At 37.0% G+C, this 144,179-nt stretch overlaps 9 protein-coding genes across 14 annotated transcripts in view; 5 read left to right on the top strand and 4 right to left on the bottom strand.

Annotated features, from left to right (window-relative positions):
- The window catches only part of LOC113537626 (calcium homeostasis modulator protein 1), a 3,795-nt gene extending 2,651 nt beyond the window's left edge, over positions 1-1,144 (bottom strand). The window contains exons 1-3 of the mRNA XM_026932221.3: positions 1,017-1,144; positions 172-765; positions 1-14 (exon numbers count right to left, since the gene is read on the bottom strand). The exon at positions 1-14 is cut by the window's left edge and continues 2,651 nt beyond it. Coding sequence (XP_026788022.1) covers positions 1-14; positions 172-726 — 569 coding nt within the window. The 5' untranslated portion in view covers positions 727-765; positions 1,017-1,144. The remainder of the gene's footprint in view (positions 15-171; positions 766-1,016) is intronic.
- A 563-nt stretch (positions 1,145-1,707) lies between these two features.
- Positions 1,708-4,625, top strand: LOC113537765 (inositol 1,4,5-trisphosphate receptor-interacting protein). The gene is made up of 2 exons (XM_026932404.3): positions 1,708-2,013; positions 2,450-4,625. The coding sequence occupies exons 1-2, from the start codon at positions 1,967-1,969 to the stop codon at positions 4,419-4,421; spliced, it is 2,019 nt and encodes a 672-aa protein (XP_026788205.3). The 5' UTR covers positions 1,708-1,966; the 3' UTR covers positions 4,422-4,625.
- Positions 4,626-4,663: 38 nt separating this feature from the next.
- On the bottom strand, positions 4,664-7,315 carry LOC113537766 (zona pellucida sperm-binding protein 3-like). Its single transcript, XM_034300382.2, has 8 exons — positions 6,745-7,315; positions 6,522-6,634; positions 6,344-6,441; positions 5,700-5,874; positions 5,488-5,614; positions 5,202-5,290; positions 5,051-5,124; positions 4,664-4,886 (listed from the first exon to the last, which is right to left on the bottom strand). Exons 1-8 carry the CDS (start codon positions 7,249-7,251, stop codon positions 4,735-4,737), a joined length of 1,335 nt encoding a protein of 444 aa, XP_034156273.2. The 5' UTR covers positions 7,252-7,315; the 3' UTR covers positions 4,664-4,734.
- A 5,145-nt stretch (positions 7,316-12,460) lies between these two features.
- LOC113537767 (zona pellucida sperm-binding protein 3) lies at positions 12,461-15,068 on the bottom strand. The gene is made up of 8 exons (XM_034300381.2): positions 14,518-15,068; positions 14,295-14,407; positions 14,117-14,214; positions 13,453-13,627; positions 13,246-13,369; positions 12,962-13,050; positions 12,812-12,885; positions 12,461-12,670 (listed from the first exon to the last, which is right to left on the bottom strand). The coding sequence occupies exons 1-8, from the start codon at positions 15,055-15,057 to the stop codon at positions 12,519-12,521; spliced, it is 1,365 nt and encodes a 454-aa protein (XP_034156272.2). The 5' UTR covers positions 15,058-15,068; the 3' UTR covers positions 12,461-12,518.
- A 14,731-nt stretch (positions 15,069-29,799) lies between these two features.
- col17a1a (collagen, type XVII, alpha 1a) lies at positions 29,800-58,547 on the top strand. Of its 5 annotated transcripts, none has more exons than XM_026931823.3 (54): positions 29,800-29,993; positions 34,123-34,196; positions 34,716-34,763; positions 35,506-35,679; positions 37,315-37,767; positions 38,008-38,055; positions 38,460-38,501; positions 38,657-38,704; positions 38,921-39,055; positions 39,594-39,689; positions 40,157-40,225; positions 40,533-40,607; positions 42,264-42,317; positions 42,405-42,560; positions 43,659-43,733; positions 43,813-43,854; positions 44,442-44,573; positions 44,708-44,977; positions 45,061-45,111; positions 45,225-45,251; positions 46,008-46,034; positions 46,134-46,196; positions 46,592-46,696; positions 47,467-47,529; positions 47,745-47,834; positions 47,922-47,957; positions 48,037-48,072; positions 48,169-48,231; positions 48,480-48,515; positions 48,597-48,668; positions 48,772-48,798; positions 48,954-48,989; positions 49,123-49,158; positions 49,300-49,383; positions 49,521-49,556; positions 50,183-50,266; positions 50,377-50,439; positions 50,553-50,603; positions 50,719-50,781; positions 50,877-50,927; positions 51,373-51,414; positions 51,501-51,599; positions 51,727-51,774; positions 51,874-51,993; positions 52,204-52,308; positions 52,421-52,531; positions 54,097-54,192; positions 54,345-54,488; positions 55,126-55,266; positions 55,811-55,924; positions 56,201-56,335; positions 56,496-56,573; positions 57,475-57,555; positions 57,694-58,547. In XM_026931823.3, exons 2-54 carry the CDS (start codon positions 34,133-34,135, stop codon positions 57,741-57,743), a joined length of 4,545 nt encoding a protein of 1,514 aa, XP_026787624.3. In that variant the 5' UTR covers positions 29,800-29,993; positions 34,123-34,132; the 3' UTR covers positions 57,744-58,547. The 5 variants fall into 5 exon arrangements, with proteins under 5 accessions (XP_026787624.3, XP_053085929.1, XP_026787623.3 ...); XM_053229954.1 differs by having other exon boundaries at positions 37,318-37,767; positions 38,457-38,501; positions 57,694-58,546; XM_026931822.3 differs by having other exon boundaries at positions 38,457-38,501; positions 57,694-58,546.
- A 251-nt stretch (positions 58,548-58,798) lies between these two features.
- On the bottom strand, positions 58,799-90,935 carry slkb (STE20-like kinase b). The gene is made up of 18 exons (XM_026931825.3): positions 90,062-90,935; positions 87,047-87,211; positions 79,549-79,597; positions 77,255-77,404; positions 75,015-75,087; positions 74,695-74,889; positions 73,745-73,826; positions 72,846-72,977; positions 70,903-71,610; positions 70,642-70,772; positions 68,629-68,752; positions 68,020-68,199; positions 64,831-64,960; positions 64,497-64,621; positions 62,962-63,153; positions 62,644-62,769; positions 62,450-62,563; positions 58,799-61,005 (listed from the first exon to the last, which is right to left on the bottom strand). The coding sequence occupies exons 1-18, from the start codon at positions 90,209-90,211 to the stop codon at positions 60,859-60,861; spliced, it is 2,973 nt and encodes a 990-aa protein (XP_026787626.3). The 5' UTR covers positions 90,212-90,935; the 3' UTR covers positions 58,799-60,858.
- Positions 90,936-92,254: 1,319 nt separating this feature from the next.
- On the top strand, positions 92,255-108,000 carry tsga10 (testis specific, 10). The gene is made up of 20 exons (XM_026932146.3): positions 92,255-92,793; positions 93,886-93,993; positions 95,245-95,310; positions 95,454-95,619; positions 96,586-96,728; positions 96,927-97,082; positions 97,382-97,561; positions 98,670-98,747; positions 99,399-99,550; positions 100,642-100,757; positions 101,318-101,472; positions 102,347-102,402; positions 102,954-103,122; positions 103,546-103,656; positions 103,840-103,950; positions 104,526-104,693; positions 105,347-105,507; positions 106,193-106,297; positions 107,322-107,510; positions 107,781-108,000. Exons 1-20 carry the CDS (start codon positions 92,761-92,763, stop codon positions 107,809-107,811), a joined length of 2,454 nt encoding a protein of 817 aa, XP_026787947.3. The 5' UTR covers positions 92,255-92,760; the 3' UTR covers positions 107,812-108,000.
- A 978-nt stretch (positions 108,001-108,978) lies between these two features.
- Positions 108,979-127,105, top strand: cracdlb (cracd like b). Of its 2 annotated transcripts, none has more exons than XM_026932228.3 (11): positions 108,979-109,038; positions 119,864-120,015; positions 122,483-122,539; positions 122,753-122,909; positions 123,093-123,225; positions 123,580-123,738; positions 123,836-123,904; positions 124,045-124,239; positions 124,372-125,689; positions 126,030-126,373; positions 126,786-127,105. In XM_026932228.3, the coding sequence occupies exons 3-11, from the start codon at positions 122,491-122,493 to the stop codon at positions 126,933-126,935; spliced, it is 2,574 nt and encodes an 857-aa protein (XP_026788029.3). In that variant the 5' UTR covers positions 108,979-109,038; positions 119,864-120,015; positions 122,483-122,490; the 3' UTR covers positions 126,936-127,105. The 2 variants fall into 2 exon arrangements, with proteins under 2 accessions (XP_026788029.3, XP_026788030.3); XM_026932229.3 differs by lacking the exon at positions 108,979-109,038 and adding an exon at positions 118,180-119,608.
- A 4,858-nt stretch (positions 127,106-131,963) lies between these two features.
- On the top strand, positions 131,964-143,442 carry LOC113537579 (interleukin-1 receptor type 1). Its single transcript, XM_026932136.3, has 10 exons — positions 131,964-132,238; positions 134,763-134,964; positions 136,742-136,913; positions 138,211-138,364; positions 139,307-139,366; positions 139,461-139,593; positions 140,658-140,800; positions 140,956-141,084; positions 141,299-141,463; positions 142,683-143,442. The coding sequence occupies exons 1-10, from the start codon at positions 131,983-131,985 to the stop codon at positions 143,003-143,005; spliced, it is 1,737 nt and encodes a 578-aa protein (XP_026787937.3). The 5' UTR covers positions 131,964-131,982; the 3' UTR covers positions 143,006-143,442.
- Positions 143,443-144,179: the final 737 nt, after the last annotated feature.

Genomic DNA, 144,179 nt, shown 5'->3' with positions numbered 1-144,179 from the left:
AGCCAGCCGAATGCCTGTGGATTTAGAGAGATAGGTGCACAGACAAAAAGCATAGAGAGTTAATACAATATAATAAACAATTACTGTATGTAAAGACTTTAATACGAACACACAAGTCTGAATCCTTTATTGCCATAATATTGCCAAAAAGAAAAGGTCGTACTCTCATACCTGTGACACACATCGTATATACCTGGTGGCTGCTTCTCTAGATAAAATATGCTGTCCATCAAATATGTGTTTGCAAGGGATTTTGGCAAGCAACGTTATCATCTCCTCCTCCGATAGGTCATGCCCAGTAAAATTTCCAATAACAAACTCAGAAATATCCAAGTCCATACTAAATGCACAAAGGAAGCTTTTCCCATCCATTAATGTGACCGTAATCCAGACTGCAGGGGCAACCAATGAACGCTGTGACACAGAAATGAACATGTAGCGCAAAATTGTAGGATCCTTGCCTCTGTGACCTGCTGGTCGTTTCCATTCCTCGGAAAGTATAGACACGTTATTGTTCAGGACAAACCCGAGTAGAAAGAACCAAAGAGCTGGAATTACCAGTACACCAATTCCATAGGAGTAGTTGTATTCAGGCATGCAGGGGCAGTTGAACTCAAAAGCGGAGTAGAGTTGAGCACTAGCCAGTGCCATAAGGCCACAAACACCATGCATAAACGTCTCTTGGTTGGACTGAAGAAACTGGAACATCATACGAAACTTATCCATTTTGGCTTGTTAGGTGGTTTCCTTGAAAACTAAATCTGTCTAGGAGACAAAAATACTTATCAAATTTTAATATTTAAACTTTAATACTTTGAATTTTTAATAAAGGCCATGTCATACATGTTGCATCTATAAAGGAGATAAAAGTTAAGCACATTAAACTGTGATCAAGCACTAATTAAATCACTACTAACAGACTGATTCCTTATGATCACATATACAGATTTATACAGAAAGTAAGTTTGGGTAATTCTAATGCTTTTAAAAATACAAACAGAGTGTGATGTACTTACAAAATTTTCAGTTGGTGTTCAGCAGGGTGCAATTACTCCAAATTTGTGAGAAATAAAATTCTTCCGTGGAATAGCTGAAGAGTTGACGCAGTCTTCAGGACTGGAAAAAAGACATTATTTACTTCAGCTCCGCCCTCCACACACAGACACACACTCTCTCTCTCTCTCTCTGTCCCTCCACCTGTCAGCTTGTGATGTAATCACTCACACATCTGGCAGACTCAGGTGATCAAAAACAGCATATTTATCTAACTTCTCAGTAGTTAATTGAAAGCTAACTATAAATACAGAATATAATACAAATAATTGTTAGACATATGATTGGGTTTTTTGTGCTATAGTCTTTTTGCTAGAAACGTCCTCTCATTTACATAGCTTAACATAACCACAGACAGGCAGTGTGGTCCTAGCCAAAGTCACTGCCTCACCCTATTCAAATTTTACAGTGCCATGTCATTCTGTAAGAAGCTGTGATCACTGAAACACAAAGACAAAATTTGACATGAATCTCTCACAACAATAGTAAAAATAAATTATTTTGGCAAAATTTGAATTTCCCAATTTTTTTTTACCATTATTATTTTTCTTGCTTCAAATAATGTGTTTTGCTTAAATTATCATCATTGTACACTTGTGCTCATGGTTGTACAATTCATACACTAACGTATGATTACGTCACTTTAGCTGCAACAGTATACAGTATTTTGTATCTCAAGTAGAACAGTCACTGAGTTAGGCCTTTGCTCTACAGCACATCACTATGACCTTGTGTGTATTCTCTCTAATGTCTGTGAACAGTGTAACACATTTCAAACAGGAAAGAGTCACACATGGGCAGAGCGGAAGTGTACTGTCAAAGTCTGGCTCAATGTGATAGGCAACATCCTCTGTACAAAGAGACACAGTGGTTTAGAGCCTTGCAGTAAACTGCAATCGACTTTCAAACATTGATGCTGAAAGGTTCTATTACTTTTGACTGTAGACACAAAAAATACAGGTAGGTGGTTTGGAATATACTCTTCTATTTGACTTCAGCATTTGACTAAAATGATGAAAATGCATCATAAGAAAAAAAAAGAACCTCCTATTCTCTTTAAAGCAGGAAGTTGAGCAGTACTATGAAATGGTGCACTATAAGATCTTACTGGTTAAATGAGCTACTCAGAAGTTCATGTAGTAATCCATTATGAAATGAGACATAAAAGGAACAGTATACATCATAAATATGTTTGCATTCTACTGATGTAACTTGGCTACTACACTATACAATAAACTTACTGGTAAAAATTGTATTGTAAGTCAGGATTACTTTTCTATCCTGTGATTTTGGCCTTATTCCCATATGATTTCATGCTAGATGTTGAGTCCATTTGATTTTGTTTTAAGTAAGGACATAATGGATGTGAAAGAATAAATTCCTTATTTGGTTACAGGATGGAGGAAATGCTTCTGCGAGTGTGTGTAGTAGTGGTCAGCCTGCTGTACATAAAGGACAACACTGTCTTTCAGGAGCAGGAGGAAAAGGTCATCATGGAAATGCAAGAGCGGGAATATTTGCTGCAGAAGGAGGCGGCAAAGCTAGAGCAGGAAGTGCACCAGGTGACCACAGGGCTGCCACATTCAAATCGGGAAGTGTCACAAAGTCATCGCAGATTGACAAATGGGGAAGGGGAGGATTCAGATGTTCAACACATGCTGGCAAATGGCAAAGTAGAGTATGGAGTCATAGTGGATGAAAATTTCCCCTCAGAAGAAAGGGTAGAGCCAGAAATTGTAAGAGCCTCCCAGAATGAAATTAAGAATGTTCAAGAGGATGACGTGTCAGAGCACAAGAAGGAAGTTCCACAAAATGATCAGAAAATGAAGACACTGAATGAAGACCAAATAAAAGAAGTTCAAGATAAATCACCTTTAAATGGAGGAATGTTCAACCAAATGCCATCTGAAGACGATCCACAAATGCCAGTTAAGAAAAACACAGAAGAGATTACTGAGGAAAAACCCACTGCCTCAAGTCAACAGTCAACAGAGAACCCCTACAGCTGGTATTTATGGAAATGTCTTTCCCTGATATCATTGATCCGCCTTCTCAGGAAATTCATTAGCAAAGGCTCACAAAGCTCAAGAACAATAATTCCCATCAAAGACAAGACTACATCTAGATCTACTGGTATATTATCAAAAATATTTATTCCTGATCACCAAGTATTGAGTCGCTTTTATGACCAGAGTGTCCGAATCCCTCCTAGCACATGTGGCCGAGTATGCGAGTTTGTGGAGGGTTTTGTGGATGAACTTTTGGAAGCTGCAAGGGAAGCTAGCAATGAAGAAACTGACATGCAGATTGGGGACTTTATTGGAGTCGGGAGCTTATATGAGCTTTGGGCTACAGGCAAGACAATGGTGTGTGACTTGTATGTACCCATAACTGCACCAAGGTCACACGGATTTGATGTTGAACTTTGGAAGGAGAAAGATGTTTCATTGTTGGGTTTTGGCAAGATCAAAATGGTGAAGGCTGAAAATACTTCAAATGGTTGCCCTTGCATGGATGGGAACCCTGATGATGAGGATGTGTTATGTCTTCTTCATCCCCATAGTGAGACAAGCAAAGGTATAATGAATGCTATTGGAGGTCCACTCTGCCATGAAAATACACCATATCTTTCTAAAAAACAAGTAGCGAGATGGTTCAGGACAATGATTGTAAATGCATGGAGAGAAATCAGTCACAAGTATGAATTTGAGCTAGGATTTCGCAGCCAGGTGGCTCCTGGGGCTTTGAGAGTTCGATTCAGATCAGGGCAAATTGTTCTGTTCAATATTACACCTGTGGTCCAGGTCAAAGCTTCAAAAGTATACTTAGTCTCTTATCTTCCCACTAATCAAAACATCTCAGACATTCACTGGCCCATTTCCTTTGCTAGTTATGAAAATGCCCTCCTCCAATACTTCAACAAAACTCTTCCAAACAATTCATGCCATATTGAGTGTCTCCAAATCCTCTCTTTTCTACACAAACAGCAGAACAGTCTAACAGGGAAATGTGGGCTTACAAGTCATCACCTCAAGTCCACATTGCTACATCTGTTGATGTACAAGCCCACAGAATGGAACCGTGAGCAGCTAACTGGCAGACTGACTGATATGCTAACATTTCTTGAGCAGAGACTTCAAGCAAAGGAATTCCACCATGCTTTAGTTGGGAATTCTCTTGTTCCTAAGGACATTGGGCTTCCTAAAGAATTTCAAATGGCAAAGCTAACCAATATCTTCCTGCCAATGGCTTTGGATGAAGAATGTTACTTGAAAACTATCCACCATTTTCAGGAATTAGTGAAAAATGCTCCTTTATTTACGCAGGAGTATGGCTCAATAAGGAGCTCAAAATTACAGAGGAAATAAGCATTAAAAAAATTCTCAAATGTCTGTACCAATCCAAGCAACCCTTGTTTCCAATTTAAAGGAAAATATTTATAAAGCTACATTAATCCATGTGCATGTCTGAGGTTATGTGCTTGTTAAAGTTCTGACCAATTAAGTATTCTTTTCACCAAAGTACTGTATAGCTGTATGTTTCTTTAAACAAATTAAAGAACAGTAATTCCACCCCTCCCCACCCTTTCAGTTCTTTTAATACTGAAGAACACTTTTTCCAACAGTCAGGCTTTATTATGTAACATGTAGCAAAAACCCAAGTATAAAGATTAATCATGCATTAACGAATCACTTCCTCATCAAAGGCGTCCCAAAACATCTCAAACCCTCCATGATCCAGGGCTTCTTCCCCTAGTTCAAGGGATTTTGGTGCAGGTTGGTCAATCTGGCTCTTCTCAACTTTCCAGGAGTTGCTGGTGATCTTCATACTCACTACATCAAAATATTAAAATTACTTCTATTGTAACAAACAGTGGAGTAACAGTAAGAATTGCTTCACTAAAACTTTCAATTGATACCAAGTTTCTAGTGATCACATGACCACTACTACTTCCTCCCCTGAAATGGGGAAGTACAAATTTATAGCAACAACTGACCTGAGGGCTCTGGAGCAGGACACGAAGCATCACAGCAAGCACAGACAGAGTCATTTCCATACAACTCCAACCACCTAAAGCAAGATAAATTTATATTTCTGTACAATTAGAAGAGACTTTTGCTAAAGTTGTGCAACATCATGAACCTCACCCTTGTGTATCTGCGTTATAAGAACAAGATTTTGTGCTTGAAGTTGGTATTTCTGGTCCCAGAGACATTTCACAATGAACGAACATTTCCTAGGAAAGGGAACATTTCATGGGGGCAGGAAGTTAACAAGAACCATGGCAAATTTTAAGCTGTATTAGTATAAAAGTACTGTTCTTAGCATGTACAAAGACAAATCTGCTTTAATGCCAGCAAAGCAAAAAAATTTCAAATTCCATACCAGGATATTAGATTAGATTAGTCAAATTACATGCCATTACACATTTACCGTCTCGTTTGCAGGCTGGGAGACCATGTCCTTAAATATAAGGGCTCCCACAGAGAACCTTAATGTGGTTCTATCATCGCTAGGGTAGAACTTGCTTTGAGGATTGTTCTTACTATCCACCATGCATCTGCACAAAAGGATTATTTAAAGCTGCAAATACATATGGAACAACTGCAAGTGAAAACAGAGGCTAGCATTAGCAGATTCCTTACCCAAAGTTGTCCATCACAATGTATTTTCGTGTAGCATCAGGGCTCTGAGAAGAAGTGACATAGCACTTGCTCAAGTAAAGCCTCTTTCCATCATAAGTATGGGGAGCCTTGGCCTCGAAGTACATGGGCTGGCCAATTGTAGGACTTGGCAACTCACCAAGAGGTTCCCAATTCTCTGTCGAAAAAATAGCAAGGTGCCAAGGTAGCACAAAGTGAAGGGCACACCTTTCTTAGTTTTAGTGGTGAATATCAAGATAACACACTTAACCATAAATGGACAACACAACACCACCTGCATGTCAAAGCACAAGACAAAGATGACATCCAATCCAGTCATCTGAAATATCTTCAAAAATGGATAGTCATCTTACTGATATGGGATAATGATTGTGTTCAGAGGCACATTATTGCACCGAAAACAGCTTCATTAAAGGTATGTTAAAGGCACCCAATTTAGGGGAAAACTGCCAAAAGTTCAATTTTGGCTATACTGGTAGGGTCAAGATGGAACCACTGAAAAGCACATAGAATCAAGTTGCCATCAAGTTGAACCCAAAAGAATACACACAGTCCAACACTCAAGTACTTTATTACTAGGCTTATGAGAGCTGGCTTTACATGTAGGGAAGGTTGAGAGTGCTTACCATCTACAGGTGTGAGGGAGACTCCACCTTGTAAGCTCAAGAAAACAGTCCCTGCTTCGACTTGAGGATGGTAGCCAACACTGTACGAGCGGAAATGCCTATAAAGCAAGCATTAACATTTAGCCTTACTAGAAGCAGCACATTCAATTGTAACATGATGAGAGAGAAAAGTTCTAACTTGTTGTAATGACACTCCAGTGGCACAGAAAATGCTAGCTCACGAATAATTGGTTCACTGGTCACAGGCTCATAGGACAGTGTGTTTGAATACAAGACACGGTTTTCATTTTCCTGTAAAGACAAAGAAAGTAAGAGGAATTTAACTACAACAAATAGATAATCACTCAAGTCTACTTCGGGCACAGCATAGGAAGAAAACTTGGCCAATTAGAAATACATACATGACGTTGTGCATTGCAGCTGTTGATGGAATATAGGAAGTAGTAATGCTCAGGTGTGACTTTATTCACAGGACATGTTCCCACTTTGAGATATTTCCCAGCATCTGGACTGATAAAGATACTCTTCAAAACCCTCACATAAATCCGGTCAATGTGGCACAAAAGCTCTACATTTCTTGGTTTAGAAGGCAGGGGAGACTCTATTGCAGGAAGCAGTGATGGCAGCAATATAGACCTCATCAAAGCAGGTACTGGTCTGCGGTTTCTTGCAGGTTTAAAAATGAGCTTATGGACATCCGAAGAGCGGATTTGCTGAAATTGTGGCAATTTCAAAGGTGGACATGGAGTATTAAGACTTGGGTCTGTTGGAACATTTTTCTTGTAATGTGGCAACAGTTCCTCCAGTTCAAGCCATGTGTCATCTGATGCAGCATTATCAGTCATAAAAGGATGAGGACTCACCATATAATTCAGCACCACTAAGAGTAACACAGCTTTCAGTAACATTTTTTATGCATGTATAAAAGACCCACAAGAATACCTTTCAAACCAACCTTAGACTATTTATAGCAGCTAGATGAGAAGGCAGAGGCATGGTTATGGTGTGTTTGGGTGTGCTCTGCACCTGTTGTTAATTGGCTCAACCAAATTATGATTGGCTGTAGAGGGACCAATTATTCTAAGTCAAGTACGACCTCTGCTGGTGAACATGCTGGTGTGTGTGTGTGTGTGTGTGTGTGTGTGTGTGTACACCTTTACATATAGGATATGGTATGGATGGATAGATAGATAGATAGATTTTATTATTAAATATCTCATTTTATTTAGTAATGTATTTAAGTCCTTTAATTCATTTATTTCTTTAGGCACTTTGAGGGATTTCTAAGAAAAACTCACATAGCAACATTGGCAGTAAAAGCAACAGTTTCTTGAAGCAAAAAAAGAAGTTTTCTTTTTATTTCACATTGTGGCTGGTAATGGATGTAATGGGACCAATGGAGGAAGCTAATACAGCCATCCAAAGCCTGAAGCTGTCGCTATCTGCTGTGAAAAAGACAGAAGGCTTTTATTGTTAAGCCACCTGATTTCCAATTGCAGTGATGCCGTCTTTTACTCGTTCTATACAAGTGTGGTGCTGAATGTAGGTTTTGTCTCAGCAGTAGGTGCCCCAAACCAACCGATGACACAGTGAACACTCCAACTCAACTTTAATGACAGGTCCGCTGATAGTCATGCATTTTCCAAAGCTAAGGATTACTTCTAGAATGTATATTTTGAGGTACTTGACAGCTACAGCGCTTCCTTTAAAGATCTTTATTCCTTAAAAGTACATCTGAAGCTTTTCCAAGTGAAAATACAGAGTGTGTGGTGGTGGTGGTTCTCCTGTGCAGGAACTACAACACATTACGATTACCTTTAAAGGGGACGACATGGCTCTGTTGGATTCTGTTGGATCTCCTCTTTTGTTTTATTCATTTATTTTACAAATTAGTTTTCGAAATATTGCTCTAAACCTGAAAATGATTGATATTGAAAATGTTACCAGGAATTGCATTCAATCAAGCCACATTTAAATGAAGAGAGTACATCCTATTTAATTCATTTCCCTGTCCATCGACCTCTGCTAAACAAACTAGCATTGTGTCTCAAATCACATATTAGTATACTATTCTAGACCATTGTACTAACACTCACTGTTTTTTCTATAAGTCCAAAATCCTCTCATATAGTCTTCGAACCTACTGAAAGGTCTGTTTTGTGTATCAGTCTTCTGGATTTTCTAGATTAATAAATACTTTTAAATGTAAGGTCAGAGTTTTTGATCTGAGATGCACCTCATGTCATGTCTGAAAGCACAATCAAGCTGACGGCAGAAAGAGATAAAGACAAACAGAGCTCCTCATTCTGTTTAAAATCGCTGTACACGAACTCACTAAACATTTTACAAGTCGACCTGGAGACCAGATGGATAGGGATGTTTTGACTCTGGTGCTCTAGAGGCTCTATAGTTTTGACTATAGTGGATGTGGCTTCTTAATTCTCCAGGAGAAAGTGTGAATAATGCCATTTGCATTGCCACTGCTTCTGCATGTGCATGCAAAGTCATGTGCCTAGTATAAACCAGACTCATCCACTTTGCGTCAGGCCATATCACATCACCCTGGCATGGATTCTTTTCCTATATCAACACACCCCTCATGTTTTATTCCTTATATATCATTTGAAGCTGTATGTGACAGCAGAAAGACACCTGCTGACTTTTGGAAAAAGCTGTGCCATTACATGCAAGTTCACACTCCCACTAGACTGGTCAGTCAGTACAAGGCATATTCCTTTGGTTTATAAGTCATTTATGTTACACATATGTTAGTGACAAAATAAAATGTTAAAATGTTACAGTAGTCCTAAATCATAAATAAAAAATAAAATAAATAAAAAAGGTTTGGGATCACAGAAAATTCATAATGGCAATTTGGGGTCGTTTGCACAAAAAGTTTGGGAACTCCTGTGTGGTCTCGTTGTACTATCAATTAAACGTTTATTTTCAAACTTTCATGCTTCAATGTTCGATGATTTGATCCTCAAAAAATAAAAATTAACCCAATACATAGTAACAAAATAAAAACAGCTTACACAAAGGAGGGGAAAATTGTGCTTCCTTCCTTCATCACTCACTCATTCTCTCTCTTTCTCTCTCTCACACACACACACAAACATAGGTGCTACTTGCACACTAGAGGGTGGCATCCCGAATGAAAAAAAAAAAGAGTATATATATATATATATATAGATCCCACCCGAGAGCTATTGTAGTACAAATTGCTGAAAAGTTAAAGCTGGCTATGATAGAAACGTGTCACAACACACAGTGCATCGCAGCTTGCTGCGTATGGGGCTGTGTCGCCACAGACCTGTCAGAGTGCCCATGCTGACCTCTGTCCACTGCCTAAAGGGCCTACAATGGACAGGTGAGGATCAGAACTGGACCACGGAGCAATGGAAGAAGGTGGCCTGGTCCAATAAATCACATTTTCTTTTACATCATGTGGAAGGCCAGGTGCGTGTGCATCGTTTATCTGGGGAAGAGATGGCACCAACATGCACTATGGGAAGAATGCAAGCTGGCGGAGGCAGTGTGATGCTCTGGGCAATGTTCTGCTGGGAATCTTTGGGTCCTGTTATTCATGTGGATGCTATTTTAACACATACCACCTACCTAAACATTGTTGCTGACCAGGTACATCATACCATGCATCATTGTTGCAGACCAGGTACCTTCATGGCAACGGTATTCTCTAATGGAAGTGACCTCTTTCGGCAGGATAATACACCCTGCCACACTGTAAAAATTGTTCAGGAATGGTTCGAGGAACATGACAAAGAGTTCAAGGTGTTGACTTGGCCTCCAAATTCCCCAGATCTCAATCCAGTCGAACATCTGTGGGGTGTGCTGGCCGTCAAGTCCCATCTATGGAGGCCCCACCTCGCAACTTACAGGACTTACAGGACTTCAGGACTTACAGGACTTCAGGATCTGATGTTAACGTCTTTGTGCCAGATACCACAGCACACCTTCAGGGATCTAGTGGAGTCCATGCCTCGAGGGGCCGGGGCTGTTTTGGCAGCAAAAGGGGGACCAACACAATATTAGGCAGGTGGTCATAATGTTATGGCTGATCGGTGTATGCATTCAAATGTGAGCGGTTGCATGATACTTTAATCCAGTGTTTCCATCATGTGCAATCCATTAAGGAATGGATGGGATCCAGTGGGCAGGTGGCAGGATTACTGGACAAGATAACCTGCAGAATCTCTTCTGTAGAACGTAGACGTAAAACGTGTTAAATAAAGAGGAGGGAAGACTGAACGTATAGTGTAGGAATAGTGGTAAAAGGAATAGACTGGCAGATTTTACCAATCTTCTCACTCACCAGTGAATAAGGTGAAATTGGACACTCATTTAATTCTTTATCATTTTTATGCTCAGAGCATGTATTCATACCAATTCTGACATATTCTTTTGCAGTGTAGCCAGTCAAGCTAATCAAGCATTCTGCCAAAACTGAAATGGCCTCAGGTGCATCATTCTCATTTTGACCACTGGGCTTGCTGCTGTCAACATCAGCAGAGAAAGACAATATATGGGCATTGTGTGGCCACTCATAATTTTCTAACTGCTTTTGTCTTGTGTCATAAAGGCTTGCATAGACCATGAGTCAAGCTCCATAATCAATTTGTGTAGCTGTCAAAAAGCCTAGCGCTTTCATTCCTAGAGCCTGAACATGTGAGATGAGGAGCTTAGCCCAGCTTGGCCATGAGTGAAGGGGGTTCTGTATCCAGGCTTTTTTGATTGAAGAGCTGTCAGCCTGTAGTCTGCTGCCTAAGAGCAGCTGGATTATCTGGCAGTTAGGGTGTGCTTACATGCATCATTCTGTCCACAAAGGAGTACTTCCATCAGTTCCAGTGGATATTGTTGGAGAAAGGCGGCGAGTCATTCGCATTCACCCAGTCAAACCCAGCACAGTCAGAGAAGGTGGATGAACAGGTAGTGCAGGAGCAATTGCAGCACTCAATGTCTGGTTGGTACCCTGGTGTGAGTCTAGTTTCTCCAACCTTACACTGTTGTGTCTGCAGGACCACATGTCTGCTTTTGTTTACCCAGGAACACTGAATGCTGTCCTCCCTAACCCCAGATATTGGAGCAAGCATATAACCTTCCCTCTCTTTTACAGCATGTCATGTCTAATTCCCAGAGAGTTGGTGCACTTCCAGGATGATTACCCTCATATGGAGGCAGGTCAGGTCAGGTCAGGTCTTCCAGGCCTCTGAAGTTCTGAGGAACTTAATCGCATGACCACAAGTCAAGTTCCCACCTTCTGCAAGTATGCTCCCTCCCTCTTTCCTCATGCTGCTCCCTCTGTCAGTCATGTGACAAACACTTTAGACCAGGTTACTGTGATCAAAGATACAGAGGAGTTTGGATACTCAAAAAGGAGAAATTGTGATACAATTGTTGCAAAAGATGCATTATGCTTTTCCACACAGCTGAATATAACCCCATGACCATCCACTTGGGAGGTGGATAAAACTATGTTCCTAATGAGAATTTAGTTTCTACTGGCCAGGTATTTATGATGTTCAATGCTTATGGAGCAGCTATGCCTGAAACCCTCCCCACCACACACACACCCACCTCTGCTTTAGATAGACACCATAATATATACACACTAATTGTTAGCATGTGAGGGCAGTCCTTAGGTGCTTGAGACAAGCCACCCTTACAGTGAACCTGGTCAAGTGTGATTGGATGTTGCAACACTTGAGTGGAGAAGTGAGCAGATAACTGAAAAGCCAACCAATCTTGTTCTTCCACTAGCTTCAGTGGAGGAAATTATGTCCAAAAAAATCTGTCCAACAACTGCAGGAATTGGTGGTACATATACCAGTACTGTCCAGGAGTATGGTTCAATAAAACTATTAAAGGATTATAGAGGAAAAGTGAGCTCCCAAATTTCATTTCAAACCAAGTTGTTAATCACAAGTACAATTTTTAAAATGTCAGCTTTAAAGGAATATTCACATAGCCCCTTTATGTTCAAAGGTTCCACACACACACCTGCAACTTTCATTCTTGCTTATAGTTGTACATTTCTTTTAGTAATTCCACCCTCCCCACCCAAATCCCAGGACTCTTAGTATTACAAAAGACCCAAAATCATTTGAACGGTCAGACTTTATTATGCACAGCATAGTACAGAGACACAGATCATTCATTAAGCCCTTGTTTCATCAGCTTTGTCCCAGAAAAGCTCAAACTCTGCATGATTCAGGGCTTCCTCCCCCGTTTCAGAGGATTTTTGTGCAGGTTGGTCAATCTGTCGGTTCTTAACCTCCCAGGCACTGCTGGAGACCATCTTCATACCCACTAGATCAGAAAGTTAACAATTTTACCCTCATGCAAAAAGGGAGTAACAGCCAAAAAAAGAGCCAGGTTTCAACTGCTCACAATGAAGTCACTTCATCCCCACATAAGTGAAGAAAAGGACAAAATGGGATAATGACCAACCTGAGGGATCTGGAGCAGGACAGGAAGCATCGCAGCAAGCACAAACAGATTCAGTTCCGTACAACTCCATCCACCTAAAGCACAGCAACAGGTCATTTTATATTTCTGTGCACTCAAATGTTTGCTTCAGTATAATACCATGAACCTCACTCTTGTGTATCTGCCTTGTAGGAACATGCTTTTGTGCTTGGAGTTGGTATTTCTGGTCCCAGATGCATTTCACAGTGGATGAACATTTCCTGAAAGAGTTACATGTCAAGTACACATTTGGGAGACATTTATAAGATCTTTGTAGCCAGTTTGAAGTTGTATTAGCATTACCATTCTGCAAGTAGCACATGAAAAACAAATCCATGCCAGGCAAGCAAATAGCATTAAATTCCATACCAGGATATTGGACAGACATGGTCAGCTTATTACAGGTTTTAAGTTACCTTCTTTTCTGTAGGCTGGGAAACCAGGTCCTTAAACATAAGAGCTCCCAAAGAGAACCTTAATGTGGCCTTACCACTAGGGTAGAACTTGCTTTGAGGATTGATCTTACTGTCCACCATGCATCTGCACAAAAGGATTATTTAAAGATGCCAAACACACAACATGGAATGGCGATAAATTAAAGCAGAGGCTAGCAGATTCCTTACCCAAAGTTGTCAATCACAGTGTATTTAAGTGTAGCATCAGGGTTCTGAGTAGCAGTGACATAGCACTTGCTCAAGTAAAGCCTTGATCGATCATAACTTTGGGGAGCCTTGGCCTCAAAGTACATGGGCTGGCCAATTGTATAACTCTGCCAAGTAGCAAGAGGTTCCCAATTCTCTGTAAAAGAAAGTTTCATATTCATCTTCAGTAATAGCCAACTGCCAATGTAGCTCAAAATGAAGCACATTTCCATTAAAGCATCTGTTCCTCTCCAAGACAGCTCATTTAAATGTACTCTAATTTGGTTTTGAGGGGAAAAAAAGGCCTTAATGTTCTCATTCAAAAGTGGCAGGTAGAGTTCCAGAATGGAAACATGTGGAAAAGAGCAGTCAGGCAATGTTAAAAAGGCTAATATTTCCAACCACATTAAACACTTAAACTAGTCCTACAAGTCCATCTAGGCTCATCATTGTGAGCTTCACAGTTTGTCCAAATGACATGGAAAGTGAAGGTTTTAATTAAAAAAAAAAGAAAAAAAAAAAAAAAAAGAAAAAACCAAACACTGAAAAGGATAAACAGGCACTGTTCAACACTGAAACATTAGTATTTTTCTTACTGGGCTTATGAGAGCTGGCTTTACATGTAGGGAAGGTTGAGCATGCTTACCATCTACAGGTGTGAGGGAGACTCCACCATGTAAGCTCAAGAAAACAGTCCCTGCTTCGACTTGAGGATGGTAGCCAACACTGTACGAGCGGAAATGCCTATAAAGCAAGCATTAACATTTAGCCTTACTAGAAGCAGCACATTCAATTGTAACATGATGAGAGAGAAAAGTTCTAACTTGTTGTAATGACACTCCAGTGGCACAGAAAATGCTAGCTCACGAATAATTGGTTCACTGGTCACAGGCTCATAGGACAGTGTGTTTGAATACAAGACACGGTTTTCATTTTCCTGTAAAGACAAAGAAAGTAAGAGGAATTTAACTACAACAAATAGATAATCACTCAAGTCTACTTCGGGCACAGCATAGGAAGAAAACTTGGCCAATTAGAAATACATACATGACGTTGTGCATTGCAGCTTTTGATGGAATATAGGAAGTAGTAATGCTCAGGTGTGACTTTATTCACAGGACATGTTCCCACTTTGAGATATTTCCCAGCATCTGGACTGATAAAGATACTCTTCAAAACCCTTACATAAATCCGGTCAATGTGGCACAAAAGCTCTATATTTCTTGGTTTAGAAGGCAGGGGAGACTCTATTGCAGGAAGCAGTGATGGCAGCAATATAGACCTCATCAAAGCAGGTACTGGTCTGCGGTTTCTTGCAGGTTTAAAAATGAGCTTATGGACATCTGAAGAGCGGATTTGCTGAAATTGTGGCAATTTCAGAGGTGGACATGGAGTATTAAGACTTGGGTCTGTTGGAACATTTTTCTTGTAATGTGGCAACAGTTCCTCCAGTTCAGGCCATGTGTCATCTGATGCAGCATTATCAGTCATAAAAGGATGAGGACTCACCATATAATTCAGCACCACTAAGAGTACCACAGCTTTCAGTAACATTTTTACATACCTAGAAGAACAACAAGCATACATTTGTAACCAATCTTAGACTATTTATAGCAGCTAGATGAGCCTGCACAGACGTGGTTATGGTGTGATTGGGTGTGCTCTGCACCTGTTGTTAATTGGCTCAATCAACTAATTATTGAATGTAGCGAGTTGTTGACAATTGGTGTGTTGGAGTTCAGCTGTGCCTTGCTTTGACTGTAGGTGTGAATAGCTGGGTGCAGCCAGGGGCTCAAAAGATTTTTCATGTAGTGTGCTCCCACTGTCTGCAGGCATGAGTCATGGCAAGAACCATAAATGGCTGATACTATTTTTAATTTAGATTCTGTGTTAAATAAGTCTTTATATTGTTAAATACATAAGACAAGGTTAGTTATTAAAGGAGTCTCTCCATGCTATTTGGAAGATCTCCAGCTTATTTTTAATGCTTTTTTCACCCTGTCATGCGATTTGCTTGAAGACCAGTAATCTTTCACTGTACCTTCATATACCACTGTATTCACTGTACCACTAAATCTTCCAACAAATATTGTCCTTATATGAGAAAAATGCTGTCCACGGTAGCTCTTAGAGATATAATTAACCCTTAAGTCATTTGGTCAAGCTGGAGGAGTTCACATGGTGCTCTGCATAGTTCACTCAGGCCTGAAAGGTTATATATGACTGCTGATTCAGATTCATATTCAGATTTATCGTCACGTGACAGTTTACACAGTTACTAAGTAAAGTATAAAAGGCGAGTGAAATTCTCATGTTCAGAGAAGCCATAAAAATGCAGTAAAAGTATATAGAGCTGTAGCTGTGAGTGGTGTAAGCCTCATACACTACTGTGCCACAATTTGTGCTTATTTGAAATTTTAAACTGATAAGACAGTGATCACATATAGCTCAGTTCTGGGAAACTGTATATACAATGCAAATAATGACTGCAAACAGAGAATTAGATCAAGGGTATGATTAAACTTGTGAACAGGGCCTAGAACATTCTGAGTAACATCCATACAATCCAGAATGGCAACTAATTTGGATTTAGCTTTTGTCTTAATATTTTGGGGAAAAAATTGTTTCAGTCATTTATTGCTATTTTTGTTGTACTCAACAAAAATTAAACACTTTAAGTCAGTCAAACATTAGTTTTGTATATAACTGTCACTCAGTGAACCCCAGATAACCACTAGGGGCAGTGTGTAACACCTGGACACCACCTTGTGTGCATGTGTACACATGCCAAGTTCTTCCAACAAGGTCATACAGTGATGCATGATGCAGTGCTCACTATAAATATCCCAGAGCTGTCGTAGGTTCCCAACACCAAGAAACACTAGTCATTATCCATAGAACAACAGTAACATACATAACTAGCGTTCTCATTCATACTGCCATTGGAGGTGTGTCACACCTGGATAACATGGTATCATTAGGAACATGAGAACCCACTTTAGGACTGCCCTGAAAAGTGCTTAGAGTAGCACACCTCCTCACAGAGTGACATGTCCCATCTATAGGCTACGGTGATGATGTTCACCACCCAGTGGGCTTATATGTTTGAAGGCTGCAAGACCAATAGATTGCTTAACAATTTGGGTGATATGTCCTTGGGCAGAAATTCAGGATTCCGTCTCAAGGTCACTCCAGATTCAGTTGATCACTAATACATAGATCATGCAACTCCCCATTCTATTGGGTGAAGTGCTAGCAAGAAAGCAGTTTTCAAAGAAACTAACTTCAGGTCAGCAGCGTGTATAAGTTCATAAGGAGAGTCAGTGGGACACACACACACACACACACATCACATACACCTTTAGGGCAGATGGGGATTTACCACTGTGAGAGAGCTGAGTATGATTTTTTAAAGAACTTTTTAAAAAGTACATTTTGCTAGTTAACTTGGTGACACAAACAGTGCTTTCTGTCTCTTTGGGACTCATTTACTAAGCTGTTTGCATCTGTTTTAAGGTGTAATTAGCCCACATTCAGCGTAAAAAATACTTTGTGTGTTATGCACGAAACTTGTGTACAAGTCTAAACTTGTAATTTAGCCACTGTGCTTGCAGAAGCAAGTCCGTTTCTCCACTTACACATTTGCATTTAAGGTAGGATCATTCAAAAAATCAAATCTAACTCAACTCAGAAGTCATAAATATCCTGTAATATGGTGACCATTTGGCACTTAGAATAACTGGAATCAACTATTCAATGGAAGTACATCATTTAATATTACTGGGTTACTTTTGTCATGCAAATCTGGTTATAGCAATTATGTCACCAACATGTACAGCCACCTAGCATCTAACAAAGAAATTCAAGAGATCTTTGGTGACATTTTTCTCAAAATGTTATAGAAGCTGCAGGTGACTGCAAGCAAAATAGTAAGTTATTTTGTCCACAACAGCTTTTTCATTAAAACCAGTTAGTGATAAAATGGCATATCAGACTACTAGTGTAAATTTTTCTTATACAAGAGTCTTCAAGAAACGTCATTTATTAACATATTGTAGTTGCTGCGTTTCCATGTTTGAACTTTTCCCACCATCTTACAGTGGCGTTTAAATGCAATTTGTGCAGAGTGCATTTTACAGAGCAGTCCCATGAGCATTTTACAGAGCATTAGCTACAGCCTTACTAAAATAAACTTCGCAGAACTTCAAACTTCAAATGCATTATGAGTGCATTTTTGTGGCTGCATCGACATGTGTGTTTTTGCACTGTTACCCTGAGAGATGCGTTTTTGTTTATATCATTGTAGTCAAATAAGTTGATCACATGACAAATAACTTTTTTAAAAAAGTTATTTGTTGGTTTAATGTAAGACAATGTGACACAAATTTAAGAAACTTGTGTAATTTATAAAATCTCACATCAAGTGTATATGGATATGTTACATATACAGTATATATTATGTTAAATGTTGAACACATACACACACAAACATACACAGAGAGAGAGAAAGAGAGAGAGAGAGCGAAGCATTCCTGCTGCACCTGCCGGATGGTGCCTGGTTATGTGTGCACTTTAATGGGAGAAAGTAATGATCCCCCTGTCTCTCTGTCTACAGGGAGATTTATACACCTATAGCCACAGTGTCTCTGTACAGCTGCATATGATCATTCATATCAAGTCTAAACATATACAGACGTGTTTTCTTGGGTTTTCTCCCAGTCACGTAAAGTTGGTCAAAAAGCTCCAGGCTATAAAGAGGACATCTTTATTTCTTGCACAATTTTGCGTGTTATTGTGATCCATGTTCAGTTAATTTCAAGATTAAGTTCACTTCTTTAAAAAGGTGCAGTGGTGAACTTTTTTTTAGTAAAAGTTCTAGGTTGTATAAGTATTTGCACATAAATCTGTGTATATGAATAAATGACACAATGTGTGTGTTATTGTCTGTGAGATTTTTTCCATTTGTATATGACACAGTTAGTTTTATTGCACACCAAATAATTTCCACTGAGCTAAATTCGGAAAATTTGTAGTGTCCATTGATATTATTCATTCATTTATTCACCTTCAGTAAATGCTTTATCCTGGTCAGGGCCATGGTGAATGTGGAGCGTATCTCGGGAACACTGGAGGCGAAGCAGGAATAACCCTCAAAGGGGACCATGCACACACGCATTCATATGTGGAGTTATTAGTCCAAATGAGATGAATATAAAAATACTTTGCTTTTTCAAAACAGCCCAAGGGGATAAATGTCCTTACTTGTTGCCTCCTAGTTGAGTAAATGGAAAATATTTACTTTTCCAGAGAATTTTTAGTTTTTAGGGTCATCAATTCCAGCCCCAGCCAAATTTGCAGTGCCGAGGGCTCCTGATTCCAGTTCATTGTACTAGCTATTTGCATATTAAACATGTCCTTCTCCTTACTCTCTATGTGTTCTGACTTTTCCTGTGTGTGCCTCTGGACATAATTCTGTGGGTTCTTTCCTAGCCTCTGTTATGAGCTATAAGAGCAGAAGCCTAATAAAAAGAGCTGTTAGTCATTTTCCCTGGCACAGAGCACGATTCATCATTGACTCAGTCCGACAATATATTAATTGAATCAGATGTCTTTGAGCAGGGGTGGAAAATACTTGTGGAATTGTACATCATTACTATACTTAAATCTTATTTTTGGGTATTTATAATTTCTGGAGTAATATTGAAAATGAATAATTGTACTCTGTTACATTTCCAAAAACATTCTTTTTACCCCTTAAATTTTGCTTTATACCTTCAAATCTTAAAGTTAGGAATAGAATGATTCAAAAAGCATTAATGTAGTTAGTTATCTGTGAGGATCTCAGGATAGATAAGTCACCACATGAGGATAAGTGCAACTGGCCCTACTTCACTAAAGTTTCAAAATGTTGGAATAAGCAGACTCATATAAAATCAAGAGCTTTCTTTGACTCCCAAGAAGGCATGAACTCCATCTAAAAAGCATGTTGAGGTAAGTTTCACTGATTTGCTAATGTTATCTGGCTATATTTAACTAAGCTTGCCCATTTTCTTTGCTAATGCCAGGTTACACTTGTTCCAGTTGATTCTAGTTGCTAACATATTTGTCTAGAAAGAAAATATTAGCTAGAAAGTTCTAGCTAATGGTAAATATTGGTTATCTACATGATATTTTACTTCTGATTAATTCATTAGCAAAATGTGTAGTGTTAATGACGCATACTATGCATGACCAGTTTATAGGACTGACAGCAAATTGTGTTAGTCACCAAACATACAGAGATTGAATGATGTTTTCAGGCAAAATGGCATAGTTTCTTTAAAATGGAAATGATCTAACAATTTTAGATAAATAAGTTACTTTTCACATGAAAACATGACAATCTAACAATTTAAAACAATCAAAACATTTACGTTTAATTTTTCTTTTTAATATTGCATACATTTAAAACGACTTGTTTACTTTCAACTGAATATATTTTTGACTGAGTAATTCCAGTAACATTTTGACACAATATCTATACAGTCACATTCTCTGTACTTTTCCCACCCCTGTCTTTGTAAGAGGAAAATGTCAAATTGTGCTGATCTCCAGCCTCCAGGGTTCTTCGCAAATTCACAAATTACAAACAAAAATTTAAACCAACAGATCAGGGAATCAGGCTGAACTATAATATTATTTGAGATGTCCATCTCAACAGTGTAAAGCCAAGCAGTAATGATTTGCCAAAATCTAAGGTTCAACTGGATTGAATGGAATTATTTCTATGATGGAAACTCCTGTTACCAATGCACTTGACTTTGACCCTTGCCAGCTGGCCAGTATGAAACATCCCCTTCACCTCCAAGATCTTAGAAAAACAGCTAGGTCAGGCCTTAGGCCTCATCACAGCACTGAGACAGCGCTGGTTAAAGTAGTAAATGACGTACTACTGGCCTCAGATTAGGGATATGTCTCGATTTTGTTTTGTGCAGATTTTATTATCATAGATCATATTCTTCTAGATAGACTACAATATTTTGTTGGAGTTAAGGAAATGGCTCATATCTGACAGTTTGTTATCACTTTGTAAGTATTAATGGTGACTTCTCTAAGCATAAAAAATTAGAGTTTGTTGTTCCACTGGGCTCTGTTCAAAGCCCACTACTTTTTTCCCCTATATGTGCTAAATATGGGTACAATTATTTATTTACATGGTATTAGCTTCCACTGGCAGGCTGATGACACATAGCTGTATGTTTCAGCAAAGCAGCTCAAGCAGTCTGTGGGTTCAACTTTAGCAGTGCTACTCTGACAGAATTACAGTTCCCTGAAAGACTATAAAGATGTTTGTGCCAAACAGGTTCATCAGGTAGAAGGACCCGCAGAAAGACCACCAATTAGCAATGTCACATCAAGGGCCAACTAAAAATAAACCACTTTTGGGGTAAATAGTACTGTATTGTGGTTCTCTTAATGTTTGTATGTAATGTTTGTTGGGTTATTTCCACATTGTGTTTAGGTTTTTACTTATAAGTTTTTATTTTATTTACTTGTGTCTTAATTTACCTATGTGGCTTTTTAAGTGTGTTTTTATTTTTAAGTGTGTAATATAGTACTAAAGTGCTCACTACCTCATTTTCATTGTGCAGTATGCATAATGATAATAAAGTTGACTACAACTTTGTAAATAATGAACAGAGGTAGGCATAAATAAAAGGTAGCAGTTAAGAGGTTTAGTATGGGTACGTGGAAGAGCTATAACATGTTCTCACACCAGGTCTGATTGCAGGGAATCAAGTTCATTATCAGACCTTATATTTTTGCATTTATTTTGCTGATTTGTTTTACAAATGGGACAGAACTCTAGTGACACTTGATTACATTTTTATTAATGAAGTTAGCCACTGAAATTTAGCACAAATAATTTCAGAATTAGGGCATTTAAATTTAGAAGTACAAGACTGGTGAACTTTTACTTCCTTTTTCTTGATAAAAGCCAAGCACATATCATCTAAATTACAGTAGAAAAAAATCTCTCCATAAATCACTATGATCAACCCATAACATGTCTGTGTGCATGAAAATATGTGTAGCCTGTGGTTCTCTGTCTGTTTTCCAGGTGCATCCACAATAAAGCATGTTACACAAGTAATTTGACCACTTTTTGTCCACTCTACATATGCTCAAAAGTTGACATTTTTTATTATTGCTGTTAATTCTTTAACAGATTATTATTATATACTCCTTTGGGTTTAAATATTATGGAGCTAAGCTAGGACGAGTTCTTGTTTTTCATGTCATAATAAACACACTGACCTAGAACTAAAACTTTATTGCTTTCTTTACAGATGTTCCTCCTTTGATTCTGTCAGATGAGATCCATAACCCTGGTAAGATTTATATTTATGTAAAAAAAAAAAAAAAATCAAATTATGAAATTTCTCGACATCTAGCTCCTTCTAATACACGTTTATTATCTTTGTGGTCTTTTTTATGACTTTTGGCATGCACCAAACATCAACACCTACGCTAAGATTTGGCTTGGAGAAGACTGCCTAAGGAAAGAAGCTTTGGGAGGTTGGGACATGCTGACTAACCTGGCATTAGTGGTTTGTTTTGTAATCCAGGCACATCATAAACATACTATGTGGTGTGCAAAACATGAAACATGTCAAAAAACTTATTTCGTCTTTACTCATGGTGGCTTAGTGGTTAGCACGTTTGCCTCGCACCTCCAGGGTTGGTGGTTTGATTCCCATCTCTGATCTTTGTGCGTGGAGTTTGCATGTTTTCCCTGTGCTTCGGGTGTTTCCTCCAGACACTGTTTTGATAAGTTTTCTCCCCCAGTCCAAAGACATGCATTGTAGGCTGATTGGTATCTCTAAATTGTCCGTAGTGTGAGTGCGTGTGCCCTGTGATAGGTTGGCACCCTTGTCCACGGTGTCCCCCGCCTTGTGGCCCGAGTCCCCTGGCTCCCTGTGGCCCTGTGTAGGATAATCAGTACAGAAAATGGTTGGATGGATCTTCTTTAAAGTGTCCATTTTACCTTTTGGGACATGTACTGTAGTTACTGTATCTACTGTTTTTTAATAGGAAATGGAATTCAGTGTTCTCAGGCTGAACTGTTGGTGGTCTATTTACACAACTATAAGGAAGCACCATTCCAATATTTTGCTTATTAACAAAGTCCACAGACAAGATGAAGGAAAGTTGAAGGAAAATAAGTATTTGGACACTTTTGTTTTTGTTATTTAATATACTTCCAGTGCATATATCCACTTCAAATTTGCACACATAATGTCTTTTGACTTTGTACTTATAAATATGAACAAGTATGTATTCATAAGCATGTTTAAAAAATGAAATTCATAGGGTAATAATATTAGGACACTACAAGTTACCAATATTAGTATATTGTTGCAAAGCTTGTACCTCTATGGCTCTATAGTGTTTTCCATTTGAATGTTGTTTAATAACGTTTTCTGATTTAGGAAGCTGTTTCACTTTCACCATGATTGAAACTTGTTGCATGAAACTTTCCCAACCAATGGCAATGTCTTTTATAATGACACTATGTACAATAGAATATTTTAAGGTTACTACATGTAACTTTTACACACACACACACACACACACAATACTTTTTATAGACTTTTATTTTATGACTCTACATTATCTAGTCAGTACAAAAACTTTTTAGATTTCCAAACATTAGTTTTCCAGCACAAAATTAAATGTTACAAAAAAATGTTTGTATGTCAGTAAAGAAAGCAGCAGATTACATAAGAGACACTTTTCAGACAAAAAAACATAATGAAGGCTGCTGGGTTTTGCTGCAAAAATAAGAAGCAAGTGTGACCGTCAAAGTCTCCAGAAGAACTGTGGCTGCTTCTACAAGATGCTCAGTAACACTAACAGCTCATTTCCTTATAAAACTGCACACATTGTACCTGAGACTACTATTTTTTTAAAGCTAAGGGTTGTCACAACAAATATTGTATTTGTTTCATTTATTATTGTTTATTGCTCTTTATTTGCTCATTATTTTTGAAGGCAACTTTGAAGGCAACTTTTATATGTATGTATTTATTTATTTATTTATTTATTTAGAGAGAGAGAGAGAGAGAGAGAGAGAGAGAGAGAGAGGTACAATTATGTAATTATTTCCTTCTTTGTAAATGAATGATTTTAATGCTTTTAATGATTTTATCTAAAGTGGTAGTCCTATTTTCATTTACAATACAAGTAATAGTATGGATTTTGTTTAGTTTTTTTCTACAGATAAGAACATGCTTGCTCTTGCTACAGAACATCTCATAGAGCATCAGGTCAAGAGATAAGAGCGGAGACCATATGCATTTGAAAGTCTTTTCATTCCCTTTCAGTGTAACCCTAATCCTTCCAGCTGGGATAGGATTTTCTCATACCATTACTGCAATGACGGTGGTATTTGAGCTGTATTTCATCTCATCATCCCTCAAAGCTAAACCTGCCGGCTGATGTGGAGGCAAATGACTTGATGGAAGAGTATTTTGCTCCAAGGAGTTTCTGTTTTTTTTTTTTTTTTTTACATTTATGTGCTTTGCAGCATACCTTTTATCGCTCATTTTTTTAAACTGCTCTTAAAGTGTAACAGTGCATGTATCTAGTATGCTGCCTTAACTTGACTGCTGAAGCATAATATTTTTGTCCTCAGGCCAAAGGGGATTTCAGCTTTAAAACATACAGTACCTCTCATTTTTCTCCTGTTTAATGCCCTGAACATTAAATGTGAAAGTGCATGGCATAAATTATAATTATAGTACTGATAAAAGCATATTAGAGTATAAGAACACCTTCTAAGCCAAATTGTTAATGTCTGTGTATTGCTTTATGAAGTTTCTTGGTATTTAATGTACATGCATTTCTTCGAAAAATATTGCACTTTAATGTAAGAAGAAAATCACAAATTTTTAAGAATCTATTTAAAATATACAGAGTCTAGACCACTAATTACATTTTCTGGTCATTATAAAGCTTACATTCTATATTCATCTTAGAAAAATTGACTTTTGGTGATGGCGATTTTTATATAACCTTATATATAGCTTTTTATATAATTAAAATTTTATTTAACGCAGGAAACAAAGACAACTTTACATGTGACAGCAGTTGTAAATATGACAGCAGAATGTAAGAATAAATTGGTTAATCTTCACTTATTTTTTCTGTATTAAAGAAGAACAAAATTTAGTGAGTTCAAATATTATATTTTAATAAATGAGTTCAAATATTTGTTGATGGTATAGAATGGACGGGCATTGTTCTGATCTTTTCTTTTGATTTCTCTCCATGTGCCCTTTGTTTACATTGACATAATGCATTTTGATTTGACTGAGTCTTGACTCCGCCCCTGTCTTGTCATTGGTGTGCTTCCTGATTGTGTCCAGGTCTTCTGTGTGTAGTCCTTGATTAATTTGTTTATTTATACCCCCCTGTGTATTTATCTCATTGTGAAGTCTTGCCATTTGTGCATTTCTGAGTCATGGCTCCCTGTTATTCCTGTGACTATGATTGTTGGATTAGTCCAAATAAACCACACGCTGATTTTACGTGCCTGCTTCTTTCCTGGACTCACCACAAGTTACACAGAGTTTCTAAACATTTGCTAATAGGGACTTGATAATAGCAACTCACTAGAATTGTTTAGTTAAGCCTATCATACACAGTATTTACATAGTTCAACAGGCTATGAATTAAATTTGGATTAAACAATGGATTAAATGTGAAATATTACTTTTATTTTATAGAATTAAGTTTATTTATTCACAAGCGTCAGTAGATGATTTACCATTCTTCCAGTGTCCTAATCTGGTTCAAGCTATTCTATTTTACACTCTAAAATAATGTTTACAACATGACACTTTATATCCCCCATCCAATTTCTCTAATAAACGTAAACAATAATTTAAAAAAAAATTTTTTTAACTGAACAATTTTCTGTAAAAAACGAGAAATGACTTGCTTTTGTAAATATGAAACAAAAAGGTAAAATTATTTTGTGTGATATTCTCTCTCTCTTTCTTTTATATATATAAGGAGTACATATATATGATGGAGTTTTTGTGATTTTGCCTTTATACACCACCACAATGGATTTGAAATAAAACAATCAAGATGTAATCGAAGTGTAGACTTTCAGCTTTACTTTAAGAGGTTCCACAAAAATATGGCATTTACCATTTAGGAATTACAGCCATTTTCAACAAAGTATCTCCAGTTTCAGGGGCTCAAAGGTATTTGGACAAAGTGACATAATTGTAAATATAAAAACAATTTTAATAGTTGGATGAAAATCCTTTGCAGTCAATGACTGCCTGAAGTCTGGAGCCCATGTTCTCAAAACTCAAATTCTGAGTTTCCCGACCTGACTGTATATGATTTTGGAGCTCATTTTATTGACCATTGGATTGGTATTGTCACACAGACCTCTTCCTTATATAAATGCAAGCCAAAATAATTTAATGATTACTAAACTTATTAGGTGTTGTATTAACCACAGTAAATCACATTTAATACTCCTGTGTTTTCATGGTTTCAGTTCTCGCTCTATACAGAACATAGATTCATTCATTCAGTCATTCATTCATCTACCTTCAGCAAATGCTTTATACTAGTGTCTGCACATAGGAAAAGTGAGAGAGAGTGAGCAAGTGTTCACTGACGCTCATACAGCGCTCATGTCAAAACATGGCTCTAAACTGTCATATCTCATATAACTTAAGTAAACAAACTTACTAAATGAAGTTATTTATCATTTCAACCTGAGAGAATCTCTGGGAATTATTCTTTTTCTATTGGGGAGGGGAAGAGAAAAGCATTATTTATAAAACATGTATTACGATTGCAGTTACTTCTTCTGAAATAAATGCAATCAAATGAGATCTATAGCTCTGTTTGTAGACAATGATATATAATATTATTATCCAATATTATTAATGTATAATCCAATAACATAACTCATCAGATTTCAATGTTTGGTGAATCATCAGATATCAATGCTCAGAGTCATGAGTGATCATGGTTTACACACCATCCTAACACACCTGGCGGGGCAGTGAGGGGTGAAGAAAGATATAAGAAGTGAATTTAATTGTATATTGTATTGTATTGTTTAATTGCATATAAATTGTATACTTTCATGTTTTCTCTGTGTGTGTGTGTGTGTGTGTTGGGATGTGTTCCATTGCAATCACTCCCCACTAATCCAGTAAGTTTGTTTCAATAATATTAGCATCTGCAAGATGTCAAGATTAGCTACAAATAACCTCACATTTGAGACGAAGCAAAACTTTCTTTCACTTTATGTCATTAGCTGCATAACCGCATTTTGTTCCTGAAAAAAATGAAGTTGTTATTTTCTGATAAAACATTTAAATGTCTTGAATAACACAATATTCTTTTATAACATTGTTCTTTTTTGGCATATAAAAGATCTTAATTGTCCAGGATTTTTTACCCAAGATTTTTCTACAAGATCTTTCATAGCCCAAATCTGCATCTAAATGTTAATGATGTTCATGAAGTGTAGCTGAATGGAATAAACTTGGACTTTATATAGTCTTATACTCCAGCGCTGTTGAATTCTCATTCTGATTGGTCAGTAGGTGCAGATTAAATTTCAATAACACCACAGGTTTTTATTAATGCGCTAGTTCTAATTATAGTAACATGGGTACTTGTATGTCAAATTCTCCACTTTAACGGGATTTTAAAAAAAACAACTTCAGAAGGTGAAGGTTTTTTTTTTGGAGAAATGTTTATTTAGCATTTATTTATGAAGGAGTCTCCAGTGTCAGTGCTTTGTAATAATCAGAGGCAAAGACTTTCCTTTAAGTTCATCATTGAAAAGTCTTGAGCATGAAGGGCTTTGTGGTTTTCCAGTAACAAGCTACATTTTTTGTCCTACCTTTTTTGTCAAAAAGAGGCTGTTTATACCTGTAACAATATGTGATAACAAGAATTAGCTTGATTTTTTTAATGAAAAAAGTTGGCAATATCGCACAAGCAAGAGGGTGGTTATACTGAATATCGGCCCGGCTATCATCTGACCATAAGCACAAACCCACAGGGCAAGTGCTGTAGGTAATCACAGACATGCCAACATTCAGTGTACCCTCACAATTGCGGGCGTGATATGATATTAATTGTATACAACAGTTCTATAAACAAGAAATTAATATAGCGCAAGTGACATTTCAGACACGATACGGCCAAGTGTTCTGTTTAGCATGTCAGCTAGCTTGCTAGCTAGCTCTTTTTGATTTGTACATTCCTGTTTAAGGTGCTTCCAGTAAAATTAGCGTCCGTGACAAGCTTTCAGATGTAAAATCAAAAGTTATATTCCTAAAAAGTATCCTTTGCCATGTTCAGGGATGATTTTGCTAACACTACTGTAGTAACTGTTTCGAACTAGGAAGTGGAATTTTATGTGGTGAATACAGACGGAGTGGAGTGATACACACACTGAAACATCCCAGTGCGCTTATAGGAAATGTACACACTCTTGGAATGCCGCTCGACCAATCAAATTAGTGGAACTGTTGTAAAAATAAGTGGAATAAAACACTCCTCATCCTTGCAACTACATATCGTTTCTAATTCCCCTGTAACTGTTACTAAATAATCCATAGTAGGTACTAAATATTATTCTTTTAGATTCACTGAATAATAAGCCCTGAGTTTAAGGAGCTAATGACCAGCATTTAAAGCTACACTAAATAACATTTTGCGTTCATCCTGTTGCTCTTGTTAGGTCTTTTATCACAGAGCTCGTCATGGCATCAGAACAGGAAGTTGCTAAATCTACAGTATTATTCTAACAATTCTTTAAGCATTCTCCTGAAATGTTATGTTTAGCTCCTTTAAATCTTATTGGGCAAGAATCTGAACACACTGAGGAGTATTTGAGCTTTGTGATCTATATTTATTCAGTGAAATCCACCTCTAACCTCAAATACCTTTCTGGTGATCCTGAGGGTTTGTATTGGATTTTGGATGATGTATGAGGAATTTCGAGGGACATCATGATTTTTTTATATGGCTGAGAATAAAAATTATTTCCCACAAGCTCTGCCAATAAACTACACTCTTAGAAAAAGGTTTAAATTTAGAAACTGTCTTCATGGGATCTTCAGTTGTCTCTCTGGTGGAACCGTTAAGGAGTTCTTTATGAAGCTAGAAACCTATACCTTTATCCACAAAACTGATTATTGCAAAACTTCTGCAATAATCTGTTTTATAAACCTTTCTACAGTACTGTAATGAACTGTGATTAAAAAAAGAGTGAAATAGTTCTATAGGTAACATTATGCTTTATGGATATAGATTGATATTGTAATATGTTAGAGGAAAACCTGTGTAGATTGTACCTGTACCAGATTTATAATGAATACATTTTGTGTTGATTCTGTTAATAAATAAAATATACATAAAATACATATTTTTTCAGTTTCGTGGAATCATTTTCTATATGGATTTGAATGTAATCTATTTTGAAAATATGATGTTCATTCATTCATTCATTCATTCATTCATTCATTTATGCAACTCCAGTAACCACTTCATCCTGGTTGCAGTGTTGCAGTGGATCCAGAGCCTATCCTGGGAACATTTGGCACAAGGCAGAGACACATGCTGGATAAGACACCAGTCCATCGCAAGGCTCCATGCACATTCATTCACAAATAGGGGCAATTTACCGTAGCCAGTTCACCCATGGGCATGTTTTGGGGAGACTGGAGGAAACCAGAGAACTTGGAGGAATCTCAGGTGGATAAAATATGATGACGTATACCCAAAAAGAAAAATCATGATACTGGGTAGTATGGTTATGATACTGTGAGTGTTTCATAACATTTCATCTCTGCCATATCTGGTGAAAAACACTGTCCTCCTATATGCTTATCTATTGTTGAATGTCTCCCAGTCAAACTCTTGATATTGGAAAATGCCTCCATATTTATTCAAACACACCTTTATATTTATGGCAGTATTTTTTGATACTAGTATGTGTCTTGGAATTCCTACTGAAGTTAAAATGTGATTGTCTAGTCTTTTAAAAAAAACTCTCCTAAACAGGTGACCAGGAAGAAGTTTTAAACATTTTCTTCCATCTGGACCATAAGGTCCATGAGTAGATATTTTAAAAAAAAATAATAAAAATAATATTAGAATGAAAAATCAGAGTGTTGGCTAGTGATTATGACTACCTTACATGTAGGAGTGAAAAAAAATGCAGAACTGAAATTACACTGCCTCAAGGGTCTTTCTCTCTCTCTCTTTTATAAAGATGTTTGCCCCTCATCTTGTTCATACTTGTACAGTTGTGCATGAGTCAGAGATAAGCGCTCTGCAGTGAGGTAGCACATACCTGGCCTCTGTGTCACTGGACCTGATCGGAACCACATCGTGAGTATAATACTCGTGTTCGGTACTGACGGTTGACACGCACCAGCACACGAGAACACAGCGTGAGACATTTCTCCAGTCAGAGGCAACAGGTGAGTCTTACAGCACTCCCTAGGCTACTTTTCTGTTTATTGTTTAATTTGTTTAAGGTTACAATGGTGATATAATGTAACTTATATATCACTCTAATATGCATGCAGTAGAACTAAGTGAACTTAGCTTACATAAAATTGCTTAAAAGGTCAGAATTTTATTTTCTTTTGTTTCATTTTTATTTATTTTGCAGTGCTGCAGGAATATCAGTTTGCAAGTCCGAGCAGGGCTTTACATAAGCTCCATGTGTTATTATTCCTACTTATGCTGGTCCTTGTATGTTTTATATTATGAAAGTTATGAAACATTTAATATTGTCATTATAACATTTTACTATCATATTTTCTTATCAATACTGCTATTGTGCTTATAAAAATCATTTATAGGTTCATAAGGATCTATTTATAGACTATGACTCCATGGGTCTTTAATCATGCTTGAGTCTCTGTCCTTCATTTGCAGTGAATGACCAAATTCATTCAAAAATTAACCAATTGAACGAAAAGGTTAATGTTTCAGTTTCTGAATTGAAATATAGGTCTTTGTTCTTTAATAAGTTTCATTATAAAAAAAAATCTTCCAGGTATGATAAAAATTAATGGCATGAAAGGATTTTTCAATTGTTGTAAAAGCAAACCAAGCAAACATTCATCTCATGGACTCATTAAGGAACCATTTATTTATTTATTTATTTATTTATTTATTTAACCAGGGACCGTTTAAATTCATGAACATAAATTAATGAACCCCCTCACATTAATTTTATAAATATCATAAATATAATATTATTTAAATGTGTACAGTAATATTGTTTATTTATTAGATCAATGAAGCTTTCTATTCCTGAACTTTTTGACATTTTTTTAGGTATACTTGCTTTTGAGTTGTTATGGTTTGGATTAAATCAAATCAGTTCTAGTGGCCAGTCAAATAGACTAATAACTATGAGAACGCAATAATAAATATAATAACTTTGATAATAATAATGTCTTGTGATTTGCACCACTGTAACTGCATTAGAAAATAGGAAAAAAGAATCTATGTAGAGTCTCACACTTTCAAATCGGTCAAATTTAGAGCTCTTAAGTGTTTTTTTTTTCTTTTTTCTTTTTTTCTTTCTGTTTTTTAGTTGTCCCTATTTGGGAATTGGACTTGGAATCCCTATGAAAAAGGATTACAAATTATAAACTAAATCCCAGTGCACCTTTTGAAGACCTCTGAGCATGTACAACCAAGAGTTTCCCTTTCAGAAAAAAGTTACAAGTAGAAAAGTAATAAACACTTCAGAGAATACTAATTTCTCCACAATATATTAGTAAGAAAAAGTTTGATTAGTTGTAATAAGGTGTATATTATACACCTTATAAGGTACAATACTGGCCATGGGATGACTAATCTGTGTGCAAAAGTGAAGCCAAGAAGCAATTTACACAACATTTACACACCAGGAGAGATTAAAGTATTGCACTACTGTTATTTGTGGTCATAAGACATTAATCACTGCTATTGTATGATGACATTAGTAACAATTTCAAAGGCTGTGGAACATCACATAATAACTAGCCTTGGGATACACAGGTGTGTGCATACACACACACACACACACACACACACACATAGTTGTAATGTCTGGGAATTTGCAGTGAAAGTATATTTAGATGCTTTCTGAGTCATTCGGATTAGTTACAGTAATGTGTTCAACATGAAGGGTTTTGAGAGACTGGCGTTTACATTTTAAAGAAAAAAAGAAAGAAAACAAGAAAACTACATTTTGTGGATTGTAGGTGATTTATAGGGAATGCAGAATGTACGTTTGCACCCCCTATGATTTGATCCCATCTTGTTTGAGATTATTGAGTGGAATATCATACTGGATGATTCTTAATGGCTTACCTGTTACAATGAAAACTATTTCTACTTCTGATGTTCTTCATTTGTGCATATCTGGTCATATTATTACCTGAATAATATCTTTGCTTGGGTTGTCTGTGGTATGATGTGCCGCCCGAGCTTTTGATACTTTTACATAGCTAAGTTAGATAAAGTATATGTAGCTTATACGTTTGTAAAATAGAACATTTGTGGACATTGGATATTAGGATTGTTTGTATGAATTATTTATTACACTAATGAGGATTGAATTTTGCATTTTTGGTAACGTTGTCTGAAGTAATCACCTTCAAGCTGGCAAAGTGCTTCACTATTGAAGCTCTGAGACTGATGGGATGATATACAGATTCTGCTTGTCACATGTTTGAAGGTATAACCGGAGATTTAGCCGGAAGTTATGTTTTGAAATTTAAAGTTCAAATGTATACCATGTATACGCTAGTCCAAACCACATCCATACGCTAGTTTGTGTGAATGTTAGTACAAGAGGAAGGGCTTTTTGAATCGACAGACAAATAGGAATGCCTCTGCTTCCTGATTGGTGGCAAACAACATTTGATTTTTTTTTCCATTTATAGCCTCAGAAACCAAATATTTTATTGACAGTGGTGGAAATTTGAGGAGAACTTTGACAAACATTTTTATGTTTTAACGTAAAAAACACTGGCACCGCCTTTAATGTTTTGTGGCACTGTTGAAAAAGTGCAATTATTCGTTCCATAATCAGGCTTTATTTACTTTTATTAATTTTATAAGAGCTTTATCTTTGTTTAAGTTTAATATATGATTTGATATGGTTATGAGTTACTTTTGAAGACATCTCATTACTAAATTCTTTGATACTTTTAAATAACATACAAATAGTTAGGAAACAAATAAAACTATAAAATTGTGATATAGCCTGACCACTATATTATTTATTCCTGAGTTATTAAGTTTTATTTAGCTTACATCATTGACCTCTGATGAATAGGTTAATACTATTTAATAATAACATTTTAAACAAGATTTCAGCTCAACAGCTACAATGGCAGCTCTACGGTTTTTGTTCTTAACTATTTTTAACTAATCTGTAGCAGATCTCCAGGACGTCCCACCAGGCAAAGTTCCTTTTAAGCAATTAAATTCTAAATAAACAATAAAATCTATCTATCTATCTATCTATCTATCAATTTTTGCCTATTGTGATTTCATATGCAAGGAGATCCAGAGAGCCACTTTTGGACAGTTCTATAACTTCCTATAGCTAGATAAAAGTGTCTTTTTCCATACCTGTCACACAATAACTATAATTATAACTATAATTCCTGCGATAACTAGTGTTCCTTTCATAAGTTTGGAAGATTGTGGTGTCCTTTTGTCAGGATATACTGCTGAATATAAATTCTTAACCTAAATACAGTTTTGTTTGGAATCAAAGCTTTGATTTTGACAGAAAAAAAAATCTTTTTTTAGTAATTCAGAAAAACTGAGAAAAAAGACCTTACGGATTAAAAAAGAGTATTCATGTATAAGTTTTCATAGAGATGCTGCCTTGAGCACAGAAGTCATGTTGAAACCTGCAGTATTTGAAACGCGTATCGAGGACGATTGATGCCATAGCTAGAATTTCTTCATAGGGTGTGTTAGGCTTTGATTTCTTTACTTATCAAGTGTAGCTCAGGTGAGGCAGAGCTCTCCAGGATGGAGTTTGGCTCTACCGAGAGTGGTAAGTGTTTACTTAAAAAATACATTGCGTGTGTACAGATTTGTTACTTTACTATGCATAGTGCAGTGTTCAGCATGGGTTTTAACAAATTTGCCTGGTGCTATTTTTAAAAAAAATATAAGGAATTACAAAATATTAAGGAGAAACCAATATAAGTGAATAGTATGAGCATTTATTAAATAGTATTTATTTCTCAATTTGGTGCATAAATGTCATAATTCTGAATTAACCTCTCATATTTTTCTGAAATCCACCACCCTCATCTAAATCAAATTAAACTGTTTAAAAACCTTTCCAGCATTCATATTCATTGAAAGTAAATATTTTTTATTTTGTTGTATCTAACCAGTTATTTAGCTGTTTAACAGTAGACTGTAATCTTGATCATGTTTGTGATGGTGAGCATTCTTCTTGCATGCGTAAATTATGATATGATGATTTTGATTGATTTTGATTGATATGATGTTTTTTGGTCCATTTTGGAGATTTGGAAAATCTCATAACAGCTCTCTTGTTTTGCTTTTAAATAGTGAACATGGAATGGACAATTTAATCACAACCAAGATTGTGAATGCAGAGGGAGGATCAGGCGTTTCAGGGAAAGGTAAGGGGGAAAAAGTTAAATTGTTCATATACAAAGAACTTTTAACTGTAAATTGATATTAACAGAGTAAATGCTCTTATAAGAAACATAGAATTATCTTATAACATCATATAACTTTGTAGTCTTTAATTGAACAGATAGGAGGATTTTGAAGAAGCTGTTTCCTTTATGGTGGAAATTTAGCTCAGATTGATGAGATATTCAAGTTTTGAATAATATAAAGTTATTTCTTTAATGAGTGCTTATTCCTCTAAGTAAGCTAAGTAAGCTAGATGCAGTGTTTTGGGTTTATATTTTGCCATTTACTGTTCATCCACTAGGCAAAATACATTAATATTCCGAAAGTGTGTGTATATATATATATATATATATATATATATATATATATATATATATACACACATATCTATATATTATATATACATATATATATATATATATATATATATATATATATATATATATATATATATATATATATTATTTACATATATATATATTATTTCTTATCCTACACAGTTACAGAGAGTGTGACCACCACAACCAGACTGACATCCCTTCCTCCAAGTGAGTGTGAAGAATTAGTAAAAAGTCTTTAGCTCTAAGGTTAATACTGTTTTCAACACCGTCATAAGATTTCTCTCACCAGCTGCCCTGGGGGAATATCTGTCTTTATCAGATGTGCTGTTACAGTACTTTATTAGCTTCAAAGAGTCAACATGACTGTAGAGTTGGAGCAGAACTGTAAGGAAAAAAAGTGCAGATAAAACTTTTTTTTTTTTTTAGCTTTGTTCACAAATCAAATTCATAAGCATTACAATATTTCTTCAATATGATTTAATTTTTAATGCACAAAGTTTGATATGCCAACTACTCCATTTTTACATAAAAGCTGATGTAATGGTTTCACCTCATTTTTCCTACCACTACCAAACTACCAGATTAGCATGTTAACTAGTAGTTAGCAAGCCAAGGAAATCATTTAAAAAAAAATCTTTACTATATTTGTTAGCTAGCAAACCAGCTAGTTTGGATACAAGCTTATTATCAAGTCAAATGATTCTCTATGCACAGCATTTCTTAAACTTTTTTAGTCTAAGGCTGATTGTAAGTGTCCAGTTCTGTGTGTTTATTAGGGAAAGGTGATGAGTGTGTGTGTGTGTGTGTGTGTGTGTGTGTGTTATAAACAGTACTGGATAGTATGCTAAGCACATAATAGAAAGTAGCTTGTTCATATTACAGTCCATGTCAACATGTTATTCTATGTGTGTGTGTGTGTGTGTGTGTGTGTGTGTCTGTAAAACCCCAGAGGGCAGCAGTAGCTCAGTGAGCACTCAGCGGGTGCTGACATCTACCTCTAGCTCTAGTTCTGGTTCTGGTTCTGGTTCTGGAGGAACAGTGCTGGTGGAGAGGAGGATCATCACCCAGAGCAGCGGAGGAGGAGGAGGAGGTGGAGGAGGGAGCAGCAGTAATGTCATATCCTGTAAGCACCACTTCACTTCACAACAGCAACTTATTGAAATTAAATAATTAAACATGGTTGCTGATTATATCTTATAATAATTAACAATTAATCATTACTTTAAAATGATGAAGTATTCTCATTTATGATTTTAATAATTTATGATTATTTATTAGTATATTCAAATACTATAAATGTATTACGTATCTAAGTTGTACTATTTCCCTATTAAACATGGTCATCATTCTCAAAAAATATATACATTTTATATACACTCACCAGCCACTTTAATAGGAACACTTATGCACCCGCTCAGTCATACATTTACTCAGTCAGTCAATCACGTGGCAGCAGCACAATGCATAAAATCATGCAGATACAGGTCAAGAGCTTCAGTTAAATTTCACATGAAACAGCAGATAGGCATCTCAGAACACAAAACACTTCAAATCATGAGGAACAGCAGAAGATCACTTCGGGTTTCACGCCTGTCAGCCAAGAATAGGAATCTGAGGCTACAGTGGGACAGCTGAAGAATGAAAAAAAAAAAAACACTGTTTTTTCAAATCTTCAACTGTCCCGTTTTGGTATTCCTGTTGTTGGGTGACAGGAGTCAGCCCATCCGCCTCAGTGTTCAGCATGTTGTGTGTTCTGCTCAGAATGCAGAGTGGTTATTTAAGTTACTGTAACCTTTCTGTCAGGTCAGACCAGTCAGGCCGTTCTCCTCTGACCTCTGTCATCAGCAAGACATTTCTGCCTGCAGAACTGTCACTCAATGGATGTTTTTTTGTTTTCTGCACTATTCTGTGTAATTCTGTCTTATAGACAGATGCGCATGAAAATCCCAGGAAATCTGCATTTTCTGAAATACTCAAATAGTCCAACAGCCATGCCACGGTCAGAGTTACTGAGATCGCATTTTACCCATTCTGAAATCCCTATACTGTGAGCTGGTTCTGTAACTATATATATATATATATATATAGTTACAGAACCAGCTGTGTATATATATATATATATATATATATATATATATATATATATATATATATATATATATATATATACATGCATTACAGACATATCAGTTTCTGTGGCAAAATACGTCTTCCATACAGCCCTATATTTATCTATTTTGGTCTTTTATTTGTTATTCAAATTGTTAATCAATGAATCAATAAGTAATAAAATTAAAAAAACACTCAACAGCAGACAAAAAATTTAATGGATTCATTTACAGCATAAAATGATACAGAACAAATTAAAATTGAATTCTCCGAGAAATTTCTGTGCAGGGATTTTTTTCAGTGCATTATTATGTCCTAACTATTGTAGCCTAATCATTTCAGGCTATTTGTCTCCTTTAGCATGGACACTTAGGCAGTCTGGTCTGCTATCTTTATAAATTGACAATTTGCCTTCACACCCTCCCCAAGCAACACACTGTAAGCAGCTGTTAACTATAATCCTGAGATCTTAGTCTTAGTTTCAGTAACATCCTTAACAAGACAAGTAACATAACAGTTTAACTCTTTAAACTCTTTAAAGACATCTCGAGCACACCTTGTTCAACAGCAGTAACCCTAGTGACAGTCCTTCCATAAACTGACTTGATTATATTTGTCTGTTTGTGTATTTGTCCTTCATCATCTTCAGTAGGTGGCTCAAGTAGCAGTGCGGTGCAAGTTGTGACTGGTGGCGTGAGCAGTGGCTCATCTGTGACTTCATCTTCTCTGGGAACATCTTCAAGTGGAGCTGCTGGAGGTTTGGGAGCTTCTGGCAAATCCTCCTCCATCATTACAGTTGGAGTTTCTTCAGGAGGAGGCGGGGGTTCTGCAAGCTCTTTCGAGTCCCGCTCATCTTCTCAGCTTGTGTCCAGCTCTTCTGGGGACTTAGGAAGCCTTTCAGTTGGTTCTATGAATCTGTCAGGGGGTGGGGCTCACTCATCAGCCATGTTTTCTGGAGGAGGGGCTTCGTCGACTGTTATATCAGTGGGAGGTGGCTCTACCAAATACACCTCTTCTACGACAAGCGCCACGAAGAGTGCTAGCTACTCACCAGTCACACAGAGGAAAAGCAGCCTGACCCTGCGTACTGCAGGATATGAAGGTGACTTACAGCTTGTGACCTTTGACCTTTGGCTTTTTGACATTTTTTTTGTTATGGACAAAACTATCCATTGTGAGAGTGAGAAACATCATTGTGATTAAATATGTATCAACTTCTTCATAATTTTATACAAGCAAACCTGTAGCCTATATATAAAATGTATTTAACTGTATTATTTAATTATACTGTATATTTAACTTTTTAAGTCTTTTAACTATTAACTAATTTTTTTTTTATTAGGAAGCTCCAGTGGCAACTCCTCCCCTGAATATACTAGGAAAGAGTATGGTCAGTGTGTTGTCATGCTTAATAATAATAATAATAATAATAATAATAATAATAAACTTTTTTTAACAATTCTTAACAAACGTCTAAACATTCCGAAAGTATTTTGTTTGCTAGCTAACACATACAACACATTTTTGTAATATAAATGAACAAATAAGTCAGAAGTAAAGAGTAAATAACAAACAAACAAACAAATAAATATTTTACATATTTCAAAAAGGTTTTAATAATAATAATAATAATAATAATAATAATAATAATAATAATAATAATAATAATAATAATAATAATTTTAAAGCATTTTAACAAATATTTAAAAAATCTGTGACAATTCATACTGTAGATTAAATTACTGAAGTATACTTTTCTATTTTTTTTTTCTTTTTTTTTTTTTTCTACAGCAGCAGCAGCAAGTGCAGCCACCAGAGGACGCACCCAGACAAGAGGTATAAAGCTTGTTATATAACTGCATATAACTATATATATATATATATATATAACTGCAGCTGTTGTAGAATTGAAAGTTAATAAAGAATGACTAATGAAGTGAAAGTAACTAAAGTAATAAACAAATAATCTGATTCTTCTCTTATATTTTCAGAGAGTGAGATCAGAGCCAGACTGCAGAGTGCCTCTCCATCCACTAGATGTCAGTATATGCCTTGAAAATAATTAAATGTTTTGCTTATGCTAACTACATCTCACACAATAGTTTAAATAAATATGAATTTTATATCAATTAAATCATAAGAAAAGCTATATTCAGTAACATCACCCCTTGACCTAACCTTAATCACTCATTAGGTTAACCACTTTCACACACTCATGTGTGTGTGTGTGTGTGTGTGTGTGTGTGTGTAATTAGGGACTGAGCTGGATGATGTGAAGAAACTTCTTAAAGGAAGTCGCTCCAGTAGCAGCAGTCCTCCTCGCTCTCCCACCAATACACTGCCCATACCTAAAAAAGCAAGCGTGGACACACGCGTGGAGAGCCACTCAGGTAACACACACACTCACACACACACACACACACACACACACACACACACACCTATTTACATTCACTTTGGTGGGATAGGGTAATTTCATGCATGGATCAGCATTGCACTGAAAATGAATTAGTGTGCAAAGAAAGAATTCATTCAATAATAATTTTTTTTTCTAAATTCAACTTTAAGTTAAAAGCATTGTTTGCTCATATCATATCCATAACTGTCACATCCATAATGTTAGATTTTCACTGGTAATGTATAACACTTACATTCACTAACATGTACTGTTCAGTTCTCAGTGTTTCAATCTTATAGATATGAACATAATATTGGCATGCCACATCCATAACGCTGATAATAAACTGTATACAGTACCTATAACACATTAAAAGAATGTCTTATTTTGTGTTCTTGCTGATCAGGTAATCAGATATTGACGCTAAGTGTGTGTAGGCAATGAGACTTCATTCACATCAACATGAGTTCATACAGTATATCACATCTGTAACTTTCGACTTGTCTCTAATATACATATATATTTCTCAGGATATGACAGCTCTATCCTGGAGTCTGCGTATAATGGATATGGCTATCACACCAACCCCAACAACCTCAGCCCCAACTCCACTCTACAACACAACAGTAAGAGAGTGTAGCTGTGATGATGATGTGTATTTGTGCACTTTTTTTGAATATTTTGACTGAAGGGTATCTGATTGGTCGTTGTTTTTTGATTTTGCCAGTGAAGACAGTGTAATTATGTTCAATTAATTATTATTTTACTTTTCTCTGGTTTGTTTTACTTAAGTATCAGGTAGTTATTATTTTATTTTAATTCTAATTTTTAGATTTGTATTTTAGTCATAGTACATTGAAGACTTGTGACCAGTTGTATGTGGGATTGATCTTATATATAAAAATAATTTCAGCACTTTCTGTATTTCATTCATGTAAATGAATTCCATTTTTTTTAAAATCCAAATTATTATTATTATTATTATTATTTTATGCTCCACAGTAAGTGTTTATTTGTGCCGCTGTATTCTGAAGGTTTTGTGTTCATTTTGTGTTCACATTGGCGCACTTATTGGTGTTGTTGTCATTTGTAGTGGGCCTGCAGAACAACCTGACCTTGAACTCCACAGCCATGGGCAGTGGCCTTTCTGCTGGAAATGCAGGTCTCTGTCAAAAATATTTTACTATAAGTCAAATATTTTACAATTTTACACTAAATACTATCACTAAACTCATTGGAACAGGAACAAGCGTATGTAGACTAAATGTGTCATGGGTTATAGGTTCATCACTGGTTGTGCAATAAGCCCTGAGACTTTAAATACATGACATAGATGTGATGCTTTATTATAACTGATTAATTAGGATTAATTAAAAATTTTGTAATAACCCAAATACCTTGTGTAAGCCTCCTGCTCACGATGACTAATTTAAATGATTCATACTTTATTTTGTTTTTGTCATTTTAAGTGTATGGGATGCAGAATAACTTGGCAAGCGGTGGGGGAGTGGCAGTCACTGCAAATGGGCTTAGTATTGCTCCAGGTGAGTAACGTGGACAGTGAACTAATATTCCTCACAAGCATAACTCATATGTGTTGCATTGCATTTCAGTCTTGTTTTTCAAGGTGCTTAGTTGAGAGGTGAAAGGGAATGACTTAGGGCTGTATAGTAAATCTCAACAGTTTATTTAACTAAGAGATCTAAGGTCTTTAAAGTCAGTGAGGTTTTGTTGTAGTAAATGTGGGAGTAAAAGCCAGGCTGTGGCTGTGACTGCTGTTACTGAGTGGTAATACTAGCAGTACTCTCTTATTACTATATTATTAGTAGTAGAAGTAGTAGTAGTAACAGCAGTAGCAGAAGTAGTAGTACTAGCAGTAGTAACAGCAGTAGTAGTAGTAGTTATAGAAGTAGTAGCAGTAGTAGTAGTAGCAGTAGTAGTTGTAGCAGCAGCAGCAGCAGCAGTAGTATTAGTATTAATCGTAGTAGTAGCAGTAGTAGTAGTAGCAGCAGTAGTAGTAGTAGTACTAACAGTAGTAGTTGTAGTAGTAGCAGCAGCAGCAGCAGTAGTAGTATTAGTATTAATCGTAGTAGTAGCAGCAGCAGTAGTAGCAGCAGTAGTATTAGTATTAATCGTAGTAGTAGCAGTAGTAGTAGTAGCAGCAGTAGTAGTAGTAGTAATAGTAGCAGTAGTAGTAGTAGTAGCAGCAGTAGTAGTAGTAGTAATAGCAGCAGTAGTAGTAGTAGTAGTACTAACAGTAGTAGTTGTAGTAGTAGCAGCAGCAGCAGCAGCAGTAGTAGTATTAGTATTAATCGTAGTAGTAGCAGCAGCAGTAGTAGTAGTAGTAGTAGAAGTACTAACAGTAGTAGCAGCAGTAGTAGTAGCAGCAGCAGCAGCAGTAGTAGTATTAGTATTAATCGTAGTAGTAGCAGCAGCAGTAGTAGTAGTAGTAGTAGTAGAAGTACTAACAGTAGTAGCAGCAGTAGTAGTAGCAGTAGCAGCAGCAGTAGTAGTATTAGTATTAATCGTAGTAGTAGCAGCAGCAGTAGTAGCAGCAGTAGTAGCAGTAGTAGTAGTAGTATATTTTTTTTTTTACTATGTATCATTCTGAAAACTATAGGCGTATATATATTGAGAACTGAAATATGTTTCTCTTTTGCATGTACTCAAATCAATATACAGAAGTAAAGTGCTAGTATTTTAAAGTCTGGTTATTCCAAAAACTAAAAAAAGGAGAATTGCATTTAAAGCTTTCATTCTGACTGCAGATTCTGATGGCAGTCATCTGATTACAAACTGAATTAATTAGTCTTATGTCAGTTCTTCTACAGCGCATGGATATCCAACAACTAGTTCAAAGCGTGACTTTCGCTGTGTGAGGATATTACACTTAACACTTACGCAAGGGTTTAGACTTTAAGCAGGTTGACTGTTAAACTACTTCTTTACCCTACATGAAGACTAGAAGATGAAGAACATGAAGATTGGCCTAGGCAAGATTAAAAACGAAATGAAAACATTTCCAAGTCAGTTTGATGAAATGGATTAATAGTTTCTTAAAACTGAGGTGTCAAAAACACAAACTTGATTTTCCTTCTTTTTTGACTGTCCAGCCATAATTAGCTCATAATTAATATGAATTAAGGCAGCAGTGCATGATTGTATGTCTAGTTGATTGTATGTCTCTTGTCTTCTTGCAGTATATGGAGTGAGAAAGAACATTGTGAGCACTACAGCTCCCACAACTGCTGCAGGTCAGATAGGATGATTGTTTTCTGGAATGCAAAATGACTAAAACTAAATCATTGTCTGCTTACTAATTCTCTTTCGTTCATTTTTAGCCGCCCCCAGCAGCCCTGTCACCACCGATGATGTGTTTGTTAAGGATTACAAGTTCATGCTGCTGGAGAAAGACAACGTTCCGGTGAAGAAAGAAAGCGAGAGGCTGATTATGTCGAAAGACACAGGCAAAACATTCACTTCCACCGGTGGACTATGTAAGGAGAAAACAATATGGATGCTATTGTTACACTACCACTGCTCATCCGTTTATTAAGTACATAGGTCTGAGCTGAACATTGGGGGTAAATATTCATTATATTTTGGGGTACATATTGAATTTAGCCTAATGTTCAAAGAAGGAAGTTGTTTACGTTTTTACGTACGAATGAAGTTAGGTACTATGTTTAGAAAAAAGAAAGCTGTTAAATATTTCTGTCGATGATTGACAGCTCTGAGCCTATACTACGAGAAACTATTTTGGCTGAAGGCATTTGGTTAGTGAACACAGTAAATAACTAGTGTCATTCAGGCCCCAATTTACTAAAAGATTTGAGTGTGTAAAAACGTGTGCAAACCTGTTAATAAACCTGATAACACCTGTAGAAGCTGATTTATAAACAGGGTCTGCTGAAGATTGCATCTTTCAAATGAACCAAATAGCATGTTTTGGTTTAGAGGTTTTGCATGTTGGCTGTAATGAATAAGCAATCTGGGTAGTGTATGAGTAGCATTTGGGTTGCTACTGTGTAATGATAATGTATAATGCATAATAGAGTACCTTCACACTCATAATCACACACCCTTCAGGAACAGTGATTGTTCCTGTGTATGTATGTATGTATGTATGTAAGTATGTGTGTATGTATGTCTATATACACACACTGATCAGCCACAACATTAAAACCATTGACAGGTGAAATGAATTACATTGATTATCTTGTTACAATAGCACCTGTCAAGAGGTGGGATAATGAGGCAGCAAGTGAACAGTCAGTTCTCAAAGTTGATGTGTTGGAAGCAGGAAAAATGGGCAAGCGTAAGGATCTGAGTGACTTTTACAAGGGACAAATTGTGATGGCCCTTGTTAAAGTCACTCAGATCCTTACACTTGCCCATTTTTCCAGCTAGCTAATAGCTGCTAAATATGTGTGGGTGTGACCTAAAACTAAATGTTTTTCGAATATATTCATCCAAAGAATTGTTCGTGTTCATGGTGAAAAGCTATTATGTTATAGCAAATACGCCCACTTCAGATAATTCTTTCTTTCTATTTATTTAGATATAATAAGCTACATTTTCCATTTCTATCACAGCAGCCACATTTTCAGATGACTCGCTGAAAAGAGAGAAAAAGATGATCTCTGGAACCACAGAAACAGTAGTCAGTGGTCAGTACATCATTATAAGTTTCTCTAAAAATCCATTTAACATTAACTTCACTAAATAAATACATTTTTGCTTTCACAGGTGTCAAAGTTGCTGCAACAAAGGATAAAGCCACATACGCAGGTATATGACTCGCATCAGCCGTTAATAAATAAATAAGTTATTTTATTAAACATGTGTGTTAGACCCTGACCAGGATAAAGCAGTTACAGAAAGTGAGTGAGTGAGAATATTAGTAGCAATAACAGCTTTCCCAAGTTATGTTTTTAAGTTCTTTGAATTACTTTTTTGTAAATAAATTGTTAAACAGAGGTACATGTTGTTATACATAGAAAGCATGGGGGATGCAAACTTATGCACTCAGCAGTGTCCATGTTGCAAAAATGTATTCATTGTGTAAAATTGTAACCTAAGACAATAACTTAATTCAATATATATCTTTATGTTACAGTTTAACAAAAGGAATAACATTTTAGTAGCATATACACAACTGAGTGCAAAAGTTTTCACCCCTCTTCCTACAATGATTCTGACTTCTGGTCCACTTCATGTACACGTGCCATATGCTTTTGGTTCCTTTATTTTACAGATTGTCTGGCTTATAACAATAAAAAGTAATATCTTAAATTTGAACATTATAACTGAATTTTAAGTGCTATACGCAGGTTATTAGAGATTATTAATTAACATTTTTTCTTGTGTGACTGTAGAGATTGGTAAAGATGAATCTGGAGGAGGTGGGATGGGATTCTGCTCCTGCTGTACATGGTGGAAATGGCTGCTTGGATTGCTGTTGGGACTGCTCTTACTGCTGGGTCTTCTCGCTGGACTCATCGCTCTCTGTAAGACAGTTTAGCAAAATAAGTCTTCTAAAAAAAATTCGGGCTTCTCAAATTGAGTGGCAGTGGCAGTCAGTAACCTGTCTGGGTTCTGTGTGTGTGTGTGTGTATGTGTGTGTGTATTGCATTGGCTCCAGCTGAGGAAGTAAAGAGCCTAAAGGCTCGAGTGGAACGTCTGGAAGGCGGCGGGAGCACCATAGGCTCCGCTCACACTAGCCGCCTGTCAGCACCATCCTCTGTGAACATTTTAGATCCAATGGATTCTGTACAATATGAACGCACCCCTATAACACGATCAGAAAACACTATACAACTAGGATCTGTCCAAACGCAGCCTGACCCAGCCACACTGCACAGGACCATAAAACAACTCGTTCACTCTGAACTACAGTCAGAGACCGTCAGAGGTACCTGGATTTTTATGGCCTTTTTTTTTTGCATATTTGATAGATATTCATGAGTAATTTATTACTGTTTATTATCCATGTAGCTACTCTGGCATCCTCACTGAAAGGAGAGAGAGGGGAGCCTGGGGCCAAAGGTCAGACTCCTTTCATATTGAAATGACACTCAAATTCAGACATGATAAAAATAAATAAATAAAAATAAACACTGCCACATTTTCTACTAACATGTTCCAATTTCTTTTCTCAGGTGACCAGGGAGCACCTGGGATTAAAGGTAGGGTTAACCCATTCTAACACTGTTTAATCATTCTTGATAGCAGTACTTGTTTCTTTTTTTTAACAAAAAAATTGGATATCTGTCATTTGGCTTTGCAGAATTTTTTTTAAAAATAACCAATTGAAAAAATAATTTTTCTGTTTCAAAATTTAAATAAAGGCCTCTATAGAATGAAGAGCTATGAATAAATTTAAAGAAAGAAACATCTCCCAAAATTTCTGCACACCTTCAGAATCAAGTTCTAAATTAAAATTTTCAGTTACTTAGCTCATGGTTGCACTATATGTATATAATGTATGTATGTATTACCTAACTAGTAGCTCTCATAATGCTTATTATATGTTCCTGTAACCCATATTTAACTGTTTACTGCACAATTATTCAGGTTATTCAGGAAAACATGAAATACAAGCATTTATTCTCTAATTTATCCTATTTAAACCCATTTGTGCACAGTGGCACTTGGAAGAAAAATACTGAAAATCCGTCTCTACCCAAGTTAATGGTCGCTACTATTAGATTATTCGGTAGAATACTGTATCGGATGCTTCTTGTTGGGTTACAATTAAAAAGGAAAACAAGGTATTCTATTATTTTTTGTGGGCTTTAAAATAAAATGATTTTATGTTGATCTTTTTGTGCATATCTAGTAATTTTACTACAGTAGATTAAGTCTAAAATTGCCTATGGCAGTACTGCAAGTACATTATGATTGATCACACTATGGTTATATTTGAACAAATTGTTTTTCAGGTGATGCAGGATTTCCTGGAGTGCCAGGTAAGATAACCATCATTTCCACACTTACGCAATATCAGAGATGATATTTTTCAAAACAGATATATTATAAATACAGATAAATGCCTCTCCATCCATCAGGTCCTCCTGGTCCTCCTGGTCATCCAGGACAAGAAGGTGCAAGAGGACCTAAAGGAAGTGCTGGTACGGTGCAGCTAACACAGCTCTTCTAAATAAACTTGTATGATGCTTCAGCCTGAGACCTTTTTTTTGTTCATCATGCTCTTGGTCAATAACCACCATTTCAAAAAAAAGATTCTTGTTTTTCCCTGACAAAAATTCCCTAGTGAATTTTCCTGCCTCTAAAAATGTTATGATTTTTGACACCATTTCTATGCAGGTGGGGAAAATAGTTAAAATAATGTTAAGTAAAATTCAAATTATATAAAATGCTATTAACCAATAACCCCCCTTAGGACAGTCTTTCTTTTTTTCTTGTAAATTCTTGTATGATTTTTTTTCAAAATGTACGAACAGTAATAAACAATGGAAGTCGTTCAGGATTAAGGCAGATGTTCTATATGTGTGTTGCAAATCAGGTGAGCCAGGACATGATGGCCCTCCTGGACAGAGAGGCCGTGAGGGGCCAACAGGACCCAGAGGAGAACCAGGCCCTCCTGGAGTGGGTGAGAAAGGAGAGAAAGGTAAGAGCATTACAGCTTAGTAGAAGTGATTCCACACGTGTTGAGTTCAGCAAGGACGTCTTGGTCTATTACCACTTTACTGAAATACTGAATGAACTGGGTTTGCAATCTAAAGACACCTGATCTAATGGAGGAGATAATAAAAGTTAAAACAAGGACTATTATGAATGCTGAAGAATGCATCCCATTCCATCCTATCCTATCCCATCCCATCCCATGTCATGTCATCCCATCCCATGTCATGTCATCCCATCCCATGTCATCCCATCCCATCCCATCCCATGTCATCCCATCCCATCCAATCCCATGTCATCCCATCCCATCCCATCCCATGTCATCCCATCCTATCTTATCCTATCCTATCTTTTCCTGTTCTGTCCTATCCTATCCTATTCTAGCCCATATCATTCCATCCCATCCCATCCCATTCCATCCCATATCATTTCATCTCGTCCCATTCCCATGTCATTCCATCCTAATCCCACATCCTGTTTACTCCTTCATTTGTCTTCATTAGCTAAACAATTTCATTTACCAAGGTTTGGCCATCACCACTTTCATCTTTGTGCATCTTCTGTCATGGCCACAACAGATCCTACATGTGATAACAGATTACCTTATAGTTGTTTTTGTTTTGATGGTACCTCAGCATTATCACCTCTCTATCACTGCTTTCTGGTGGCTCTTATACAATACAGTACAGTACAAATTTACTACAAAATTGTAAGAGGTTTGTAGGTCATATGACTTATGGCTCTTTCTTGTTCCAGGGGTATCTGGAGAGCCTGGACCTTCTGGACCTGCAGGACCACCTGGACCTATGGGACTCAGAGGTATAGCCATCAAGCTTGAAAATATTGATTGATAATGAGCTCTGGGTGAGCAGTGTGAGTATGGTTTTTGCAAAAACCCTGACTTGTTCCTTTTTGCTTAGGGAAAGCAGTCCTTGGGTCACTGTTGCCTGAAGAACTGTATGCGTTAGTTGTGTTCTGCTGACCTGTAAAAATCTCATATGAATAAATGTAAATTTTAACACATCTCACAACAGGTGAAATGGGTGCTCCGGGTACTGTGGGTCTTCCAGGGGCTCCTGGTCCTCAAGGCTTCCGTGGAGATGCTGGTGATCCTGGACCAAAAGGTGTCTATGAGTTTTGAACATACAAACAGTTTTATATGCTTTGTAAAATTTTTCTAGGATTTTGTTAAACATCTTTTCATTTCACAGGAGAGAGAGGACCTGCAGGGCCTCCTGGAGCTAAAGGTTAATCCAAAGCTGATTAACAGATTTTATAGGTTTAGTCAATGTTTCCACATAATAACTCTATTGTCCCACACAACAGGTGATCAAGGAGAGAAAGGGCCCCGTGGTGTTACTGGTAGGTAAAATGGCCTTAAATTGAAAAGAGCAAATCACTGGAAATTGTGTATTTCATGCTTTGGTCATAGTATTATCTTATAATCCACTTTTGCAGGAGAACCAGGGCAGCCAGGACCCATCGGTCCACCAGGAGAGAAAGGACCCAAAGGATCAGCAGGTAGGTCCTAGAGGAAACCTAGAGCTGACATTAGTGTGCTGTTAAAGAAAATTAATCAATACCTTCTGACCAATCAGCACTGTGGTTTAAGCATTTACAGAACACATTTTAGAACACAGGATCTAGGCATATTCCATTTTATAAAATAAATTGTGATATTGAGTTTTGTAGTTTTTCTAATGTGACTATAGCCCTATCTTGATGACAGTATTTATCTTTCCTCATTATCAACATCCTTAATTTTACAGGTGCCCCTGGGCCAGATGGTGCAAAGGGAAATCGTGGTATGTTCAAGATCCATGAATATTTTAGAATTTTTTTTGCCTGAATTTCCAATATGACACATGCTTCCACTTAAATTTAAGGGGACCAAGGACCAACTGGGTTGCCAGGTCCACGTGGACCAGCTGGACCTCCAGGAGATGCAGGCGTGCCAGGTACTTCTGTCAGCTTGGTTATGGATCTTAAATTGAATATATCCATTAACTGTTTTAAAATAGTGATTATGTTGGTACTGATTGACTAAGTTCATATTATCAGGAACTCCAGGGCTTCAAGGACCACCAGGTATGTTTTACTTTATAATTTAAAACTTATTTTATAATGAGAGTAGTTAAATCATATATATATTTTGACCACTTTAAAGTGCAGGATCTGTTATATTGCCAGCAATTTCTGAACAAAAATCTGAGTGATATTTTCTTTTTGACTCTCGCTTGTAGGTTTGCCAGGAACACCAGGACAGCCTGGGGCTAAAGGTAACATCCACGCATAATTTCTGCCCTATATAATTCTTTTGCATTGTGTTAGTAGATCAGAGTAATGTGAAATTTTAGTACTCTATTGCATTGTCTTTAAAAAGTCCCTTACATATTGATTATTTTCTTTCAGGTGAACCAGGTGAACCTGGAAGAGTTATCACTACAGGTGAGAACTTCTCCAGTCTTGATTCTAGAGCCAAGACACTCTCTGCCATTTAACCTTAATTGAGGATTAATTATTACCTTATGATTACCTAGTGTTAATTAGTGTACCGTTTCATTAGTTCTTTCTCTCCTTCTCCGGCAGGCTCTGCTTCCAACACTGTGGCTATTCCTGGACCCCCTGGACCTCCTGGACCAGCTGGGCCTGCTGGACCTCCTGGACTGTCAGGTACGGGCTTTAACAAATTACAAATAGACAGATTTGTATTCTAAAACAATTTGTGTAATCCAATTGCATAACTAATTTAAGATTATGAAAAGAATCAGGTATGGCATCATAAAAAACTGGTTCATGTTTCTTCTCAGGTCCCATTGGCCCTGCTGGTCTTCCTGGCCCGGCTGGTAAGATGTTTTCATCCATTTAAAGAATTGGAATTAAGTCCCCTGATCAGAAGTGTTGGGTATGCTAACAAAGATTGATAAATACGCCGGTCGTATGCTTAAATATATGGACATTCTTTTAAAAATTCAGTCGTTTCCGTACGCTAAAGTGCCAGTTGCAGTGATTGATGATTATTATTGGACTCAATCAAAATGCAAATAATAATAAAACACAAGATCATTGCATTGGTGTTTGCTGGTATGGCAAATTATTTTTTACCCTCAACACAGGCAGTACCGTGATAACGAGCAGCATAATTGGGAAAAGGGTGGGGTTAGAATGAATACATTATCAGGAGGTATGGTTAGACATGCTGCAGTAATATCTAATCAAATCAACTTCTCTCAGTACCTTTAAAAACTGAATGTGTGCCAGCAATTCTGCACAGTGACATTTTTGTAATGATGTGGTACCACCCCCTGTTGCATCACATCACCATGGATGGGTACGTTTCTGGCCATAAGAATAGCAACTCTGCAGAAACAATCAAATAAATTGATGATGTCCAACTGAATTAGCATTACGCCAAAGTTATACCAATCGTTTATATGGTTTCTTTGCACTCACATGCAAGTTGTTCTTACAGGACCCAAGGGAGGAAAGGGTGACAAGGGTGATGATGGTGAACCTGGCATTTCTGCAAAATCTGTTGAAAGAGTCAAGTTTGAGCGTAAGGCATCATTTTTCTCAGTTATGTACTATTTCTGTGGTAGAATTGAGAAATGTTACATTCAGTATTTTCAAAATAATTTAAAAACTAATTTCAATTTGACTGAATAGCTGTTGCTGGTCTTCCTGGTCCTCCTGGCCCCCCTGGACCACCTGGAGAACCAGGGAAACCTGGTAAATTTGTCTTTTTATTTTATATATATATATGTATATATATATATACAATATAATTGTTATTGTTATTGTTGTTATATTAACATCTTTAATTTAACATTTAATTTTTGCAGGTGAAGGCAAAACTGGCCTACCAGGACCCCCAGGTCCACCTGGAGAGCCAGGCAAGTTACAAATTCATTTAACAGTAATCATTTTACAGTTCAACCTTAACTTTATATAACTTCATTGTCTCATTTATCTTTTCTTACCTATGTTTGTCACTTTTTTTATTCTCAGGTATTGGTCTCCCTGGTCCACCTGGTGACAAAGGTGAACCAGGAAGCTTTGTACCCACCTCAGGTGAATGAGTTATTCTTATAATGTGCATAACATTTTATTTGACCTTGTTCGAGGGCCAATTATTATACTGATGTACATTTTTATCATTCTAACAGAAACCTTTTTCGCTGGACCCCCTGGGCCTCCTGGACCTCCTGGACCTCAAGGTAAAATATACTTTCATATAAACTTATAAACCTTTGCACTATACACATAAATATACCCCACAATCAGTGTAACTCATGCCCATGTTTTGAATACATAAAAAAGTATTATCATATACTTGTCATATATAAATATTTATCATATATATTAGTATGATTTTTTTAATTTATTTATAGTCTTTGGTGTAAACTGTAATAAATAAGAAGCTCAAAATTTTTATTTTTGTCATCATCTCTTTCTCGCTTCTTTCAAGGCTACAGAGGTATTTTTTTTTTTAGATTTTTATGCTTTATATTTTCTTATTTTTATATACGTAAAAATAAGAAAATAATATTTATAAATGGTGGATTCTACAATTCATATAAAAAAAACTATGAATTGGGGATTCTACTGTATGTAATTTCTTATTATTTATGAATTCCATTTTATACTTTGTTTCTGTTATAGGAGAGCCTGGTCATCCTGGACTGCCAGGAGAACCTGGAGTTGGTAAGAGATATAACTTCTACATTTCCAACTTATATGCAACCAGCTGTGCTGTATTAATTTTTAAAGTTTCTTTCTTTTTAAACCAGGTTTTCCAGGGCCTGAAGGCCCAAGTGGACCCCCAGGTCCTGAAGGCTTACCAGGCCCTCAAGGACCACCAGGCCCAGAAGGGCCACCAGGTCCAAAAGGTATAATAAAGGCCAAGTCATATGAAACTTGGTGCAGAATTAATCACATGCTAGCCAAGTGGGTCTATGTCCACATATAATAGATCTTCAGATAAGTACTCATTGTTCTATAATTTATTGATTGTAGGTGATGCTGGTGTCCCAGGGGCCCCTGGCATCCCAGGATATTCTTATGGTAGGTAGGAATTACTGTGCTGAATACCTTAAGCAATATTTAACTCTTAGATGATTAATACATTATACACTATGTGTCTCTCTGCATCTCAATTATAAGGTGGAGGCAGAAGCTCACCTGGACCACCAGGTCCACCTGGACCTCCAGGGCCTCCTGGACCTCCTGGTGATGCCTCTGGCTCTCCAGACATTTCTCAGCAGCTTAGTGACCTTCTTAGAAGTGAGCATCTTTAGTCATTTGGCAGCAGTTTTCTGCCAATACATCTTTATATTGGTAGAAGCTCTACCCTCATGTTCTGATTATTTTTGATCATTTGTGATTGGAAAAATTTCTATAATCAGTGGGTTTATTTCTAGATTCGTTAACTATGTGCCATTTATTCGTTGAGTAATATCAGGTATTAATCTTGCATTGCTTTATCTGTTTAAGATGGTGGCATTAGGGAATACTTCACTGGTCCTCCTGGGCTTCCTGGACCACCTGGAAGTGTATCTGATGATGATTTGGCTAATCGTGTAATCAGTTACATACAAAGTAAGTCTTTAGAATCAAGTATTCAGTAAAGTTTATCATTCTAGGGTAGGTTTTGGCAACTATATATAATCTGTCACACAAAATTATAAACTTTCTTTGCGGTATGATGTAGGAGAGGAGGTGAGGCAGTATCTGGTAGGTCCCCCAGGACCACCCGGACCTCCGGGTATTCCAGGCCTCAACCCTCAGGAAGTAGCTGGAAGAGTCCTCAATCTTATGAATGGTAAGGTTTCTTAACTAAAATGTAGTAAAGCATATTTAAGTACTCACGTTTTGTCAATAAAGTGAAATAAAGAATAAACATAGACTGAAGTCGTGCTAACAAGGACTTTTTGATATCTGTCAAAAATGCTACAATGCAACAGATTTAAAGGAGAACGATATGTGCAGTTTGCACCAACGCTTAAAAATTATGCATCCTTCCTGCAACCTGTTAGTGTGTGTACATGTCTATTGTATTACAGCACAAACTATATACACACACCGTCCACTTTAAAAGGAACACCTCTACACAATATGTTCACATCAAACATCAGAATGGGAAAAAAATGTGATTTCTGTGACTTTAACTGTGGTTTGGTTGTCGGTGCCAGATGGGCTGGTTTGAGTATTTCAGAAACTGCTGATCTCCTGGGATTTTCACACACAGCAATCTCTAGAGTTTACACAGAATGGTGCAAAAAAACAAAACACACTGAGTGAGTGAGAGTTCTGTGGATGGAAACACCGTGTTGATAAGCGAGGTCAGAGGAAAATGGCCAGATTGGTTTGATCTGCCAGGAAGGATATAGTAACTCATATAATCACTCTTTACAACCATGGTGAGCAGAAAAGCATCTCAGCATGCACAAAACATCGAACCTTGAGGTGGATAGGCTACAACAGCAGAACACCACATTGGGTTCCTCTCCTGTCAACCAAGAACAGGAATCTGAGGCTATCATGAGCACAGACTCACTGAAATGGGACAGGTGAAGATTAGAGATAAAATCACTTGGTCTTTTTCCAGTCTTCGACTGTCCAGTTTGGGTGAGCCTGTGCTCATGATAGCCTCAGATTCTTGTTCTTGGCTGACAGGAGTGGAACCTAACGTGGCCTTCTGCTATTGTAGCATCCACGTCCAGGTTTGATGCGTTGTGTTTTCCGAGATGCTTTTCTGCTCACTATGGTTGTAAAGAGTGCTTATTTGAGTTACTAGAGACTTCCTGTCAGCTCGAACCAGTCTGGTCATTCTCATCTGATCTCTCACATCAGCAAGGTGTTTCAGCCTGCAGACCTTCTGATGTTTTTTGTTTTTCGCATCATGCTGTGTAAACTCTCAGGACTGTTGTGTGTGAAACTCCCAGGAGATCAGCAGATTCTGAAATACTCAATCCAGCCCATCTGGTACCAAAATCCATTCCACGGTTGAAGTCACAAAGATCACATTTTTTCCCCATTCTAATGTTTGATTTGAACATTAACTGAAGCTCTTGATCTGTATCTGCATGATTTTATGCATTGTGCTGCTGCCACTTGATTGGCTGACTGGATAGCTGCATAAATGCGCAGGGGTACAGGTGTTCCTATTAAAGTGAGCGGTGAGTGTACAATTCACCTAATATCGATCTTAATGCATTCGTTGACCAATTCCAAAAATGCTTTGTGAACATAGCCTATTGGAGTACAGTAATTATTAGCTTCTAAATCTGTTGGCATTCTGTACCTTAACAACATTTTCAAATATAAATACAAAAATCTATAATTTTTTTTTTACAACATTTCCTTTATTTCTGTGCCTGTTTTCAGAGCAGGGTATGCTGACGCAATCTGGACCTCCAGGCCCACCTGGCCCTCCAGGACTTCCTGGAACACCCTACAATGATCTCCCAATTCTCTTACAAAGTAAGAGCCCATTAGTATTATTGTACAGTATATATTGTTCATCTTGCCCAATATACAACTTGGTCTATAAATACAACACATAAAGAAACTCGTAGCCAGTCTACATGTTTCTAAAGAATGAAATTACTTTGACAAACTATTCTTCTTTAAAGACTCAGAATATAGAAGATTGACTGGGCTACCGGGGCCCCCAGGCCCTCCTGGGTCTCCTGGCATCCCAGGACCTCATGGACCCCCAGGTCTTGTTGCTTTCACAGGCACATTTGGCCTTGAGGATATTCAGAAATACCTAGAGAGTAAGCAGTATTTCAGAAAAAAATGGGTTTCCTGACAAACATTATTCATTATGTTCTATGTACTACTTCCTGTTGACCAGGCCATATCATATAAATCAAAATGGACATTATGACCTGAACGAACAATAGAAAGACATATTACTCTACTAAAGTAAATACAGTTAAACATCCCCACTGCCACTCAAGTCTTAATATAGCAGTCAGTCAGCGTTTAGGATCCAGATCAGTTATACAATGCATTTACATTTACATTAATGGTATTTGGCAGATGCCCTTATCCAGAGCAACTTAGAAAAGTCTGCTTTGTAATCTCTATCAAAACTATATCCTCATGCTAGTTCACTAGGCCAGGGGCTAAGAGTACCATAAGTCTGAAATCCCTGATGGTGAGGTTGGTACAGTATGAAAAAAAACACAAGATGAGTGCTAATTTAAGTGCTCGGTGAAGATGGTGGACAATGCTTCTAATTTCTCTGTGTAAGAAATACTGAATAAATTATAATGTTTTAATCAGCATTCAGAGTCATCAAGTACACTCCATACTAGGCCTAATCTGTGTTCAGGAAACATAATTTCATGGACCTGGCAGGGAAGTTGGAAAGGAATTTCATAATTTATAATCTTACTTTACTTGCAGATGCTGGTTTTAGAGGCCCACCTGGACCCCCGGGTCCTCCGGGACCTCAGGGTCCTCCTGGAATCACAGGGGGCCTGGTGTCATATGCTGAGAATGCACATCAAGAGCCAATCCGTGCTGAACTGCAGGAATATCTAAAGAGTGAGTATGCAGAATATATTTACAGAATGATCTGGAAAAGATCACAAACTCAGTGGTTAGCTGTCCTTCCTTGGAACGGCAAACAGGAATTGCTGAAACGGCACCAACAATTTGTTTGGACTTGAAGAATTTCAGTGCATCTGTTTGTGTGACCATAGTATTATATGGTATCTCTGATTCATACTTCAACCCTGATAGAACTTTATAATATTAAGGTCATGCTGTGGTCATTCTCCATTATCAATCACAAACCGTTTCAAGCTGTACAACATAATGACTTAATGTTGGCCTCATTGTCAGCCAAAACAGTAACAAGACATACATACATGGGCCCACAGAAGCCATCCCTATCACCCAGAGAGAACGGCCAATTTAGCTCTCTTGGACCCCCGGGCACAGATGGCTATGGCATAGGTGGGAATCTAACTTGCGATCTCCCAAAGATAGAGAGAACAGTTTTTCTATTGCACTACTCAAGAGTCCTAGTGAATCTTATTTAAGATAGCGCAGCAGTTTCCTTACCTTGCCTTATGTTTTCTTGCAGGTGGCAGGGTGTTCCGTGAAGAGCCAAGCCATAGCTTTGCAGAGAGCAAACATTTGCCTGTTGAGACTTTGGACTACCCCAGTATTGCAGAACAAGTGGTGAACTACATCAAATGTAAGTTACCAAAAATGGTTAAGGTGGCTACACTAAATTGCCCTAGTGAGTGAATGAGTGTTTGAATGTGTGCATGCATGATGCTCTGTGAAGGACTGGTGTCCCATTGAGTGTATTCCCACCACTGGGATAAAGCAGTTACTAAGGATGAATGAATAAATAGTCATAATGTGGTGGAAGTGCAAAATAGGAAGTTCTTCAGTAGGGATGTTGAGACATTAATGGGTGCTACATAGTCCTACCTCTAAATGCTATGTATGTGGGTTTCTTTTCCAGCTCATGGTTTGTTGTTGTGGGATCTCAAAGATATTCAAGGGCCGCCAGGTCCTCCTGGACCTCCTGGACGTCCTGGAATCAGCCATTCATACAGTACTTATGGCAACATGACTGAGATACTTAAAATTATTAGAGGTAGGGAATAAGTGACTGTTTACCATTAATAACCCTTTATAAACAAACCTTGATGTGGCATGTAACCAATATATAAGCTACTCCAAAGTATATGCTGCCAAAGTACATATCGGAAATCTTGTTCTGCAACCTAAATGACACACTTGTGTCACTTTTCTAGACCATGGCATGGTTGGACCACCAGGAAGACCTGGGCAGAAGGGAGAAATAGGATATCCTGGTCCCAGAGGACCAAGAGGTTAGTAATTTAACAAGTTCACAAGTCAGGTGATTTAGGTTAAGCTCAAGAATTAAGGTTCTGTGATTGGACCAAAGGTCCAGAGGTCTGTGAGTTCATTTCCCCCTACCATCAATTGCATAGCTATTTCCTTTTATTGGATTCTGCCTTCCTTGCTTGTATCCAAAGCTACTTATATTTGGTACATTCATAGACTTTAGAGTGCATGAAAGTGCCAAATGGTTCTGATAAATGGAAATGACAGATTCTAGATATGTGTACACTAGGGGTGTAATGCAATGTCATTAACTGTATTTATTTAGTACTCCAGAATATCTGTATCTGTATTCACATTTAAACCCAAAGTAGATGTGGCCTAAACTTTTTTTTTAGAGTGAAGTATTAACCCTACCACTATGTCCCCAGAAACTCTGAAAAACTCTTACAAAGTTATTTTTGGTTGCACCTACCTATGTGATTTTCTAATAAATTTAATTGGTTCTATTTCCCCAAAATATAAACAAACTAGTAGCCTAACTTAAATCATCGGGACCCTGACCCAGCAGTTACTAAGGATACTGTAAATGCTTTGCTCTGTGCCGCACATTCATATTAATGAACATGGTCTTTGTCCCGTGAACTTCATATCTCACCAATCCCTTGTGTCTGTATGAAAGTTAAGACTATTTTGTGACTATTTTGTTGTGTCCTGAAGGATCCTAGTCCTGATGCAAACCTCTAATCTCAACCAGATACCCTGTGAACCTTCCTGGCACACTTTCTTAAATAACTCCTCCTATTCATATCTGTATTTGTATTAATTTTTAATACACTACCTGTTCATTCTGAATAACGCATAAATAACGCATTGTTCTGATCATGTACCAATTTACTGAACCACTGTATTAATTGGAAAATTCAGGTCCTAGAGGTGAGCAAGGCATCCCTGGTCTGCCAGGACTTCCTGGTAATGATGGACTAAGAGGACAAAAAGGAGAAAAAGGTATTGCCTGAATATGTTTGAAATATTTTTTTTTACCTTTGTGGGACACCATAAATCACTGTTCAGCAATTTAATGAAGGGGTTAATTATTTCCAATACATATTTTATTTATTTATTTTATTTCTTTATTTTTTTCAGGAGAAGCTGCCTACATAAATCACAGAAGAAAGAGAAGTACAGGTGTTTAGACTGACACAGAAAATGATGAATTATTTTCCATAAATTTAATAATTTCTGTAGCTTTTTTGTTTGCAACTTTTTGTAAGAGCCAAACCATGGGATAGGTAAAGCCATAAACACACTACACTCGCAGAAATGCAGAAATGAAAATACAGTGACTCGCTGACAGTCAAGATGTCAAATTTCTTGACATGACAAAATGTATGTACATAATTCATTTGTTTTATAATCCAAATATAGAAATATCGTAGACAGAATTAGGTTCAAATGTAGTGTTTCATCAATTCTTAATCAAATTTACTTTTTTCTACTATGAATTTTTGAAGAACAATTTTTTAACTACAACATTTTAACATGTTTTGTTTGATTATTCAGAACTCTTCATCTTTTTCTAGTTTCACATAGAAAAGCTCTTTTCATATTTTTAGTTTGGGATTTTCCATGTATTGTGAAAAGATTTATACTTTTTTTTTAAACATCATTTACTTCATTTACTAATTATGTTAATGAATTACAGAGTAAATATCATAACAGAACATATTTCATAACTATGTCTCGTGGAGGGCATCGAGTTTTTTACTGTAACTGATGTCAATACTAACACCAGAATGGGGCAGTTGCAGCTCAGCAGTAAAGGCTCTGTACTAGTGCCCAGAAGTTTATGAGTTCAGATCCCAAAACTACCAGAGAGCCACTGTTGTGTCCTTAAGCAAGGCCTTTACTCCTTAAAAGCTCTGTTTTATGCTTGGAAAGTGACTTCGGAAGAAAGTATCTACTGAATGAGTACACGGAAATGGTTTTCTATATGAAAGTGAAAAATAAAGTCTTTTTTAAATAAATTATTTCTATGTGAATTATTTTAAATAATTGACAAAACTCCTTTTGAGCATATCTTTACTTTTTTTTCAGTTACTCAAACACAAGAGCTTACTACCATTAAAACAGAAGCAGATGTCTATTTCTATACTGTAAAATTACTAGTAAACCTCCACATTATTTTGGTTATTTGGACAGAAAACATATAAAATGTTGTCACAGAATAAGACAGACCTCAGCACTAGTATTAACATTTGCAACAAATGATTTAATTAGCAGTCTATTACTGCAAATCAACACCTTTTTAAAATCACAAACACTGACATGAATACATTATACACTAAAAAAAATTCTTACACATGAAAAGGGTCTCAATAAAAAGAAACATTATGAGAAAAAATCAGTCTGAACTGGATGCATACTTGGAAACAAACTGGCCATAGTGTAGTAAGGGAGAATGGGGAAAGCCTCATCCTTTAAGAATGTGCATGTAATAATAATAATAAAAATATTATACGGGGCAAGAAGTACATTCAACAGTATGTGTAAAGCATTCTACACAATGTATATGGTAACTGTAAAAGTTTCCATGAAATTCAACAAAATCAACTTCACATTTGAATTCCTACATATTTTATATTTTTACATGTTAGAATGATTACAGTAAGCCTCATAGATTTCCTTCATGATAATTTTTTACATCAGGATTGTTTTCTCTACTTACCTTGCTAAAATTATCGGCTCATTCTAGTAAGCTAGCTGGCAATTTGCTAGAGTTTCTAGCTAATAACACTAATTCTAGCTAGACAATGAAAATTATAATTAATAGTATAAAGGGCAGGATGTCTTCCCTCATTCCACCAAACTTCAAAAGTGTTTAAACGTCTATCTAATTAAAATTGTTCTCACAAAGTCATCAGTTTGTGGAAACTGCACAGCGCCTTCTCACGCTCATCAAGCTAATTTATTATTTGCTACAGAAAACAAGCACCGACTGAAATCCATCAAAAAATGATGCTTATATCTCAAAAAAGTTTTTTTTTGTATTTAAATGTCACTGTATCACCCGCTCTTCGAGTTAAACTGCCATAATTTAATGATGAATTCATTCAGAATTCATGTTTTGTCTGTTAAAGTACTCATAAATGAAACTCATAAATGAAACTCATAAATGAAACAGTATGTTCTCAGACACACTGTTAGCATAGATGGCATAATAAATCTCAAAAAAGAAGGTTACTATAGTTTATAAAAATGTAAAATGTAAGTAAACTACAAAAACATGGTTTATAGTGTTAATTAACTGCAAAGAGTCTCTAAAAACATGCAGTCTAAATTAAAATCAAATACAGAATTTGGTGCTAAAGTGCACCTTCAACAAAAGCAAAAGGTCTGATATGTTTCAAAATGTGTCAAAGTTTAAAATTCATATTGCATATTCTTCTTCAAAAGTGCTTTACACACTTCTTCATACCACAGTGATATACAACAGCTTCAAGTTTGCGTAATCTTGATCTGATATATGTAGAAAACAGTAATATACAGCAAATGAAACACAACTAAAAAAAATACACTTACATTTGCGTGAGGCAGAAACTAAAAATTTTCAGCAGACGTTTGTTCCTTCATTTCAACTCATTGCATTTTAGAAATCGGACTATCATATCTCAAATGAGTCACTTCCTTCATTATAGGTATTACATTCTAATGTGTTGTAGCACATTCTTTTAACCGAAATCCTTCTACTGTTCTTTAATAATTTAGTGCAAATGACAGGGGAGTTCATTTATGTAAATTTCAGCTTTCAGTCAAATTGTCTAGGCACTAAAACCACTGAATTAATAGTCAACTAACTAGAATGTAAAACATTAACCACTGTTCTCAATACTTGGCATATGTCTTAGCTAAGCAGGAAGTTAAAAACATACAGAAGCTGCCTGATTAGTGTAAAATGTGAACCTTCACGTGTGAATATATCAGTCCTTCCACAGACATAGTAGGTGCAAAACCCCTTTATATTAAGTGACCCCCTGCATTTGATCCTGAATGGTCTCAGCCAAGAGGGCGTGGCTGCAAAACGATCATTCACAATATGTAGGTGTATATCCTGAAAGCCATTACTGTGCAGAATGGAGTTTGTAGTTGCATAATGCCTTTATATAAGAGTCTTACTTGAGTAATACATACATATGTGAGTTTATGTAGGAACATGTGTAGTGTGTATATCTGTCCGTGTGCGTGTGTGTGTTTGTGTGTATGCGTGTGTGTGTTTGTGTGTGTGTGTGTGTGTGTGTGTATATGCATGTGTTAAAACCCAGTGGAGTGGACAGTGGGGACAGGGTAGAACTTGGAGATGCGGCTCTGGGTGGATGGGTTAAGGCACTCGGATTCTCCGCTCATCTTGAAGAAGATTTCCTGTTCTTGAAGCTTCCGTGCAAACTCCTCCTCTAGTGTCTAAACACAGACATGCACACACACACACACACACACATATGACGTGGAATGAGTGACGGTTTGCAGAAAATATGACTCATTATCACACTCATAAACGAATAAATGCGTCAAACCTGAAACTACATGGTAGTTATTAAGCTTTGTTTAGTTTTTTTTATCTGCATCTTCATATTTAGCATATAAACAATGGAACATTTATGAAAAAAGAAAGCACATGGTAGTACATTTGACATAAATATTTTTCCAGTGTAGACAATCAGTCAAGACATGTTTCCTACAAGAGCTACAAGGCTAACTAACAAGCAATGACAGCTTATAACCAACAATTAGCATCTAAAGTGCATGTCCCTGGTGAAAAACAATACACAAAACAATATACAGTGCCTTGCATAAATATTCACCCCCTTGAACTTTCCACATTTAGTAGTGTTGTCGTCTGCTAATCATCAGGGATAGGTCTCTATCTCTATTCCCTTTGCACATCTGGATCCTGATCTTTTTGCCAATTCTTCTTGTCGATATTGTCAATACAAGCTCTCTCACGATGGAGGTCGTTGGTGAACAGCCATTTTCAAGTCTTACCACCTATTATCGATATTATCTCATTGAGGTCTTAGTTTTGTCAGGGTTCTTGGGAACCTCTGCCCCAGATGCAAGTCTCTTTCAGACTGGAACAGGTTTTCATCTAGGATTGTCCAGTATTAGGCTCCACCCTTCTTCCCCTCAATCTTGTCCAGTTTCCCAGTTTCTGCTAATGAAAAGCATTCCCACAACAGAATGCTACCACCACCATGCTTCACTGTGGGGATGATGTTCTCAAGGTGATGAGCAGTGTTGGGTATCTGCCAATCAAAGCCCTTTGTGCCAAGGCCAAAACATTCAATCAGACAAGAGGCCAGTTTTTTCCACTTGCTTGCTGAGTCTCTAACACTGGCTTTCTTCTCATCACTCTTTCAAAAAAGCCAATCTTTGTGAAGTATCTGGGCTATGGCTGTCCTGTGAACAGCTTCTTCCATCTGAGTTGTGGATCTCCCCAGCTCCTTGTTTCTCTGCCCTCTTTACTCAGTCTGGACGTCCTCCTCTAGTCAGAGTCACAGGCATTTTTAATAATGGATTTAATGGTCCACTATGGGATGTTTAAAGTTTCGAGATATTTTTGTAACCAAACCCTGACTGATGCTGTTCCAGTATTTGTCCCGGATGTGTTTTGATTTCTCTTTGGTGCTGTTTGTTTAGGTATGTTCTCAAAAAAATTCATGGCCCTTCCAGAAACAGGTGCATGTGGACTTTATTCAACGATATTTCTGAAGGCAGTTAGTTGCACCAGAACTAATTTAGGAGTTTCACAGCAATGGGGTGAATAATAATGATAACTTTTACTTTTTCATGTGTAAATAACTTTGTGTAGGTTTGTTATATATAATCCAAATTAAGTAAAAGGCACCTTTTTCCTGGGCCGCAGTTTCTCTCTCCAGTCCTTCAGCTCAGCACTGTGCTCCTCATCCAGCTCCTTTAACTTCTGTGTCTCATGTTCGATGAGCAGATGGCACTTCTCATTCTAATTAAAGGACGAGTCAGTGTAAGTTATTTGAACATATATAGCTTGTAAAGTGTGTGTGTTTGTGTGTGTGTGTGTACCTGTAACTGCTGCAGCTCTCTAACATTGGCATCACACTGCAACTGCAAGTCTCTCATCTGATTCTCATGTTTATGATGCTGATGGAGTCTCTCGTTCTTCTGCCTCTTCTCCTCCTGTGCTGCAAACTGCACCACACACACACACACACACACACGCACACACACACGCACACACACACGCACCCACACACACGCACACACAAACATTCTTAACAGGCATATTTGACACTATTTGCATTCATGTTCACTCGAGTGTTTCATTATTTCTCATTCACTAAAGACCCATCAGACTGAAACAGGCTGGATCAGACCTCTGACCTGTTTGATTTTTTCCCTCTCCTGTTCGGGGGTGAGCCCGGGGGAGGAGATGCGCAAGCTCTTTTTAAACATGGCCATGCGTGTCTTGGCTTCACTGCGCTGGATCTTGGGAAGTCTGGTCCTTTCCTGGGTCTGTTTCGTCTTCATTTCCTCCACCAGTCGCTGGTTATATCTGTGCATCTGCTCCATTTCCTTTAGAGAAATACAAACTCAGAGTATTAGGGCTCATGTTTTTAAGCTTTTTCAATCAAACATATTCAACTAATGAGTTCACTGGTAAAGTTAGAAGTCAATTTTTTTTTGACTGGGACATCAACAAGTGCACTGCTCACATTATTTAACTGTCTAGACTGGCAGGTTACTTACTTTAACTTACTTACAGATATTTACTTATATACATACATACATACATACATACGTTCTGTATATAAGTAAATATAGAATTACGTGTATGTATGTAAGTACGTACATAAATTAATAAAAGTAGGTCATAATGCAGTCAAATAAAAGTACATAATTCAATAAAGGTAAGTTACAAGTACAGTATGTACATACTTTCATACATACTTTTATTTATCTGCTTATTTAATTACTTTAATTATTTATTTAATTACTTATTTTTACTTATTTACATACACTTAACTACTTTGAGACATGCTTGCATATGTTTTCACCAATTTTGATACATACTGTACTTGCTTACTTACTTACCTACCTTTAGTTACTATTTTATAAAATAAAATAGTGTAGTACTTACAGTACTTATACTGTAAGTACTTATAGTATGTACTTACCTACTTATTTTCACTTATCTATTTACATACATGCATACGTACTTGTACTTACCTACTCTTACTTAAATATGTACACACATACTTATTTTCACTTAAAATTGTACAAACATACTTATTCACATAGTTTTACTTATTTTCAATTAATTATTTACTTATATACCTAAACTTACTTACATAATTATATTTAATTAGTTAATTATTTAGGGTTTTAACTGTGCTTTGTTTAGCATGTAAAAAATACATTCAGTGTGACTACAGAGCTTTCTTATTTTTAATCAAAGATTTTAACACGTGAAGGAATACAAGCTTGTAATGTGCACTGTAAAAGAAAATGCTATTTCCTGTTGAATTCAAATGATTAAATGATAGAGTACACTAAACTAGATTGCTCCTGAACTGTCTGTCTAAGTGTGATAAATAACAGTGGCTCCAATATTAAGGGAAAATAATCGTAATAATATTATAATATTACCATGCAGCCCTGGAGAATATGCAGGATAAATCAATAACTTCCTTATATACCACAGATTGGTTAATGTTTTATTTCAGTCATATAAACTAAAAGGAAATAAAAATGAAGCTTTGTACTAATTATATACTAAATAGTGGCTGTAAATAAAATTTGAACTGTATTTGATTCTCTCAAGGTTTTTATATTCACAGCTATCTTTGGGTAACAGATCTTTTCATACTCTTCACGCATGCGGAATGAGATCACTGATTTAAAAGGAGCAGACGGACCTTCTCATGTCTTTTGAGTAGTTGGTGTCTCTGCATGAAATACTGGTCCTTGAGTTGCTGCTTGAATAGTTGGTGTTTCTCCTGTAGATGGCGCTCTTCTAGCTCCCACATTGCTGCCTCCCTTGCTGTAAACAAATCAGGAGAATTGCACCATAGAGTTGTATACAACGCTAGCATTAGCTATAACCTCTTATTTAGCTTTCTCCGGAACACATGACTACCTATTGCCACTGCAGCTCACGATTGTACATTCATGAGAACAAAGGCAGCAATGTGTGAATGCCACATGACTGGCATTAACCACTTTATAAGGCTCAAAAACAATGAGCCTCACCTCGGAGGAGCTGCTGTTTGTGGTTGAGGCAGTCTCTTTCAACGGTGGCCAGCTCACGCTTGTGCTGCTGGATAATCTTCTTCAGAGCGCCATCCAGTTCCTGCTGCTGTTTCTGCAAGAACTCCTGCTCCTTAGAGAGGGAGAGAAATGACACAATAAGGAAGTCAACCAGTTTTACTAAAAGACACTAAAGCAAAAGCTAGAAACTGGCAGCGCTTTGCACATGCCATACATGCAATATTTCAAATATGAGCATATTTTTATCCATTAAATGCTCAAACAAAAACCCTGAGGATTCACTATTTGCTTTCGTAACAACTTTTCAATTCAGCATTAAATGAACATTACAATATTTGAATTTGTTGTACAAAAATTCACCACAACACTACAAAACCAACCCAGAACTGTGGTCACTGACACATATGGCTGAATTTAAAGAAATTTATTTTTTAAACGCAATCTCTATCCACCACATTTGTAGCATTATCACTGACACAGATTTTAAAACACTTCTCTGTACTGAGAAAGGAATAGAAAACTCACTGACATGTAACGTGTAAATGGAAGCCTATGAGCAGCTGTTATATTCCTTCAATAAATGTTTAAAATATGCCAATACATACAGCACAATTAAAAAAAACTCAGCCATTACATTTTAACAATAAAGGTTAGAAAGCATTCTACAAAAATATTTATGCATTCATTCATTTATGTTCAGTGGTTCCTGGTAAGAACACACAGACAGTCACATGAGATCAGGATCGAACCCGGGAATCTGGAGCTGTGCTACTACGCCACAATGACTACAATATTCTGTTTCACAAAAACATTTTCAACAACCACCCTTAGACTTCCATAATACGTTTTCAGTAAGCATATTGTGTTCCACTGTTTTCTTGTATTTGTACAATTATTACTGTGTATCGTAATTGCACATACAATATACTACACATGCAGTAGTAAAAACAGCCATGGATTAAACGCAGTACTCCAGGCTTATACCTGTAAACCAGGTAAATCAACCCCCAACAAAAAATGTGCTGAAATGTACAGCAATATGCACTCACTGTCCACTTTAATAGGAACACCTATACACCTGCTCATTTACGCAGTTTAATCATGTGGCTGCAGCGCAATGCAGAGCTTCAGTTAATGTTCATATCAAACATCAGAATGGAAAAAAATGTGATCTCTGTGACTTTAACCATGGCATGGATGTTGGTACCAGATGGGCTGGTTTGTGTACTTCAGAAACTGCTGATCTCCTGGGATTTTCACACACAACAGTCCCTTACTGGCTTATTGGAGAAATACATAAATGAGCAGGTGTAAAGGTGTTCCTATTAAAGTGGACAGTGGGTGTGTAATGCCATCATATCTCAGTGCGGCATTATGAATAAAATAAATACTAAATGCTGGTAAAGTAAGTAAGCTTATACAAAGTCCAGCCTTAATAATTAGACAAGAGGAACAGACTGGTCTAAGATCAGAGTTTCACAGCACACGGACAACACTTACGTCCTGCATGGGGGCGGTGAACAGCGTGCAGGAGGAGAGCTGAAAAGACTGTATCATTACATGAGCTACACCCTGTGGAGTTATACACATAAGCTCACGGCAAACAACCACACCCAAAATGTCTTGCCATGCACGTTTATAACAGGAGAGTGTGACTTGTTTTGCACCAAGTTGAAAAAGTGGACAGCAGGAGTTTGAAAAAAGAGGAAAGACAGATTCAGAATAGTGGCTGTAAGACAAAAAAGTGCTTTGCACACTGCAAACACAGCAAACCTCCAATTTTATTTAAGTCTATGAGCTATTTCTTATTTGAAGTAAAGAAAAAAGTCACAATCACAGCTTAATTTAGTGATCCACAAAAAACTGGAGAGTGAAATCACTCGACAATCACGAGAGAAAAAAAATCGTTCAAGGCCCTGTGTTACCTCTTCACGCGGCGTTTGGATTAAATCCTCCCTAATTCGTGTCATGATTGTGTTTCTCACATGGTTAGGTGAAAGTCTCATCTTGATAGCAGTCCATATATGTGTAAAAGTGTAACAGGGAGGAGAGATGAAGAAAATGTGTAATGTGGTGAATAATACATCTAAATTTAATATAGAAAAGACTAAAGGGGGGTTGGCATGGCTTTTTGTGTCAGTAGTTCCATGAAATATAGATCATGAATGATTAAAGGAGGACTTCATTCATTAAAACAGCAAAACAAATCCTGAAAACAGTTTATACTCAGGTTTCACACTTGGATACTATAGATTTGTACCTAGGGGTCCTGTGCTTATCCCAGGACATTTATTCACAATCCGCTCAAAAGATTTATAATTCTACTATCCAACGTCATCCAGAAGAGGATGGGTTCCGTTTTGAGTCTAGTTCCTCTGAAGGGTTCTTCCTCATGTCGCCTCATATGTGCTCATTTGAGGTCTACATCTGGATTTCTCTGAATTTGTGACAATGTCTACGGCTAAAAGTGCTATACAAATAATTTGAATTAAAAGGACCCAATTTAACACCTACTCTATTTTATTCTAAGACAATATTACATAATATTATATTGTATACTTATAATATACACTATATGGCCAAAAGCATATGGACACCTGACCAACACACCCATATGTCGACTTTTCCTAAAACCGTTGCCACAAGTTTAGAAGGCCATAAGAGTCTAAAATGTCACTAGATGCTATAAAATTAAGACTATCCTTCAGTGGAGCTAAGGGGTTAAGCCCAAACCTGTTCCAGCATGACAATGCCCTGTGCACAAAGCGAGATCCATAAAGACACGATATGCCATGGTTGGATTAGAAGAACTTGAGTACCCGATCTCATTAATGCCTTTGTGCCTGAATACGTACAAATCCACACAGGTATATTACAAAAGCCTTCCCAGAAAAAGTGGAGGTTGCTACAACAGAAAAGGAGGACCAACTCTGTACTGATACCCATGATTTTGGAATGGGATGGTCAGCAAACTCTTATGGGAGTGATGGTTGGGTGTTCTCTTACTTTTGGCCATATAGTGTATGAGTATGATTTTAACCATCTTAATATTCGATTTTGACCGAAATGAGGCACAAGTATATAAATCTGTCTTGTACAACATTCTCTAATTTCCTCTTTCCTCTTTCTCCTTATCCTTCCCCCAGACTGTGAGGTTCATGAGGCTCATACCTCTTTCTTGCGGTTCTTCAACATGTTTTGGAACTTTGACAGCTCCTTGTCCTGCTCGCCTTTGATCCTCTTGGCCTCATCGCGGAGGTGGCCGGTATGTTCTTGTTCAAGTCGCTCGATAGTCTGCTTCTGCTGCCGCTCCATGTTCTCCACCTCTGTATCGTACTGACGCTTCTTGCTCTGAGATGAGAAAACAGAACAACAAAGGCTTCAGTAACGGCAGTATAATCAGAGTACGCTGTCATTTCACATTATACCACAGCGCAGTTCGGTTCTTGATTCTGATTAATCAGAAGCTGTTGATTCATTTCTCTAACAGCACGGCTTGGACAGTAGGTCAAATGCAAGGTTAATATTAATGCACTCGTTTTAATGCATTATTGTTTCTATAGTAACAACTTACACAAGGACTTGTAAACGAGGTGGTCTCGTTCCATTTCCAAGCGAACTCTAATGTGGTTTGATTGCAGATTGTGAGAATGTGATTCGACCCTGAATCATCCCAATTGCAGGAGGTGAACGAAACGTAGCGTGTGCACCCTTAATGCCGCAGTGATATGTGAGCTGAGAATGTCTGTGCTTTTTCGGTACTACAGTACAAACACTGACCATGGTCTCCTGCTCGAAGCGTCTGGAGATCTGCTCCTTCTGCTGCTGCAGTTTGTTGCTGAGCTGCTGTTGGGCTCTCTGCTCCTCTTTCTGCAAAAGCCTCAGCTCTCTTAGCTCTTGACGTCTGTCCAACACACACACACACACACACACACACACACACAAGCAATGTCAGGACTAGAATAACTGAAAAAAAAAAAAAACAGTTTTACAACTTTGTGTGCAATAATGTGTGAAATTTGCTTTGAATCAGCACCAAAAGGACATCCTAGTCTGCCTAACAGGATATGCCCTACACAGACAGGAAGTGCCAGTTGACAGAAGCATACTTCCTGCCTTTTCTTTCCTGAGGCCATTGAGCTGGATGTGCATCCTTCAAAACACTGCGTCTTTTGGAATTCCCCCAAATACAAATTTGCATTTGCACGTTGCAAAATGAATTATTTATGCTTTCTCTGCCCTATGGGTGCAATTTCACTTTAATTTCACGTACAGGATATAATCAAATATTCCAAAAGCTTGCCATAAACCAGTAGTAAACTTTTGGAGAATATATACCTGTCATAAAACTGTACTACATACTGTTTCTGAAGTGCACTATACTAATAAACTTTTACATTAGAGTCATGTTACTATCACAACACGTCAGCTAGCTACCTCATATGAACACTATTTTTAGCTTTATATGTACAGTTATATGAATCTATATAAATAAAATATACTGTAGCATGCATTTTATGCCCACAGTGACTCCTCTGCAGTTGTTGCAGCTTGACACTTCTCTCTCTTCCTTATCTCACTGCACTTTCCAGATGTTTTGTGTTCATTATAGCACTGCATTGGAGTCATGCTTAGCTTGTAATCAGTTTAAAGAATCATATTGTCAGTATTACTCAGAAACCCTTGAATCACACCATCTCATCACATCATTTCTGACCACACAACAGGACACATCTCTCCATCTCAGCCAGTTAGTATCACAGATACATATGACACACGGTTAGGATTTTGGTGGTGTGCACATGAGCTCGTGAGCACACTTCTATGCTTTATGCTTACCCATAAACTCAACTCTATACCCAAATACGCTTCAACACAGACGTTTTAACAAGCTTTAGGTGGCTAACTACACTGTCGACTGGCAGATTGACAGTCTACTCTCATAGCTAACGTTAAAATCACAGGCAATGTAAATGTGAGTGCTGTTGATTTGAGATTAAAATAACAGCAGCAGATAATTACATACATGTTGTACAATAAAGTTGAATACTCCTTGAATGATTGGTCCTTGAATCTTGCATTCGTTTCTTTTTATTTAAAATAAAAAAAGATGTTCAAAACGGTTTTTGGTTTTGAAACAAAAAGCTCTTCTATTCCTCCTTTGCTTGTTTTTCATCATTTCAGATTCATTTAGAAGTTAAAACTAATGAATAGTCTTGAAGCTGGATTTACCAGGTGCCGCAATTTCAGAGTATGTCAAAATAAAATTTACTTCTGCATCCCAGTTGTATCATATCTTTTATGAAAACAGAATAAGTTACCAGAGTACACATCAAAGCAAGAGAAATCATCATGTAGAAAAGCCTTCTTGTACTTGCAGGTCATCTCTGTTCATGCTGAAATGTACTGCAGTGGGTATTTTTTCATATTTCATAAAAAAAAATGTCATATCTTTTACAAAAAAATTCATTAATTGCTAGTTTACTATGTGCCAAGAAAAACAAAAATAAAATGTAAAAAATCTTCTTTCTTAGTTTCCCTATCTTTATTTCAAAACAATAAACTAATGAACACAACGTACACAACTAACGATTAGCCACTTAGCCACCAAATTAATGAGTAGATGTTGGGAATACATCTCTTGAGCATTTTCTGATGGAATAGTTGCTTTTCATCAGCAACAGCGAACGATCTTTTCAAAGTAGATTATATTCAATTTGTTTTCAATGTCTAAAGTTACTAAAGTCACATACTTTGAAAACTTCGAAACAAGACAGCACTGACAGCGCTCACCTTAGGAATCTCATCTCCTCGTTTTTGGCATCATTATCAGTCACGATCTTAGACGTCGTTACGCTAACTTCCACGCCGTCCACAATAAACTTGCGGGTTTTTTTCAGGGTCTTCTTCTGACGCCTTGTTTCCTGTTGAAACACGAAACTGGCTTTCAGTGTCTTTCACATGTTGGGTAGGGTGATTCTTTTAACAGCCATCACAAATGAATCAATATTTCCTCATAATATATACCAACACTCCTTCAATTAGTGTTCCTACCTGTACAGAAGCCGATCCTGCCTCTTTGGATTTGCTTATGAAGCTGGAGATGGACAGGTTTAGGTCAACGCTGCTGTTATCTGCTGCAGACCCACTTCCAGAGACTTTCTTTTGGAATCTGGGCTTCGCAGGACTTTCATTGTCTGGAGAAGATTTCTCATGTTCTGCTTCACCTTTATCCTCTTCTTTCACAGGAGAAGTTGGAGGTGAAGGTTTTTCCTTGGGCACCACAACAGGTCCCTCAACCTCCTTGATGGAATTCTCAGGTGCGAGCTCATCCTTCACCACTGCATCCATGTTCTGGATTACTGTCACATTATCACCAGCTGAGTTCACCATATTTTCCATATTTTTCGTCTCCTCTTTCGGCTCCAGTATATTTAGTGGAGCAGAAGGTATTTCTGGCTTGATTTCTACAATGTTCTTCTCATCTTCTTGTTCCTGAGATTTCATGTTGGAAACTGATTCCTTTGCAGGTTCTTCAGCAGACGGTTCTGGTAAATTTGGGATGTGGTTCAGTTCCAGTTTGGAAATTTCAGGCTCAGCCGTCTGGTCATCACTAAGATCCATATCTGGGCTCTTGGTAACACCAAAGTCCTCATTTTTTTCTGGAACTGCTTCCAAGGTAGAAGGTGACTGAGAAAGCTTCTCATCCTCAGAGCTTCCAATACTGATGTCAGATGAAGCACGCTTGTGTCCAGGAAGCAGCTGCATGAAGGGAAGAAATATAGCATAATTATCCATATTCACAAGTTGGCCATGGTGGCATGAGGTCAAACAGAAACAAACAGCTGGCAGAAACTATCAAAAACATTAAGACATGGATAAAACACACTACAACAATTTTCCATCCACAATGTTGGTGAACACAACATTCAAAAATGATCAATCTTACACTTTCTTACAGAGAATAAACTACAAAGAAATATACTATGAAATACACTCCAATCTCACAGAATGTAACTTTCATAGATTAGCGGCCCTGATCAAAAGAAGGCTAAATACAGGAAATCATGTTTAATACAGAACATTGTCTCTTTCAATGATCATTTTAGCCTAGTCAAATTCGTGGAAAATGAATCTTAAAAATGTTTTCAGATGGTCTAGTAAATATTAAAGTAGCTACAATAGAAAAGTCTACTGTCCAATGTACTGTGCACTGGGTTTATGTTCAGGATTTTGAGTGTAAATTTGAATCCAGTTGCTGTAACCCCTTTAATGTTTTAATGTTTAATGTTTTCGATACACATGTGCCAAAATTGCTATCCTAGCAGGCAGCCACAAAATCCCTAGTGTGTGTCAGTGGGCAAGATGGCATTTTTCCCCCCAATGTGCATCAAGCGTAAAGTGTAAATGCTACTTTAACAATAAGCAGCTACACCATTATTTTATCGACCAAACGACAACAGTCCTATCTCTTTGGTTCCTATTTGCTTATACAACCAAGGCTACTTGTGAATTCACAGTTCAAAGTTCACTGAGATAAAGTCAGCTAATAATAACAATCATGCTTCCCTTCCCAATCAAAGAATTAACTGCCTTTCTGCCAAGTGAATTTTATTCTCATTTGGTCTGAGTACTGCTTTAGCTGAGAAAACAGAAATGTGTAGCTTTCAGCTGGCGCCGGTAAATGCTACGGCTAATGCTATGGCTAAACCGTAAATGTTGGCACCTCTGTCAGTCATTATGTGAGGAATATCAATTTTTAGGCCATTTTCCATAACTGCTAGCTGACCACTTGCTCTTCTCCCTCCCTGAGCATGATGTATTGATTGAGCACAAACAATAGGGCTGACATCTGAAAAAGCTCAACTGGGCCTAGTTTCCAAAACCATCGTACCATGACATTTGTTCTACAACTACTCCATACTGACTGAACAGTTTCTGAGATTGAAACTACTAAAATGACTAAAGAATATTTTTGTTTTTTTCAATTCTCTCACCAGCTGTCCCTCGTGATCATCCTCCTCATCGTCCTCCTTCGACTCCTCTATCTCCTCCGTGACTTCAGCTTTGGCTTCTGCTATCAGCTCTCGTAGTGGTTTGTTATCAGTAACGTTGCTCACAAATGGGTGCTGAACACACAAAAAGACAACACATGCATTACTATCGGTGAAGTAAATTTGAATACAGTCATTGTAGCTCTCCCTACAGGTTTCCAGTGGAGTTTATGTCAGGGGAATGGGGTGGCCATTTCAAAAGCTGTGGTCAAATCTCCTGGTACTTCATATAGTCCATGATGCCATGTAAATAACAAGGTTAAAGAAAAAAGCCCCACAACATCACAGAGCCTCCACCATACTGAACAGTGTGGATTAGGTGCTTTTCTATATAACCATCCTTCTTTTTCACCAATGCTACCTTGTGTTGACAAAAAAAAGCTCTATTTTTTTGCTCTAAAAGCTCTATTCCACCTGACCACAGAGCACCGCAGTTCCAGCAGCTTCTAATGAAGTGCATCTTCTTCGATATTGTGACCTTCATTACAAAAACACTGTGCATTTTCAACCCCATTCATCCTGCTCAAAAACTGTACAACCACAAAGTTGCCATGTAGTTAAGTGTGTGAGTGTGTGTGTTCACGTGTGTCTACACAAGTGAAGGAACTTGCTCATCTCCTAGCCTCCTGAAAGCCATCGCCATTTGATCCTTCAGCAACAAAGGGACTGGGACACCCAAAACTGATGTGAGAACAGTTTTTGATTGCTCTAACAATAGTACAATAGTTTGTTTCAGATCAATGGCATATCCCAAAGGTTAGAATGAATGTGTAGTTAGAAACGACTGGTATTTGGGACGCATCCCATATCACATTATAGAGTAGAGGAACAGGGCGACTCACCTGAACGAGCTGTGCTGCGTTCCATCTGTTGTCTAGATTCTTATCCAGAGCATGTCTTAGAAAGTCACTGAATTCTGGAGACCTGGGAAACACATTTGTTGGTAAAGATTTATCTTTATATACCATTTGCATAGGGCCAACTCTTCTTAAACAAATCCTACCTTTTAACAACAGTATTACAATAAAAATTAGCATTATATGGACAGAAAAAAACATTTGTGCTGCTGAAAAATAATCTTTGATCTTTCAGACATGGCATTAGTTTACTACAGCAATAGCTCGCTATCCATAGTTCCTATGTTTCCCACTGCTTCCTGTATGCAAACACTCATTTTCACTTTATTAGTGAAGAGAGAAGTAATCTGCTTTGGGAAATGAAATTTGACAATATTGCATATCCTTACTGCTGAGATAATAACAGCAGTTTTACACCCTACTTCTAATGAAGTCTGTATCTAGAATTTCCAACTGTTAAGAGGCATTTCACTCAAGGCACAAAGTTACATATTAGCTGTCCGGTTACTAGGTAACATACTGTTACCAGGAACCCCTTTATCTTTAAAAAAAAAATAAATCCACTGACTCCCTCAGCATAGATATATTTTATGATCTGGTAATATATTAGACTTATTGCTCAAATGTGTTCATTCATATTCTGGCATTTCATTCCTGAACTTTCCACGAACAGAGTCATAAAGCATTTCATTCCTGAACTTTCCACGGACGGAACACATTAGGTCTTAGTTGTTAGTATTAAGCCTAATTGTTTTTCAGGTATGAAGGTGTCGATTAAACCTATTTAGTTCAAAGGATCAGACAGACTAATAACCATAGGAACTCAATAATAAATCCAAATCTGATAATGGTGGGTTGTGATTTCCACCACCATGGATGTTTCCATTTGTTGCAGTATTTATGGGATACGCCCACTGTCTCTCATTTTGTCTCACCATTTGGAGGGCTGCATAAGTGTGGGTGGGTCAGCCTTGGCGATTTTTAGCAGCACTCTCATGGGGTTCATCTCATGATTGGGTGGCTCGACCTGGGCCATCTCAATCAGGGTGACACCGAGGGACCAGATATCTGCCTTGTAGTCATACGGCCTGTCCTTCGAAGTCTCGCACATCACCACCTCTGGCGCCATCCTGAGTATGTGTTTGGGTGTATGAGAAAGTTCCAGAATGAAAGGGAAAGAAAGGAACGGAAATGGTTTAATAATACTGTACAGAAAATTGATGTTTATAACCTGTAATTTTTTTTACTGGCTCACCAGTATGGAGTTCCAATGAAGGAGTCTCGTCTCTGGAGTGTTTTAGTGTTTTTGGCAGACACCCCAAAATCCGCTGGAGAGAAAAAAAAATGTGTTTAGGTTTCTGTTCCAGAGACGGACTAAATCTAGTCTGCCACGTGTTTGTTCCAAATATTGTAGGTCAATGTCTTGGAGAAATAATAAACTGATTATTGTCCTACATTACAATGCAGCACAATGCTGTTGAAACCCATGAAATGGCTTGAGAGCCGTGGTTTGATTTCGTATGTTAACATATTTCCTATTGAAACAGGAAGTCTGAGCAACGGTATGTTGACATGGTGACTGATTTACACAGCAGCCAATGGTGTTCAAGATACTCCACAGCCATGCCCAATCTAAGTAAATCTGACAGTATCTTCACAAACTAGATAAAATGAGCTTGCATGTCGAGATTTTGTAGAGGAGGCAGATGCAAGTGCAGATTTGTATTTTAATGAAACACAAACAATACAGACAAGGCAAACTTAGACATAAAAACCTGAACTAGAATTTCAAAGCAGAAAGACACATGCACTAGAGAACATAGCATGACAATTTAACGACAATGAAAGACAAAAGCTAGACAATGAGTGAGGTGAGACGTGACTTAATACTCGTGCCCATTAACCCAGACGTGACACAGGTGCAAATGGTCATGAGAAGTGATCCAGTGAGGCGTAGTGGCTGATGGGAAATAGTCATGCACCGATTTCGGCGTAACCATGACATGACACACAAATTCCACCAGCAAACACACACCAACCATTTAATTTCAATGAAGGGAATAGTTGGAATAGTGTGCACGAAGACGCACAGCCAAAAACACACAACGAAACATTATTCCTGCTAACAAGCTGCTATTGTAGAGCAAGACCCACCCCCAAGGGCAAGACATATACATTCTAGAGAGCATTTAATTGGATGAACACAAGACTAGGACAGGATAACTCAGATAATTTAACATTTTTTAGATATACTATCACACTGGTGTGCATAAGATCAAGTTCAAGTTGAGCTTTATTGTCATTCTGCTACATGTGTGGACATATAGTGGAATGAAATGTCGTGTCTCGCACGACCACGGTGTTACATACAAGTTAAACATAAATATGAACATAGATGTATAAGAAAAACAATTTAGTTGACTATACATACTTTACAAAAACTATACAAAGACTTTACATAGGTACTTTACATAGATACTGTAAATGAAATTGTGCAAAAGAGGTATTTTGTACATGAGATTGTGCAAAAGAGATATTTTGGGGGAATAGCGCAAGATGATTTGCAGTGCAATGCACAAGTAAACATATAAACATATATTATCAAACTGAGTCTTTGTTTTACTGACTTGCAAAAATGAACACCATGCATCAGTAGACAGCAAAAGCATCTATTTTGATTTGTTTAAACCTCTTGATGACTTCCTAACATTGACTTGCAAATAGTCTCTCTCTCTCTCTCTCTCTCTCTCTCTCTCTCTCTCTGGCTGTTAGTACGTGCCATCACAGCTGAGAGTAACTCACTCATTACATGCTGTCTGAAACAACACTACAGTTCCAGAGTCTGTGTCTTTAGCCAGTAATATTGCTGAAAGGGGTTTGTAGGTAAAAGATAGCAGTTATCAGTACCTTTTTTGTCTGTGTATGAAAGATACAAACACCGTGAATACTTGCTCTTATGATTCACTACAGACGGAAATGGCTTATTTCCTCTACACAACCCAGCTTTCATATGGGGCCAATAACATCAAAAATGCTGTAACACCAGTAACATCAACACAAACTACTTACAAAGAACAAGTTTGATTAAAAAAAAGATGCAGAGGTTAGGAGTTTTTTTTGGGAGTTTTAAAATACAACAGCAAAACTATAGTTTTAAATACTACATGTCGATCAATGTATGAATACAAACGTAGTTCTTAACTTAGTTCTTAAACTTCCTAAACATAAACTATTGTGACTTCTGTAGCAGATCCTATGTTACAACTTATCCAATCATGCGCATTTATGTAAATTATTTAGTTGAAGTTTTACACTGAAACATCAGAAAGGGATGTTTTTTCCCTTTTTGGTTTGATTAGTGAAGCGATGACATGAAGTCAATGACTTCACTTCCACTGAATCTTGTTATGCACACACACACACACACACACACACACACACACACAAACAGAGAGAGCGAGAGAGAGAGAGAGAGAGAGACAGAGAGATACACACCAAGTTTGACTTGACCATCAAGTGTCAGCAGGATGTTTCCAGCCTTCAGGTCTCGGTGGATGACTTTGTTCTCATGCAGGTAGAGCAGTGCGTCTAGAGTCTGCTTACACACTACCCTGATCTGCGGCTCGGTCAGTGGCCTCTCCAGCTCTATACACACACACACACACACACACACACACACATACATACATAAAGAAAATGTTAAACTCTAAAAGCAGCCATGTCCTTCAAACAACAAAACAACATCAACCACAAACACATGGTTCTATGTAGTCTCATGTAGCTCTGTGTTGCTTTATGTAGCACCATGGCCCTGGAGGAACGTTGTTTCATTTCACTGTGTACTGTACCAGTGTATATGGTTGAAATGACAATAAAGCCACTTGAACTTGAACTTGAACCTGTTTCTGAGTATATTTAAAAGGAACTTGCACAACATTGGATGGCCCTGATATAGTTTTGTTGGGAGACATTAAACAGAAGAGAACAGCAACAGGAGTGTCAAAAGTGAAATACACTGAGTAAAAAAAAAAGGATTTGGCTGTACTTTTCGATGTAGATGGAGAACAAGGTGGTGTGTACAATTTCTAAACGAGCACAGGGCTGAGAACGGAGGATTTTAGCTGGATACTACAGACTTGTAACTAAGAACTGCTGCAATCAAGTCCTTCACAAATCACTTGTCTAAGGTAGAAACTGTAGCACATATATACATGGTTTTACGGTAACCACCAGGAGCTTGGAGGGAAAAAAAAACCTGCCACTCATCTGTTTTTAATTAAGATGTACACACTAAAGTTTCTGTGCAAGAAAGAAGACAAAGTTTACAGTAGAAAATTTTATCTTCTTTCTTGCTATTCTAGGAAAAAGATGTTACGTACAGCAAGTGATTATAAAGTGTGCATATAAATGTTTCTTAACTAGAGCAAACATTATTTTTAGTCACTTTCTAATTATCATTACCATTAATTTTTTTCTAAAGTCTTATATTTGATACTTTGCTGTAGCTCTATTTAATCTTTTTTCTCTTTTGGCTGAAAATGTACAATTTGTTTCTATTATCGGACAAACATTTTTGGTGGCATCCATAGTAATTATAGTTGACTGATGTTAAATCTATGCTTGTCTAATATTAGAATTATCAAACATACACTGATAGAGTTTATTTCACATTACTGAACTCAAAACATTCTCCATTCACCTTGACAGAAAGCAAGAGCGCTTTATTTTTCAAGTGAGAAAATCGTGAACAGACAAGATTACTAATGTGAGGTTTGAGGATGGGGCGGGGCTTCCAGGTGGTCAGCTAATATCAGAGAGCACAAAACACTTAAGCAACTTTCAGTTATTCCAGATTCTTGTTGATTGGCTTATCTGCCATTTTTTATTAGGGGGTTGGCGGGTCATTTGTTAAAATCAGCCATGGGTAATAGGATCATGAATGGATAGCGCTACATACTAAAGTCTTATCTGAATGCGCCACATACTAAGGTCTTATCTGAATGCACTTGGACCACTTACAGGGTTGTATGTGGCCACATTTCATTTGTACATTTCTATGATGCCAAATCAGCATACCCTGAAATCCTCTGTGAACACATCTCCTTACAATAAGCTTTTAAACCAAAGTGAACTGACTCACTGTGACTGGTTGTTCTAATCCGGCTAAACCCTGGCATGTACAATAGCCTATTGTCAGGACACATTTACAGCCAAACTACATGTCACATTTTTAAAATTTCCATCAACAGCTTCTGAACAGTCTACAGTTCTGCACCTGTACCTGTACTAAATACCTGGTTCAGCTTTACTTGGAAGCCAGGGTAAAAAAAAAATGATTAAAGAATCCATCCATTCTCTGTACCACTTATCCTACACAGGGTCTTGGGGTAACCTGGAGCCTATCCCAGGGGACTCTGGGCACAAGGCGGGGGACACCCTGGACGGGGTGCCAATCCATCGCAGAGCCCAAACACAGGCCATTTACACACGACGGACAATTTGGAAATGCCAATCAGCCAGATGCATGTCTTTGGACTAAAGGAAGAAACCGGAGTATCTGGAGGAAACCCCTGAAGCACAGGGAGAACATGCAAGCTCCGCATGCACAGGGGAGGTGGGAATTGAACCCCCAACCCTGAAGGTGTGAGGCAGCAGTGCTAACCACTGAATTGGAAAACACTGCGCAATTCCTGTTTGTACTGCTTTTTAAATTAGTGACATTAATGTATGAAATTACTCATTATTTTTCCCTTGTGCGTACTGTTTGTGTGTGTGCATGTGATACTCACCCAGCATCACTGCATCAACAGCTCCTCCAGCACAAAACTCAATCAGAATCTGTAGACAAAACATATCATATCACTTCACCATGTAGTTACATTATCACATACACTGATTACACATAAATACTGTACACTGAGACAGACACTGTGAGCTTCATCCATCTAACATTAGTGTGGTACAGCTCCAAGATGATAAAATTATGATAACAATAGATGCTTATGATTCTCAGGATCCTTTACATATGCAGTGCTTAGTCCGTTTGAATCGAACCCTGCTGTCTTTTCCTGCTTGGTGCAGTTTGAAGGTGAGAAAAACGCAATCACACTCAGGGATGGAAAAAAACAACCGGCCCTAGACCTTCTGAGTGATTTGAATTTCGGTCCGGTTCCAAGTGAACCAACTGAATTGTAGAGCAGTATGATTGCAGTGAGAAAGTGACTCAACTCTGAATCAACCCAACTGAATTGTAGAGCAGTATGATTGCAGTGAGAAAGTGACTCGACTCTGAATCAACCCAACTGAATTGTAGAGCAGTCCGATTGCAGTGAGAAAGTGACTCGACTCTGAATCAACCCAACTGAATTGTAGAGCAGTACGATTGCAGTGAGAAAGTGACTCGACTCTGAATCAACCCAACTGAATTGTAGAGCAGTACGATTGCAGTGAGAAAGTGACTCGACTCTGAATCAACCCAACTGAATTGTAGAGCAGTATGATTGCAGTGAGAAAGTGACTCGACTCTGAATCAACCCAACTGAATTGTAGAGCAGTATGATTGCAGTGAGAAAGTGACTCGACTCTGAATCAACCCAACTGAATTGTAGAGCAGTCCGATTGCAGTGAGAAAGTGACTCGACTCTGAATCAACCCAACTGAATTGTAGAGCAGTACGATTGCAGTGAGAAAGTGACTCGACTCTGAATCAACCCAACTGAATTGTAGAGCAGTACGATTGCAGTGAGAAAGTGACTCGACTCTGAATCAACCCAACTGCAGGAGCTGAACGAAACATAGTGTGTATTTTGGGTTGTTTTGGGTTTGTTAAACTATGTGCAGTGTAAAACCAAACTAAACCAAATAACAGACACGACAAACTTATCGATTTTGATCTGAAAGCACCCTTAATCTCACAGTTTTGTAGTGAGAAAGAGATTGGACTCTGAATCAACCCAACTACAGGAAGTGAAGCGACCATAGTGTGTATTTCGGTTTGTGGGCAGCATGCTTTTGGACGAGCTATGTTTTTGGAAATGTGTGAAGTCTGAGCCAAAGAGCAGAGCTATAGTGCTGCAAAAATGCAATATGGTCTGGATATTTGGACCAAGAGAAAAAAGAGAAAATAAGTGCTGGATGTAACACACAATCTGTTTGCAACTAGCTATTTGCTTCATGTTCTTTGTGGTTGTGGTATTTCAGACCAATCAGTGAAATAGATTTACAAGCACATTTTTAGCCCCACACTCCCCTTACAGATTTAATTATTTGCACTGTCAAACCAAACCAAAGAGCAAACAAAGGAAAAGTATGTTAAAAAAAACAAAGAAAAAACATTGCAGGAAATTTTCTGGTTTTATTAAAACCAATATGGCGAACAAAAATAGGGCTAGGCAATACTCAGAAACATGAGGCAAGCTAATGGTCAGGTGATCAGCAAACAAGAATAAAGACTAAAAGACTAAATCAGGCAACAGGGTCAAAACACTAATCAAGACAGGCAGATAACTAAGTCTTGGACTCGTCCCAGACACAATGCTGGAGAGGGTTATTTAAGGCAAGCAGTGTGATTGCAAATAGTAGAGGGTCATTAGTAATCAGGAATTGGTGAATGGGGATAAGTGATTTACTGACGTTTTTTTTTGTGATGACGTGGCAGGCTGAGGATCATGGGACACCAAGCTGATGGGCTGGTAGGGGGCTTGCATGCATGTGTGTGTCTGTTTAAATGCAAATTGAAATCTTTCATGCTGAGACACAAAGCCAAATCTTAGCCTTTTTTTCTTTAACGGATTAGAGTTTTCACACAAGCCAACAGTCACTGGCGAACAATAGCAGCCTCAACTGTGACTAAACAAAAATTTATAACAATAGAGCTCCTACAAAGCCAGTAACAGAGCGTAAACACAATGAAGGAAAGAGAAACCAATGGTATACAGTACACAATAATAAAGTAATACATTTAGCCAATAAACCCCTTTTTACTATTTGTTCTTTTTAAGTTGATAATAGTCATTAATTACTAAACAAATCACAGATTTATATTAACGCGCTGACTCGAATACGTTTTTGTTTCAAAAACAGCTCACACACAGAATCATTATATACAGTAAGCCTAATAATAAACAGATTTTTTTTTTTAAGTCTTGTTATTTAACAAAGAAAAAGTCAAATCGTTGACATGATATGGTGAAGTCTTCTGTAACATCTATTTATTTATTTAACATTCATTGAAGGAGTCTCCAGTGTCAGGGTTTGTAATAGTCAATAAGTTTTCCACCACGGGAAAGTCTTCACGACAGAGGAGTTTGTGCTTTATAATTTCTCTGTAACATGACAAGCTGTTTTATTTATTTATTTATTTATTTTTTTATTAACTTCAAATAGGAGAAAAAAAGAGAAGCTAGAGCAGGAACAGCTGTTTCGTGGACATATCTCCTGAACGTTCCACAACATTAAATGTGTCAATAAAAAGTATAAAAAGAACTAGTGGGCCTGGGTTCGATTCTTGGCCGGGGAACCAACCCTAGCATGCAACAGTGCGCTCTCAGTGCCGGTCCCAAGCCCGGATAAAATTGGGGAGGGTTGCGTGAGGAAGCAGCATCCAGCGTAAAACTGTGCCAAATCAAATAGGCGGACCAATGATCCGCTGTGGCGACCCCTAACGGGATCAGCCGAAAGTCAAACAACAACAACAATTGCTGGCATATTGCTGTGGTATAAAAGGAATACTAAAACACTTTGGGTCATGCTGTTCTAAGAAAGTAATCAACTTCAGGTTGGTAACAATAACCATAGAAGTGGTGGATCAGTTGTTGAGGCCGCTGCTTGTTCTACTGACAGGAAGGTTGTGAGCTCAACTCCCAGCACCACCAAGGTGCCATGGTTGGGTCCTTGAGCAAGATCCTTAATCCTTAATCCAAGCTTCTTACGATTAAATGGTGGAGTTGAAGAATGTTTGAATTATTTTTTATACTCATTGAGCCCCATCCCACATTCCCACCCATGTACACCATACTCCACCTTCAGAAACTTCAGTGGTTCGACTAGAGTTAGCATGCTTGCTAGAGTTAGCATTAGCAAGGACTGCCATGACATCACTTTCAAGTGCACTTGGACATTCAACTGCTTGTTAAAACGATATAAAAGCACAAAATTCTACTCATGATTTATGAGAATGGTCACAAGTGTCATCGCTGTCCTTTTTTCTTTGTAGGAAGCTCTAATAAGCTCTAATAGACCATTAAGTTGAGTTACTACTTTAGAAACATAAAAATGTCTACAAATTTTTTCTGCATTATTTGTACCAGTAAGAAATAAACAAACTACTACTGCATCTTTAAGACAAAGAATCTAACCAGGCAGGATAAGTGGCTGCTAGCATTTATTCATTCAAGGCCTTTTCCACTGTAATGGTTCTTGATCAAAGTGTTTCTTAATCCTTAATCCTTAAAGCAGTCAGTGGGTCCTCACTACTTATACCTTTGTTCTGAGTTTCATGTTAGTTAATGCATAGTTCATAATCGTCACTGAAGTAAAAGAAAAAAACCAAACTCGCAATAAGTCGCAAAGTTGTGATCCACTATTCACTAATGTTCTACACGGCAGCCACTTTCTGATCAATCCCATCCACTGAGGCAGCTTCTGTTATTTCACGGTGAATGAGACGCTGTTTACGCCGGACAATAGCACACAATAATACAGCGGCCCACACGAAGCATTCACACACTCACACAGTCATAGCATAGGCTTTAGGTTTCCTATCCAGAGGAAAGGCCTCTGAGGAGCCACTGATCCATTACATCCGGTTAATGTGTAATTGAATCTACTGCCTGGGGTTATGAACTATATACACATTAAAAAACACACACAAAAAAAAGGTAACGAGGTCAACTAATCAGTTTCGGCTTTATTTTACAGCACAAAAGGAGGCAACCCTGCTATTAACAGGAACCCAGCAGGGTGTAAACGAGTGTATTTAAATAAAACTGTTTGCATTTCACACAGTTTTGTACAACAAAAAAGATTAAAAAGATTATAACACATTTATTGAAGTTACACTGTTCCTGTTGCTGAATCTTAAATAGTGTTCAAATGGGGAAGATGTGATGTCCTATGTAGTGAGCACATGTAGTGAACAGGAAGCCAGTTTACACAGCTTGTGTAAAGTATTTCTGCAAAAAAAAATGTAATGTAAAACATTACAAATTTGAAACCTTAATCTTTAATTAATTATTGATACTATTTTGCTATTTTCTTGCAATACAAATTCACATTGCTAATGTTTTCTGTCATTTAATTAAGTAACCCAACTTTTAAAAGAAAGTAGCAGCACTAAAACATTAACTGTTGATGCTAAATTAGCAGCATAGTTAGTTAGCTAACTTACCTAACTGCATTTTCAGCTAATCTAGCTCTTGTTAGTGGGTCAGACTAGCCAGGCTAACGCTAATATTAGCATAGAAACTGTACGCATCAAACAACTTAACTAGCCAATGTTAGTAGCAGCTGGCTAACATAATCTCTTAAATAAACCCTAATATTAAATTACCAATCTCCATGTTCATTAACTGCTGAAATGAAAACAAGCTAGCCAGCTAAAAGAATTAGAAGTCTAAAATATCTTTGTATGCGGATATAAAAATATATACGAATGTGGATATATATGAAAGAGAAAGACTGCTCTGTTAATTTAAAATGTGATAATGATTAACTGCTCCTAAATTCTAAATTAAACATTGAGCAAGTTAATTGTGATTATCACTTTAGCTATCACCACACGTCCTGAAGACTGGGTTAAATTTGTTGCATTATACTACATCATTCCTCAGTAGTAATACTACCGAAAAGTGTATGATTTACTAACGGCACTGATAACTCATACATTCTTGAGTAATAACAAAAACCTGGTAACACACTCGGACTTTTGTACCCTACTATAAATGCTAATATATAATCCACTCCATTCACAGCACAGGCCTGCTTTTACAGCATCATAAGGAAGCCACTAGAGCCTGTACGTCTATTTCCTGAAACTCTGAGCCTGATAGAAATCTGCATGCTTCCATAGGTACGACACACCCATGTGTCAGTGCACAATGAAATGAAAGGGAGCTGGCAAGGAACAGGTAGGGCAGTAATATAACAACCAAGTAATTATAGCTGGCCTCTTCTGACAATAGTCTACATACAATAGCACACCTCAGTGTGACCTCTGCCTACTCCTGCTTTTCCGTGAGGACAAAGCAACTGAATATTTCCACAATTTCTGCTGTATTTTTTTTAAATGTTGTGAAAGTACTACCTGTTGAAATCATTGATAAATGTGAATAATAGCCACCCAGGACCTGATTTTAAAAATGAACAATAAAGGAGGCCATTCAAGCTTGGATCCTGTCTTATCTATCTTCAAACTTCTCTTCCACAGGAAGGAAACAAACTGAGAACACAGAGATGTAACAGAAGCTTGCTGTCCCCCTAATCCAGCTTTCCATTGTCTTCATATTTACCATAAAAAGGCCTCCCCCGCACTGCAATTTGCTTTTTTAACACACATTCATTGACCTCACCTCTTGACTTGAATAATGTATATACATATACATATACATAATGTATATACATAACACAACTGGCCACTTGCAGCACAAGTGGAAGAGGGATTAACAGCGAGCAGATTTTTCAGTCAGAATACACACTGCCACTTGGTATGGAGTTAAATCAGGTTCACTGATATAGCTTTACATCACAAAAAAAAAACAACCAAAAAAAAAAAAACATGCCTGAATTCTTCTCTCTGAAATGATTGACCTAGAAAATTCAGCTAGTAGGTAGCCGTAAGAATTACTAGGTTGAATTAATAGTGATTGAATGATTGAGTGATTTTATATGTCAAATTATGAAGTTAGAAACTTAATAAATTGAAATTTATGTTGGCTAATGTTATGTTGGCTAATACGTAATGAAACACCACTTTTTAGTTAACAGTAAAGGTTTATATAAAAATAATTAACTGTTAATTAAAACTGGTGGTATAGTTTATGTTAAATTGATAATACAACTTTACACATTATATGTAAAACTGAATTGTGTGGGTATGGTACGTCTTTATGTATAAGTTTTTAATGCCTAATTCAAATTTTAGATAATATATCATGTTTGAATTCACCTCTTAAAATTAAGTTCTTGGAAATTCAGGTTTAAAGCTTCAGGCCCTGGAAGGTCCACCTGACTAGAGTTTCATCAATTCAGCATGCTGTAATCATATAATTGAGTTTTAAATAACATAATCTTAGCAGGTTATTTTAACTACGTTATTGAACTGAAACCAATTTTAGTTACCTGTCAGTTAACTGATCGAAAATTAGTTAACTTTATACAAACAATCTTTATATATAAACTTAGTTAATAATGTTAATTGAGTTAGTTTGATATAAAACACCAATCTGTAGTTTACAGTTAACATTTATGTAGTTATATAGTCAACTGTAAAGATTAATTATGTTAGTTAATAACAATAATAATAATAATAATAATAATAAATATAAACCAAAACACCAATTGTAGTTAGCTACTTGTTAGTTAATTGTTAACTAAAAAAGGCATTTAAGTTCTAATAGTAATGTTCCTTATGTTAACTTGTAATGAAACATCAATCTGTAGTTTAGTTACATAAATAAATTTAGTGATTTTTTGTAGTTCTATAATTACCTTACGGTCAGCAGCAAAGGTTAATTATGTTAAAAATAATATAATGAAATTTTTGTATTATGATTTATGACTATTAGCATAATTGACTAATATGATTATGAAATTATATTGAAAAGACATAATATAAAAAAGTAAAGACTCATAAAGAATGTAAGTGAACTGTATTACTATAAAACATAAATATACAGTGTGCCACAAGTGCCTAAGGTGATATATATTTTGGCCTTTTCTGTTTAGATTAGATCTACACTTCTTAAATTAAATTTTCTCAATTTGCTAAACATTTAATATAAAACATTTCACACAAACAATTCATTTATACCTATCCATTGCAAATGTTAGGGTATGTATGTAAAACGCAATGAGGCGATATAAACAAAAATACTAAGATATAGGGTTCAAAAATATTTGAAGAGCAGTGTATAAAACACAAAAGATTTAATAGTAATGAAATTTTATTTTTTTGTAATTTATGTAATGTGCAAAGTGTTTCCTTTATTTAAATAAATGAAAGTATGAGGCTATAAGAGGTCTGGCTTGAAATATTGTGAATGGGAATGGGACTACATTTTATGTGCTCACCCAGAGTTTGCTCTCATAGTAGAAAGCATCCAAAAGCTTGACAATGTTGTCATGGTTACAAGATGCCAGTATGTCAATCTCCACCATGTAATCCTCCAGCTCTTCTTCCGTCTTAGTGTCAATCACCTTCGCTGCAGCTAAAATGCCCGACTGCTTGTTCTGGGCCTGAGAGAGAAAATTAATTTAAGTCATTTTATTTGAGGTTTATACAAAAAAAAGTGAAACATCAGAACAAGGCATAAACACGTGTTTGCAAGTTTACAACATCGAAACTGTTTGCCCTGGCACACAACATGGCAAATATTGAAATACACTGTAATATTGACACACCACATTCAAGCATTTATTGTCCACAACGGTCCTTTGATAAGGACCATTAATGTAATGCAACAAGGAATTACTTTTTGTTTATATGATTCTTTGGAAGTTTTTATTACTTTGAGGTTGGGTAATTGAAATCAATAAAACATGCTGAAGAAGGTGAAGGAAACTGTTTGCATGTATGGAATATAGACTATATGTTAAACAATATAGACTATAGATAACATAGTTATAGACTAAATGTTAAACAATAATCTTACCAGAAATTTTACTGTTATACACAAAATGCTATTGTTGGATTAAATAATTTATTATATTATTATATTCAAAATTGCTTCCATTAAACCTTTTTTTTTCACAGATACAACAACCGCACTACTATAAATAATTGTGCTACTTATTGACATTTTACAAGTCTCATTAACAACTCTTAGTGAGTTAACATTAACATTAACATTTTGTATAAGTGGCATTAGTGCTAGAAAATTTGCAGATATTCTACAATATCTGCAAACTTTCTCGTACCAATGCTATTTACTCAAAATGTTAATGTTCAGTCCTGACTCATACTTAATCTGGGCTTAATTCTTGTGTGATCTTGTGTGAGAGAGCAAATGCTGTGGCCGCAGTAGTGCAGGTATTTTCAACACCCAGAAAATATTAAGGCTGGAAATTCTTTGGGCTTCAGAGACGACAGAGACTTTCCACATGTTGAAAACGTTACTGTGCTGCATCACCACATGCCTTGTGAGCCTAACTGTGTTTGCAGAAAAGAGGAGAATTTAGGCTTACTACAGGAGCTAGGTAAATCTAATGATATGTCATGAAAAGTAAAAACTTTAGGCACTGTGATCTTATTTAAACAGCTTAGTGGTAGAGGTGGACTTGGTTAGATTACACTGACACAGAACATGGCATTCAGAGCATTTGAGTGAAATGCAACGTGTATGCTTTTTGGGGACTCTGGGCAAGATCACTATGTTTATATCATCACCCCATCATTAACACACAATGTACACACTGGGACTAAACATTGTGGAGTCAGCATCATGATGTAACATACAAAGCAATACAGACTCCACACACAGGGCTACATAAAGCACAAACAACATTCAAGTGTGAGAGATGATCAAGTGGTATGTGCTTAAGGAGGTTGATCGCTAAACTCTGGCTTGAACTCATTGCTTTCAAGCAGGCCTGGTGTGCATAATGCCAGGTACTGGGACAAATGTTCAGTTTTACCCCTATAATGGTGAGTCTGCTTACAATGGCTTCACTGCTGAAGCAAAACAGCTTGAGATTTGAAACTAAACTCAACTGTTCCCCAGGAATGCTTTCTCTCCTTTGCTTTAAGCAAATCCATCCTCTTCCTGTAGTAAGGAAATCCTGTAGTATTTCCTCACGGCAGAAAAGAATTTCCTCCGTCTTCTACCTATTCCTGTTGCTGGTACATGATGGTTCTTTAAGAAGTGTTCTCTCTTTTAATACTGACCTATTTTGCCTCAAAAGACAGTCATACTGAATCCCTTTGCAAAACTATTCTCTATCTTGAACTAGTATACACTAATACACTTAATATTGTAATACTCATCCCATGCACTGCATTCTTTTTACAGATCAAGAAGGAATTCTCTACGCAGTTTTTGCTTGCTTATTAACAAATCCTTTGTATATTTCTAACAGACTTGTCTCTGGTTGGCTGCAGATTTTTGGTTGGTTTATTCTCAACCCAGCAGTGATACTGAGGTGTTCATAAATCCCAGCAAATGCATATTACAGGGTGTCCCAAAAGTATCCATAAATAGAGGAAATTAACACTTTTTAGCAAAATGTCTTCCAAAAATGTTCATACTTAGTTTACATTGTGGTTGTTTTTTCAGATAGCCTTTAAGAATGCCTTTGACAAAAGAAGAAAGTATTGAAATCATTCCCATGGCTGGATCAGGAAGCTGTCTCAAGGTTGCGATGGACTTTAACAGGAAACATGGCAAGCATATCACACACGACATTGTTGTGTCAAATTGCTGTACCAATTTCAAAAAGACTGGACCAATCGAGAAGTGGACATCCACGAACGTCCACAACCGACGTGGTGTTGGCATACATAGTCCCCTGTGTATATGGAGACTTTGGGACACTCTGTACAACTACTCTACCATGTTAATGTAGCTGCTCGTGCTGTGAATGGTCCACCACCAAGATATCTGGTCAGAAGTGTTCCTTTGGTGAAGTAAAGTATTAAACTCTACCTTTCCTTTCCTACCACTGGCGCAGCAACCTCATCAACCTCATAGTGTCTCTTTAAAGACAATTTGACCTTAAAGTCCACTGATGTACCTTTAATTAGAAAGTAATGCTTAAATGCACTTTCCCAGGTAGAGGTACAAATGATGTACCTTTGAGGCTACCAGCCCAGTGATAAGCACAGATACAGATCAGTACCTTTTTTTTCTCACAGTACTGGAGTATAATGGGGTCCCAGGCCACACTGGTGTGAATGTGAACACCTGAGCACATGTTTTGGTGTGACGCATGCGCACTTTGCGGTTAATAATTACCAGAAAGTCAATCACGTGATATCCTGTATAAAAATAGAAACAATTCTGCGCCTAAATATGGGATGCAATATAATAATACAACATTTATTATAGAGGTATTACCATGTAGCACAAGTGTAGTAATGATGTTGTTTACCTTATACACCTTTCCAAAAGCACCGTCTCCTAATTCTCCGACAATTTCCCAGCTTTCCTCGGGGTTCACGTCTCTGTGGACGTGTTCATACTGCTTTTTCTTCCTCTCAGGACCAAGCTTGAATATTTTCCGAAAATTAAAGAAAGCCATGGTCGCTCCAAAGTGGTTAGATGACTGATAGAAGAGTTTAATTCCGTGGAAAATCTCCTAGATTCAGCTTTAGATCCAATTACTAGCGCATTGTTGTTGTTGTTGTTGTTGTTGATGATGATGATGTTGTTGTTTAGTTGTAGTTACACTATCACATGGGCAATTTGGATTTTCCAGAGGTGTCTTGATCACTATTAAGTCATTCTTCCAAAGGTTACTGACTTAAAAAAGTGTTTGAGTTAGCTAGATAAGAGGGAAAGGATGATAAGACACTCTCCCATTTATTTACATGGATCTGAATAACATCAGCGTGTAAACAAACAAAAGATCAAACAGGAAGCCTGGCGGTGTTACATATCACACATCTCGCCTTAGCTACAGTTCAGCTGTCTGTCTTTAAAAATAAATCTGCACACAGTCCCAATCTGAAGTAAATCCGAGCTGAAGGATTTAAAGGAAAACGTTGATGTTGTTCCCAACAGATCCGCCCCGATAACACTCCGCTTCCTAAGTGAAACAGGGATCCATGGACGAAGAAAAACTCCACTGTGAATTAGTTAATCCCCGAGGCTGTAGCTTTTATTCCACAGTATTTCACTAAGAGTCAGGTCAGATCCTCTCATCTGGACTGTGCACTAATAGTATAGCGGATTCCCAGTGCGCGTTCACGAGCACGCCAAGCTCGCACGGTTTTGCACGTCGTTGCCTCCTGCTGTTGTGGATGTTCGGGGTTTAATCCCAAATCGCTTCCTGTTTAGCATACAGCGCCCCACATAGGGTGCACAAGCCATTGTTTCATACCCTATGTAGTGGACTTTTATAGGAAATTTGAGGCATTTTGGTCGTAATTTTGGTTCGAGTGCACCATCTGCAGGTGTCGCTGGATTTAGTTTAGTGTACTCGAACCATAGCAAACAATATAAAATTAAAAAACTGAGCTATAAACTATTTACAAAAGTGCTAGTTTGTGGTTAATCTCTCTACTCATATGTTAGTTTGTGGTTAGTCTGTTTACTCAAATGTTAGTTTATGTTTAGCTTGTTTACTTAAATGTTCGTTTGTGGTTAGCTTGTTTTCTTAAGTGTTAGTTTGTGGTTAGTTTGTTTACTCAAATGTTAGTTTGTGGTTAGCTTGTTTACTGAAGTGTTAGTTTGTGGTTAGTCTGTTTACTAAAATGTTAGTTTGTGGTTAGCTTGTTTACTGAAGTGTTAGTTTGTGGTTAGTCTGTTTACTCAAATGTTAGTTTGTGAATAGTCTGTTTACTCAAATGTTAGTTTTTGATTAGCTTGTTTACTCAAATGTTAGTTTGTGGTTAGTCTGTTTACTCAAATGTTAGTTTGTGAATAGTCTGTTTACTCAAATGTTAGTTTGTGATTAGCTTGTTTACTCAAATGTTAGTTTGTGGTTAGTCTGTTTACTCAAATGTTAGTTTGTGGTTAGTCTGTTTACTCAAATGTTAGTTTTTGGTTAGCTTGTTTACTCAAATGTTAGTTTGTGGTTAGTCTGTTTACTCAAATGTTAGTTTGTGGTTAGTCTGTTTACTCAAATGTTAGTTTGTGAATAGTCTGTTTACTCAAATGTTAGTTTTTGATTAGCTTGTTTACTCAAATGTTAGTTTGTGAATAGTCTGTTTACTCAAATGTTAGTTTGTGATTAGCTTGTTTACTCAAATGTTAGTTTGTGAATAGTCTGTTTACTCAAATGTTAGTTTGTGATTAGCTTGTTTACTCAAATGTTAGTTTGTGGTTAGTCTGTTTACTCAAATGTTAGTTTGTGGTTAGTCTGTTTACTCAAATGTTAGTTTTTGGTTAGCTTGTTTACTCAAATGTTAGTTTGTGGTTAGTCTGTTTACTCCAATGTTAGTTTGTGGTTAGTCTGTTTACTCAAATGTTAGTTTTTGATTAGCTTGTTTACTCAAATGTTAGTTTGTGGTTAGTCTGTTTACTCAAATTTTAGGTTTTGGTTAGTCTGTTTACTCAAATGTTAGTTTTTGGTTAGCTTGTTTACTCAAATGTTAGTTTGTGGTTAGTCTGTTTACTCAAATGTTAGTTTGTGGTTAGTCTGTTTACTCAAATGTTAGTTTTTGATTAGCTTGTTTACTCAAATGTTAGTTTGTGGTTAGTCTGTTTACTCAAATTTTAGGTTTTGGTTAGTCTGTTTACTCAAATGTTAGTCTGTGGTTAACTTGTTTACTCAAATGCTAGTTAGAAGCCTGGAAAACAATTTAAGATATCTAACTAAAATACCATTACTCTAAAAGCTAAAGGTACACCACATGCACTTCTCTAGGTAAAGTTATAATAAAGGTACGAAACATACACCCTTTTTCATTAAATTACACCGCAGGAGTAACAGCATTGTGTGTATCTGCATAAAAAAGGCTCAAATATGCGAGTCGGCTCTCACCTAAAAGAGCCGAGTCAAAGAGCCGACTCATTCATGACACATCACTTAACTGCACCTTGCAGAGACATCTGAGGTGAGGTTCACAGAAAGAAAAAAGAAAGAAAGAAATACTGGCAAAAAAAAAATCGAGTTTGCCTGTTTCTATGGCTGAATTGGCTAACAAAGGCAAAGAAAAGGTAGGAAGGATATTATGGCTGTTATAAGTGTATAATAATTAGTGTATAAAAATGAGTAAAAGAAAAAGAAAGAAAGAAAAAGAAGTTTAGTGTAATGAGAGAGGGTGTATACTGTTTCTGTATGATGATATGATTTATTCTGTACACTAGTTTTGACCTGTTTAGGATTGTGTATCAAAGAAAAAAAAACGAATCATGAACCTAACTGAAAGTTTAGTAGCGAGACACGCTGCGTCGTCAAGGCAACGGAATACACATTTTACAAGAACGAGCTCTGTAATTGGTTCTGTTTTTTAAGACGCCATTTCCTGTCGTTTAATGCTAAAATCTGATTGGTCAGGATTCATCCGACAAAATAGAGCTGTTTAATACTCACGGACTGAAACATGTGTGACCTCTTAACGCCTTTATTAACTGTGCCAGCTGCAGTACAAAGGTAATACCAGTTATATTTACAATATAACCAATACAAAATACTGCTTTGGAAAGTCTGAAATTTCAGGCGAAACAAAAAGAAACTGGGAGAATATGGACACAGATTTATGCCATATTTATTTAAGCCATGAGTTTACACAATAGCTTTTAATTAAATGTAATTATTTAACTGGTAATTTATATAATTAATATATACGTAATTAACATTTAATTCATTCAAACGTTTTTCGATCCCCGTCCTAGCAACAACAAATGTATTTTATGTTGCCATGACGACCTTGCTTGAGTTACTCTTCAAATGTGTCCAGAAAAAAAAAAAAAACACAACAACAACAACAACAACAACAAAAACATTTAGTGTAGTAAGGTAAAGTTTGCAACACTTATCATGTATGCTATATTTGTTTTTATTTATTTATTTATTTATTTATTTTGTTTCTTGCATCAGATTATTTATTTATTTATTTATTTATTTAACTTACTTGGATCAATAAAATAAAGCTTGTTAATATCTGTGTGTGTGACTTTCTGTGTTCATGAAAGTAAAGAGTTTTGACTTGACTTATAGAGCTTTGACATTGGCACTAGTCCAGCTAAATGGAGCATCTTGCGGCCTCTGATTTGCTGCATATCTGATTGCTACTTGCTTTATTGCAGGCTGATGAAGAGGCATTAAAGCAGGGGCTGAGAGCAGAGGAAAGTCAGCAGGGGGAGCTGAAAGACTACAAACCAACACAACTGCAGAAACACAGCACGACTGAGCAGGTCCACTACAGTTTCAGAAACCACAAAGCTCATACACAAGTTTTTCAACAAGGCCACTTAAGCAAACAAACACCAGCAAGAACTGATGTGCTACAAACTGAATTCTGAAACCTGATTGGTCAGAAGGTGTTGATTAACTTTATATATAACAGCAGTTGGGACAGAAGTTTGAGCTCCATGGTTTATATCAAAGCGCTTGTTCTAATACTTTATCATTTCTGTAGTAACAGCACATTCACAGGAATTGTATGGTGGATGCGCTCGTAATGTAAATCTTATAATAAAAAATTTAACAATGAAAATGATATCATTGTTGATATGGTTTCTGTAAGAAGATGTTTAACATTTATGGAAGGAGGCTCAGGTGTCAGTGCTTTCTTAACACTCCTTAAGTTTCTAAGTTCTTAACTAAGTTTTCCACCACGAAAGCGTCTTCAGGACAGAGAACTTTGCGCATTCTGGTTTCTCGCTAACATGACAAGCTGTGGTTTTTTGACTGTTTGGAGCTGCTGTAACATAAGTGAAAACAAGAACAAACTTGTCTTGTAGACATTCCACAAATGTCATCAATGGTTAAAATTGATGATGTGATTCATTAATAAATTTAATATTGTAATCTTTGGCAAATTGCCGTGGTATAAGAGGAACAAAATGCTTTGGATATGCTGTTATTGGAAATTTTATTCTTTACTTAATGATAGAAAACCTGGAGCTATGAGACAAAATTTAACAGTATACACACATCCTCCTGCATTAATGACTGTATAAATGTGAATCTGTTGAAGTTTTAGATTCTAGTATTAGGCCTATATCAAAACACCCACTGTTAAATTAACATTTACAGCAAAGTTGAAACATAAGCAGAATAACTTTAACATTTACTAATTTTGTCAAACTTTTGGCAGTTTGTTTATGAAACTGGTCTTTTCTACTCCTTGTTGTAACATACTTTTGTGTCTTGTATCCTACTTTCATGGCACCACACACATTTGGACCTTCTATGTATACACAATATACATCTCATAATTACTTTTGACTTTAATTGTTTCAATTTCTATTTATATAAATTATTTATCACATAATGATCTAAATTCTGGATTTTAAGTGTGTATTTATTATCCGAATTTCAATATCAGCCCATTATAATTGAATGGATTAATTGATGTTATAATTTTAAACACCTGCTGTGAAAACATCACATTCGGGTATGTTGTGATAGCATGTTTTATGTTCCACCTCTTCTCTTTACAGAGTGCTGCTGAGAATATAGACCAGAAGATCACGTCACAGAACCACACTGTCATCATCCCTTCTCCCGTAAGCACATTAGGACATTTTCAAAAGCAGCCATGTTTATAATTTGGTCACTTTTTCCATTTCTGTTTTTTTTTTATTTTTTTTTTTTATTTAAGTTACAATTTGTAACTTGTGTTCTTTATAACCTTCTATTTCACACTCAGACCAAGGAGAACGTAAGAACCGAGTCTCCACAGCTGGATGAAGATGACCAGCAGAGCCAGCTGAGCTCCGAGGCAGACCAGAAGCAGGATCTCCAGACTCTGCTCAAGCAGCTGCAGAGTGAACGGAGTGATCTGCTCACACAGGTGGAGCATCTGTGTCTCACAGGTACGTCCCTCAGCTGCTTTCCCCACCCTTTTTTTTTTTTCAGTATGTATTTGGACATGGACCTGGCTTGTAACTCACTGGTTCAACTGAGTAACAGACGAGAATTGGTTTTCTCAGACAGTCTTATTTAATTATATATTGTTCAATACTTTTGATGTTTTAAGAGACCGACTCTAATCCAACACTGTATTCTGCCTATTTATGAATCAGATTGTGTGAGCTAATTTCACTCGGATAGCTAAAACACACAAATTGGCTTGAGACTAAGATGGATGCACATGGCTTTTGTAATAATGAGAACAAGTTTCATGCCCCTTGTGGAAAAGGCAAGCTTAGACAATGAGACATATTTTTGCTTATTTTGCAGCGACGTGACCAGTATGCAAAACGAGTTATTAAACTCTCCAATGCAAAAAAAAAAAAACCAAGCAGCTTTGTGAAAAATCTGGTAGACAAGCTTCATAACCTCTACTTAGGTGAGGTTAAACTGCTAAATGTTTTAATGAGAACTGAGAGTTTGGGAGCAGGGCTTGAGGTTAACACTCACTCAGCTACCAGATGAGGTCAAATTGGGAATTGGTGGATTAATTTTGGTAGTTTGGTCGCACTCCAGGGTCCCCACCGAACCCAAGTTACTGTCTGTATGGAGTTTTGTTTGTTCTCTTTGTACCTGCTTGGGTTTCCTCTGGGTTCTCTGGTTTCGTTCCACCTCCCAAAAACATGCTTGTAGGTGGATTAATGTAAATTGCTTCCAGGTGGGAACGTGTGTGTGTGTGTGTGTGTGTGTGTGTGTGTGGTGTGTGTGTGTCTGTGAATGGTTTCCTGCAATGGACTGGCATCCTATCAAGTGTGCTTTCCCACCTGATGCTCCATCTTCCCAGAATAGATAGAGATTTTTGTAATTAATGTTTATCTGTGTATCTGTCATCTGTATGCAGACATGATACACTTACTACTCCCTTTCAGAAAGCGGGCAGGTTACAGACAACACAGGGACACGTGGCTCTTCTCGTAACAGTTCTGTGCACAGTTTAGAGGAAGCTGAAAGAATGAAGAGCGCACTGAAGTCCCGGAGATCAACTAGCCCTATTCGGCAGCCCCCTGTGAAGGTAACTTGACTTGAGACAGCAGTCGAACACCAGCGAGATGATTTAGTGAAGTGTTATGTGGATTTTGAAATGCAGGGTTATACTGAACGCAGCAGAATCCAACAGTTGTACTGTATTTCTTGAAAATAAATAATGATAGCAATATTACAGTAAAAGCCTTGCTTTATCCATGGTTTTGCTTTCTGTTTGCATGATAAGGGAGGCACATATGACTCAGAGCTGATGAGAGTGCTGAGAGAGAGGGACGAGATGCAGAGTATGCTGGATAAGTACGAGCGCCACCTGTCTGAGATCCAAGCCAACGTTCGGGTGCTTACAGCCGAGCGGGACAAGACCAGAATGCACTATCACCAGGTAGGGCACGTTGATCTGAACTCAAGCTCCAGCATGCCCTGGTTTACTTTCATTGCAGACATGATTGTTCAACCTTCTTCTCAAAAACTTGGAAACATCTTGAGATGCATCCTTAGCCTGTTGCTTAGGATGCTTGCCTTGCTGATGAAATTAAATAAAGGAACTGGGATAAGCTCTGATCCTGACCAGGATTAAGCAGTTATTGAAGATGAATGAATAAATGAATTAATTTCACAGATTAATGTAAAAACAGAAATATCCAGACATTTGTTCTCTCTCCTTCTTCCTGCTGTGTGCAGGCCCAGGAAGAGATAGCAGAACTCCGACGTGAGGTGTTGAGAATAAAGGCATCTCAGGGATCCAAACACAGCGTGACAGCTCAGACTATCCTGAAACGCCTGGAGGCAGAGAGAGATGAGGCGATGTCCGACCTTCACCGCATGAGCACAGAGAGAGACAGCCTGAGAGAGAGACTCAAGGTAGGATATTCAGTGGATGACAGCTGAAGAATGGGACTCACTGTAGGACATAAAGGGATTGGCTTTTAGAGAGAAAGAGAGTCATGATAGGAGGCAAAGAAAATAGTAGACAGAAAGTCTAAAGGTAAAGGGCATAGGAAGTAAGACTCAAAAATGGCCACTGAAAGGACAGCAACTTCACAAAGAGAGAAAAGAGACACACTCATGAAGATTTGGCACTTTTGATCAAGTGTGAAATCCCTTTTTCAGACATAGACGTGGTTCAAGCCAGTCTTGCTTTCACTTAAAATTTGTAGTCATTGGCAATTGCTGTAGGAGTAATAAAAAGCTATAGAAAAATAATTATTGACAGGATGGTGTGATGCGATGTGACACAAAGCAGAGTTAAAATTTTTTATTACTCTTACACCACAGCAATTGCCAATGATTACTATTGTTTACATTTATTAATGAATAACTCGCCATACTTTTTTTACCATTTTTAATTACATTTAATGCTGTGGGCAAGTCATTTCCCGTTATTGCTTTCCTGTCCACTTGGAATTCCTGCTCAGAAACTTGAGAGGTGATGTCCTCAACCCTGATTTCAGCATAAGACATCATGTTCAACATGGCCGCTCACACCGTCAACCGAAAATACAATATCACTTCACTACTTTAAATAAGCTTATAGTAGTATTTACTTTAGATCATTTCACATAGACACTGACCACACAGTTTGCTGTTTTGAGAAAGTAAATACACTACATCATAATCTCATGATCACTAATGTTAGCTGGATGTCTTCATGGAGGCATCCATGTTTTTTCCCACTTTGTAACTGGACCATGCCAGAGCTCGAAAATTACGGAATTCCAAGTTCAGATTTCCGAAGTTGATTCAAGCGTTTAAGTTTGAATCCAGCATTGAGCTCTATGATTCAGATTTTGGCCATGCTGCTTGTTCTGAGACATCTCCTAGTGTGAAGAACAGAGAACATTGAGCATGTATAAATGGAAAATTGATAGTTGTATACGTGTATGTGTAGGTTATTTCCAGTCTGTGTGTTTGTGTGTTTGTGCATATGTAGTGTTTCCAACATGGAATATTTTCCTGTGTGTTATCTCAGATCTCTCAGGAGACAGCGATTAGTGAGAGAGCTCACTTGGAGCAGAGGGTGGAGGACCTACAGAATGCCTTACTGACTGTAAGAAGTGTTTAAACACTGAAATCTTTATATACTCTTAGCTGAACTCTAAGATGAGCTTAACTGAATAAGCTTCATGACTGACTTGAGATAGGTTCTTAGGACCAGATGAACACTGTAAATAAAAGGTTAGAAACCTAGTATTAAAGGAAGTGACTAAAGGTCTCCAGCATACTTCACACAAGGATGACATATGGCTGGCTTCCACAAATTGACGTCATGCGGAGCACTCACTCGCCGAGGACAAACTCCATGGATGAACATGCTACAGGACCCAGCTTGTGATTGGTTATTACAAACAAGGCGTGCCCAAGCCTGCAGTCTTCTTCTTTTAGTTGTGGAAATTGTCTTGAAAATGTAATAGTGCCACATTCAGTACTATAGCACTTGTGTGCGACAGCTAATACAAAATTGTGGTTTATATGCGAGCTTGTACACATTATCAAGTATGCAGAGGTCTTAACTCTTAAAGTTAAGACTAAGGTTGTAATGGTTACACAAAAGCCAAACACATAAAAAGATACTTTACTGTAGTCAGGCTACAGCATATTTACAGATGTATATTTATGCATTATACACATATTTACAGATGCACTTTGGTTTAATATCTGTCTAGTTCCTCTGGTGTTAAAGCATGATATATGTGCACAGCTGGAGCAGGAGCGAGCTGAGTACAAGAGCAGACAGGCGCAGATGAGGGAGGCCATGATGGATCTGGAGGAGCAGGTGAACACGCTGGGCAAAAAGCTTGCTACTTCTGAAGGTGAACTCAGCTGCCTCAAGAATGAATGCAGCATGCTCAGGTTAGCCCACGCCATGTTGCAGTACAACACTATTTACAACTGTTTCTTTACTCTAACTACATTTATAAAAATTGTTGCACCTAACACAAGTGTTGTGATTGGTTGAGTGTTTCAGAAGTGTCTGAATGTGTAGTAGTAGTAGTAGTAGTAGTAGTAGTAGTAAGCCAATTCAACTGGACTTGTAGTGTGATTATGTAGATGTTTCACCGTTCATCCAGGGGATTCATTACTTCTTTTAAATCTCTGTGTGTGAGATATATCTATGACATCTTGAAACTGAAAACCATAATAGTCAGTTTCTGACTGTGTATTTTAACAGGGCGTGAAATCTATAGGAGGCTAAAAAAAAGGTAGCACTGGGGTAGACAGATCACAATTATAAATTTATTAGGTAGCCCATTGGGCAAGTCAAAGCTTGCTGTTCCTAAGAGACTAGGCTAAAAAGTGGTACCTAACCTAATATGTTAATGTATGGCAAGCTTCTTAGCTAGTTATAGTAAGTGCATTAATATAACCTAAGGCAAAAAAATTTCTAATGTGCACCCTGGACAAAATATCCGCAAGTCTTTGGTCAACGTTTCGGCTATAAGCTGTGGTTTTACATTCAAAAAATATATTATTTGAGTCTAGCTTCTTTATTTTCTGCTGAAATGTTTAACTCTTTGGTGACTGTTATTTATAGCCTGCATGACAGCTTTACCCGATCTTTATTCGGCTTGGTTTTGTCACTGTTTTCACATACCCAAAAAGATCGTCTGTGAGTGCTAATTAATCAGACTAGCATGCGTGTAACTGGAACATGAATGATGACAGGTTAAAAAAATTATGTACAAGATGTATTCACTGAAAGCTAACACTTACATTGTTAAGTTTTTCATTACATTGGCCATTAATTTTGTATATTAGTTTGTACATAGGCAACTATGAATAAAAAAGACCCCTAATATCCAGGATATGAAATCTGCTTGCCCCCCAGGCTAGGAATTCATCCGCATCAGTTACCAAATAGTTTTTGTCAAGGCTAGATTTTGTGATTTGATTTCATTTACTTGTAGTGAATGAGCTCACTCTTGTTCCTGTATCTTTGGCAGGCTTTCTAACACTCAAACAGAGAATACTCTGAGTGAGACTCAGAAGCGGCTGATTAACAGGATTGGAGATCTGCAGCGAGTGCAGAATAAGAATAAACAGCTGGATGAAAGGAACGGTAAGGGTTTTATAATTACTTGGCATTAGGAGGAGACGACACTTGCCCAATGTTCTGATGCACCTGATGCAAAATTTTAAGACTAATCACAAAAAAAAATTTAAATAAAATCCAACAAGCTCATTATGGCAGACCCTGAACTGTTAGGCTTCCACTGTAGAAAATATTCTTAGGTTTTCCATTACAGGTCTTGCTTGGTTCATCAGTGCTTCTCATCAGTGGTTTCTCATGAACTTATGTCCATATGTTTAGCTATAAAAGTCCAGATGCATATTCCAGATTTGCTATTATAGCTAAACATGAATTTATGTTCTCAGGATTAGCTATAATAGCAAGTCCAGATGAATATATCAGATCTAGAATCAGCTCTCAGCATTTTATCAACTGATTCGTAATTCTTCAGTCTCCTGAAATTGCAAGAATATATAGAAAACATGATAGTGATTCCTATGTAGATGTAAAAACCTTTGAATTAAGGTGGGTGGCATTGTGCTATCATTTAAACTTTTTTATCTCACAATGGTGTGTTTGATACTTACAGTGTGTGTGTATATTTGTAGAGTCTTTGCTGAAGGAGGTATCTGTTCTCAAAGGGGAGCTGAGTGTGCTGCAAAATACTGTTTCTGAACTGAACCAGCACAGAGATACTCTACAGGAACAGCTGGAGAGAAAGAATAACCTGCTCTGCTCCACTAACAAAGAGCTGGATGACAAGGTAACCACGCATCACTGCATCCACACTCCTAAACACACACTTAACAGAACCTGTTGTAGTAACATAAGTATATGCACAATTGTGGAATTCAGTAACCGAATAATTGTGAGGTTATGATCTTAGAACTGTCAGCATTAACGCAGAAGTGTTATTCCTCTTTATACCACTGCACTGCTGAATTCTCAGTCCTCATTGGTCAGATGATGTTGATTAATTTTCTATAATTGGACAGCTGTGACAATAATGCCGGCTATAATTCACATCACAGGTTTATATTAATGTTCTCGTTCTTATCGTTTCTATAGTAACAGATAATTCAGAAGGATTTGTACGGCCGACACTCCACGTGAACACATTAAAAACGTGTGTAATTGTTGATATGGTGAATTTTTCTATAAGGAATCGTTTATTTAGCATTTTTCTAAGGAGTCTCTAGGGTTAGTGCTTTGTCAGTGTCAGTGATAAAGCTGTAACTTTAAGTTTTCCACCACATGAAAGTCTTCAGGACAGAGGAGTATAACATGTCATTCTTTAATAAACAAAAAAATTAGTATTGGCAAATCGTTGTGGTTTAAAAAAAAAACACTTTTGGATGTTCTGTTATTGGCAAACAATCTTCTGCTTCATGTGAGGCCGTGTCACACCACCCTTTCACTGATTATTTTCTTGGTCTAATCATATTTCATTTCACTTACAAGAATGATAAACACACACTTTACACAGTCTGACCAAACTTGACCAAAAACAGCACACTCTCACACTTCACTATGACAGATGAGAACATATAAATATACATACACTGGTCAACAAATACATTTAGCAGGTTAGGGTTTGCCTTTCTTAAATATTTTCACTAATGTTCCACTTCTTTCAGGAAAACTCCATCTACAAGATGAACCTACAGATGGAAGATCTGGAAGCCTCTCTAGAGTGAGTGACTGCTCCTTTCAGATAAACTATCTATAACTCTATAAACATTTCTAAACACTTAAAAAGCCAGCGATTTTTGATTTTATTTTTATTTTAAAACCTTATCCCGCAATATTTTTGTACCTGCTCTGATCTTGTTCCTGAATTACAACCTGGAACGTAAAGGAGTCTACTACCTTATATATAATGTAAATATAGGAATAAAAAATTATTTGATTTGAAATTTATTCTTTGGCAAAACCCCATATAGTGTACAGTGCGTTTGGGCTGTCAAATTATTGCATTCATTTTATCCTAACAGAAAGGTCTGTCTTCCTTCCATAAATATATCGAATTAGTAGAGTAAGATTTGTAGTAGAGAATCCCCTGTGTTTGATTTATGCACAGTAAGATTGTTTTTAAGCTTTTTAAGCTGTAGAGTTAATACAATACTGGTGGATTTGTTTATGTGTGTCTGTGTGTGTGTTGTATGCACATGTCAATGAAATATGCTGTAATTTTACAAAGCAATATTAGAGTTACTTCATATATTGCATGAATTACGTCTCTAGAGCTGCGAAGGAGACAGTAAGCAGCAGAGATCGAGAGCTGGACGTGATGAGGAGAAAGCTGTTGGACTCAGAAGATGAGCTGAATGCTGTACTGAAGCTCAAAGATGCTACGCTGAGAGATAACACACAGCTCCGAGACGAGCTGGACCGAGTGCGTCTAGACAACAAGGTCAGAGAATTGTTTTTGAAGGTTTCTGTGAGATGTTTTTGTAGTATTTTTGGAAGGAGTCTCCAGTGTCAGCATTTTGTTACTGTCAGGGGTAAAGCTGTAGCATTTCCATCACTGGAGGGCCTTATCAGGAATGATGGTTTATAGCTGTTGTAACTGTTGTAAAGTGATAACAGGAATTAACTTCACTGATATTCCTAGTAATGAATAAAATGTATGTATTGTTCTTTAGTTAATAAAAAAGTAATTAAAAAAATATCCAGGGTGTATACTCACCTCACACCCAGTGTTTCCTGGATAGGCTCCAGATCCACAATCACCCTGACCAGAATAAAGTAGTTACTGAAGATGGATGATTAAATGAATATTAACTCATTTGATTTAGGATATTATGTAACCCCAGTTGCATTCTCTCTGTCTCAGGCTTTGCAGTTCAAAGTAGATGAGGCCGCTCGTGAGATTGAGGTTTTGGAGAGGAAAGTGCAAAACTATGTGTCTGACATCTCCAGTATCGAAGACCTACTGTCCTCCAAGGTATTAAACACAACTTGTTGCAAGGGTTATAGCTTTATAGCTGCATTACTTCATGTCCAAAAGTATATATGTGCATCGCATCACTTTGGGAAAAACCATCCTGAGCCAAAGGTGTTCGTGGAGATTGTGGTCTAGAGTATATCACTGTGATTTGTCTTGAATGTAACAATGTTTTTTGAGCAGGAACGACAGTGTAAAGAGCTGCAGGAGTGTCGGATGGAGCTGAGAACCTCAGGTTCAGAGAAACGCAGACTCAAAGAGAGAATAGAAAGTCTGGAGAGCAGTCTGCAAGAGGTGGGAGAAAAATACAATCAAAATGTGTTCATATTGCATATTTCATTCCATTCTAACTGACTAATCTTTTAACATGGTTTATACCATAGCGCTGAGGAATTCTCAAATCTGATTGAATCAGAAGGTGGATTATTTTCTATAATAATAGTTTGACTAATCACAGGTTTATATCTGCTCGTTTATATATCAGCTAGTTCTGATATATTATCATTCCTATAGTAACAGCTAATTCTCTGGCATGCTCCATATAATCTAAGTCAAAAAATAAACCAGTGAAAAATGTTTTGTTATTTAACAAATAAAATCTTGTATGGTATATGGTGAGGGTTTCTGTAAGGACGTGTTTATTTAACATTTGTGGAAGGAGTGTCTAAAAAACTATGAAGACATGTGTTGGTTATCCCCAACATTGTGAATGGGTTTTGTGTATCTTTATATAGATATTGTTTACTTTTCTGATTATTGGGATGAACACAGGTCTGGGTGAGTGGGACAAGCATTTGCTGGGAAGTGAACAGAACATTAAAATAGGGATAGACTTAACTGCAGTATGCTGGTCTTTCTCTCTCTGGCAGGCTCTCAGTGCTGAGCAGAGCTGCAGTGCTGAGCTCAAACAGCTGAAGTCCACACTGGAGAAGCAGGAGGAAGAGCTGCGGCAGATGCAGAGCAAGCACTTATACACACACCACGACTTGGAGAAGACCCGCGACCTCTGCGTCAAACTGGACTCTGGCAAAGAAGCGGTGCGTGGTGTCACTGTTAGCACACTTACCTGGGCTGAGTTTCACTGTTAACTGGTTGTGCGAGCATGACATTGCACAATCTCTCCTCCAGTTAAGATCATCTCAGTGACACAATGCTGTTGGGAAACTGTTTATATGAGTGATGTGTGTGTGTCAGTCTTATAAAACACATTACAACAGTGTCTGTGTGGTTTCCGAATTGCTCCGCATCGAGCTCTAAAGAATATAAAGTGAACTATTATACAGTAATAGGAACATAGCAATATAGGAATGTATAATATAGTTATAGTTCACATGATTTACAATCTGAAGTAAAAACAGAAATAAATAAAGAAAAAGTGGTCAGGTAATAATAATAAAATAAATAACTGCCACAAATGCTAGCCAACGTTTTGATAATATTTATTGGTCTCAAAACTATACTGTAAATTACTTGGTGCAATAAGGTAATTTTTCAATAAGATAATTCTGTAATTATATTGATTATAATTATAATTAAAAATTTATAATAATTTTATAATATAATAATCTTTGATTTATAACAAAGATTGTGATAAATTAATACATTTAATGTCACTTTTTAGTATAAATGACAGTATCTGATATTGTATCTGATATGTGTGTGTGTGTGTGTGTGTGTGTGTGTTCATAAGGTCCAGCAGGAGCTGGAGTCGTGTCGTTCTGAGCTGGAGCTCCTGAGGAAGCAGCTAGCGAAAGAGCGAGAGAAAGAATTACACAGACAGCTCAGCTCTCAGGAGAGGCTTGTCGAGATCCAGCTCCTCAGGGACAAACTCACTGTAGCTGACAGCAAGGCGTGAGTACAAGCTCATACACACTACCATACACACATGCTGCAAATGATGCAAATTCTCCAGCATAAACTACTCATCGGATGTCACCCAGAAGAGGACGGGTTCCCTTCCTCATGCTGTCTCAGGGAGGTTTTCCTTGCCACTTGCCTCAGGTTGCCTCTGTTTTTTGACTATGTCTATTGGTAAAAGCACTATACAAATAAACACTGAATTGAAATTGAATTGAACATGCTCTTACCTTACTCCAAAAATAAATAGCACTATACTGAAACATATAACTCAAAATGTTGAAGAACTAGCACAGTGGCAAATTAAAGCTGATTTATCAGGATTAGCTACAAAAAATGTTTTTAATCACAAGTTGAAATGCATGATGTATTGTGTAGTTTCTAGAGTTTGCAGAGTACTTGTAATGTATCTTGTGATATATGAACTGTAAAAATCTATATGTTGCTTATTATTGGAAATGCAAAGATTTTAAGGTTGTCCACATTGCTTATCAGTATCAGTGGACATTACTCTCCTCTCCACCAACCCTTCTGAAGGATCTACATTCAACCCAGTGTCAAAGGTCACCGGTTTTATAGAGTATTTCTTAAACGTTTGAGGCTACTACTAATAAACTGGAGTCTGTTCCATTCATTTATATTCTGTTCTGGTGTACTCTTTTGTTTTCTGTTGTCCCAGGAGCACTCAGAGCAGAGAAATGGCTCAGTTAAAGACTCGGTCAGCACTGTTAGAGGCTGATCTCGAGGCCACCCGGAGGCAGCTGAACACAGAGCGTGAAGAAAGGTAACAGTGCTTCCTTAAGCTCCACACTGTTTGACGCATGGTGCGAATTATTCCTGTGATATGTGAAGAATTAATACCTTGCCTTAAATATGGTAAAGTTCCATTAAAATAATGTTTTTATCATATAACTTTTTTAATCATAAAACTTTTTAACTTTAATTCTCTGTCCAGCACCTGTGATTTTAGTAAGGAATAAAACTCAGTAAGGCGTGTTGTTATAGGAAAATAATCCATGATGGTGGAGTTACTGGCACCTCCCTGAAGTGGATTACCTTCCTAACAGAAAGGATCAAAATGTTTTATTCCTCTGACATCACAGGGATTTGCCAAAGATTACAATTTTTTATTTATTAATGAATGACACATCATATATTTTAACTGTTTATAGTTCCATATAATACTGTGGAAAGTCCCTGCGACAGGTTCCTCTTGTCACTTGTCACATTATAACAGCTAGAAACAATCATTGCCTTACCAGTGTCTCTTTCTTTTTTCTCTTGAAGTTAATAAGACAAAAAACACAGCATGTCATATTATCAAGAAATGGCAAAGTGCAAATTCCTCTGTCCTGAAGACTGAAAATTACTGACACTTAAGACTCCATAAATGCTAAATAAACATCTTGTAACAGAAAACATCACCATATCAGATTGATGAATTCAACTGTGCTGTGGTTTATGATGAAGTTAATGCACCCTGGGTTAGTAGTTAGAAGTTAAGGTGACCAAACTTCTTGATCGATTTAGTCTATTTCATTGTTTTCACTTATAAAGCATTAAATTTACAAGGTATAATAGAACAATAGCACTGTAAGTACAAGAAGAATGAGCACAAAAGTGCAATGCCACCATGCTAATTAAACAGTAAGATAGTCTGTGTTCTGAGGCACTTCATTAACTCATGCCTTTTTAATTAGACATTCAAAATTATCTGATGACTTCATGGATATCTTTATCTCTCTCATCTTCTCTTGTCTGTTCTGCTTTGTGTCTTTGTCTTCCCCTTTTCTTACTTTGTCTCTCAGGGAACGAGCAGTGAAGGAGCTGCGCAGACTTGGATTCTCCTCACCCCTTTGCTCTCCGATCTTCTCCTCCACGCTGCGCACTCCTCCCTCCCCTGTCCATCACTCCCTCAGCCCTCAAAGATCCTATTCACCTGAGCGTTCACATCACGCCACTCCTGACCACCTGCCACTGAGACGCTCACCTGACAGGTCTGTGTAGCTCACAATATCATTAAAACTCAACGGAAATGCACCCATGTGCTCTGTTCACCTTCACACAATAAAGAGCTCTCCTTCAATTATATAGTTAGATCCAATGATGCACTCCAGACTGCTGTTTAGAAACCCAAAGGGTTTATGAACAATAACGGCATTTACCTCGATACGTACATATTTAAATAGTCCCACAGGGCTCGCATTATTTATCATAAATGTGTGACTTAGCTCAGTGTTAATAAATTGCTTATCAATATTTTATAGGAGTGTGACGTTCAGAGACCAGTATGACTAAGCAGACGTGGACTGGATAGCTTTGGAAGCACATCAGCTGTTCTGTGACACCACTATGTGCCTGCTTTATTAAATAAAGCATTTTATATTTGAATCAATTTCATGTGACTCACTCTTGGAGCCATATTAGCACTGAATATTAGTAACTGATATACAAATGATGACATTGTTTTGATTCAATGGTGCTACATTTTTACAGATTTTTATGCTTTATGTATTAAAATTTGGAATCTAATATATTTGTCTCTTGTCTTGCATTAAAGCATAAAGTAGTAAAGATGATTTTATAAAATGAATTATAATTGTTCTATATTTGTAATTATTCATTATTAAATATGTGTAAATTTGCATACTTAATAAAAACAAAAATCTAAACTTTGGATGAGTTAAAATGTTTATTTCACTGTGAAGATGCTCTCTGTCTGCAGAGTATGTTGGAAGATCATTTCTTTATTGTTTAACCAAGAACAAATCATGGGCCGTTATAAAGAAAAATGTCACTTTTCAGTATAAAATCGAATGTAAATCCAACTATTATCAACATTTTGGGAAATTCCTATGTAATATCCTTCTAACTGGGGAGATGGTGTACACTGTGGTGTATATGTTTTATAGAGGAAACTGACATACATTATATCATAATGACAAATAAAATGGCCGAGCTTAAAATCATCAAACTTGCTAAATTTAAGATAATGTGGTAGACAGAGAGTGTGCAAAGAAGTGAAATATACATTTCCTGTTGCATTTTTTATAATTTTATTGCTGCAGTTTAGCAGAAGACATGTTATAAATGCAAATTATTCAAAAAAAACAAACAAAAAAAACAAAATGGTTGTTTCTGTGTGTGTATAGTATGCTCATGGTTGGTTACGTCTAACTGACGAAACAGCTTCTACTTTTTATATGCTCTTCAATGCCTCAACAATTTATATTAAACAATTTACCTTTGTCTGGAGTGTGGTTTGCTTTTTCACACTCAGTAAACAAATACTTTATAATAAACACCCACACCTTTGAGGTTACAAGACAAGCCCACTGTTAGAGCCTTACTGAGGTACTTTGCTCTCTCTGGGCGGAGACATGTGACGTTCCCTTGCAGGGCAGAGAATTTGACCAATGATTGTTTGAGACGGATGAGGAGGCGTGGCTTAGCGTCGCGTGACAGGCAATTCACAGCGTTCGAACACCTGCAGGTCGGAGATGGTCGCGCGCTCCACCGGTGCAGGTAAGCTGGTTGTTATTTTTTAACTTTTCGTCCTGTTTTTTGCTGCAAACTGTACTCGAGGTTTGTTCTTGTAATTCGAAAATATTTATTGTCAAATACCGAAAGTACATGTTTAAGTTGTATAGAAAGGAAATGTCGGCTATTATAAAGGTGGACATTTAAATAAAAAGACAGTTCTGTACACCTAGTCAGCGTGAATCTGTGTATAATTATTCCTGAGAATGAAATGTGCCGTAAAGAATATAGTAAATGCACACTGAAATGAACTTTCTACACATCTACATGCTAGAAGGTGTCATGGATAGATAATAGCATGTAGTGTTTGAGTTTATGAGTCTATTTTGCACGCAGACTTAAAAACAAGGTGTTTAAAAAATACATTGAGGAAACAGACTGTATTTTTTTATTCTTTTTTTACATTTTTTTTTTTAAATCAAAACCTGTTTAATGTTTCTTAACCCTCATGTTCAGTACTGCAGTAATATAAAGTTGTAATCTTGGGAGAAAGATTTATATAGAGGGATAAAGATAAATACCAAATAAACATACATGATACATTCATTAAACATTTTCCTTTTTTTTTTTTTTTTTTTTTTGACATATATGCATAAGCTAGCTGTAAATGATTGTAGTGTGACTTCATGGCTCTGAATCACCTGAATCAGTTTATTACTGTCATTTCTGTTTGGCAGATATTTTTATTGTATATACTCTTACTATATTTCACATATATTCCATAAAACCAAATCCTTGGTTATATGGAATATATATTTCATATATATTCTATAAACCCAAGGATTTGGTTTTCAGAACTGGATGTCTAGATTTTATTTCAGATTTGGAGCATAAATGAATTAAAGCACTGCGTCATTTCCATGATTATCAGATAAGATTATAATTTGAGGAGTAAAAATCCAGAAAAGGAGAAAATGAGAAATTTCCTAAGAAATCGTCTATAAGCTTGAAAAACGAAGCTGCCATTTTGAGATTTCTTACTTATAGTCTTCATAGTAGTGTGTGCCAGATTGCGTGACATGTTAATTTAAGAGCGTTAACTTGCCTCAGATTATTTTTCCTGTCTAGTCTAAATAAAAACAATTCACGACCAGGAAGAGAGATCTGAAAAGATAAAATCACATTAATTAATAAAAAAAAATTACAATACTGTAATAAAGTTGACTTTTTATTCATTCAGGTGACAGTGTAAGATGCAGCTCTATTAAAGTACATATACGTGATCTTAAACTGTATTGCACTCATATAGTATAGAATTAATTTTAATCTATCACTTTGTCCTCAGTGTTTTTGGTACAGCGTTGCAGCTGGAACTCTTTGTCCAAAAGTATCATGGGACTCAGATTACTCAGAAATAGAGAATACATTGGGTTTGCTTCTATATGCAGTCTAAAGAGAGTATGGTCGATGATGAGGATAATGAAGAGCTCTTCTGCAAGCGTAGTTGAATTTAAAGTTAATCTGTAATAGAGCGATTGTGAATCTCGTTGTTCTGTAGCCTTCAAGGGGTTGCCCAGGTATTTTTGAAAGTTTGAAAGGCTGATGAACTGTTTTTTTCTAAGCACTATTTGTGTTTTAAGGAGGACAATATGTTTAGGACAATATGTACAGTTCAAGCCCTGGATATTGCATGTTTACATATCTGTGTGTTTGAAGTAGTGTATTTTATTACCGGACTTGGTACACTCCACGCAATTATATTCATTGTACGTAGAAAGGTTTCAGAGATAAATTAAAAAGAGTTCTACACTTTAACCCTTAAATGGGTCATGTATCCTGGGCGATACAAACATTTGTCAGGCTCTGAGGAGGAGCAGTGACTGGGTGGGATTAATTTCAGTGGGTAACATTGAAGACTGGGCTGGCTCCAGTTCTCAGGTCATGTGACTTGATATCAACACCCTGGCATCAACACGTACAGCGACAAGACCACTGATTTGGCAATAAATGTAGATTTTTAAAAAATGTTTACAATATTTTGAAGAAGTTATTTTTATGAAAATAATGTTTTAAAATATGATATTTTATGTTTATATTAAAAAATAATGAATTCCATGTTCAGAGTTACATCATTACAAACATCAGTGTTGTAAAGTTTGGAAAAAAGTAATTTGATCACAACATTAGGATATGGATATAGGCCATGAACATAGGAAATGGGTATGAGCGGATTTATTCATAAAGCATATGTAGGAGTGTTTACACATGAAATTTGGTATTCATGGAAATAAGTGACTGATCTGATAAGTCTCAATCTGCGGCATGCTGTATATGCCCAAGTGTGCTGCAAACCAACATCAGGCTTCCTATGACACATATCCTCTTGCTTTTCCAACATGGCTTTGGGGAGGGCACATCAGAGTGCAAGAGATGTCTGGCTGACAGTCGCTGAGATGCTTTGAATTTAAAAAAAAAAAAAAGTTTACCTATGTGATGTGCTTGGTGTCCACAATCACCTGGGTGCCTTAGAGATATATTTTTCTCCATTTTTCAGGTCAAACTATTTTCTTTTTACCTCACTTATTTCACATGGTATTCACCTTTTCTGTAATTCAGTTCCAGATTTTGCCCTTTCAGGTCCTACTACGCTGTTAAATATATATACTTTTATTGGCCTAGACGTGAGTCAAAATGCCTTCTTCTTCTACATCTGAGAAAGTCTTTTTTGTTGTTTACTCCATATAAGCTCTGTGACCTTTGCCTTTTAAGGAGTTTTGTGGGCATCACCAAATTAGCTGTGCTGTGCATGCGTGCAGTAATTTACCAGTGATTCAAATTCATCAACATATATACGCCAGTACGAAGAAAATAAGCATTTCCGAAACTTTTGTAAATCTGGCAGATTCAGTTTTATTCAGTTTGGCTTACACACACATTTACTCGCAACTAAAAGATTGATAAATGAGGCCCACTGTTTTAAAGCAGTTTCTAAACTTTTAACAAGCCATGCCAAAAATATTAATTTTATTTAAAAAAGGAGAGATACTCTAAACAGGCAATGTGTCCTTGAATACAAACTGTATAATTGTAAATAAATATGTTTCATATTTTGAAACAAATTGCAAAGTTGTAGTAATTGAACCCATTTTTAATATGTTAAAAAACAGTAATGAATTCATTTTCTTAAGTCTTTTTATATTCTTGCCCATTGAAGGGGTAACCTGGCTTATTAAATATATGTTCATCTTAAGCATATTAATCAGTCACGGCTATATATTATTCAGTAACTACAATGAAACTAATAGTGAAAGCTATGTATTTAAAAGGGTGAGAAAAACCGATGGGCTTTATTTAGGCCTGTGATCTATATCAAAGCCCAGAGGTTCATTAAACGTGGTTGCTCGTTTTGATTTAGCCTTTGAATGAAAGGCCTTTGGTAGAGGCAGTAGGAGCTCCACTGCTCTGTGCTCATGGCTGTGAGGTTGTGAGTTCACGCTCCGGGACTGCCAGAGAGCAACTGTTTTCTTAATAAGATCCCGCTGTATGTTCAGACTGCATACCGTCTCATTTGCAGGTCACTTTGAATAAAAGCGTTTGCTAACTGAATACATTTAAATGGTATTTTAATTAGCTTAAACATGCTTTTTATTATTTTCGACAAAGATGAAGAGAAATCTAGTGCAGAATCATATTACGCTCTGATTACATCACCTAGCAGTTCAAGTACACTCTATGGCCAAAAGTTTGTGGACATCTGACCATCACACACATATGTGCTTGCTGAAGATCTCATTCCAGATTAAGTCTCTCCTTTGCTATTAGAATAACTTTAACTCTTCTGGGAAGGCTTTCCACTAGAATTTGGAGCATGGCATTGTCATGCCCCTTAGTTCAAGTGAAGGGAAATTGTAAAGCTACAACATACAAAGACATTCTATACAACTGTGTGCTTCTAATTTTGTGGCAACAGCTTGGGGAAGAACCACATATGGTGCAATGTGCAATGGTCAGGTGTCCACATACCTTTGGCCATATAGTGTATATTGTACTCCTGTCATGTCCTTGTTTGCAACGCCTGAAGTTACAATTGCTGTCAGTCCATGAGATTCTTATGTTGTGACATAAACTAAGCGCAATGGAGGAATTCCATGACCATGTGAAGAGCACTGATGTGAAGGTGTATCTCAGTTTGTTTGTTTGGCTCCTGCACCACCTGGCTTTCTATTCAGTGAACATCAGTGGGGTCTTTCAGTGCCATGGTTTTCAAAGTGGTGTCCCCCAGGGGTCCATGTAACCCAGTGGTTATGTTTTTATACATTATAAATAATGTCAACTGAAATCTGAAAAAATGCCCTGGCTCCACTAATAATTAATAGGGGGCCTTTTCCTAGACGGGTTCCTGACTGTAAAAAGTTTGAGAAACCTTACTGTAGTGGATGCACGGGAATCTCAAAACAATCAAAACAGGCGTAAACTAGACAAGACTAAATCAGGAAGCATTATGGTAAAAACGCTAATCAAGACAGGCAGATAAATGCTTAGAATCATCCCAAACACAATGTTGGAGCGAGACTTTAGTAAATTGAAATTAAGAGACCTGGTTATTTAAAAGGAGTCATGTGTTTGCAAACAGGAGAGTGTCATTAATAATCAGGAGACACTGAACAGGGATAGGAGCTTGACTGGAGGTCTTATGATGAGGTCATGGGCTGAGGATCATGGGAGTTGTAGACTACAACTTCACATTTTGAATTGCAGTTGCAATTACATTTCATTATTTCCTATATTCCCCCATAACCATAATGCTTTTAATGATACCACAATTTTGATTTCAATATCAGGATCTCATGTCATGTTTAATCCCAAAATGTAAATATTGTCCAAACCTACACTTTGTCATTATGACTGTTTATGGACTAGTGATTAGAAGGGTGTTAGATCAACTCCCATGATGACCAGTGTGCCAATGTTGGGACTTTGAACGAAGTCTTTAACCTTCAACTGCTTGGATTATATCCTGGATAATAATATCTGCCAAACAGATAAATGTAAAGATACATTTTCTGAACACCCAATGCTTAATGCAGGAAAAATATATTAGCCATTACAAATGGATCACTTGTAATAAACTATTCAGATGTTCACTCCAATAACTAAGTACTTTGAACTTTATCTGTTATCTGAAAATATTCAGTTATTCAATTAATGCATAGATTAACGTATAGATGTGAACCAAATATAATGTATGTTTAGATACCCATCGATTTTAGATGACTAACAGTTTTGTCTGTATTTGTGTGTTTATTAATAAATATTATATATCCCTTTGTCTCCTTACCCATTTTCCATCAAAGATAACCACTAAAGTTGGTTTAAAACATTCTTTACTACTCATTACTACAGTTTTTTAAAGAGTCAAATGTTTAAATTGTAAGGGTTGCTGGAGCAAGATAATGAACATTAATTGAGCAGTGCACAAAGTGGCTATCAATTGTTAAGACCTGTTTGTTTGGGCGACTGATCTTCATAATCCCAATGAAGAAGATACAAGTTCACATGAGGTTCACACATCAATACACAGAAAAATCCATTGGGATTACACGTCAGATAAGTAAGAAAACATTACTCCAGACATTACTGAAGAATAAAAAAATGCTCCAGAATCTTAACCATGGCCTAAAAACCTGAGCTGGAGAACAAACATGCTAAGGGATCATTCCACTCTTTGAGCTAAAGTATTTCTTAAGAAGAAGCTGAAGTGAGCAAATAAAGGCTTCCATACGTAATAAGAAAGTGAGCTGAGAGGAGAGAGAGAGAGAGTGCAGACTGAGAGAGTTCACAGATAATAGCTATCCAAAGGTCAGTTAGCAAGGAGGAATACTTTACTGGATTGCTAAGGAACAGTGTGTGCATTTGCGAAACACCGTTAATGATCGAGCAGCTTTCTCGGCTCATATGGCACAGAGTGCTACAGAGTGGGTAGTGTTAAAAGGAAAATGGTTATAATGGTAATTCAGTGTAATTAATTTAGATATGTTAGGAAACTAGCTTTCTTATCACACAAACAGACAAAAGGATTGTTAAAAAAAAAAAGTAGATTTACACTCAAAAGTTTGCACACACCTGCTCATAGAAGGTCTTAATTTGTACTATTTTCTACTATTTCAGAGTAATATTGAACACTCAGGGAACCTTTCTTAAATTTCCCAAATATGTTGAGCACTTGTTAGCTGCTTCTCCTAAGAAGATCCAAATGACAACTACTTGAAACTTAATTGAAAGGGAAAAATTTTTTATTTTTTTTTAAGTTTAAAAAAATTATTTATAACTACTTATCAATAGAAAAACAAAAAGAAAGAATGCCTTTATTTGTCACATACAGTACAGTGAATTTCATTTCTTCATTTTCATTCAGAAATAAATGTATACACTATTTACATAAATTTATTTACATATTTACAAATTCAACCAAAAGCCTTTATCAAAATGTCTGTAAGGCAGCTAAAGTATATGTTCAGTTTAGCGTATATAAACCTTTAATTGGTAAATTATACACCAATCAGCTATAACATTAAAACCAAACATTGATTATCTCGTTACAATGGCACCTGTCAAGGGGTGGGATACATTAGGCAGCAAATGAACAGTCAGTTCTTGAAATTGATGTGGTGGAAGCAGGAAAAATGGGCAAGCATAAGGATCTGAGCCACTTTCACAAGGCCCAAATTACGATGGTTAGATGACTGGGTGGTTAGTACCTACCAAAAGTGGTCCAAGGAAGGACAAGCAGTGAACTGGTCATGGGCACCCAAGGTTCATTTATGCATTGATGTGCATGGGGAGCAAAGGCTAGCCCGTCTGGTCCCACAGAAAAGTTACTCTAGCACAAATTGCTGAAAAAGTTCATGCTGGCTATGATAGAAAGGTGTCAGAAAACACAGTGCATTGGAGCTTGCTGTGTATGGGGCTGTGTAGCCACAGACCGGTCAGAGTGCCCATGCTGACCCCTGTCCACTGCTGAAAGCGCCTACAATGGGCACGTGAGTATCAGAACTGCACCATGGAGCAATGGAAGATAGTGGCCTGGTCTGATGAATCACGTTTTCTTTTACATCATGTGGACAGCCGGGTGTGTATGCGTCGCTTACCTTGGGAAGAGATGGCACCAGGATACACTATGTATAGTTTATGTTACACCTGCTTTTTAATTATTAATTTAAAAAGATATATATTTATTTAATTATTAATATTATTTAAGTTAGGAATTTTTAGAGAAGAACCTTAAAAGAGAGATCTGCACAGACTAAACTACCTTCAAAGTTATCGTCTCATATGAGAATCTCAACACGTTCAGTTTTATTCCGTTTGCTCTATATTGCATAACTTGTGTGAAGTGTGTGTTTGTATAAAACAAACACTGCAGTTGCCATTGTTCACCAAACTTAGTTACTTTAAGTAACTGCCAGATCCATAAAAGATTTTATTGCTCTGGATTTTAAAAAATGTATCGAAGTTGCACCCTGGCTGGCTGACATTTGTAATGTGTTGCATAGTAAGACTATTAGATATGAACTTATGGGGAAAGCCAATCTATATTTAAATATATCTAAGGTCCTTTCCTCTAGCCTCAGATTCCTGTTCTTTGCTGACAGGAGTAAAACCTTATATGGTCGTCTGCTATTGCAGCCTGTTTGCCTCAAGGATTGATGTATGTTCTGAGTTGCTTTTCTCCTCTGATCTCTCTTATCAACAAGGCGTTTCTGCCCATAGAGCTACTGCTCACTGGAAGTTTTTTTGTTTTTCACATCATTTGTGTAAAGACTGTTGTGTGTTAAAATCCCAGGAGATCAGCAGCTTCTGATTGACACCAACAACCATGCCTGAGATCACACTTTTTCTCCATTATATATGTTTGATGTGAACATTAACTGAAGCTCTTGACCTGTATCGGCATGATTTTCTGCATTGTGCTGCTGCCACATGATTGGCTGATTGAATGTAGGACACTCCTCATAAACAGAAGTAAAATGAATGTTCTGTGGTGAAGCTTTCTGTGAAGATAAGTTTATTTAGCATTTTTGGAATTGGCAAATTGCTGAATGCTGGGTGATGTGCTGTTATTTGGAAAGTAATTAAATTTGGGGTGATACAATTAACTTCTCTTTGCACCAGGCAACATCGCGCCATCCCATCACTGATTATTTGCCTACAACAGCGCTCCCTGTTGTGTTTTATTTCTTATTATAACACAAAGCAATCCTATTATAATGATTATTATACAGCATTATTTTTATACACAGTTGGATCACCTGACTGTGTGTAAGACTGAATGCAGCCTACGTGGTCTTTTCTTAGTGAATAAACGGACCAAAGTTTCCTCCCTGTAAAGATAATATTACCTGAGTGTAAGGCAGCACCTGAATTAGAGCATTCAGAAAAGTTAGGGCCAGAAGAGGGGAAGAAAGGAAGCGTCTGAAAAGAACAGACTAAATCAAGAGAGAACATTTCAAAGTGTATTGTGGTTGTGTAAGCAAAAGAAGTAATATGATAGTTAATCACCTAATGTGGATGTGTTAGCTATATCTTAAAGAAGTATTTTGTACAATACAGTATTGTAATTAGAGACACATCAAGGTTTGTTCTTGATATGTAGATAGCAGTTCTTTGATATATTTGAACAGTCGTCGTAGTCCATAAATACCAAAAATGTCATGTGATGTGTAATCAGCAAGAACCTAAGCTGTTCTGTAAATGTTTAATTGATGAGTCAGAGAGGAGTTTCTTTGTACACTAAACACCTGACCAATGTGAGAACATATGATTGATCTACACTAGTGTAGAAGCACTCCTCGATTTTATGGTGTCATTTGCAATTATTTAAGCTCCTTCCAAGTTGAGCCATTTATCACTATTTAACTATGACAATTAGTGTGCATTATATTTTAGCTTATTTTTAAAAAAAAAATATAAATCCCCACAAAAACATTTCAGTTAAGGGTAGCATTCACAAGGCTACATAATACCTACATAAGGTGGTGTTATGACATTTTCCAGGTATTTTTGTTAGACCACCATGATTTTGTAGCTCAGCATACTCCTCGTGTTCACAGGATGATGATGAGGTGATGTATGACGTCAAACAACAGGGAATAAATGTATAACTCTGTTGTCACTGTAACTGTAATTGTATTTATAAAAAAAAATCTATAAATAGTAAAATTAAACTTGCTTTTTGTAAGAAAAAATATAACTGTGTCAGCTGTCATTAGCATTATGTTAGTGTTGGAGCAACAGAGTATCTTTAAACTAGCCCAGCATAGAGTAAAAACCATGAACCGGACAACCCTGTAATTAACTGTCCTGTCTGCTGCTGCTCCTCCACTGAAAATGTTCATTTAGCAAGCATGGGGCAGCGTGACTTCCGCCCCAATGGGCCTCTACTAGCAATTGCTGCAGATCCTGTTTTTGACTGCTAGGTGGAATAATAGCTCTGTGGAGTTAAATGGGGTGCTGATCACACTGTCCCATGATTGCATCTAGAAAAGTGAGCAAATCAATGTAACATCAGGATATATTTGTAAAATCATTGGTCACTCAGAAGAGGCAAGTAATATTTCAGCAGAGTTTAAGATGTATGCAGTTGTGATTTTATAAGATTATAAAAATTTGTCAAATGGCTGATATAAATAGTGGGGCTTTGAGTGCCCCTATGTATGAGCCACCACTGCTCTCTTCATTTATGTAGTTTTAGTTAAAGGCTTTTTCGCAGCACAGGATAGTGTAGAAAGAACGCTAAACCCAGCTGGGAGATCTCCTCATGGAAAGCTCAGCTGCACACTTGCCGATCTTTGGGGAGTCTCCAACTGTAGCACAAGGAATTTGCATAGCAGTTAATAAACTGAATGTAGAGAAGCTGGGGGCAGAAGATGAAAATATGCAAACGTGTACAACAGGAAAACAGGGAAACACCTGCTAGTTAAAACAATCAGCTATTTATTGAAGGTTTCAATGAATACAGTGTGCCTTAGTAAATAGGGAAAGATGTTGACTTTATTAAGAGACTTAATGCCACAATATAGATTAGAGCTTCAATAACTGGATGATGTGCACTGATAACCAGTTAAACATTATGTATTTATTTGAAAATAAATGTATCATGTTAAGAAGAGGATCCAGGAGGTTTAGGCAGCAAGATAGATGGTTATATATTAATTATCAGTTCACTGGCTTCATACTCAGTACTCTACCTCTGTGCGGAGTCAGTACACTACCAGAATGCTGAAAAGTCGCCCCCCCACTTGGAGTTTAATTTTTAAACATTGCTCTTTTGATTTCCCTGATTCAGTACCTAGTGAACGGGGAGGATTGTAACCCCTTACTTCATTCTATTCAGCTCTGTTTTGCAAAATAGTTACTAATTACTGAAGCTGTCATGCTAGATACGACTTGTGCCGAGTCAGGTTCATTAAAATGCAGCAGGGTGACTGGGTTTAAATGAAGTGGGGGAGCAAACAAGCAAGGAGACAGATTGCAAAATGATTGCATTAATGATATTCTAAAAAAAATTTAATCAGGATTTGTCACTTTGTCCTGGAGATACGGTCTGGAACTTAAGGTACATTCAGTTCAATTTAAAGAAAAATCAAAGCTAGAGTTTGTTATAAACAAAGCTAGAGTTTTTAGTTTGTTATTCTACAGTTGAAGTAGCAAAAAATGAAACATAATAATTATAATTAGTGACAGTGTTGTATTTTCCAATTGATGCACCTAAGGATTGCAGGTACTCACTCTGATTTTGATCTCACTCCTCTAGTCTTTCCCACTAACAAATTCACATGCACCTTTTGTCCTGCCTCTCTTTCATTTGCAGATGTCAGTGATGTAATGGCAACGGATGGTGGTTGTTAGTGTATGTGTGGGCACAGCCTTCTTCCCTGAGAGACGGAGACAAACAAGGGACAAAAAGGAAACCACAGAAGAGAGTGAAAGAAGTGCTTACTGAGACTTCACGTCACCCTGCTGGTAAGTTTACATCATATGAATTAGCTACATGTACATATATGTATAAATACATATGCAACCTATAATGAGATTTTTAAGTAAGAAATTGGGATCCATATATAATCTTCTTTTCAGCTGTGTGTTATTCAGTCCACTGTGTCTCATCTTGCCATTTGTCATAGCCTTGCTTTGCCATTCACAAGCTGAATGCTATTGAGATACAAAGAAAGAAAGAGTAAAGTGTAGAAAGGATGACCTTTGATGACGTAAACTTTGAGTAAACAAACTGTGGAGTCTCAACTGTGTGTTAACTATGTAAAACAAGTTAAATTAAGAATTCAGTGTTAGGATTTATGATGTGAATAAAGAACCTATTATCTGCTGTGGTGTTACATTCTCCTTTCTGAACACAATAACCCAAAGTGACCTGTTACAGGCCAGATAGTGAACCTTGTTATGGAGACCTGATACAGCGGAGCTCATTGCTTCATTCAATAGAGTGCATACATAGGGAAAGAAAAACATGCACAATAAATGGCTGTTTGACAACCTCCAGTTTGGGATAATGTTTCCCGATAAAAAGCCATTTGTTGCTCTTTCATGTTGGCCCAATAAAGAGGCCACAATGGTAGACATTCTGTGTTGATAGCTTTGCCCTTTTCTAAATGTAATTCCATTTTCCATGCTATGCGTGTCTGGGACTAATGCGTAAGTGAGTATAGGCAAAGTCTGCATTTTCTAGATTGTAGTACTGAGCACCAGATTTAATATAATATCATGTCATCCATGCAGTGTAGATTGCTAGGCAACTAGTATCTCAGCCCTGGCCAAAGTCAACTCCACACCCATGTAAGGTGGCTCTGTCTCAGTTAAACAACCTTTCATCCCAGAAACCTAATTGTGTTCTTGAAAGCTTCTGATCTATCACACAAATTTACATGAAAAGAAAAACACATAAATCAAGCACTCTTTACATATAGTTTTTCTATTTTATAACCATGTAATATATTTCTAAACAATGTGTACAGTGCCTTGCATAGTACTCACCCATTCACCCAACTTTTCCACATTTCGTAGTGTTACAACTTGGGATTATATGTCATGAACCAATACAGAGTAACCCATACTGAAGTGGTAGAAAAATTCATATAGTTCATAAAATTCTTTACATGTAAAAAAGGTAAAATTTGGGTGTAAACAAGGTAAAATTGCTGTGAAAGCCCTAAATTATTTCTGGTGTAACCAGTTGCAGTCAGAAGTCACATACAATACTTTATTGAATGGAGTTCACCTGGGTGCAGTTAAAGTTTAATGTGATCTCAGTAAAGATATAGCTGCTCCTGTAAGTTCTCAGACTTTGATAGAGAACATACTTAAACAAACATGAAGACCAAGGAGCTATAAAAACAAATCTAGGACAAAGTTCTGGAAAAGTGTAAATCAAGGTTTGGTTATAAAAAATATCCTAAACATCTATCAGACCACCATTAAATCCATTATTAAAAAATGGAAGGAATATGACACAACTGTGACTCTGCATAGAGAAGGCCATCCAGCAAACTGACTAGCTAGACCATTATTCAAGCTATGTTGACAGTTTGATGTAGACCCACGCATTATTGTGGCAGTTGGAGAATCTGAGGAACACTATTACCCTGTTGATACATGGACACTACTGAATGGATGGATTACTATTGGTGATATCCTCCAAAGAGAAATATCTTGAACTATGTATTCAAATTACAGCCATCATTTTTCAAGAATAGAACCTACAGAACCATTTAATTCTTAAGGATGAAGCCAGTTGAAATGACATGAAATGATAGACAACAATATTGTGAAACTCTCTACTCTATTATTTTCTGTTTTCCTTTCTGTTTTCTTCCCAATTTTTGAATATTCTCTTCCCAGCCACCGTGTCATCTGTATGCCAATGCTCATATTTTTGTTCGATTATCAATTACCTGGATTATATGCTGCACATTGTACTGCATCAAAGCAGCACTTGGTGCATATTCACGTCTGTATTGCAGGTAGTGCAAGAGAGTGACAGATGAAGAGATACAGCATAACCCTCCTTGAAGAGATATAGATAACCCTATTTGCTCTAGACCACACCCTTTTCTGGTTCAAACCTGAATATAGATACAGATATCTGGAGCATTAAACAGATAGTGCTCCACAAAATGGCACTACGTTACAACTGTATTGCGTAGATATAAAATTTGGCCCCGTGTTCACTGATAATATAACTGCGTGTCAGCATATAAACACGAATAGCCTTGAGGTACACTGAAGCAAGCATCATGCTTTCCACATGTTCCACACTTATGTAAAATGACATTAAACAAATTAATACATTGATCCAGATTTCAAATCCGTCTAACAGAATATAGCAAATAAACACTAAGGTGCAGGGAAAACAAAGTACAGTATGAGCTCATTGACCAAAGCTGTTTATGAAAATAAAGCTATTCCTGTACTGCAGATATAGCGATGGAGTCCACCCAAGGAGAAGTGAGTGGAAACACAGAGGATGTCACAGGTTAGATATTTCTCCTCTTTTTCCACCATACTGGTATATAAATATTGTGGGAAATTACATTATATAATTATATATAATGTTTCCTATTCCAAAATGAATGGATTCATTTATGAAATTGAGACATAAAGGAATTTGTCAACACAGGTTCACAGAACCCCATTAACTTAAATATTATTACTTAAAATAAAAATGTCTATCATCTATGCTTATCAGGGAGGAAGAAGTCAAGGTTCAAGTTCCTCAAAGTCCGTCTTTTTGGGCGTCTGAAGAAAAAGGATACGGAAGGACGGATGAAGCAGAGCCAGTCTGCTGGTGATGTTACTGCACAGGACGGTGGGAGAGGTGGGGATGACTCAGAGGATGACTGTCAGTGAGTGAAGGATTTACCATTCAATCAAATACCAGTCAAGCCAGTGTAAGCTTGCTTTGAAAATGTACTCCAGTATTTGGCTTTGTGTTTATTTTTTGAACGATTGTTCTTATGTGAAAGCACATGCTTCTGTACTCTAACTGCTGTAAATCTTAATAATATCTGTTTAATCTGACGTTGCAGCTATCCAGAGGGGACATTAGGCTCCAGAGCATTGTCTCATGACAGTATCTTCCTGGCTGATCAGGTTCAGTCCTCACAGCCAACGCGGGTCCTCTCACAGGAGAATGTTCACAGCAAGATTAAAGCTCTGCAGGTGAGCTAATAGTCTGCAATAGTCTAATTTCTATATGTATTAATAGCATACATTAATTACTGAAATACTATTAGCTCCACCCTGCCTACATAATTCTATTTATAAGCACCGCTCTTACACATAGCAGTCAGTAGTCAAATTGAATCTATTCCACCATACCAAGACTTTAGCGTAACCTCTTATCTTTAATGTTATTATTAGCCCTTATTGCCAATGAACAGACATTCTTTCAATTAAAGAAACATCAACATTTGGGTCTGTTCAATAGAGAAAAATTACAAAGTAGGGTTCTTGAGTGGATGTTTAATTTAAATCAGTATCTGAAGGATATCAATTGTTTGTAACTCTGAACAGTTGAAGCTACAGCAACAGAACATGCGACTGGCTCCTCCAATGTTGATTCCTGGAAAGCGAATGGAAGACTCCGGAACAACTTCTGAGGATGATGGCTTACCTCGTAGTCCTCCTGAAATGTCCTTCCAAGAGGTAGCCATGCAAAGAGGAGCCTCTAAGGTGAATGAAACAGCTCAAAAAGTGATATGAAGTAAGTTTGAAGTTTGGGCACATTCCTTCATTGTGAGTGAAATCATTGTTTTTGTGTCCATCACAGTATCCTGAGGCTAAAAAACATCTCAGCTGGTTAAGTTTAGCAGGAACAGGCAGTGAAGAAGAAGAGCAGGTAAAGACAACATAATACTGAAATGAAATGACATGTATAGAAAAGTTTTCTGTTTTTATCACTGTGTTGTGGTGAAGTTGGGAGTGTTTCATTGTCACAATGTGGACATCCGTCATTAACACATTTCTCTTGCACTTCAGGGTGGTTTCTCACAACCCTCATCAAGACCCCTTTCTCCAGTCCCCCAACTGTCACCAGAAGAATCACCCTCTGCTGGTGTGGATTTCACAAGCCCCGCCCAGTATGTCCCCATCTTAGACAATTCGGCCGCTCGTCATCGCATGTCCATCAAGCCCAGGAATCAACGAGCTAGCACCAGAGGGAAAAAAACACCTGTAAGGATTTTGATCTACAATACTGGTTTAAGAATAGCTTTAAAGACACAAGTTAAGCTTTTTCATAAATCAATCACCTTTACATATTTTTTTGCTTTGATTAATAGCCTGTTGTTCATTTCTCTTTCCTAGAATCTGTACCGTCCTCAGTCCAGCAGCATGAACAGTCTGAATCAGTCATTTTCAGAGAAGGAAGAGACAGAGCAAAGTGTCACACCTATGGAGCTCATGCACCATTACTCCTACACTTCTGAAGATTCAACCCAAGCTGAGGAACCTGTATCACCTTCTTCCAGTGTACACGTACAGGAAGAACCAGAGAAAGTGATACCAATGGATTGCAGCCCATGTAGTCCATTAAACAACAACGCTACAGAACCGTTCCAAAATGAAGACAGAACCAACACCACTTTATCGGTGTACTCTGATGAGATTACAGCCCAGCATGCCTCAAACAACACCAGAGAACCCCTGGCAAAAGAATTTTCAAATAATAACCAATACACAAATAAGATTAATGTTAATGAAAAGCATCAGGCCAGTACTTCTTTAATACCTCTGTCCATTTGTCCAGTGGATATAGAAAGTGATTATAATGTTATAAAAGAAAGAACTGATGATAGCTTGGCTGCATGTAGCACAGATCAAATGGAGTCATTGAAAATAACCATTGATGTGGATGTTTCTAAACCAACAGAAACTATAAGTAGGCCCCATCCTGTTCCTGCACCACGGACCAAAAAGCCAACCTTGTCAAGCTTAAATACCGGCACTCCTAAAGTATCAAGTGCAAAACCTACTGAGGCCGAAAAGGAGACAGCACCATCTTCAGGCCTGGCTGAATCATCAAGAGAAGATGATAAACCACTAAGACCCAGCTCATTTCGCTTTAACATTGCGTCTGCAAAATATCGCTCCAAATCAAGTGATGAGATTGTGGCTAAGCAGGATGACGAAAGCTCTGGTAATACACAGAAGGGCCAAGCCTACAACCAGAACCCGGTAGTACAAATGGAAAAAGTGGAAAACTCAAAATCCACTGAGGTTTGCAGAAATACTCCAGATAAAAGAAGCAGTTTGAGGAGGGAAGCAATAGGCCAAAATGTCTCCAAGACAGGAGTAGGTGACAATCCTGAAAAGTCTGAAGCATGTTTACAAAGCACAGAATACCTAAAAAGTGAAAAACTGAAAGCTGAGGAGTCCGAGGACAGAAGAGGTCTTTTTGGGGTTAAGCTGCGAAGCACGTCTCTGTCTCTAAAGTATCGCTCTGAGCTGCCCAAATTAGAGGCTGAAATGAAGCGACATAGTCTGGAAGGCTATCATAATCTAGCAGTAAAGGAACCAGTTTCCAGTGACACGGAAGCAGTTGGTAATGACAGAAAAGCAAATGTTCTGACAAATCCTGCACCACGGAGCTTGGATTCACAACAGGATCCAATTTTAGACAAAGGTACATTCTGTTATTACTTCAGAGAGTAACTCTTACTGTGTAAGAATTCACAATAAGTTGTGGTAATGGCCCTTATTCATCAAAGTTGGGTAGAAATGAGCTGATCAACATTCACTTTTACAAATTATCCTACATGTTGACGTTAAACCCCATTACCTGTAATTTAGTCCAACGTTACAGATGTGCACTTATGATTATTAACATTATTTGATATTTTTAAATATTTCTATATATTTTTATATATAGATATATATTTTCTATATTTTTATATATTTCTGACAATCAATTTGCCTTCACTATTTTGTGGAAAATGAATGACTTAAAACATTTTTCTTATTAGGCAGTGAAACAGACAGCAGACCTGAACCAGCACGGAGGAGTCTTCCCCGAGAAAAGACTAGAGTCCACCAGTCCTTCTCCACTAAACCATCTACTCAGCCAGCTCCACCACCTTCTTTATTTACGTCTCAATCCTCCTCCACTCAACAACTTTCAAAACCATCCCTGCAGCCTAGACCTCACTTACCACCAACCAGCAAACCCCAACCAGTTAACCAATCATCACAGCAAATTGCACCCAAAACAGCTCCAAGGGCAATGGAAAGATGGACCATGTCCAATCAGAGAGAAGAAAAGAGTTCTGTGAGCCAGTCTACACACAGAGATGAATTATTGGATTCTAAGGTGAGATAGAAGAAAAAAGGCACTTACATTAATGATAGTACATTGTGAATGCATTTATTATGGTGTACATAAATGCATAATGCATTGTAATAAATATTCATACAGTAAGTACCCATAGTTGTATGCATAACAGATTATAAGGCAGGAGTTTAATACCTTATAAAAGATGATCAAAATTGTATATACTCCAATCACAATGTTTAGTGCAGTGTAAGCAATTCTCTGTCTTCTATATTATATTAATACTTTCATGCACATTTTCCACACTTGTGGACAGTCAGTTTATATATATATTGTTATTGGTTATACTACTCTGCTTATACTATACTATAGCTTGTACTTGCTATATTGGTATAATTCAAACCAATTTTTTTAGTATATTCTTACATCTCATTTCTCTTTTATACTGCAGGGACAATCAAAACATGGAGTCAGAAGTAACACCCAAACAGAGCCTGATCAGCAGCCTCCATCAGACAAAGCTCAGCCGACTTGGATGGAACTTGCCAAGAGAAAGTCTCTCGCCTGGAGCGACAAGACCTTAGATTCTATGAATTTTTAATTATGTAAATAGGTTCAAAATGCACATGGACAATTGACAGAATACTTAGTTTTTGTAAATACAGACTGGTTAAATAAGCTAGATGCGCAGGATTACCGTGCCTTGTCAAATAGTGAAAGCTAAAATACTGAAAATCTAGTGAAAACAGAATTATATATATATATATATATATATATATATATATATATATATATATATATATATATATATATATATATTTTCAATACACAGTATAATAGACTGGAACACTGATAAAATTGGTTTACGTTATAATGGAAATTTTAAATTCACATAATAATACGTTAATATATTATGTTGTTTTATTTGTATGTGTCAAATAAAACCATAAATTCAACTGGTTTAGATAATCAAAAAAGAATAGACAAGATGTTGTCAGTATTTCAAAATATTCTTGTTTGCTGATGAACAAAAATACAACACATTATCATCTTGTCTTATTGTACTGTTTTATTACAGTTTCCTCTTAACAGAAAAATATGCACATCTAAATGACCTGCATTTCCTGACTTGTCACCTTCCACAATTATCATAAATGTTCAAAGTAGATTAGCTCATTAATACACAAACCTGGCATGTCCTATTCATTGTCGAGCAGCTGACAGTAAAGAATTCCAGCTAAGGGGAATTTTCATTTGCCAAGATTGAGGCAAGAAAAAGATGCCATTTGATGGCCCTAGTAGTGACAGAAATTCACTGAGCTGCAACATGTAGCAGTGGCAGCTAAAATTGTTGCAATGCTGGCACCAGGGCAACTTTGCATAAGTGTAACAGAGCTTCAGTACATGCAAATGCACCTATTACTGAGTTGAGCTACATTTGCACCTCTGAGTCATGTTTACACCTTACATGATGATCTTAAACCCCACAATTTATATTTTCGTATGAGCCTCCCATGTTCCCGATTGGGGTTTCTGAAATTATTTTTAATAATGGAACTATAATTAAATTGATTGACACATTTTGCCAACCTGCAAATAGGAACTGAGCAACATAGTTCTGTCATAAATGTCAATAGCATAAGCATGTCATTACCTGGAATTAGACACCAGTTTCCCCACTGATTTCCACATATTTACTTCAGTGAACACTAGGATCATCTCACACACTTTGATATAGGACTGATTTTTGTTTAGTATGCATTCTGGTTAAAATGAGAATAAAAGCATGTGAGATCAACCATTACCTTTTCCTTTATATGCAAGATGTTTAGTCACACAGAGGTGAATTAATTTAATTGTAAATGCAGGACTTCATCAGTAACTCAGTAATGCTCATGCTCTGGAGTTGCCCCCAACAATTATGTTCAAGCCATCACACCTTCCTTTTATTAAGCAAACATACATATTAGTGTCCATTCTAATGAGTGTCTGTCTATTTATTCAAATTCTTAAAAAGCAGCTTTTCAAATTTAAAAAGTTTGAAAAGCAGTACACAAGCAATTTTGATTTTCATTACTGACTTGTGGAAAACATGCCATACTGAAAAGCAAAATCATTATACATTATATCATTGTGATGGTTTTAGAAATAACAGAATCCTGGAGGCACGTTTCCTAATGAATGATGCAGAAGTCTTTGATTCTCTGGATGAAGCTGTAAATGATAGTATATGATGAATCAGAACAAGGGCGACTGAAATTTAAATGCTAATTTAAATATTGTTGTTGTATTAATTTCACATTAATACAGATTATTTGCATTCCTAAGATTAAAACTGTAACCCAGTGATTTTCCAAAACAGCCAATGAAGCTGTGACAGTGTTTTCCTCTCTATCAACTAAGAAGCTGTGGTACTGTTTAACCTGTGGCAACCCTACAGATTTCCCCCTGCATTCTCTCTTTCATTTCTGTGAAAAGAGAAAGAGAAAGAGAATGTGATTGACATAGAATAAAAGATGCAGGTAGAATACTGTATGATTAGGTTTCCTTAATTAACAAATCAGATGAGATATCTAATTTCTGTTCATTGTTAAGTATAAATTTAATAATCGTATACACTGGGTACAGGTCTATGCCAGTCTATGTAACAACATCATGTAACACAGTAGACAAGGTGATGCTGTGGAGTATTCTGAAGTGGTGGACCCTATGGACCCTGATTTACCTGATTAACAAGTAAGGCCATAAGACAATTCCTTAAATAAGGCATGAAATTGGCATATGTTGTTATGGCAGAAATATTGTTGGTATTTTTATGACCACTGGAACAGCCAGTAACCTGACATTAGAAATAAGAAATCACTCCTCCTGAAACATAAAGAAGGGCAGTATGGTGGCATTGCTTCTTCACAGCTCTAGGGTCCCCAGTTTGTTTCAGAGGTGCTTACTGTCTGTGTGGAGTTTCATGTGTTTTCCTCGTATCCACATCGGTTTCCCCCAGGGTCTCGGCTTTCCTCCCACCTTCCAAAAACATGCCAGTAGGTGGATTGGAGATGCTAAATTGCCATAAAATATATGAGTGTGTGTGTGTGGCCCCCTGCGATAGACTGGTGTCCCATCTAGGGTGTATTCCCACCTTGCACCCAGTGATCCTGGGAAAGGCTCCGGATTTACCCCTGACCCTGACCAGGATCAAGTGATCACTGAATATGAATGAATGAAGAGTAAAGACTGATATATGATAGGAAGGGGGCAGTTGAAGAAACGACAACTGTAACATCCTTGGGTACTTCTATAAACTATATATATGTTGAACACAACACTGTAAAAGTGAACAGGATTGTAAAGTTGAGTTAAAATATCTTTGACGCCCTCTAGTGGCTGTCTGCATTAAAATTTTAACCTCAATTTTAACCAAAATGGGATCTGCAGCATGCTATATCACTTCAATACATCCAGTTCCTTTTTCTTTCAGTTATGTTATAAAAAGGGATCAAAACAGCACAAAATACAGCAGAGTAACAGGGTTACTTTTTTTATCTGTCATTTCTGAGTGCATTGTCATTATCAGGCCAGGGCATGAACAGCTGTTTCAGTAATACTAACAGCAGCATGTTGTAAATCCAGGAAGGCTGCAGATACAGTAGATGTACAGGAGCTTCCTCTCATTCAATAACACAAACTTATCTGCCTGGATTTAGAAATCTGTGTGTGCTATTAATTAGCACATCATTTACCAACTGAGCAACTTCAATCAGGAACCTGGCTAGAGAATGGATGCAGACCTGGGGAATGGAAATAACAAGATTTAAACAAATAAATAGAATTTGTTCATTCATGGTCACCTGACCATCACACTCATATGTGGCTCTTCCCCAAACTGTTACCACAAATATGAAAGCATGCAATTGTCAAGACAGTCTTGAATGATGTAGCAATACAAGTTTCCAGCATCACAATGCCCCTGTGCACAAAGTAAACTACATGAAGACATGGTTTGCCAAGTTCGGAGTGGCCTACACAGAGTCTTGACCTCAACTCCACTGAACACCTTTGGGATGAACTGGAACGTCGACTGCACCCCAGACCACCTCAACCCAACTGGATGAATGAGCAAAAATCCCCACAGCCATGCTCGAAGATCTACTGCAAATCCTTTGCAGAACAGTGGAGGTTATTATAACAGCAAATATGGGTGTGAGTGTCAGGTTTTCACAAATTTTTGGCCATACAGTGTATGTGTAAAAACTAAAAAAGAGTAACCTTAGCTCCGGATAGACCCAGGGGCCCTTGAGCTGGATAGTTACTTTTTTCTGGTTAAGCTTCTCTGTGGGTCTTTTTTTATTTCATCATAGAAGCTACAATAGTTTTACTTGCACTCAACTATGTGCACTTAACTATGTGTTACGTGGTTGGAGATGAACTACGTGTTACTTGGTTGGAGATGAATTATATGTTACTCGGTTGGAGATGAATTATGTGTTACTCGGTTGAAGATGAATTACGTGTTACTTGGTTGAAGATGAACTATGTGTTAGTTTGGTTGGAGATGAACTATGTGTCACTTGGATGTATATGAACTATGTGTTACTTGTTTGATGATGAATTATGTGTTACTTGGTTGGAGATGAATTATGTGTTACTTGGTTGGCGATGAATTACGTGTTACTTGGTTGGAGATGAATTATGTGTTACTTGGTTGGCGATGAATTACGTGTTACTTGGTTGGAGATGAACTATGTGTTACTTGTTTGATGATGAATTATGTGTTACTTGGTTGGAGATGAATTGTGTGTTACTTGGTTGGCGATGAATTACGTGTTACTTGGTTGGAGATGAATTATGTGTTACTTGGTTGGCGATGAATTACGTGTTACTTGGTTGGAGATGAATTATGTGTCACTTGGTTGAAGATGAACTATGTGTTACTTGGTTGGAGATGAATTACGTGTTACTTGGTTGGAGATGAATTACGTGTTACTTGGTTGGAGATGAACTATGTGTTACTTGGTTGGAGATGAACTACGTGTTACTTGGTTGGAGATGAATTATGTGTTACTTGGTTGGAGATGAATTATGTGTTACTTGGTTGGCGATGAATTATGTGTTACTTGGTTGGAGATGAACTATGTGTTACTTGGTTGGAGATGAACTATGTGTTACTTGGTTGAAGATGAACTACGTGTTACTTGGTTGGCGATGAATTATGTGTTACTTGGTTGAAGATGAACTATGTGTTACTTGGTTGAAGATGAACTATGTGTCACTTGGTTGGAGATGAACTACGTGTTACTTGGTTGGCGATGAATTACGTGTTACTTGGTTGGAGATGAACTATGTGTTACTTGGTTGGAGATGAACTATGTGTTACTTGGTTGAAGATGAATTATGTGTTACTTGGTTGGAGATGAACTATGTGTTACTTGGTTGGAGATGAACTATGTGTTACTTGGTTGGAGATATGTTACTTGGTGAAGGCTGTGATGATCAAGCACTGAGTTTTTTTTTTTCAAGGAATCAACCACTTCCTACTCCTTCTCTGTAACTGGGCTTGGTCAGTGGGACTCATGAAACTCCCAAGGTTCTGCTTTTTCATCCTTTCATTTTTTTTCCGGTTTAACAGATTAAACAGAACAAAGAAGCAGTTAATGGTGTTATACGAGCTGCATAGGCGCAGTGGTGCGTCTGTGTACAACATAAACTTCAGTCAAAAACTAAACCTTGTTGATTTAGATAGCAGTCATACTGCTCACTCCTACTCCGTCCTACATCATTACCGCCGCATAACATCCGTTACATTACTAACATTGCGTTATTTTACTTTTGCACTCCAGGAGAAAATGCCTGGGGTCTTGATTTTACTTGTAACTTTGATCTTTTCTGTATCATCTTTCATATATGCAGGTAAGAGGATTTCACTTCACTTGGCTTTTAGTCTAAATTTGTCTGTAATACTATTATGATTGTTGTGATTGTTATGATTGTAATGATGATGATGATGATGATTATTATTATTATTATTATTATTATTATTATTATTATTATTATTATTATTAGCCTAGTAGTAGTAGTAGTAGTAGCAGCAGCAGCAGTAATAATAATAATAATAATAATAATAATAATAATAATACTAATAACAATAATAACAATCAATAATAACAAGTAGTAGTGGTAGTAGTAGCAAATTAAAAAAAGTTTTAATCTGTTTTCGAACATTTTACACTGATTAGGATTTAGTAATCCCATTACATAACATAACTTATTTTTAGACAACAATTTAAATTAGGATAATCTAAATTCCTAAGCAATGTTATCCTAGATCCTGACAAAGTGCACTGTGCCACCAAGGACACAACTTCCTGGAGAAGCATTTCTAAGTAATGCCCATGAGGAGGAGATGATGCTTTTAGAGTGGTGCCTGTTGACCATGTTGATGACATTCACCGCCCAGTGGTGTCTGGTCTAAACAGTACTACAGGGTGTGAATCAAACACATAAAAGAATGCTCTGCAAGCTTGACTTCATGTTACAGTGCAAGATCATTCAACTGATTTAGGTTATATGACCTTGGACACAAATCCAGAGTTCAACTACAAGGTCACCTCAGAGTCATCTAGCCACTAATGCACAAAACCCTTTCGCCAGAGCATGCAGTTCTCCCACTCTTTTTGCTGGAGTGATCACTGGCAAAAAAAAAGGCAGGTTTCAGAGACACCCATTTCAGTTTGGGATCTTGCATTGGCACCTTTTAAGGACCCCATCATGGTGGATGGAGGTGCCTCGTCCCTTTCTGAAAGGTCAGGAAGAAAGATGCCGTGTATAATGCTACAATGACCACCATATATACCTTTAGTATAGAGGAGTCTAGCAGTCTCTGAAGAAAAGTTAATATTTTGGGAATCTGACAATGCAACAGATCTAGTCAATGAGGTGCACACCATTTGTGGAAGAGCTGGAAACCAAGGTCTTGCTGGCTGCCTTAGGGCTACAAGCAGAAGAAGAAAAGTACATAGTAAGGCCAGTTGTGGGCCAGTGCATCATGTCCCAGTGGGCTCTCTGGCTCCACGAGGGAAAAATCATACTTTGCAATGAATGGGCCCCACTTAGGAACTTCAGTGCAAGGTGAAGAGAGCTGTCCTGCCTTGTGATTGATATATCTCATTGTTACGACATTGTCTAATGTCGGAAGGGTTAGGAAGGGTAAAAAAAAGGCCTCCTTGTCATTTGAAACCAGCACTGATCCAGCAAGAACTTGGCCAGAAGGCTCCGGAGAAAGATAGCTGTATATATGTATATATATATATATATATATATATATATATATATATATATATATATATATATATATATGTAAAGTGTATACTTAGTGTAGTGTTTATTAGAGCTAATCCAAGAATTGTCATCAAGTCCATAGCGGGGGTCAGAACACAGGCAGACAAAAACAAAACAAGGATGATCCATTATGAAAAAAACAAGGAAACACAAGCGAGGGTGACAACCAGGAAGTACTAGTCAAGGAACTTGCAAAATAAGGCACAGACATAAACAATACAAATGCATAATACAATCGACAAGACTCAGCATAAAACAAACTAATCAAGGTCTTAACAAACTAATCAAGGTCTTAACAGACAACAGGTGAGTACAATCAAGATATACACCAGTGACAGGACAGCACAAGACTAGAATCAAGAAGAATGTAAAGCAAAGGTCACATGGAGGGTAATCCAAACAACACACGAACAGCATGCTACAGGCTACGGCAAGCACCACACGGTGCAAAAGGGAACTTCATGACAATGCAAATGTAGACAAGAAGGCATCTAGGTGATTGTCACCGCTTCTGGTGATTATCCAGGGTTCAGGGTATACTGCTGCCGCTTTGCCCCTCCCCATCTCAGCTTTCTCTCTCTCTCTCTCTCTCTCTCTCTCTCTCTCTATCTATCTATCTCTCCAAAGTTAACTGGAAACTAGGTGCCTCATTTTCTCAGAATTGATCAATGAGTAAATGTGATTTTTTTTAAAATGACATTAAATGTACTTTGCGCTTCATCAATATATCTGGATGCAGCATCAAAGTATCATCTATGTGTGGGAAACACTGAGCATAATTGTAATAGATGGAGGAATCCGAGTAGAGAATCTCATTTAGGGCCCCCATGTTCAAAAACATTATAGCATTTTCTGATACAGTTGTGCACAGTGTAAAGATACTTATGCATTACAAACAGATCTGTGGCAAAAGTCATCCAATATGCATTCATTTGAAAAATATACAGATTACATGGATATATAACAACAATTTCTGTCCTTCTGTCATGGATATACAGTATAACAGCAACAACAATAGTACTACTTAAGAGGAATAAGACTAATAATAATGAGAAGAATAATCAGCATTAATGCATTTATTTAACTTCTTTTACAGAGAACGAGAAGGGAATATCCACTGTTAAAGGTCATGCTACTATTCTCTTCTGTGGATCAGACCTGGACAATAAATTCTCAACATTTATTTGGACTAAAGATAACCACACTTTAGAACCAAGCTCACGTATTCAAATGCAAGGCCATTTATTGTGGATTTTAAACACTACATCATCCGACGGTGGCCTTTATGTATGCCGAAGGTAAGGGAAATCATAAACTTAAAACCATCTTTCCTCAGTGTAACACTTAAATAAAAACACTATCTATTACTTTAATACTATACATTATTCAATTCAATTCAATTACCGTGCCTTAATTCAATAATTCATCATTACAAGTGTTAATACTGATCATTCAGAACACTGTAAGACATTATTCAACATTATAAATATTAATTCCACCATGTTAGTGTTCATTTAATATGCTTTTTATAATCTTACATCAAAATACATTGACTTCTCTATATTCCTTAATGAGCCCAGTCGAGCTATTCCACAATTTCCTGCTCAAGTCTCTTATCTCACTCAGAAATACATCATGTTACCAAAGAAAAGTCTTTATGTCAATTTGAAAGCTGTTATTCCAACGCTGTGTGTGCCAATATTGTTAAGGCCATGTTTCCTATGAGAAGTGGTAATTACAAACATAACAGTGACCATTTGCATTAATAGGAATGGAGTATGTAGACCAATAAAAAATCCCATGATGCCCATGTGCAAAACTGTGAGGTACCAATGGTACAATTCAATTCAATTCAATTTTATTTGTATAGCGCTTTTAACAATGGACATTGTCACAAATGGACATTGCCTTTACAGAAAAATATAAATTAAGGATATAAATTTTAAATTTAGACATTTATAAATGTATCCCTGATGAGCAAGCCAGAGGTGATGATGGCAAGGAACATCTCCCTGAGACGGTATGAAGAAGAAACCTTGAGAGAAACCAAGATTTAAAAGGGGACACCTCCTCATCTGTGTGAAACTGTATAGTGCGATTATAAATCATTTCCTTCTATAACTGTCTGCTACATGGTCAAAAGTGCAATTGTGTAACCAGGAAATTCATCATAGTTTTCATATGAAGTCTATTTTTGAAGTTGAAGTTATCAAACTGTTCACTGATGGAGACTTGAGTGCAAAACTGTTTGTGGCAATTCCAGTCCTAAACTATCATAGCAATTGCAGTCCTAAGACATCTTCATAGTTTCTAAGCAGTATCATCGTCAGTAATCTCATGTAGCTTTAGGCTGTCCATGTGGGGCTGTCCTCCTCAGCAGGAGCGAGTGGTTTCCCTGAGATGAGAACTCCAACCAGAAGCAGGGCATCAGGCTGGATCAGGCAGGTCCGGAGAGCAGAAGGGAACAGGATCACTGGTATCTCAGGAGTAGCATATGTAGCTCGACAGAGAGAAGGAGAGAGAAAGAGAAAGAGAGAGAGAGAAACACAGAGTATTAGGTATGCTTACTGTCATGTACAGATGGGGTTTGTCAGTTTTTTAAAAAAAATTCTTAGAATACATTTACTTTAAGATTAGATTGATCTCATACTTTCAGTGTGGGAAAAAATGATGCTAATTAACCACCAAGACATTATTCATAACACTTTTCTACCCATTTATACTACTGGAATTGACACTATGAGTAAACATCATGATAAATACTAATGCAGCACTTCTGCACTGCTCCCCAGACAGAAATGGACTTTTGCCTTCTGTGGGAGAGAATGAAAATAAGAAAAACTACTGTTACTACATGCCTATGGTCTTATGTTATCCAAGCTAAAAGCCCCTTGCTTCATTAATAGTTTTATTAATAGTGACAGCTAGTGTTTACCTGTATATTAATGCAGTTTGTAGCATCATAACATGTTAGAATAAATAGCCTTTGATTAAACTATACACTCTGGGATAATTACAAGATTTTAAATTAATCAAACTTTGCAAAAATGACTATGGAAATTCTATGTTCAACAGCACCAACTCAACTTGCAGCATGGAAAAGCAAGTGTTTCTGTTTGTTGAGGCCGGACCTTGTCCAAGTCCCGATGCCACAAAGCTGGCACTGGAGGAAACCAGCATCACCCTTTCCTGTGCTGAAGAATATGTTCCAGTTCTGGGCCAGAGATTGCAAGTGCAGTGGTGGAAGGTCAGGCATGATAACCTGTCTATGAAGAGTTGGGTTTAGGTCATCTTGATCAGTCTGAATGTTGTGGTAAATCTGGGCAGCTGGAGATATAAGAATTCACATCAGTTACATCATGATATTTTATTGATTGAAAGTAGATAATAAATAGTGTCACAAAAGGCTCTCCTCCCTGAGTAGAATCCCACAAAGTGGGACAATAAATCGTTACTATTCTACAATTATATGCTGTAAAGTCATGCAGTATTTAGTGTCTTGAATGTATGAGAATATTATGAATAAATGCTCTAGGATGGGTACAGGATAGTCTATATGATTACAGCAGCATTTCCTAGGTACAAATCATCATTCTTCAACAGAGATCTGTAGCTTATGGCACAGAAAGCATCATGTAAGTAGTTACTATACTAAGTATTAACATTAAGGTCATTTTTGTTTCGGATATATTGTACTATGAATAGAACAACAGTAATACAATATGAAAAATACTGTTACCTCAATCGCCACAATAAACACTTCAAATTACTATCATTATATTTTAGATGTTGTAATTGCACTATCATTCTCAGATGATCTTACTAGAATTATTGATATTTTTAAAAAGAACCAGGGAGTTTTGGAGAGAGGATAAAAATTCAATTATTAAGACTTCAGAATCAATAGAAATACACTGTTACAATTCTCAGATGATCAACTAAGGCATAATTTTTTTAGGCAATTTCTTTATAAAACAGCACAAAGTGTACCTGAGACTACTGTTCACATTTTAAAAAGCAAGGGTTGTTACACCAAATATCGACTCTGTTTAATTTATTACTGTTTACTGCTCTTTATAGTACACTTTTTAAGTCGAAATGTTGAATTTCATTATTTTCATAGGATTTGATTTACAGCATTTCCTTACATGTGCCTAAGACTTTTGCACAGTACAGTATATACTGTACACATGTTAAAAAGTGAAAATACTAGAATGCGTTGATCAGACGGGACTGGGAGGACAATACATCCCCCCCAAACACATGTCCTTCTGTCCCGCCCCTCACCCCCTTTTATTGTCCTCTTCTTCCTCATATAATACAAGTCCAGCTGCCTAAACGTACCATATGTTACCTTTCTTTTCTTAGTGAATTGAAAGCATGAATGAGACTGTCGTCTTATGTGCATATCTTTATCATATGAGCAGAAATCATGAGATCAGGAGCAGAGACCGAATATATACTCCAAGAGCATGAGTATGAAAACACATACATTATGTAAAAAAGAAAGAGATGCTAATTTCTTTTAAATGCCCCTTTTGCAGGACTGCATGTCAACAGGCATACAAGGCAGTGAATTCAGTCTTTTTAATGTATCCATGAGCAACAACGGCAACTACACCTGTCTGGTCAGCTTTAGATATGAAGACAAAAACTACACAGCATCTCACACCTTTGAGCTCGCAGTGATAATGAAAGGTGAGTGAATGTCTATATGAACAAATTAATGAATGTTAAGGCATATTTGTTTGATTCTTAATAATATATAGCAATAAACATAAGTACACAATATTACTTCTAAAAAAAAATGAAGTTTAATGCAAAAGTTTGGTTTTACACATGTTCCTTTATTATCACATTTTATGATATGAATCTCTTTTACTGTAGAACACTTTTTTTAATAGTTATTATTCATTAATGCATAAATTATTCTAAAACATCAAGATTTAGATATATATATCATCTTGTAATGAAATGCTGTAGAGCAAAGATGCCTTCAAAAATAATGAAACTAAATGTTTCTACATTTAAAAAAATACTATAAAGAGCAGTAAACAGTAATAAATGAAACAAAGTCAATATTTGGTGTGACGATCCTTAGCTTTAAAAAAAATAGTAGTCTTAGGTACAGTTAGTGCGGTTTTATAAGGACATGAGCTGTTAGTGTTACTGAGCATCTTGCAGAAGCAGCCACAGTTCTTCTGGAGACTTTGACTCTCACATTTGCTTCTTATTTTTGCAGCAAAACCCAGCAGCCTTCATTATGTTTTTTGTCTGAAAAGTGTCTCTTATGTAATCTGCTGCTTTCTTTACTGACATGCAAACATTTGTCTGTAACATTTAATTTTGTGCTGGAAAACTAATGTTTGGAATCTAAACATTCTAGTTTCTGTCCTGAAACAATAATGTATATATATATTGTTATAGAATATATATATACATTATTGTATATCACAGTTTTTAATATCACAGTTTTTAATATCACAGTTTTTAATATCACAGTTTTTATTACAGCATCTGCTTAAAAATCACAGATTTTTAAGCAGATGCTGTAATAAAAACTGTGATATTGTATCATATTTGTATCATACCATAAATTCAATACTTCTTTTTAGTTTGTATGTTCTGTATGTTTCCCAGAGCCTGTGAATAAACCTAAGGTAATACAGCCTCGTAACCAGACTCTGCATGTCAAGCCAGGCAAGTTATTACTGAATGTTAAATATGTTAAATGTATATCTAATTCATTTTATGGAATATTTATAAATAACATTCTCTTCATAAAATTTTGCAGGTGTGGAAATCAAATTGGAATGCATTGTATTCATTGGTTTTGGAGAGGACTCAGTGCTTGAAACCTCTGCGTACTGGACAATAAATCATTCTTACACTGAGAGCTACCCAGAGCTTCAGCAGAACCTGACCACGTAAGCAATGTCCAGGCAGAGACAGCATGACTTGACATTAAACTGCATATAATAATGTTCTTAAGAGAGCTTGAGACATGTGATGTGATGCATTACCATCCTAAAGTGGATTTTATTTCCAATAACAGTTCAATAAATTATAGCAGCTATAAACAGTAGTTCCATCAGCAGCCTCTCTTTTTTCTCTCTCTGGAAGTTAATAAAATAGAAAACGCACATTGTCATATTACCAAGAAACCACAAAGACAGAAAGAAATTAGAGCTGTACGTTTGACCGTTACAGAAGTGATGACACGTGAGACTCTGTCCATATAAGCGCCTCCTCACAGAAAACACCATATCAACAGTTATACTTTACACACATTTTTAAATCAGTTTATGTGAAGCCTCTGTGTGTATGTTGTTACTATAGAAACAATAAGCACATTAATATAATCTTTGCAGCCAACTAATCAACAGCTTCTGACCAATTAGAACTGAGCATTCAACAACATAGTGGTATGACATGTATTAATAATAGTATTTAGCTTAAACGTGGGCATGTAATGAGTAGCGTTGCTGCTTCACAGCTTCACGGCCCTCAGTTCGATCCTGAGCTTGAGTTACTCTCTGTGTGGATTTTCACATGTTTTCCCCATGTTTTTGCGGGTTTCCTCCGGGATCTCCGGTTTCCTCCCACTGTCCAAAAGCATGCAGCTGGGCATATTGGCTTCTCTAAATTACCCCTAAGTGTGTATGTGTGTGTATGTATGCTGCGATGAACTGGCAATCAATCCGGGGTGAATTTTCCCACCTTGTGCAAAGTGTTACATGAATAGAATCTGGACTCACCACGACCAGAATAAAGCAGTTAATGAAGATGAATGAATGAATGAATGAAGCTTCAACTTCAATCATTCATAGTATACATGATTGTGTTGTGTTATTCAGGAGCAAATGTTTGTGCATTAGTTAATGTAGGTCTGTCTCTGTGATCTCACAACTACACTGCGTTTATTTTTAGGTAATATATTCATGGAAATATTTAAATGTAAGAATATATGTATCTGCTTTTCTTTACGCAGAGAGATGAGAGAGAATTCTGGGCTGTATGGCAATTTAACATTGTTCATTCCTAAAGTTTTGCCTGAATTCTTCGGTGTACCTTTTCACTGTAACATTTTAAGTCCCAGTGGAGGGGACACGGGTCAGGTGTGGCTCAGCCAAGGTAATGATTGTATAATGAGAATAATTTATGTTTAAAAAAATACAGGACTTTTTACCATTACGTGATTATCTAACTATGAATCTGTCACGGTGTTCCTCCAATATTATTTTCCTGTATACGTTGTATATATAACACTTTGCTTTTTCTTTCTATAGATACCAACCACATATGGCTGATTATCATTCCGTTTCTCATATTAGCAGCTGTTGTGTGTGCTGTCCTACTGAATTTCTTTAAAATAGACCTAATTCTAGCCTATCGTCATCTTTGTGCCAAAGGCAAAGGTAAGTCAGGCTTCATCTCTCCTGACCAACTCACTCACCATGTTTATGCTATTTGTATTTATGTATAGTATAATACACATCACATAGTGATGAATTTCCAGTGATTACTAAAGCATTTAGTATAAAATAGTATATAAGTAGTGACAAACATTTTATGAAACAGTCACAGCTTGATTAGATTTGCTCTAATAGATTTGCTAATTTTGTATCCCAGCCACTCAAGAGGGGAGCCTATACAATGCGTATGTGTTGTATCTCCACGGCAAAAGTCCTGGTTCCTCTACAGCAGAGGACTTGGCCCTGAGGATCTTACCTGGGATGCTGGAGCAGCAGCATAACCTCAAACTGTTCATACAAGGCCGTGACACAGACACAGAAGGTAGGCTACTTTTTGTTTTTAGAGTTTTACTGTCACATTTACGATAAGTAGCATGTCTGGCTGGGAGCCAAGGGAGCAAAATTGGCTATGCTCTTTGGATGGGAGGAATGGCACACTCTCTCTTTCCACTGTCAATCACAGCAACATTAACCAGTTGTGGTTGTCTGTGAGCTCATGGGTGCAGAAGAGGGTGGATAGCGCTGTTACGCTGCCCTGAGAAGCAGCATGAGCAGCAGTTGATGCAGTTGGCTGGCTTTACATGTATGTCTCACAGGAAGCACATGTCAGCCTTCACCCTCCCACGGTTGGTAGCTGTCGTATGGAAGGGGAGAGCTGGCTGGTGGGTAGGAACTGGCAGATGACCAAACTGGGGAGAAAATGGGGAAAAAAACTAGGTGGCATGTTGCTCACATTGTAGCTTGGGTTGTTGATATCATCAGTTATAGCACTTTCTTTCCTTAGTGATTTAACGTGAAGTTTTATCACTTTATTATAAAATTATAGCAGTAATAAACAGTCATTCCTTCTCTTTTTCCCTCTCTTGAAGTTAATAAGACAAAAAAAAAACACAGCTTGACATGTTACAGAGAAACCAGAAAGTGCAAAGCCCTCTCCTGTCTGTTACAAAGCACTGACACTGGAAACTCCTTCCATAAATATTAAATAAATGCCTGTTTAATTCAGCGTAACCTAAGAATTTAAGAAATGTAAACCATAATTTATCAAATGTCATGTGATCCACTCTGCCAATATGACAAGCTTCTGTTTTGCTTCCTTCTTTCTCTTTTTGTTCCATGCTCCAATGAATAAAAAATGATGACAGCGCTCCTTTATGTTACACTGAACACTTCAGCAGCACAGACAGACAGTCTTTGGTCCCTTCGATCTCATTCTCTTATGATATAGGTGTATTTAATCTGTTTAATTATTAGTGCTAGATTATATGCAGCTTTCACCGTGCAAGTCCCTGTGTAAGTTGATACTATGGAAATGATAATGTTTTATGATAATGATTTGAATTAAAGCCAGAACTACAGTCAGAGCTGCTTTTATGGAAAATGAGATGTTGTAATTATAATGTGTGATTCTGTGAAGCAGATACAATCTTACAAAATTAATATTTTTTTAGATTCTTAAGGAGTATTTTGGTGTACAACATCACAAATATTCCTCAAATGGTGAGTTATAATTCATGACGTATATGTTGTTTTGGCTGCAGTGAGTATTGCCAGAATATCTGATGTGCTGAGCCAGAGCAAGGCGGTGGTGCTCATCCTCCCAGGCAATAATGGAGAAGAGAATTTGGTTCCACTAAGTAAAGAGCAAAACAGGCTTGAAGACTCACAACTCTCAGTCCTTTTTTCTGACATCGCTCACTCCAGCGTCCCACTCCTTCTGGTAGAGAGTGAGGAGAATGCTGATTATTTGCTGCTGCCAGAGTCTATCCAGTCCATCATTAAAAAGGAGAGAGTACTGAAGTGGAAGCCGACAGTGCAACCCAATGGTCGCTTCTGGAAGCAGCTCAGATATCACATGACCTGAGAACATGCCTCTGAATAACAGCATGCAATAATAATTTTTTTTTTTTAAAAAACTCACACTGTAAAATTATGCTACGCTAATATACTGTACCTTTGCTTAAACTATGCTATACCTTTTCACCATGTAACAATCTATATCATTTAAATTATTTCACACTTGCATTGCCACTGTACTCTTACACATTGTAACCTTTAAACAGATACTGTACTATGATACAGTTATCATGCTATAAAGTCTTCATACAGTTCCACCTCTAATAGAAATATTGCTACTGATCAGAATCTAGACACTGACCAGAAAGAAATTCAGTGTTACCCAAGAACCTAGAAATGTAAACCAGAAGCTTCTGTTTTGCTTCCTTCTTTCTCTTTCTGTCCAAACATTTCACGCTACAGTGAATAAAAACAGATGTCAGAGCTCCTTTGTATTACATTAAACACCTTTATTATCTAAGCAGCACAGATCTCCAATCTTTGGTCCCTTCTTTTAAAAGGCTAGCCCTTTACTATGTATCTGATAATTTAAAAGAAAAACTGTTTTTCTGTTATGATATGGGGGTATTTTTTTATTTTGCTGGCATGGTTTGAGTTCATTTGTCCCCTTAGAGGGAAGAGTCACTGCAAATCAATACAACATTCTACTGACTGATCATCTTTATCCTATGATCCTGATGGGAGTGGTTTCTTCCAGGATGACTCCGCCCCCATACACACAACATGAGGGCTTACTGAATGGTTTGAATAGTATTAAAATAATGTAAGTCTTCAAATGTATGCTATGGTCTTCAGACTCACCAGATCTCAACCAAACTGAACGCTTATGAGAGATTTTTTTATGTTAGGGGTTACTAAAGGTTTGGCCAAGAGATCCTGCTATCACTAAGAGTTGGTCTCACATTTGTCAAAGTCAAATATAGATTTGTTAATAACCAAGATTTTTTTTTCCTTTTGTAGTAGACTAATATACACTAATTTTGATTATATATACACTTTATTTTGAACACTCATACCCCTGCTCATTCATGCAATTATCCACCAATTATCAGCCAATCATGTGGCAGCAGTGCAATTCATAACATCATGCAGATAAAGGTCAAGAGCTTCAGTTAATGTCCACATCAAACATCAGAATGGGGAAAAATGTGATCTCTGTAACTGGTTGGTGCCAGATGGGC

Source organism: Pangasianodon hypophthalmus, chromosome 26 (genome assembly GCF_027358585.1).
Source record: "Pangasianodon hypophthalmus isolate fPanHyp1 chromosome 26, fPanHyp1.pri, whole genome shotgun sequence".
NCBI classification, from domain to species: domain Eukaryota; kingdom Metazoa; phylum Chordata; class Actinopteri; order Siluriformes; family Pangasiidae; genus Pangasianodon; species Pangasianodon hypophthalmus.
Note: the sequence above shows the minus strand (reverse complement) of the source record. Positions and strands in the feature narration are given on the sequence as shown.

Bases quoted from the DNA above. Each gene is read 5' to 3' on its own strand.
- LOC113537765 (XM_026932404.3), top strand. From the start codon at position 1,967: ATGCTGAAAGGTTCTATTACTTTTGACTGTAGACACAAAAAATACAG. The intron at 2,014-2,449 runs GTAGGTGGTTTG...ATTTGGTTACAG, and splicing joins TGTAGACACAAAAAATACAG to GATGGAGGAAATGCTTCTGC.
- LOC113537766 (XM_034300382.2), bottom strand. From the start codon at position 7,251: ATGTTACTGAAAGCTGTGTTACTCTTAGTGGTGCTGAATTATATGGTG. The intron at 5,875-6,343 runs GTAAGCACTCTC...TTTTTTCGACAG, and splicing joins CTCCCTCACACCTGTAGATG to AGAATTGGGAACCTCTTGGT. The intron at 4,887-5,050 runs GTCAGTTGTTGC...ATTTTGATGTAG, and splicing joins TCCTGCTCCAGAGCCCTCAG to TGAGTATGAAGATCACCAGC.
- LOC113537767 (XM_034300381.2), bottom strand. From the start codon at position 15,057: ATGTATGCTTGTTGTTCTTCTAGGTATGTAAAAATGTTACTGAAAGCT. The intron at 14,408-14,517 runs GTATGTATTTCT...TTGTCTTTACAG, and splicing joins GCTGCAATGCACAACGTCAT to GAAAATGAAAACCGTGTCTT. The intron at 12,671-12,811 runs GTTGGTCATTAT...TTTCTGATCTAG, and splicing joins TCCTGCTCCAGATCCCTCAG to TGGGTATGAAGATGGTCTCC.
- col17a1a (XM_053229953.1), top strand. From the start codon at position 34,133: ATGGACAATTTAATCACAACCAAGATTGTGAATGCAGAGGGAGGATCA. The intron at 40,226-40,532 runs GTCTCTGTCAAA...TGTCATTTTAAG, and splicing joins CCTTTCTGCTGGAAATGCAG to TGTATGGGATGCAGAATAAC. The intron at 46,697-47,466 runs GTAAGAGCATTA...TTCTTGTTCCAG, and splicing joins GGGTGAGAAAGGAGAGAAAG to GGGTATCTGGAGAGCCTGGA.
- slkb (XM_026931825.3), bottom strand. From the start codon at position 90,211: ATGGCTTTCTTTAATTTTCGGAAAATATTCAAGCTTGGTCCTGAGAGG. The intron at 72,978-73,744 runs GTGAGTCGCCCT...TTGTGTGTTCAG, and splicing joins ACGCAGCACAGCTCGTTCAG to CACCCATTTGTGAGCAACGT. The intron at 62,770-62,961 runs GTCAGAGGTCTG...TGTGTGGTGCAG, and splicing joins AGAGGGAAAAAATCAAACAG to TTTGCAGCACAGGAGGAGAA.
- tsga10 (XM_026932146.3), top strand. From the start codon at position 92,761: ATGGCTGAATTGGCTAACAAAGGCAAAGAAAAG. The intron at 103,123-103,545 runs GTCAGAGAATTG...TCTCTGTCTCAG, and splicing joins GAGTGCGTCTAGACAACAAG to GCTTTGCAGTTCAAAGTAGA. The intron at 103,951-104,525 runs GTGGGAGAAAAA...TCTCTCTGGCAG, and splicing joins TGGAGAGCAGTCTGCAAGAG to GCTCTCAGTGCTGAGCAGAG.
- cracdlb (XM_026932228.3), top strand. From the start codon at position 122,491: ATGGAGTCCACCCAAGGAGAAGTGAGTGGAAACACAGAGGATGTCACA. The intron at 123,905-124,044 runs GTAAAGACAACA...CTTGCACTTCAG, and splicing joins GCAGTGAAGAAGAAGAGCAG to GGTGGTTTCTCACAACCCTC. The intron at 124,240-124,371 runs GTAAGGATTTTG...TCTCTTTCCTAG, and splicing joins CCAGAGGGAAAAAAACACCT to AATCTGTACCGTCCTCAGTC.
- LOC113537579 (XM_026932136.3), top strand. From the start codon at position 131,983: ATGGTGTTATACGAGCTGCATAGGCGCAGTGGTGCGTCTGTGTACAAC. The intron at 140,801-140,955 runs GTAATGATTGTA...TTCTTTCTATAG, and splicing joins TCAGGTGTGGCTCAGCCAAG to ATACCAACCACATATGGCTG. The intron at 141,464-142,682 runs GTAGGCTACTTT...TTTTGGCTGCAG, and splicing joins CCGTGACACAGACACAGAAG to TGAGTATTGCCAGAATATCT.